Here is a 144,179-nt window from a genome sequence, read left to right on the forward strand (position 1 = left end):
TTTCCTTTGCAGTGCAGAAGCTTTTTATCTTCATGAGGTCCTAATAGTTCATTTTTGCTTTTAATTCCCTTGCCTTTGGGGATGTGTCAAGTAAGAAATTGCTACGGCTGAGGTCAGAGAGGTCTTTTCCTGGCTTTCTCCTCTAGGCTTTTGATGGCTTCCTGTCTCACATTCAGGTCCTTTATCCATTTTGAGTTTATTTTTGTGAATGGTGTGAGAAAGTGGTCTAGTTTCATTATTCTGCATGTTGCTGTCCAGTTCTCCCAGCACCATTTGTTAAAGAGACTGTCTTTTTTCTTTTGGATATTCTTTCCTGCTTTGTCAAAGATTAGTTAGCCATACTTTTGTGGGTCTAGTTCTGGGGTTTCTATTCTATTCCATTGGTCTATGTGTCTGTTTTTGTGCCAATACCATGCTGCCTTGATGATTATAGCTTTGTAGTAGAGGCTAAAGTCTGGGATTGTGATGCCTCCCGCTTTGGTCTTCTTCTTCAATATTACTTTGGCTATTCGGGGTCTTTTGTGGTTCCATATGAATTTTAGGATTGCTTGTTCTAGCTTCGAGAAGAATGCTGGTGCAATTTTGATTGGGATTGCATTGAATGTGTAGATAGCTTTGGGTAGTATTGACATTTTGACAAGATTTATTCTTCCAGTCCATGAGCACGGAATGTTTTTCCATTTCTTTATGTCTTCTTCAATTTCCTTCATAAGCTTTCTATAGTTTTCAGCAAACAGATCTTTTACATCTTTGGTTAGGTTTATTACTAGGTATTTTATTCTTCTTGGTGCAATTGTGAAAGGGATCAGTTTCTTTATTTGTCTTTCTGTTGCTTCATTATTAGTGTATAAGAATTCAACTGTTTTCTGTATATTAATTTTGTATCCTGCCACTTTGCTGAACCCATGTATCAGTTCTAGCAGACTTTTGGTGGAGTCTGTTGGGTTTTCCATGTATAATATATGTCATCTGCAAAAAGTGAAAGCTTAACTTCATCTTTGCCAATTTTGATGCCTTTGATTTCCTTTTGTTGTCTGATTGCTGATGCTAGAACTTCCAACACTATGTTAAACAACAGCGGTGAGAGTGGACATCCCTGTTGTGTTCCTGATCTTAGGGAAAAAGCTCTCAGTTTTTCCCCATTGAGGATGATGTTAGCTGTGGGCTTTACATAAATGACTTTTATGATGTTTAAGTATGTTCCTTCTATCCCGACTTTCTTGAGGGTTTTTATTAAGAAAGGATGCCGAATTTTGTCAAATGCTTTTTCTGCATCGATTGACAGGATCATATGGTTCTTTTATTTACTTTTATTAATGTGATGTGTCACATTGATTGATTTGTGAATGTTGAACCAGCCCTGCATCCCAGGAATGAATCCCACTTGATCATGGTGAATAATTCTTTTTTTATGCTGTTGAATTTGATTTGCTAGTATCTTATTGAGAATTTTTTGCATCCAGATTCATTGGCCTGTAGTTCTCTTTTTTAACTGGGTCTCTGTCTGGTTTAGGAATCAAAGTAATACTGGCTTCATAGAATGAGTCTGGAAGTTTTCCTTCCCTTTCTATTTTTTGGAATATCTTGAGAAGGATAGGTATTATCTCTGCTTTAAATGTCTGGTAGAATTCCCCTGGGAAGACATCTGGTCCTGGACTCTTATTTGTTGGGAGATTTTTGATAACTCATTCAATTTCTTTGGTGGTTATGGGTCTGTTCAAGCTTTCTATTTCCTCCTGATTGAGTTTTGGAAGTGTGTGGGTGTTTAGGAATTTGTGCATTTCTTCCAGGTTGTCCAGTTTGTTGGCATGTAATTTTTCATAGTATTCCCTGATAATTGCTTGTATTTCTGAGAGATTGGTTGTAATAATTCCATTTTCACTCATAATTTTATCTATTTGGGTCCTCTCCCTTTTCTTTTTGAGAAGCCTGGCTAGAGGTTTATCAATTTTGTTTATTTTTTCAAAAAACCAACTCTTGGTTTCATTGATCTGCTTTACAGTTTTTTTAGATTCTATATTGTTTATTTCTGCTCTAATCTCTATTATTTCTCCTCTTCTTCTGGGTTTGGGGTGTCTTTGCTGTTCTGCTTCAATTTCCTTTAGGTGTACTGCTAGATTTTGTATTGGGGATTTTTCTTGTTTCTTGAGATAGGCCTGGATTGCAATGTATTTTCCTCTCAGGACTGCCTTCGCTGCACCCCAAAGCGTTTGGATTGTTGTATTTTCATTTTTGTTTGTTTCCATATATTTTTAAATTTCTTCTCTAATTGCCTGGTTGACTCATTCATTCTTTAGTAGGGTGTTCTTTAACCTCCATGCTTTTGTAGGTTTTCCAGACTTTTTCCTGTGGTTGATTTCAAGCTTCATAGCATTGTAGCCTGAAAGTATGCATGGTATGATCTCAATTCTTGTATACTTATGAAGGGCTGTTTTGTGACCCAGTATGTCATCTATCTTGGAGATGGTTCCATGTGCACTTGAGAAGAAAGTATATTGTGTTGCTTTGGGATGCAGAGTTCTAAATATATCTGTCAAGTCCATCTGATCCAATGTATCATTCAGTGCCCTTGTTTCTTTATTGACCGTGTGTCTAGATGATCTATCCATTGCTATGAGTGGGGTGTTAAAGTCACTGCAATTACCACATTATAATCAATAAGGTTGCTTATGTTTGTGAGGAATTGTTTTATATATCTGGGGGCCCCCGTATTCAGTGCATAGACATTTATAATTGTTAGCTCTTCCTGATGGATAGACCCTGTAATTATTACATAATGCCCTTCTTCATCTCTTGTTACAGCCTTTAATTTAAAGTCTACTTTGTGTGATATAAGTATGGCTACTCCAGCTCTCTTTTGACTTCCAGTAGCATGATAAATAGTTCTCCATCCCCTCACTTTCAATTTGAAGGTGTCCTCAAGTCTAAAATGAGTCTCTTGTAGACAGAAAATAGATGGGTCTTGTTTTTTTTTTTATCCATTCGGATACCCTGTGTCTTTTGGTTGGTGCATTTAGTCCATTTATGTTCAGTGTTATTATAGATAGATATGAATTTAGAGTCATTGTGATGTCTGTAGGTTTCATGCTTGTAGCGATGTCTCTGGTACTTTGTCTCACAGGATCCCCCTTAGGATCTCTGTAGGGCTGGATTAGTGGTGATGGATTCCTTCAGTTTTTGTATGTTTGGGAAGACCTTTATCTCTCCTTCTATTCTAAATGACAGATTTGCTGGATAAAGGATTCTCGGCTGCATATTTTTTCTGTTCATCACATTGAAGATTTCCTGCCATTCCTTTCTGGCCTGCCAAGTTTCAGTAGAGAGATCCGTCAGAGTCTTAGTGGTCTCCCTTTATATGTTAGAGCACGTTTATCCCTAGCTGCTTTCAGAATTTTCTCTTTATTGCTGTATTTTGCCAGTTTCACTATGACATGTCTCACAGAAGATCGATTCAAGTTACGTCTGAAGGGAGTTCTCTGTGCCTTTTGGATTTCAATGTCTTTTTCCTTTCCCAGATCTGGGAAGTTCTCAGCTATAATTTCTTCAGCACCTTTCCCTCTCTCTTCCTCCTCTGGAATACCAATTATGCGTAGATTATTTCTCTTTAGTGCATCACTTAGTTCTCTAATTTTCCCCTCATACTCCTGGATTTTTTTAATCTCTCTTTTTCTCAGCTTCCTCTTTTTCCATGATTTTATCTTCTAGTTCACCTATTCTCTCCTCTGCCTCTTCAATCCGAGCTGTGGTTGTCTCCATTTTATTTTGCAGCTCTTATAGCATTTTTTAGCTCCTCCTGGCTGTTCCTTAGTCCCTTGATCTCTGTAGCAATAGATTCTCTGCTGTCCCCTATACTGTTTTCAAGCCCAGTGATTAATTTTATGACTATTATTCTAAATTCAATTTCTGTTATATTGTTTAAATCGTTTTTGTTCATTAGCTGTCATTATTTCCTGGAGATTCTTTTGAGGGGAATTCTTCCGTTTTGTCATTTTGGATAGGCCCTGGAGTGGTGCAGAACTGCAGGGCACTTCCCCTGTGCTGTCTTGAATAACTTGCGTTGGTGGGTGGGGCCGCAGTCAGACCTGATGTCTGCCCCCAGCCCACCGCTGGGGCCACAGTCAGACTTGTGTACCTTCTCTTCCCCTCTCCTAAGAATGGAATTCACTGTGGGGTGGCGTGGCCCGTCTGGGCTACTTGCATACTGCCAAGCTTGTGGTGCTGGGGATCTGGCGTATTAGCTGGGGTGGATAGGCAAGGTGCACAGGGGCAGGAGGGGCAGGCTCAGCTCACTTATCCTTCAGTGATCCACTTCAGGAGGGGCCCTGCAGCACCAGGAGGGAGTGAGACCTGCCGCCAGAGGGATGGATCCACAGAAGCACAGCGATGGGTGTTTACGTGGTGCAAGCAAGTTCCCTGCAGGAACTGGTTCCCTTTGGGATTTTGGCTGGGGGATGGGCGAGGGAGATGGCGCTGGTGAGCGCCTTTGTTCCCTGCCAAACTGAGCTCTGTTGTCTCAGGGCTCAACAACTCTCCTTCCCATTGTCCTCCAGCCATCCCGCTCTCCGAGCAGAGCTGTTAGCTTATAACCTTCCAGATGTTAAGTCCCACTTGCTGCCCGAACACACTCCATCTGACCCCTCCACTTTTGCCAGCCAGACTCGGGGCCTCTGCTTGGCCAGCGGGCTGCCCCTCCGCCCCAGCTCCCTCCCGCCAGTCCGCGTAGCGTGCACCACCTCTCTGCCCTTCCTACCCTCTTCCATGGGCCTCTCGTCTATGCTTGGCTCCAGAGAATCCATTCTTCTGGTGATTTTCTGGGTTATTTAGGCAGGTGTGGGTGGAATCTATGTGATCAGCAGGACACAGTGAGCCCAGCGTCCTATGCCGCCATCTTTCTCTCCCAGCCAAATTAATTCAAAATTGATAAAAGACCTAAATGTGAGAGTTAAAATTATAAAACTCTTAGAAGAAACAATAGGAGTACAACCTCATGATGTGTTCCTGGAAATGATTTCTTGTATTTGACATCAAAAACACAGGCGACAGAGAGGAGTTAAGATGTTAGAGAAGTACGGTACCCTGGGCTTTCCTGTCCTTCAAACACAGCTGTATTGAGGTCATGTCACTTGGAACACTTAGAAAATCAATCTGTGTACTGGCCAAAGGATCTCCATGGTTGAGGGGCGATAGTGTGGCAGGTGTGAGGTGCATGGAAGAGAACTGGGGGTGAGAAAAACAGCAGTGCCATGGAGGGCAGGGAACGTTTCTGTGGAGACACAAAAGGGAGAGAAAGAAAGAAGGGTTGAAAGAGTGAGGCGTTGGGTTCATACAAGATGAAAACCTCTGTATACCACAGACTGAGGAGAGAGAAGTACTGAGTGTTGCAGGGTTTTTTGCAAACAGCACTTGGAGCTCAAACTCTGAGGTTTTGGAAGTGTGTGACATTCTCCAGAGCAGAGCTACTAGGGAGAAGGAGGGAGCTGGTTCTTGAGTGCATAGTGTGGTGTAGGGATCTCTGGGGGCACACTGGGAGAGAACATTACCCATTCCTGGAATACTTTCAGAAGATGGTATATTGCCTTTCCAAGGACAAAAGATCCTGTAGGCTCCAGCAAAAGGCCTTTTACTGGCAGATGACAGAGGCGAGCCCAGAAGGCATATAACCTTATTGCTGCTTTTACCAGTGCACCACTATAGATTCTGCACACAGCCCAGATATGGGGCTGTTTTTCTGGGCCAGAGGACATCAGACAGAGCATGGAGAGGCTCTACTCCAGAGGAAGGGGGATGGTCTGTGTGGTTCTGGGTCCTTTAAAACTTCAAGTTTTGAATCCCACTTGTGTGCCAAAGAAAAAATGAAGAAGAGCTGTGGCCCAGGGTGAGCTGACTGCTCTTGTATTCTGTGAGAACTGCGTGAACAGTGGGGTGTGTGAGATCCCCTGGAGAGATTGGGACAGTGCCATTTTCCCCCCAACACAAACATGGTGGGGCTTCATAGAGCAACACAGTGTCCCCCAATGGAGGAGGAACCCACTTAAACCAAGCATGCCCCACTGTGCCTGACAACTGATTATTTACTGGCACAGGGTTGACACTGAGAGTGTGAAGTGGGCCTCTTCTCCAGAAGACCAGTACAGGCAGGACCCCACATGCACCAAGTGTACTGAAACAGAGTGCTTCAAAATGACACCTGTAGTTCTGGTGGAAAGAGGACCAGGCTTACTTTATTTCTTTTTTCTTTTCTGTTCTCTTCTCTTTTCTTTTTCTTTCCTCTTTTCTTTGTTCTTTTTTTTTCTTTGCAACCATGTTCATAGTATTTTTTTTTTCATTTCATTTTCTGTTTTTTTTTTTAAATCAGTCTTTGTTCTTTTTTTCACCATTTTTTTCTTTTTTTATCTTTCTTTGGAATCAGCCTTAAGTTTCTGATTGTCTGTTTTTTTTTCATTCCCTTTCCTTTTTTCCCTTTTTTTGTGGGTGGTAGTCAGGCTTTTCTTCCCTTCCCCTCCCTTCCCTTCCCTCCTCCCCTCCCCCTTCCCCTCCCCTCCTTGCTCTGCTTTTCTCTTCTTTAGGCTTATTTTAACAAACAAATCAAAACACACTGAGTTAAATGTTCAAACACTCCACCACTGCAAGCAAGAGGAGCTCTTAAAGTGCTGACCAGTGGGAAACAGCAGCCAAAATGCAATAGCGGAGTGCACACAGAATACACTGGAAACACTTCCTGAAGTGCCAGGCCCTGGATACAGTATGATCCCTTTTAAATATAGCAGTACTCTCAGGTGCAGGAAACAAAACATGCTTTCATAACACATAAAAGACAGAAACTTAGAAAAAATGACAAGATGAAAGAATTCTCCCTAAAAGACAGGTGAAGAAGAAATCATAGCAGGGACTTGCTCAAAACAGATATAAGCAATATATCTGAACAATAATTTGGAGCAACAGTTATATGATTACCATCTGGGCTTGAAAAAAGCATAGAAGACACCAGAGAAACTATTGCTGCAGCAAGATCATAAAACCTAAAAACTGGTCAGGCTGAGATAAAAAAAAATGCTATAAATGAAATGCAAAACCGATTGGACACAGTCACAGTAAGGATTGAAGAAGCAGAGGAAATAGGTGAAATAAAAGATAATATTATGGAAAATAATGAAGCTGAAAAGAAGAGAAGAAAGTTATTAGATCACAAGGGGAGACTCAGAAAACTTAGTGATTATCTAAAATGAAACATCTATATCATAGGAGTCTCAGAAGAAGAGTGGGAGAAAGGGGCAGAAGGTTTATTTGACAAATTATAGCTGAGAAATTCCCTAATCTGGGGAAGAAAACAGGCATTCAATTCCAAGAGGCACAAAGAACTCCCTTCCAAATCAATAAAAACAGGTCAACAGCACAACATATCATGGTGGAAGTTGCAAAATACAAATATAAAGAGAATTCTGAAAGCAGCTAGAGACAAGTGTCCTTAACCTCAAAGGTAGACACATGAGGTTAGCAGCAGACCTGTCCACTGAAACTGGGAAGGCCAGAAGGGTGTGGCATGAAATAATCAATGTGTTGAGTGGGAAAAATATGTAGTGAAGAATTCTTTATCCAAAAAGTTTGTCGTTCAGAATAGAAGGAGAGATAAAGAGCTTCCCAGACAAACAAAAACTAAAGGAGTTGGTGACCACTACATCAGCCCTGTCAGAAATTTTAAGGGATACTCTTTGAGTGGAAAAAAAAACAAGACCAACATAAGAGACTACAATGGACCAGAGAACATCACCAGAAACACCAACTCTACAGGTAACTCAACGGCACTAAATTGATGTCTTTCAATAATCACTCTGAATGTAAGTGGACTAATTCTCCAATCAAAAACATAGGGTATCATAATGAATAAAAAACAAGATCCATCTATATTCTGCCTACATAAGACTTATTTTAGACTGAAAGACACCTGCAGATTGAAAGTAGGGGGTGGAGAATCATCTATCATGCTAATGGATGTCAAAGAAAGCCAGATTAGCTATATTTATATCAGACAAACAGGATTTTAAAACAAAGATTATAACAAGAGATGAAGAGAGACATTATATCATAATTAAAGAGCTTATCCATCAAGAATATCTAAGAATTGTAAATATTTAGCCCCCAACATGAAAACTCCCCAATGTATAAATCAATTAATTACAAACATAAATAAACTAATTGATAATAATAGTAGGGGACTTTAATATCCCACTTACAACAGTGGACAGATTATCTAAGCAGAAAATCAACAAGGAAACAGTGGCTTTGAGTGACACACTGGACCAGATATACTTAACAGATATATTCAAAACATTTCATCCTAAAGCATCAGAATACGCAATCTTCTCTTGCTCACATGGAACATTCTCCAGACTAGATAACATACTGGGTCACAAATCATCTCTCAACATATACAAAAAGAAGATCACACCATTCATATTTTCAGACCACTATGAAACTTGAAATCAATGATAGGAACAAATTTGGAAAGCTGTCAAATACATGGAGGTTAAAGAACATCCTACTAAAGAACTAATGGGTTAACCCAGAAGTTTAAAAAAATGAAAAAATACATGGACGCAAATGAAAATACAACAGTACAAACCATTTGGGATGAGGCAGAGGCATTCTTATAAGGAAAGTATATTGCAATTCAGGCCTATATCAAGAAGCAAGAAAGGTCCCTAATACACAACCTACCCTTACACCTAAAGGACCTAGAAAAGGGACAGCAAATAAATCCAGCAGAAGAAGGGAAATAATAAAGACTAAAGCAGATATAAATTATATAAAAACAAACAAACAAACAAAACAACCAGTAGAACAGATGAACAAAACTTAGAGCTGGTTCTTTGAAAGTATTAACAAAATTGATAAACTTCTACCCAGACTTCTCAAAAAGAAAAGAGAAAAGATCCAAATAGATACAATCATGAATGAAAGAGAAGAGATCACAATCAACACCACAGAAATACAAACAATTAGAATACTATGAAAAATTATATGTCAACAAATTGAGCACTCTGGAAAAAAATGGACAAATTCCTAGAAACTCATATAGTAGCAGAACTGAAACAAGAAAAAATAGAAAATTTGAACAAACTCATAACTGGCAAAGAAATTGAATCAGTAATCAAATGTCTCCCAACAAACAAGAGTCTTGTGCCAGATGGCTTCCCAGGGGAATTCTACTAGACATTAAACAAGAGATAATGCCTATTTTTCTCAAACTGTTCCAAAAAAAATAGAAATGGAACAAAAAATAGAAATGGAAGGAAAGCTTCCAAACTCATTCTGTGAAGCCATCATTACCTTAATCCTAAAACCAGTCGAAGACCCACTAAAAAGGAAAATTACAGGTCAATATCCCTGATGAAACTGGATACAGAAATTCTCAATAAGATACCAGCAAATCAAATTCAACAGTACATTAAAAGAAATATTCACCATGATCAAGTGGAATTTATTCCTGGGCTTCAGGGCTGGTTCAATATTTGCATGCAGAAGAATGAAACTGGATCACTTTCTTACACCATACACAAAAATAAATCTAAATGGATGAAAGACCTAAATGTGAGACAGGAAACCATCAAAATCCTAGAGGAGAACACAGGTAGCAACCTTTTTACCTTGGCCAGAGCAACCCCTTACCTTCAGATGTGGCTGAAGGCAAAGGAAACAAAACTAAACACAAACTATTGGGACTTCATCAAGATCAGCTTCTGCATACTGAAGGAATCAATCAACAAAACTAAAAAGCCGCTTACAGAAAGGGAGAAGATATTTTCAAGTGACATATCTGATAAAGAGTTAGTGTCCAAAATCTATAAAGAACTTATCAGACTCGGAGATGGGGGCCAACATGGAGGAGAAGTAGGGGGAATCCATACTTCCTGCATCTCTCAAAAGAGAAGTGTAGAAGCCAAAGGACTTTGAACACCAGAGCATAGGAGGAAAAGACACTGAATGTACTAGGAAGAAAATGGGAAAGCTGGAAAAAAGATAGGTGGGTAACTGTGAACTGGGGGAGATAAAAAAAACCTGCATGTGCACGGAGAGGAGGGACCCCCCTTCTGTGGAGAAACAAAGGGAAGAGAAAGAGCAGCTAGGGAAGTGCAGACTGTATCTGGACAGGAGAAAGACCTCTGACTGAGACTGAGAGGGATCTTATCTCTAACCATGGGGCTTTCTTCAGACTGGGCCTGGCTCCCTGTTTGTGCATCTGGGGAGGAGGGGAGCCAGCCCTGGGTGCGGTGGTAGGTCAGAGGCTCAGTCCACAGCTGGAGAAAGTGGTTCCCTCCCTGGAGAGCTGTGCGATAGTATGGAATCTGCCTGTGTCTGCCACCTCTGGGTGGAGTGGCTGGGCCAAAGGCACAGTCTGAAGGAGGATAAGGCCGGTGTTTCCCTGGAGTGCTGGGAAAAGACAAAGCCAACCTGCTTCTGCCACGCTGGGGCTCATGGCGAGGGCAATGGCTCAGTCTGCAGTAGGAGAAGGTGGACCTCCCTGAAGTGCTGTGGCACAGACAGAGCCAGCCGGTACCACATATCGCCACACTGAGAGGCGCTTCCCCAGTGCCAGAGCGCACGGAGTGGGACTTTGAATCCTAGCCAAGCACAGGGTCAGGGGAGTTGGTGGAGAGAGAAAGACTGCCCCATCTGCACCCACGGCACAGTGAGGGTGATTTAAATTGAGCCCACCTGTCTGGCTCCATGGAGAAGAGACTGGGGGATCACCACCCCCCCCCCACTACCACCACCAAGGAAGGAGCTTCCAGGGCCCATAGTGGAGGTGGGTTCAGATTACGCCAAACCATGCCCCCTTGCACTGGGTAACTGCCTATCCACTGGAGCGGCACAGAACCTGCGGATAGCTACTACCTACAAGTGCTGCAGAATTTCCTAGATTAACCCAGGTCAATTCTGGATATATAGATATATTCTCTCCCCCCCATTTCTCCTCATCTCTTCCCTCCCCTAGGCTGGTTACTCTGCTTATTGGTCTGTCTAAACCGACATATTTAATCCATTGTCTTTATACATGTTCTACACCTCCTTCTTTACACTCCTTTCTCTCTCTCAAATAATCAAGCCATATAGTTTCTCTGTCTGGGTAAGTTTATCTTCGTTTTGTTTTCCCACCTCCTTCCTTATTTTCCTTTCTCTCTCTCTGGATTAAGGCTTTTAGTCTCTCTGCCTAATCAATGGTTATTTTTTCTTCCCCGTGCCCCGCTCCTGTCATTTCTCTCTTTGTATATGCTCTTTCATTAGCACCACCTCCACCTTCTTCTTTTCTTGTAGCCGGTGTTTTTGGGATTTTTGTTTTTAGTCTTTAGGTTTTTGTTTTTGATTATTTGTTTGTATTATTTGTTTGTGTGTTTGTGTGTTTTTGTCTCCTGTTTGTCTGTTTTGCTTTACAGGGCTACTCCAAGGAACAAATTAAAGCACGTCTGGTGGAGGGTCCAAATTATCACTACGAGTAGGGTAATAAAATAACCAAAGTCACGAAAATAGAGAGCAAGTAACACTCTCCAAAAAAAAAAAAAAAAAAAAAAACACCTCCTGAGGGGCCAGGCCCTGGATGTATGGCTCCCCCTTTAATGTAGCAGTGCTCACAGGTGCAGATAACACAACAAGCTTTTAAAATGCTTAAGGGACAGAAAACTAGCCAAAATGATGAAACGGAAGAATTCTTCTTAAAAGAAATTCCAGGAAGTAGCAACAGCTAACGAATTGACCAAAACCAATTTAAGCATTAAAAGGGACCAGGATTTAGAATAACAGTCATAAAATCAATCGCTGGGCTTGAAAAAAGCATAGAGGACAGCAGAGAATCTATTGCTACAGAGATCAAGGGACTAAAATAGTCATGATGAATTAAAAATGCTATAAATGAGGTGCAAAATAAAATGGAGGTGGTCACAGCACGGATTGAAGAGGCAGAGGGGAGAATGGGTGAATTAGAAGATAAAATTATGGAAAAAGAGGAGCTGAGAAAAGAGAGATAAAAAAAATCCAGGAGATGAGCAGAGAATTAGAGAACCAGGTGATGCCATCATATGGAACAATATCCATATCATAGGATTTTCAGCAGAAGAGAGAAAGGGGCTGAAGGTGTACTTTAACAAATCATAGCTGAGAACTTCCCTGATCTGGGGAAGGAAAAAGGCATTGAAATCCAAGAGGCACAGAGAACTCCCTTCAGATGTAACTTGAATAGATCTTCTGCACCACATATCATAGTGAAACTGGCAAAATACAAGGATAAAGAGAGAATTCTGAAAGCAGCTAGGGATAAATGGGCCTTAACATAAAAAGGTAGACACATAAGGGTAGTGGCAGATGTATCTACTGAAACTTAGCAGGCCAGAAAGGAATGTCAGGAAATCTTCAATGTGATGAACAGAAAAAAAATGCAGCCAAGAATCCTTTATCTAGCAAGTCTGTCATTCAAAATAGAGAGATAAAGGTCTTCCCAAACAAAAACTGAAGGAATTCATCACTACTAAACAAGCCCTACAAGAGATCTTAAAGGGATGCTGTGAGTGAAATGTTTCAAGGACCACAAAGTACCAGAGACACCACTACAAGCATGAAACCTGCAGATATCACAATGACTCTAAACACAAATCTTTCAATAATAACACTGAATGTAAATGGACTAAATGCTCCAACCAAAAGACATAGCGTATCAGAATGGATAAAAGAACAAGACGCATCTCTTTTCTGTCTATGAGAGACTCATTTTAGACTTGAGGACACCTTCAGATTGAAAGTGAGGGGATGGAGAACTACCTATCATGTTACTGGAAGTCAAAAGAAAGCTGGAGTAGCCATACTTATATCAGACAAACTAGACTTTAAATTAAAGGTTGTAACAAGAGATGAAGAAGGACATTATATAATAATTGCAAGGTCTATCCATTAGGAAGAGCTAACAATTATAAATGTCTATGCACCGAATTCGATAGCACCAAAATACATAAAACAATTAATCACGAACATAAGCAACCTTATTGATAAGAATGTGGTAATTTCAGGAAACTTTAATACTCTACCTACAGAGAAGGATAGAACATCTAGATAGAGAATAAATAAAGAAACAAGGGCACTGAATGATATATTGGATCAGATGGACTTGACGGATATATTTAGAACTCTGCATCCCAAAGCAACAGAATATACTTTCTTCTTGAGTGCACATGGAACATTCTCCAAGATCGATCAGATACTGAGTCACAAAACAGACCTCAATAAATATAAAAGAATTGAGATGATACCTTGCACACTTTCCAATCACAATGCTATGAAACTTGAAATCTACCACAGGAAAAAGTCTGGAAAACCTCCAAAAGCATGGAGGTTAAAGAACATCCTACTAAACAATGAATGGTTCAACCAGGCATTTAGAGAAGAAATTAAAAAATATATGGAAACAAATGAAAATGAATATACAACAATCCAAATGCTTTGGGGTTAGCAAAGGCAGTCCTGAGAGGAAAATACATTGCAATCCAGGCCTATCTCAAGAAACAAGAAAAATCCCCAATACAAAATCTAACAGCACACCTAAAGGAAATAGAAGCAGAACAGGAAAGTCACCCCAAACCCAGCAGAAGAAGAGACATAATAAAGATCAGAGCAGAAATAAACAATATAGAATCTAAAAAAACAGAGCAGATCAATGAAACCAATAGTTCTTTTTTTCAAAAAATAAACAAAATTGATAAACCTCTAGCCAGGCTTCTCAAAAAGAAAAGAGAGAGGACCCAGATAGATGAAATCATGAATGAAAATGGAATTATTGCAACCAATCCCTCAGAAATACAAGCAATCATCAGAGAATACTATGAAAAATTGTATGCCAACAAACTGGACAACCTGGAAGAAATGGACAAATTTCTAAGTACCCACACACTTCCAAAACTCAAAAAGGAAGAAATAGAAAACTTGAACAGACCCATAACTGGTGAAGAAATTGAATCAGTTATCAAAAATCTCCCAACAAATAAGAGTCCAGGACCAGATGGCTTCCCTGGGGAATCCTACCAGACATTTAAAGCAGAGATAATACCTATCCTTCTCAAGCTGTTCCAAAAAATAGAAAGGGAAGGAAACTTCCAGACTCATTCTATGAAGCCAGCATTACATTGATTCCCAAACCAGACAGAGTCCCAGCAAAAAAAGAGAACTACAGGCCACTATCCCTGATGAATATGGATGCAAAAATTCTAAACAGGATACTAGCAAATCGCATTCAACAGCATATAAAAGAATTATTCACCATGATCAAGTGGATTCATTTCTGGGCTACAGGGTGGTTCAATATTCAAACACAATCAATGTGATACATCACATTATTAAAAGAAAAGATAAGAGCCATATGGTCCTGTCAATCGATGCAGAAAAAGCATTTGACAAAATGCAGCATCCTTTCTTAATAAAAACTCTCGAGAAAGTCAGGATAGAAGGAACATACTTAAACATCATAAAAGCCATTTGTCAAAAGCTCATAGCTAATATCATCCTCAGTGATGAAAAACTGAGAGCTTTCCCCCTGAGATCAGGAATACGACAGGGATGTCCACTCTCACCACTGTTGTTTAACATAGTGTTGGAAGTTCTAGCATCAGCAATCAGACAACAAAAGGAAATCAAAGGCATCAAAATTGGCAAAGATGAAATCAAGCTTTCACTTTTTGCAGACGACATGATATTATACATGGAAAACCCAATAGACTCCACCAAAAGTCTGCTAGAACTGATACATGGGTTCAGCAAAATGGCAGGATACAAAATTAATATACAGAAATCAGCTGAATTCTTATACACTAATAATGAAGCAACAGAAAGACAAATAAAGAAACTGATCCCTTTCACAATTGCACCAAGAAGCATAAAATACCTAGGAATAAACCTAACCAAAGATGTAAAAGATCTGTATGCTGAAAACTATAGAAAGCTTATGAAGGAAATTGAAGAAGACATAAAGAAATGGAAAAACATTCTGTGCTCTTGGATTGGAAGAATAAATATTGTTAAAATGTCAATATGACCCAAAGCTATCTACACATTCAGTATAATTCCAATCAAAATTGCACCAGCATTCTTCTCGAAGCTAGAACAAGCAATCCTAAAATTTGTATGGAACCACAAAAGACCCCGAATAGCCAAAGTAATATTGAAGAAGAAGACCAAAGTGGGAGACATCACAGTCCTAGACTTTAGCTTCTACTACAAACTGTAATCATCAAGACAGCATCGTACTGGCACAAAAACAGACACATAGACCAATGGAATAGAATAGAGACTCCAGAATTGGACCCACAAATGTATGGCCAACTAGTCTTTGACAAAGCAGGAAAGAATATCCAATGGAAAAAAGTCTCTTTAACAAATGGTGCTGGGAGAACTGGACAGCAACACGCAGAATAATGAAACTAGACCACTTTCTTACAGCTTTCACAAAGATAACCTCAAAATGGATGAAGGACATGTATGTGAGACAGGAAACCATCAGAACCCTAGAGGAGAAATCAGGAAAAAAACCTCTGTGACCTCAGCCCCATCAATTTGTTAACTTGGCACATCCCCAAAGTCAAGGGAATTAAAAGGAAAAATGAACTATTGGGACCTCATCAAGACAAAAAGCTTCTGCACTGCAAAGGAAACAATCAACAAAACTAAACGGCAACCAACAGAATGGGAAAAGATATTTGCAAATGACATATCAGAGAAAGGGCTAATATACAAAATCTATAAAGAACTCACCAAACTCCACACCCAAAAAACAAATAATCCAGTGAAGAAATGGGCAGAACACATGAATAGACACTTTTCTAAAAAAGACATCCAGATGGCCAAGAGGCACATCAAAAGATGCTCAACGTCACTCCTCATCAGGGAGATACAAATCAAAACCACACCGAGAAACCACCTCATGCCGGTCAGAGTGGCTAAAATGAACAAATCAGGAGACTATAGATTCTGCAGAGGATGTGGAGAAACGGGAACCCTCTTGCACTGTTGGTGGGAATGCAAACTGGTGCAGCCATTCTGGAAAACAGTGTGGAGGTTCCTCAAAAAATTAGAAATGGACCTACCCTATGACCCAGCAATAGCACTGCTAGGAATTTACCCAAGGGATACAGGAGTACTGATGCATAGGGTCACTTGTACCCCAATGTTTATAGCAGCACTTTCAACAGTAGCCAAATTATGGAAACAGCCTAAATGTCCATCGACTGACAAATGGATAAAGAGGATGTGGTTTACATATTCAACGGAATACTAGTAGGCAATGAGAAAGAATGAAATCTGGCCATTTATGGCAACGTGGATGGAACTGGAGAGTGTTATGCTAAGTGAAATAAGTCAGGCAGAGAAAGAGAGATACCACGTGTTTTCACACTTATGTGGATTCTGAGAAACTCAACAGAAGACTAGGGGGTAGGGAAGAGGAAAAAAAGTTACAGAGAGGGAAGGAGGCAAACCATAAGAGACTCTTAAAAAATGAGAACAAACTGAGGGTTGATCGTGGGTGGGAGGGAGGGGAATGTGGGTGATGGGTATTTAGGAGGGCACCTGTTGGGATGAGCACTGGGTGTTGTATGGAAACCAATTTGACATAAATTTCATAAAAAAAAGACTTATCAGACTCAACCCCCAAAAAGCAAACAACCCATTAAGAAATGGGCAGAAAATATGAATACTTTTCCAAAGAAGATATCCAGATGGCTAACAGACACATGAAAAGATGCTCAACATCACTCATCATCAGGGAAATACAAATCAAAACCACAATAAGATAACATTTCACACCTGTCAGAATGGCTAAAATTAATAACTCAGGAAGCAACAGGTATTGATGTGGATGCGCAGAAAAGGGAACCCTCTTACACTGTTGGTGGGAATGCAGACTGGTGCAGTCACTCTGGAAAACAGTATTATGGAGGGTCCTCAAAAAGTTAAAAATAGAATCACGCTACAATCCAGGAATTACACTACAAAGTATTTACCCAAAGAATCTGAAAATACTTATACAAAGGGATATATACACCCTAATGTTTATAGCAGCATTATCAACAATAGCCAAATTAGGGAAAGAGCCCAAATGTCCATCAACTGATGGATGGATAAAGAATATATGGTGTATATAAAAAAATGGAATACTACTTAGCAATCAAAAAGAATGAAATCTTGCCATTTGCAACAACATGGGTGGAACTAAAGTATACTAAGCTAAGTGAAATAAGTCAGGCAACAAAAGAAAAATATATGATTTTACTCATATGTGGAATTTAAGAAACACATCAGATGAACATAGGGGAAGGGAAGGAAAAATCAGATAAAATCAGAGAGGAAGGCAAACCATAAGAGACTTAAATATGAGAAGAGGAGTTGTTAGAGAGTTGGTAGAGGGGTGGTGCATGTGGGATGGGTTGAATTGGTGATGGGCATTAAGAAGAACACTTGTTGGGATAAGCACTGGGTGTTATATGTAAGTGATGAATCACCGGGTTTACTCCTGAAACCAATACTACACTGTATGTTAACTAACTTGAATTAAAAAAAAAAAAGTTCTCAGCACATGAAAAAAAATTCTACAACTATATATGCGGTGACTGATGTTAACTAGATTTATTGTGTGATTATTTCACATTATATGCAAATTTTGAATCATTATGGTGTACACCTGAAAGAAATATGTTGTATATCAATTATACCTCAATTAAAAATTTTTTAAAATTAAAAAATATAAATATTTTTTAAATAAAAAAAAACTGTCCTAGATATAACAAAACCTTAAAAACTAGTGATGTTAGTTGGTTTTGCAACTGAATTTGACATGCCTTGACAAAAGGAGTTATTATATCTCATAATCACATAACTTGTTTTACTTTAAGACATCCATCACATTGGGGCGCCTGGGTGGCGCAGTCGGTTGAGCGTCCAACTTCAGCCAGGTCACGATCTCGCGGTCCGTGAGTTCGAGCCCCGCGTCAGGCTCTGGGCTGATGGCTCAGAGCCTGGAGCCTGTTTCCGATTCTGTGTCTCCCTCTCTCTCTGCCCCTCCCCCGTTCATGCTCTGTCTCTCTCTGTCCCAAGAAAAATAAATAAACGTTGAAAAAAAAAATTAAAAAAAAAAAAAAGACATCCATCACACTTGTCTACAGTATAAATGTTTATGGGTACTTGCCTTCTTTTTCTTTTTGTGTGAATGTGTGAAGTGACTAAAACACAAGTGACTATTTGGTGACACTGCCTTGATTAAAGTAGCAACAGTTTTATCCACCATTGCTTTTGAACCATCAGTGCAAATGTCAACACATTGGAAAAAGCAAATCACCTTCATATTATTCATATTTATACTCATATTATGGGTTCCCTGTAAGAGGGTCAGTGATCCCCAGAGTCCCAGGGAGCATGCTTTCAGAATATTTGCTCCAGATTTATGTGACATAAGTAAACCACTATTTAATACACAGTTAGTTTGGAGGCGCCTGGGTGGCTCAGTCAGTTAAGCGTCCGACTTTGCAGGTCATGATCTCATGGCTGTGAGTTCAAGCCTGTGCTGACAGCTCAGAGCCTGGAGCCTACTTCATATTCTGGGTCTCCCTCTCTCTCTGCCTCTCCCCCGCTCATGCTGTCTCTCTCTCTCTCAAAAATAAACATAAAAAAGACGCAGTTAGTTTGGTTTAAAACACAAGATAATTTGTATCTCTAGTTTTCAAACCATCTTGTGCAAGTTTGCCAAAAGGCAGCAATTAGAGATATTCTTTTTCTGAAAATACTTTTCTCTTTTTTATAGCTTTATTGAGATGTAACAGAAAAATAAAAATTGTATATATTTAAGGTGTACAATGTGATGTTTTGATATACATATACATTGTGAAATGATTATCCCAATAAAGCTAGTTAACATATCCCTTACCTCACATAGTTAACACTGTGTGTGTGTGTTTGCATGTGTGTGTGTGTGTGTGTGTGTGTGTATGTGGGGAATAAGAACAATTAAGATCTCTTTTAGCAAATTTCAAGTACACAATACAGTGTTATTAACTATAATCACCATGCTATAGAGTAGATCTCCAGAACTTTATCCTTTGCATAACTAAAATTTGAGACTCTTGAATTTATAGTAACTTACTTCAAATTCTGAGACAGAATAGGCAGGGGAAGTTAAGAAACAATTCTTTTTTTTTTTTTTAGTGGTTTAGATGTTTATTGTTGATTTCAGTTAAAGGCTAGAAATGACTGCAATACCCAACATTAAAGTTCTGCTAATACAGAACTTGCATATATAGACCAGAGTAAACAATCCCATAACACAGAACACTATCTGTTTTAGAGGATACTATTTACTATTAAGGAAAAAATGAAGTCAACATATACACAAAAGTGGAATAATTCTCAGGAATTATTATTCTCAAGTGAAGAAACCATGATACAGAGCCATTATTTGATACTGTTTACTTTTCTTTTTGCTATACTTGTATATAATATTTCCTTTTAAATCATGCCCCATATTCTCATATCTTTGTGCTCTACTCAAAAGTAGGATAGCATGTCCTTCTCAGACAGTTCTGCTTAGAAATCAGCACATGCTCTTTTGTACCTCCCCTCCCTTGTTCCACAGTGTTGCAAGCACAGTGATTATTTGGTTCATAACTGTGGACAGTAGAAGAACACCAGCTTTGGAGTCAGTTCAGACCTGTGTCTGCTGCATTGCTGAAATCTTGGGCAAGTAAGTTACTTATTTTTCTGAATATGAATTTTCTCAACTGGCATATGGCAAAAAAATATGTCTATATCTATCTATTATGATGACTAAAGGAGCTAAAGCACATAAGCACTCAGCACAATGCTAGGTGCATAATAAGTGCTTCATAAATGACAGTTTTTATTAATTTAGTACAATGTTTAAGGGACTTGTTTAGATTTTATAAGCTCTTCTCTTCCAACTCTCCTTGAGCTGTATCACCCCAGCCTTCCCTGGTAAGCTTCTCTGGAAAGTTAAGTAATTTTGCCTTTCCTGGTTCTTTTAAGCACTTTTTAAAGCAAAATTACCTATTTTACACTCAGTGCTTTAAAGAAGAATGCTCTCTGTCCTCTTGATTTCAAAAGAGAGTTTACCCTTTCTTTAGATTATTCTGCATGTTTATGGTTAAATGTATCACTGTGCATTTTAAGTTGAATATTACATATTATATAGGAGGCTGTCTAGCAAAACAGTTACAATTTAAAACAGATCAATAGTGTGGACTGAAAGCCAAAACCTGGGATAATGTCTCTATTAGACTCTCTTTTGATCTAAATTATATTGAAGGAATATAGTCTTATAAAGTAATTTTTAACAGATTTTTATTTCTTCATTTTCAGGTCTTTCAGCCTGGTATGGCAGAAAAACCATTGTGTATGCCCACACAAATACCCCATGATGAAGATACAGTTGAGTATATCTTTCAAATAGAACTTCCAATTTTGTACTTTAACAAGATTGGGTAATTTCAAAATATTGATTCAGTAAAATGATATAGACATAGGTCATAAGGATTCGTGTTTGTTATGCTTGCACAAGAATTAAATTTTACATTGATTGGAGTTAAATACCAATATTGGTTTAAATAACTGTTCCCTGTTTCTTGAGTTTGCAGACCTTTATGGTAGTATTCTTATTTAACACCAAAGAATAACAAACCTCCCATTAGGGGAAGAATAGCACTATTTTGATGCATGTGTTTGTGGAAATTTATGTGCTGATAATAAATAACTTTTAAGTGAAGTTATTTTAGGAAGTGGTTGGGTGGCTGTTATTTCTTTGCTCAGTGGGAGATTGAAACAAGTTACATTTTAAGATGAGCCTCTGTACTAGGGACAACTTACAATAATTCACATACAAATTTACACTAAAAAAGAGAGTAGTATGCCTGAATGAGTGAAAAGTGAGTTTTAGAATTCCTTTTGAGCAGAATGTCAAATATATATGTGAACATTGATCTATGTTAAATAGTGCTCATTTATGTCTTAGTACCTAATGGCTCTCTTCTTGGTATTTTCTCTTCCTCCAAACATGCATATCCAAACTACCATATTTTTTCTCTTTTCCTTCTCACTGTTACTCCTCTGAAGAGAATGGCTTATTCAATATTTGTTTTTCTATCAGTCACATGCTTAAAATCACACTTGATCCACCTTTCAGCTTCACTGCTTTTTAAACTACTGTCAAAGTCATGTCTCAGAAATGAAACCACTGACTTATGTCCATGACATAATATCTTTGGCCCCTCTTTTGCATTAAATCATGGTGAACATTCCTTTGTTTACATGATATTAAAATAATAAAATTTTAGAATTAGAAGGGATACCAAAGGCCAATTAGTCACACTTTAAGCTAAGGTAGAAATGCTCAGTACACACGCTTTAGCAAGTAACCTTCCAACTTTCTTTAACCATTTTACAATTGGCAACTTAGTTTGTTCCCTCATCATGCTCAAACAATAGGAAAGAGAAAACACTCCTCTCAACCTAGTTTTTCACCACCAGTAACTAATCTTTGGACAAGTTTTCATATCAGCACACAGATCAACCTTATTCTTTTTAATAGCTCTGTACTTTTGCTATTATAAATGTACTTTTTTTCAATAGCCAGCCCCTCTAAGTAGTGGTAAGGTAACTTCTGGGCTTTTTTTTCTGTTTCTCTTTCTTCTTCTTCCTCCTCCTCATTTTTTCTTCTTCTTTTTCATCTTCACAATTCTGTATAATGCTGCATTGAATATCCTCCTACATACTTTTTCATATATATGTTTCATGTATTTTGTTAGAAATGAAATTATTGGATCAGAAAGTATATGCAATTTAAAATTTGATAGTAATTAGCAAGTCACTCTATAAAGATATTATGTCAATTTATGCTACAACCATCAATATGTGAGGATGTCTATCTTGTTTTTTTTTAAATCTCTCTCCTGTATTGGAATTCAAGGCTTAAGTAGACTCATTTAATTGTTTTTTATTGAAGTGTAATTAACATATTGTTTTATATTAGTTTCAGACATACAATATGATTAAACAATTCAATACATTACTCAGCGCTCATAATAATTAATGAACTCTTAGTCCCTTTTTATCTATTTCATTCATTCTCCCACCTTCCTGTTTTCTGATAACCACCAGTTTCTTCTTTGTATTTAAGAGTCTGTTTTTTTGTGTGTCTTTTTTTCTTTATGTTTTTTGTTTGTTAAATTCCAAATATAAGTGAAATCATATGATATATGTCTTTCTCTAAGTGACTCATATCAGTTAGCATTATACACTTTAGGTCCATCCATGCTGTTGCAAATGGCAGGTTCTCATTCTTTTTTACGCCCAAGTAATACTCTATTGTGTATATATGCCACATCTTTTTTTACACCAAGTTTTTATTTAAATTCCAGTTAGTTGACATACAGTGTAATATCAGTTTCAGGTGTAAAATTTAGTGATTCAACACTTACATACAACACTCAGTGCTCATCACAATAAGTATCTTCCTTAGTCCCCATCACTTGTTTACCACATCACCCTTCCCACCTCCCCTCTGGTAACCATCAATTTGTTCTCTATAGTTAAGAGTCTGTTTTTCTATTTGCCTCTATTTCCCCCACTATGTTCATTTGTTTTGTTTCTTAAATTCCACATATGAGTGAAATCATATGGTATTTGTGTTTCTCTGACTGACTTATTTCACCTAGCACAATACTCTTTTGCTCCATTCATGTTATTGCAAATGGAAAGATTTCATTGTTGCTATTGCTGAGTAATATTCCTATATATATATATATATATATATATATATATATATATGTATGTATATATCCAATTCTTCTGTATACATTCGTAGTCAATGGGCATTAGGACTCTTTCCATAATTTGGTGATTGTTGATAATGCTGCTATAAACATCAGGGTGCATGTATCCTTTTGAATTAGTATTTTTGTATCCTTTGAGTAAAGACCCAAGAGTGCAATTGCTGGATAATTGAGTAGTTCTATTTTTAAACCTCCATACCATTTTCCAAAATGTCTGCACAAATTTGCATTTCTGTCAAGAGTGCAAGAGGGTTCCTCTTTCTCTGCATCCTTTACCAACATCTGTTGTTTCCTGAGTAGTTAATTTTAGCCATTATGACAGGTGTGAGGTGGTATCTCATTGTGGTTTTGATTTGTATTTCCCTGATGTTGAGCAATGTTGAGCATCTTTTCATGTGTCTGTTAGCCATCTGGATGTCTTCTTTGGAAAAGTGTCTATTCATGTCTTCTACCCATTTCTTAACTGGATTATTTGTTTTTTATATGTTGAGTCCCAGTAGTTTATTCTTGATTTTGTTTCTCTTGCCTCAGGAGACATATCTAGAAAGAAGTTGCTATAGCTAATGTCAAAGAGGTTATTGCATATGTTATTCTCTATCTCATATTTAGGTCTTTCCTATCTCACATTTAAGTCTTTAATCCATTTTGAATTTATTTTTGTATATGGTGTAAGGAAGTGGTCCAGTTCCTTTCTTTGCATGTTGCTGAACAGTTTTCCTAACACCATTTGTTGAAAAGACTGTCTTTTTTCCATTGGATATTCTTTCCTACTTTGTTGAATATTAATTCACCACATAGTTGTGGGTTTATTTCTGGGTTTTCTATTCTGTTCCATTTATCTATGTATATATATTTGTGCCAGTATCATAGTATTTTGGTGACTACAGCTTTGTAATATAACTTGAAGTCCAGAATTGTGATGGCTCCAGCTTTGCTTTTCTGTTTCAAGGTTGCTTTGGTTATTTTTAGTCCTTGTTCATTCCATACAGGTTTTAGGATAGTTTTTTTCTGGTTCAATGAAAAAATGCTATTGTTATTTTGATAAGGACTGCAATAAGTGTGTAGATTGCTTTGGGTAGTATGGACATTTAAACATATTTGTTCTTTTGATTCAGGTCATAGAATGTCTTTCTATTTCTTTGTGTCATCTTTAGTTTCCTTCATCAGTGTTTTATAACTTTCAGGGTACGGGTCTTTCACCTCTTGGGTTAGGTTTATTCCTAGATATCTTATTATTTTAGGTGCAATTGTAAATGGGACCAATTCCTTAATTTCTCTTTCTGCTGCTTCCTTATTGGTGTATAGAAATACAACATATTTCTGCATGTTGATTTTATATCCCGAGACTTTACTGAATTCATGTGTTCTAGACGCTTTTGGTCAAATCTTTTGGGTTCTCTATATGGAGTATTATGTCATCTACATATAGTGAAAGTTTGCTTTCTTCCTTGCTGATTTGGATGTCGTTTATTTCTTTTTGTTGCCTGATTGCTGAGGATAAGATTGCCGTACTATCTTAAGTAGTAATAGTGAGAGAGAACATGCCTGTCTTGTTCCTGACCATAGAGGAAAAGTTCTCAGTTTTTCCTCACTGAGGATTATATTAGCTGTGAGTCTTTTGTATATTGCCTTTATGATGTTGAGGTATGTTCCATCTACCCTTACTTTGCTGAGGGTTTTTATCAAGAATGGTTGCTGTATTTTGTCAAATGCTTTTTCTGCATCCACTGAGATTATATGGTTCTTACCCTTTCTTTTCTTAGTGTGATATATATGGTTGATTGATTTGTGAATATTGAACCACGCTTGTAGCCTGGAATAAATCCCACTTGATCATGGTGAATGATTTTTTTAATGTACTGTTGGATTCGATTTGCTAGTATTTTATTGAGAATTTTTGCACCCATATTCATCAGTTATACTGTCCTGTAGTTCTTTTTTTAGTGGAGTCTTTATCTGGTTTTGGTACCAGGCTAATACTGGCTTCAGAGAATGAGTTTGGAGTTTTCCTGCCACTTCTATTTTTTGGAATAGTTTGAGAAGAATAGATATTAACTCTTCTTTAATTGTTTGGTAGAATTCACCTGTGATGTCATCTAGCCCTAGACTTTTGTTTGTTGGGAGATGTTTTATTACTGATATAATTTCTCTTATGGTTATTGGTCTGTCAAAGTTTTCCTTTTACCTGTTTCAGTTTTGGTAGCTTATATACTTCTAGGAATTTATCCATTTCTTTCAGTTTGTCCAATTTGTTGGCATATGGTTTTTCATAATATTGTCCAATAACTGTATTTCTGTGGTGTTGGCTATTATTTCTCCTCTTTCATTTGTGATTTTATTTATCTGGGTCTTTTTTATTTTGTAAGTCTGGCTAGGGGTTTATCAATTTTATTAATTTTTTCAAAGAACCAGCTCCTGGTTTCATTGATCTGTTCTATTGTGGGTTTTTTGTTGTCTTTTAGTTTCTATGTCATTTATTTCTTCTCTAATTTTTGTTATTTCCCTTCTTCTGCTGGCTGCAGGCATCATTTGTTGTTCTTTGTTGAGCTCCATTAAGTGTAAGACTAGATTGTTTATTTGAGATTTTTCTGGCTTGTTTAGGTAGGCCTGTATTACTATCTACTTCCCTATTAGGATCACTTTGCCACATCCCAAAGGTTTTAAACCGTTCTGTTTTCATTTTCATTTGTTTCCATGTATTTCCTTATTCTTTTATTTCCTGTGTGACCCATTCATGGTTTAGTTGCATGTTGTTTAACCTCCATGTGTTCAAGCTCTTTCCAGACTTTTTCTCATGGTTTACTTCAAGTTTGATAGTGTTGTGGTCAGAAAATATGCATGATATGATCTCAATATTTTTGTCCTTCTTGAGGCCTGATTTTTGACCTAGTATGTGATTTATTCGGGAGAATCTCCCATGTAGACTAAAAAGAACCTGTATTCTGCTATTTAAAATTTTTTTTTCAACGTTTTTATTTATTTTTGGGACAGAGAGAGACAGAGAATGAACGGGGGAGGGGCAGAGAGAGGGGGAGACACAGAATCGGAAACAGGCTCCAGGCTCTGAGCCATCAGCCCAGAGCCTGATGCGGGGCTCAAACTCACGGACCGCGAGATCGTGACCTGGCTGAAGTCGGAGGCTTAACCGGCTGCGCCACCCAGGCGCCCCTGTATTCTGCTATTTTAGATTAGCATGTTCTGAATATATCTGTGAAGTCCATCTGGTCCAGTGTGTCATTCAAAGCCATTGTTTCCTTGTTGATTTTCTGTTTGGATGTTCTCTCCATTGATATAAATGGGGTGTTAAAATCCCCTAATATTATGGTATTATTATCAATGAGTACTTTTATATTTGTTGTTAACTTTTAAAATATATTTTGGTGTTTCATGTTGGGTGCATAAATACTTATAATTGTTAGACCTTGTTTGATTGTCCCCCTTATTATGGCATAGTGCCCTTTTTGGTCTCTTACTACTGACTTTTTTTTTTGAAGTCCATTTTTCGTGTATTAGTATGACAACTCCACCTTTCTTTTCATGTCCATTGCATGTCAATATTTCTCAATCCCCTCACATTCAATCTGTAGGTGTCTTCAGGTCTAAAATGAGTCTCATAGGCAGCATATAAGTGGGTCTTGTTTTTTTAAATCCATTCTGACACCCTATGGCTTTTGATTGGAGTGTTAAGTCCATTTATATTCAAAGTAATTATTGATAGATATATTCAGTGCCACATCATTACTTGTTTTGTCGTTGTTTCTGGAGATTTTTCCTGATCTTTTCTTGTCTTTGCCACCTTTGGTCTCTTCTTTCTTTGCCACTTTTGGTCTTTCCACTCAAAGAATCCCCTTTAATGTTTCTTTCAGGGCTGTTTAGTGGTAATTCCTTTGGTTTTTGTCTGTCTGGGAAACTCTATTTTTCCTTCTATTCTGAATGATAGCCATGCTGGAAAATATTCTTGACTGCAGTTTTCCCCATTCAGCACTTTGAATATATCATGCCACTCCCATTTGGTTTGTCAAGTGTCTATTGAGAAATCTCCAGCTAGCCTTATGGGTTTTCCCTTGTAAGTTAAGGACTTCTTTAGTCTTGCTGCTTTAAAGATGTTTTCTTTCACTATACTTTGCAAATGTAATTACAATATATCTTGCTGTTGGCTTGCTTTTGTTGATTTAAAATTTTTTAAAAACGTTTGTTTATTTTTGAGAGCCAGAAAGAGAGACAGAGTGTGAGTGGGGGAGGGGCAAAGGGAGATGGAGACACAGAATCTGAAGCAGGTTCCAGGCTCTGAGCTGTCAGTACAGATCTCAATGAGGGGCTTGAACTCACAAACCGTGAGATCATGACCTGAGCTGAAGTTGGATGCTTAACCGACTGAGCCACCCAGAGGCCCCACTTTTGTTGATTTTGATGGGAGTTCTCTGTGCCTCCTGGATCTGGATGTCTGTTTCCTTCCTCAAATTAGAGAAGTTTTCAGCTACTATTTCTTCAAATAAACGTTTTGCCCCCTTTTCTCTGTCTTCTTCTTGTGGGACTCTTGTAATACAAATGTTATTACATTTGATGCAGTCACTGAGTTCCTTAAGTCTATCTCATGTTGCATAATTCTTTCTTATTTTGTTTAGCTTCTTTAATTTCTCTTACTTTGTCTTCTATCACTAATTCATTCCTCTGCTTCTTCCACTCTGCTATTCATTGCATCAAGCCTGTTTCCAATCTCATTTATTGCACTATTCATCTCTGATTGATTCTTTTTGAACTCTTTTATATCTGTGGTAATGGTCTCACTGATTTCTTCTTTTCTTTAAAAAATTTTTTTTAATGTTTATTTATTTTTGACAGAGAGAGAGAGACAGAGCATGAGCGGGGAAGGGGCAGAGAGAGAGGGAGACAGAATCTGAAGCAGGCTCCAGGCTGCGCTGTCAGCACAGAGCCCGACATGGGGCTTGAACCCACAGACCACGAGATCATGTCCCGAGCTGAAGTCGGATGCTGAACCGACTGACCCGCCCAGGCACTCCTCTCTTCTTTTCTTTTAAAATATTCATTTTATTTTTATTTTTTTTGAGTTTTTTTTTAAATAGACAGAGAGAGAGAGAGAGAGAGAGAGAGAGAGAGAGAATCCTAAGCAGGCTCCATACTGTCAGCACAGAGCCTGATGCAGAGCTTGAACTCATGAACCATGAGATCATGACCTGAGCCAAAATCAAGAGTCAGACAATTAGTTGAGTGAGCCACCAAGGTGCTCTTCTTCTATTCTTTTTTTAAACCCAGAGAATATACTTATTATTTTTGCTTTAAATTCTCCATCAGACATGTTACTTATATCTGCCTTTCTTAGATCTCTGGTTGTGACCTTATCTTGTTGTTTCATTTGGGATGAATTCCTCTGTCATGGCATTTTGTTTAAGTCTCTGCCTTCTTCTGTGTGTTACAAACCTGTATGTTTCCTGCTCCCTAGAGTAATAGCTTATGAAGAAGAGGTCATAAATGTCCAGGGCCTGTCACTTTAGGAAGTGTCTCTGGTGTGTGCTGCATGAACTGCTATTTGCTCTATTCTTCATACCATGCGTCTGCAGGCTCTCCTTGCCTGCAGTGGGCAATGTTGGGTCCCTGGCCAGAATGTGGAGTTTTAACTAGGTATGGCCTTATCTGTTGAATGAGACCTGATACTACTGAAGCCCTGCAGATCTTCCTGGTCAGGAGACATGGTGTGGCCAGGTGTTTATGCTGGTCTTTCTTCTGGGGAAGGGGCCTGCTGTGCTGGTACCGAGGTAAGCTTGACTGAGAAGGTCAGTTGTGCCAGAGTGTAGGGGTGTGGGATTTGGTGCAGGCAGGTTAGGCAGCCAGTCTTGGTACTGCCTGCTTACTGCAGGTGTGTCTATGTTTATATGAGGGTTGAAGGAGGGAACTGACATAAGCTGTCTCCTTTGTTCCTGTAGAGGTGACTCCTTGAATGCTGCCTCTCAGGGAAGCACTCCAAGAAGAGCAAATAATCTCTCCATGTTTGACCCAAGCATTTTTGAGATGTCTGTGTCCAGACTCTCTGCTTCTGGATTATTGCTTACCTTTTATCCGGGAGCAGCACAGTGCCCTCTGGGATCTCTCCCAGCCAAGCCTGCTGACTTTTAAAACCCCAGGCTAGGGGTGCGTGGGTGGCTCAGTCGGTTAAGTGGCCGACTGGCTCAGGTCATGATTTCACGGTCCATGAGTTCGAGCCCCACATCAGGCTCTGTGCTGACAGCTCAGAGCCTGGAGCCTGTTTCAGATTCTGTGTCTCCCTCTTTCTGACCCTCCCCCATTCATGCTCTGTCTCTCTCTGTCTCAAAAATAAATAAACGTTAAAAAAATTAAAAAAAAAAAAAACCTCCAGGCTTTAGGGACACAGTGTGGGAAAAGGCTTGTAGTAGTCTTCTTGGGGAGGAGTCAACTTCACTGGGACTGAGACAAGTTTGACTGAGAAGGGCAGTTGCACCAGAGCACAGAGGGTGAGACTTGGTATAAGCAAGTTAGGCAGCCAGTGTCAGTGCTGTGCTATTTCCAGCAGGTGGCTCTGTGTATATGCTGAGGGGCTGCAGAGGGACATAGCACAAGCTGGCTCCTTTGTCCCCAGAGTCAACTCTGTGAATGCTGACTCTCAGAGATGCACTCCATGAGCAGCAAATAATCTCCCCCACTGTGTGCCCCAGGCATTCTTCAGATTACTGATCCCATGCCTTCTGCCTCCCCATTCCCCTCACCGTCTCCTCCCCCCACCCCCCAGTTGTTTGCCTGCCTTATCTCTAGGAATAAATCAGTGTCTTCAGGGCTCAATCCCAGCAAAGCCTGTGGACCTTTAAAACTCATCTTTAAACCCTGCTGGTTGCAAGAACTCACAAAAAATCAACCCCTCTTGTTTTTCCAGCCAATGGCTTTAGGGGAAATGTTCTCCTTGTGTGTTCTTTCCCTTGTGTGCTCACTCTCTCTTGCTTTTTCCTGTGAACACAGCTGCTTCCCCTCTGCAGCACTTCTCTGCAGCATTTCTCCATTAAACCATGTCTCCACACTTCCTACATTCTTTGATGTGGCTTCTTTCTCTCCCTTTAGTTATGGAGCTTGTTCTGCCAGTCTTCAGGTTGATTTCTGGATTATTTAGAACGATTTGATAGCTATCTAATTGTGTTCAAGGGATGAGACAAGCCTAGGGTCCTCCTACTTTGCTGCCATCTTCTCCATTATTTTGTCTTCTGTGTCACTAATTCATTCCTCTGCTTCTTCCACCCTACTGTTCATTGCATCAGGCCTGTTTCTAACGTCATTCATTGTATTCTTTATCTCTGACTGATTCGTTTTAAGTCTTTTATATCTGTGGTAAGGGTGTCTGATGTCTTCCATTCTTTTCTCAAGCCCTGATAGTATTCTTATGATGGTTGCTTTAAATTTTCCATCAGACATGTTACTTATATCTGTTTCACTGGCCATGGCCTTATCTCGTTCTTTCATTTGTGATCAATCACTCCATCTTTGCATTTTGTTTATGCCTCTGCCTTCTCTCTGTTAGAAAAGCCAGCTATGTCTCTATTCTGAAATAATGGCCTTATGAAGAAGAGATCATGTAACATCCCCAGCCTGTCATTTCAGTAAGTGTCTGGATGTGTGCTGCATGCACTCTGCTATTGTGTTTTGGCTGCTCTATCCTTCAGGCCAGTCATCTGCAGAGGTTCTCCTTGCCTGCTGTGGCCATTGTTTGGTCCCTGACCTAAATGTTGTGAGTTTTAATTAGGTGTGTTCTGGTCTGCTTATGAAATGAGACCTGACACTACCTCCACCAGAACTAAGTGCCCATAAAATTCTCTGGTCAGGAGACATGATGTGGACAGGGGTTTGTGCTTGCCTTCTAAGGGAGGGGTCCACCCCATTGTGCTTGAGGCGAGCTTGAATGAGAAGGGCAGTCCCATCAGAGTGCAGGGAGTGGGCTTTGTGCAAGCAAGTTAGTGTGGGCACTGCACTGCTTCTGCAGGTGGCTCTTTGTTTATGCTGAGGGGCAGGGGACTGAAATGGTGCCAGGTAGCTCTTACGTTCCCACAGAGGCATCTGTGAATGATGTCTCTTTGGTATGTGCTCAGAGAAGAGCAAATACTTTCCCCACTATGTGCCCAGGCATTCTTTGGAGTTCTGTTTCCATGGGATCTGCCCCTGGGTTGTTTGCCTGCCTTATATCCAGGAGCAGAAAAATGCCCTTGGGGCTCTCTCCCAGACAAGCCAGCTCACCTTTAAAACTCCAGGCTTTAAGCACCATTGGTTGCAAGAACTCAGGAAATTCAGCCCCTCTAGTTTTCCAAACCAATGACTTTCGTAAAATATTCTCCTTGGGTGTTCCCCTCTGTGCTCCTCTCTTTTTCACCCTACTCTCTGATGCTGGCTCCCTCCTTTCTGAAGCACCCATAATCTTTTTCTCCCCTATACCACTTCTCTGCACTTCATACTTTCTTCGATGTGGCCTCTTCTCTCCCTTCATTGTGGAGTTTGATCTGTCTGTCTTCAGATTGATTTCTGGAGTACTTAGGATGATTTTATAGTTATCTATTTGTGTTCAAGAGACAAGATGAGGCTAGGGTCCTCCTACTCTGCTGCCATCTTCCTCTCCCTCCTCCAGATTTACTATTTTTAAAATTGAAAGCAAAAACTATGTGTCTGGACAAGACTTACTTGCTCACAAATTTACTTAATTCAAATCTTGTCTGAGTTATGATAATCAAATGATAATTCTAATTTCTTAAACCTATTATTAAAATTATTTTTTCAAATGATATTACTAATTTTAATTAATTGTTTTATTTTTGTGTTTTTAAGCAAAGAGGAGATAGTGTCCGTTGCTTAACAATGCTTGGTCATTTTGGTTTTGAATGTTTGCCTCATCAGTTGGTAAACCAATCTATTCAACAAGGATTTTCTTTTAATATTCTCTGTGTGGGTAAGTGCCTGATTCCTCATCTGAATTAGTACTTAATTTTCTCAAATGCTTACTTCAACTTATCTAAAGTAGTGTAACACTGGTGCTGCTAATTCAAGACCATGTCCTTCTATCTGTATTTGTTCCCATCATGTTAGTCACATTACTTAAACTTTTTATACAAATAAATTTTTATTTGTTTTTGAGAGAGAGAGAGACAGAGTGGGAGGGGGGACAGAGAGAGATGGAGAGAGAGAATCTCAAGCAGGCTCCACACTGTCAGTACAGAGGCCAATGTGGGGCTAGAATCCATGAATCATGAGATCATGACCTGAGCTGAAACCAAAAGTTGGACGCTTAAGTGACTGAGCCACCCAGGTGCCCCTAGACTTTTATTTTCTTTGGATGTTTCAGTGCTCTTCAAAATCTGATATGTTTTTGTGTATATTTTTTCTATATTATATTAATGACTGAGAGAGTCAAGAGAAACATGTATACCTCATTTTTATTCACAAGATTTTTAAAATGCATTTTATTTATTTATTTATTTATTTTTGAAAGAGAGAGAGAGTGCACACACATAAGCAAGGGAAGGGGCAGAGAGAGAAGGAGACAGAATCTGAAGCAAGCTACAGGCTCTGAGCTGTCAGCATAGATCCCAGTGTGGGGTTTGAACCCATGAACTGTGAGATCATGACCTGAACTGAAGTTGGACACTCAACCAACTGAGCCATTCAGGAGCCCCTAAACATGTATACTTTAAAGGACATTATAGTCATTGATGTATTTGGGTTAAGCGTTACTTCTTCTTAGCCATTTTATGCCCCTAGATAATGTATCTATGTTTATTACAGGGGAAACTGGAATTGGAAAATCAACACTCATCGACACATTATTCAATACTAATTTGAAAGACAAAAAATCCTCACATTTTTACTCAAATGTTGGACTTAAAATTCAGACATATGAACTTCAGGAAAGTAATGTTCAATTGAAATTAACTGTTGTGAAAACAGTGGGATACGGTGATCAAATAAACAAAGAAGCCAGGTTAGTGTTTTCTTATTTTAATTACAAAAGATTTTATTCTTTCAAGGAATTTACCTTCTTTACTGACATTTCCTCTGGCTATATCACTCCCATCTGCCTCCACCTTTATATAGACTTCTCTGCTCTCCTTATGTCTCTTTTAAGGACATTTGTTGTTTGAACTAAGATGTATCCAGAAAATCCAGGATGATCTTGTTTATACAAACACTCTTTTTTTTTTTCCCAATAAGATTAAATTTACTGGTTTTATAGATTAGGATGCAGACATATCCATCTGATTCTCACCATTGAATCCTTTATATAAGGGTATATCCTTATATATCTATATCAATATCGATATAGATATCCTATATATAAGGTTGATTCCTATAAATTTTTCAAATAGATTTTCCCCATTTATTTACTTGTTGGATATTTTCATTTTTAAAATCACTTACCCAAGTTATAAGTAAATTTATTTCTGTAAAAATTTAAACGATCCAGATGAAATGAAAACCCACTTAGCCAAATGTAAGTACTTAGAGCCTTTTCTTTTTCCAAAAATAGCCACTATTGTAAGTTTAGTAAGTGTACTCTCAGACCTTATGTTGAATTTTTATAATAATTAATATACATTTGAAATAATACAGAACAAGTTTCCTTAAACTATATTATGTATAATATAAAAATGCATAAAACATTTATGAACAGGTTAATAGATAATTCTGAAACAAACATCCTATGTAATCACTTTTCTATTCAAATTGTGGTCTGATTCCCATGGGCCTTAGACATTTCCCTTTCTTATAAAAATTTTTTTAATGTTTATTTATTTTTGACAGAGAGAGATAAAGAGAGAGACAGCATGAGCAGGGGAGGAGCAGAGAGAGAGGGACACACAGAATCTGAAGCAGGCTCCAGGCTCTGAGCTGTCAGCACAGAGCCCAATGCAGGGCTCGAACTCACAGACCGTGAGATCATGACCTGAGCTGAAGTCGGACACTCAACCGACTGAGCCATCCAGGTGCCCCAAGACATTTCCTTTTCTTGATCACAACCCCTCACCAAACTCATAGAAGAAGAGTGTAAAATGTTTGCCAATGGTTGGGGAGAAGGAGGAATTAAGAGTTATTGTTCAATGGATATAACGTTTTAATCATGCAAGAAGAGATCTGCTGTACAACAGAAGATTTAACAGTATATGTAACAGTACTTTATATTACATTCAAAAACTTGTTATGAGAGTAGATATCCATTAAGCGATCTTACTGCAATTAAAAAAAAAAGCTATAGGAATGCCGCAGGAGTTTTACTTAGAGGGAAATTAAAAAATTTTTTTTAATGTTTATTTTTGAGAGATAGAGTGAGTGAGTGGGGGAAGGGCAGAGAGAGAGGAAGACACAGAAACTGAAGCAGGCTCCAGGCTCTGAGCTGTCAGCACAGAGCCCGATGTGGGACTCGAACCCACGAACCATGAGATCATGACCTGAGCCAAAGTTGGATGCTCAACCTACTGAGCCACCTACGGAAATTAATAGCATAAGATACTTATGTTAGAAAAAAACGACAATCTCAAGTATTATAAATTTCAATGTTAAGAAACTAGCCAAATAAGAACAAATTTACCCTAAAGCAAGAAAAAGAAAGGAAAAATCATACTACAGCAGAAATTGATGAAAACAGAAAAAATGTCAGAAAATCAATAAATTGAAAACCTTTAACTAGACTGAGCAAGAAAAATAAATGAGAAGCCAAATATCACCGACATCAGGAATAAGAAAGAAGACATTATTACGGATTTTACAAATATTAAAAAGATAAGAATACAACAAACAATTCAATACCCACAAAGTCAACAATTTAGAGGTTAGCCATGGGCTTTTCATATATAGCTTTTATTGTGTTGACATAAATTCTTTTATACATAGTTTCAAGAGTTTTGCTATTTTTTTAAATGATGAAAAGGTGTTAAATTACACCAAGTATCTGTTCTGCAACTATTGAAATAGTTATATAATTTTTCTTTTTCAATCAATGTGGTGTTTATAAATCAAGTTACTTATATTGAATAATCCTTGCATTCTGAGGATAAATCCCACCTACTCATTGTGTATGATCCTTTTAATTTGCTGTTGAATTCACATTGCTAAGTATTTTGTTGAAGATTTTGCATCTGTGTTTATTAGGGATATTTATCTGTAATTTTTTTTTATATCAGGATAATTCTGGCCTTCAAAAGAGTTGGAAATTTTCCCTTTTCTTTAATCCATTTGGAAGATTTTAAGTATTGGTGTCAATTCTTCTTTAAGTGTTTATTAGAATTCAATACTGAAGCCTGAGTTTTCTGTGTTGGTAAATTTTTGATTACTTATTTAACCTCCTTATTTGTACAAGAATACCTGATTTTACTAGACTTACCTTATTGTGCTTGTCAGATATTTTTCTTTTTATGTATTTTTTTTACAAATTGAAAGTTTATCGCAGCTCTGTGTAAAACAAGTCTATCAGCCTGGCTTTTCCAAGAGCATTTGATGACTTTGTGTCTCTGTGTCACATTTGGTAACTTTGCAATATTTAAAAATTTTTCATGATTATATTATTGTTATGATCAGAGATCTCTGATGTTACTTTGTAATTGTTTTGGGGCACTATGAGCTGTGTCCACAAAAGACAGGAAATTTAATTTGTAGATGTTGGGTTTTTAAGTTTTTATTTTAATTCTAGTTAGTTAACGTACAGTATTATATTAGTTTGAGGTGTACAATATTATGATTCCACACTTCCAAACAATACCCAGTTTTTTTCCCTTTGTTTTGTTTCTTAAATTCCACATATGAGTGAAATCATATGGTATTTGTCTTTCTCTGTCTTATTTCACTTAGCATTATACTCTCTAGCTCCCTCTGTCTTATCGAAAATGGCAAGATTTCATTATTTTTATGCTGAATAATATTCCATATATAATATTCCATATATAATACATAATATTCCATACATAATATATAATAAATATATAATATATTCCATACATTATATGGAATTACATATTTTTTATTCAGCATAAAAATATATGAATGCATATATGAATAATATATATAAAATATATATGCCTCTTCTTTATCCATCAATCTATGGACACGGGCTACTTCCATATCTTGGCTATTGTAAACAATGTTGCTATAATTATAGGGATACATATAGCTCCTTGAATTAGTGTTTTTGTATTCTTTGCTTAAATACCCAGTAGTGCAAATGCTGGATCTTAGGCTAGTTCTATTTTTAACTTTTTGACAAACAAAACTTCATATTGTTTTCCAGAGTGGCTGCCTCAGTTTTCATTTGTACCAACAGTGCATGAGTGTTCTTTTACCCTACATCTTTGCCAACACCTGTTGTTTCTTGTGTTGTTAATTTTAGCCTTTCTGACAGGTGTGAGGTGATACGCATTGTAGGTTTGATTTGCATTTCCCTGATGGTAAGTGATGATGAACATCTTTTCATGTGTCTGTTGACCATCTGGATGTCTTCTTTGAAGAAATGTCTATGTCTTCTTCCCATTTTTAATTTTTAAAAAATGTTTATTTAGTTTTGAAAGAGAGAGAGAGACAGAGTGTGAGCAGGTGAGGGCCAGAGAGAGAGAGGGAGACACAGAATCCAAAGTAGGCTCCAGGCTCTGACCTGTCAGAACAGAGCCTGATGCAAGGCTCGAACCTACGAACTGTGAGATCATGACCTGAGCTGAAGTCAGACGCTTACCCTACTGAGCCACCCAGGTGCCCCACCCCTTCTACCCATTTTAAAATTAGATTATTTGTTTTTTGGATGTTGCATTTTATAAGTTCTTTATACAGTTTGGATACTAACCCTTTATCACATATGTAATTTGCAATTATCTTCTCCCATTCCACAGGTTGCCTTTTAGTTTTGTTGCCTGTTTCCTTCAGTGGGCAGAAGCTTTTTATTCTCATGTAGTTGCAATGGTTTATTTTTTATTTTGTTTCCCTTGCCTCAGGGGACTTACTGAAAAAAAGGTTGCTACAGCTGATGTCAAAGAGGTTACTTCCTGTGTTCACTTCTATGATTTTTATTGTTTTAGGACTCGAATTTAGGTCTTTAATCCATTTTAAATTTGTTTTTATGTATGGTGTAAGAAATGGTCCAGTTTCTTTCTCTTTCGTGTAGCTGAGCCGTTTTCCCAATACCATTTGTTGAAAGGACTGTCCTTTTCCCATCAGATATTCTTTCCTGCTTTGTCAAAGATTAATTGACTATATAGATGTGGGTTTATTACTGGGTTTTCTATTCTGTTCTATTGATCTATATATCAATATTTGTACCAGTACCATATTGTTTTGATTACTACAGCTTTGTAATATAACTTGAAATGTGGAGTTGTGATGCCTCCAGCTTTTCTTTCTCTTTTTATGTTTATTTATTTATTTTGAGAGAGAGAGTGAGTGAGTGAGAGAGAGATCACGTATACAGAAGTGGGTGAGGGGCAGAGAGAGAGGGAGAGAGAGACTCCCAAGTAGGCTCTGTGCTGTCAGCTCACAGCCTGATGCAGGGCTCAATCCCATGACCATGAGATCATGACCTGATCTGAACTCAAGAGTCAGATGCTTCACTGACTGAGCCACCCAAGTGCCCCTGTTTTTCTTTTTCAAGATTGCTTTGGGAATTTGGGGTCTTTTATGGTTCCATATAAAATTTAGAATTGTTTGTTTTAGTTCTGTGAAAAATGCTGTTGGTATTTTTTTTAGGGATTTAGTTAAATGTGTAACTTGCTTTGGGTAGTATAGACATTTAGCAATATTTGTTCTTTTAATCCATGAGCATGGCATATCTTTCCATTTCTTGGTGTCATCTTCAATTTCTTTCATCAGTGTTTAAATAGTTTTCAGAATACAGGTCTTTCACCTCTTTGTTTAGGTCTCTTACTAGCTATCTTATTGTGTTTGGTGCAGTTGTACATGGGATTGAGTCCTTAGTTTCTCTTTCTGTTCTGTAATGATAGCTTCATTAGGACTATCTAGAAATGCAACAGATTTATGTATTGACTTCGTATTCTGCAACTTTACTAAATTCATTTATCAGTTTGTGCAGTTTTTTAATGGAGTCTTATGAGCTTTCTATATATCGTCATGTTATCTTCAAATACTGAAACTTTTACTTCTTCCTGACTAATTTGGATGCCTTTTATTTCTTTTTGTTGTCTAATTGCTATGGTTAAGACTTCTAGTACTATGTTGAAAAAAGTTTGGGGATGGACATCTTTGTATTTTTCCTGTCCTTAGAGGATAACCTCTCCATTTTTAAATATCGCCTTTATTATTCACTGTGGGTTTTCCATATAAGGCCTTTACTATGTTGAGGTAAGCTTCCTCCAAACCTGCTTTGTTGAGGGTTTTTATCATGAATGGATGTTGTACTCTGTCAGATGGCTTTTCTTTGTCTATTGAAATGATCATACAGTTCTTATCCTTTGTCCTATTTATGTGATGTATCACATTCATTGATTTGTGAATATTGGATCACCCTTGCAACCCAGGTATAAATCCCACTTGATCATGGTGAATGATTTTTTAATGTATTGTTGAATTCTTTCTGCTAGTATTTTGTTGAGAATTTTTGTAGCCTTATTCATCAGGGATATTTCCCTGTAGTTCTCTCTCTCTTTTTTTTTTTTAAAAGGAAAACAACTTTTTTATTGAAGCATAGTTGAAACACAATATTACATTAGTGTCAGGTGCACAACATAGTGATTTGACAAGCTTATACATTATGCTAGAGAAAAACAACTTTTGGGGTAAAAGAGAATCCCCATAAGACTAATAGATTTTTCAGCACAAAATTTGCAGGTCAGAGGAAAGTGGAATGACATATTCAAAATACTGAAAAAAACTCCTAACCAAGAATATATTCAGAATTGAAGGAGAGAGAAACAGTTTTCCAGGCAAGAAAAGCTGGAGTTTATCAGCACTAAACCAGCCTTACAGGAAGTATTAATGGGATTTTTTTTAAGTTGAAAAGAAAGGGTGTTAACTAACAACAAGAAAACATGTGAAAGAATAAATCTCACTAGAAAGGTGAATATATAGTAAATGTAGTAGATTATTCACTTTTTAACATTTATTTTATTGTTTAAATTAATTAATTAATTTTTAAATTTACATCCAAGTTAGTTAGCATATAGTAAAATAATAATTTCAGAAGTAGATTCCTTAATGCTCCTTACCCATTTAGCCCATCCCCCCCTCACACAACCCTTCCAGAAACCCCCTATTTTGGCCCCTCCCTGTTTTTATATTATTTTTGCTTCCCTTCCCTTATGTTCATCTGTTTTGTGTCTCAAATTCCTTATATGAGGGAGGTCATATGATATTTGTCTTTCTCTGACTAATTTCACTTAGCATAATATCCTCTAATTCCATCCATGTAGTTGCAAATGGCAAGGTTTCATTCTTTTTGATTGCCAAGTAATACTCCATTGTCTGTGTGTGTGTGTGTGTGTGTGTGTGTGTGTGTGTGTGTATGTGTGTGTGTGTATCTATCTATCTATCTATCTATCTATCTATATCTATCTTCTTTATCCATTCATCCGTCCATGGACATTTGGGCTTTTTCCATACTTTGGCTATTGTCGATGGTGCTGCTATAAACATTGGGGTGCATGTGCCCCTTCGAAACATCACATCTGTATCCCTTGGATAAATACCTAGTAGTGCAATTGCTCAATCATAGGGTAGTTCTATTTTTAACTATTTGAGGAACCTCCATACTGTTTTCCTGAGTGGCTGCACCAGCTTGCATTCCCACCAGCAATGCAAAAGAGATCCTCTTTCTCTGCATCCTCGCCAACATCTGTTTTTGCCTGAGTTGTTAATGTTAGCCATTCTGACAGGTGTGAGGTGGTATCTCATTGTGGTTTTGATTTGTATTTCTCTGATAATGAGTGATGTTGAGCATCTTTTCATGTGTTAGCTGGCCATCTGGATGTCTTCTTTGGAGAAGTGTCTATTTATGTCTTTTACCCATTTCTTCTCTGGATTATTTGAATTTTTTGAGTGCTGAGTTTGTCAGTTCTTTATAGATTTTGGATACTAACCCTTTACCTGATATGTCATTTGATAATATCTTCTCCCGTTCTGTTGGTTGCATTTTAGGTTTGCTGATGGTTTCCTTTGCTGTGCAAAAGCTTTTTATTTTGATGAGGTCCCAGTAGTTCAGTTTTCCTTTTCTTTCCCTAGCCTCTGGAGACATGCTGAGTAAGAAGTTGCTGTGACCAAGGTTAAAGAGGTTTTTGCCTGCTTTTCCCTCGAGGATTTTGATGGCTTTCTGTCTTACGTTTATCTTTCATCCATTTTGAATTTATTTTTATGTAGGATGTAAGAAAGTGGTCCAGATTTATTTTTCTGTATGTTGCTGTCCAGTTTACCCAGCACCACTTGCTGAAGAGACTGTCTTTATCCCAATGGACATTCTATCCTGTTTTGTCAAAGATTAGTTGGCCATACGTTTGTGGGTCCATTTCTGGGTTCTCTATTCTGTTCCATTGATCTGAGTGTCTGTTCTTGTATCAGTACCATACTGTCTTGACGATTACAGCTTTGTAATACATCTTCAAGTCCTGGAGTGTGATGCCTCCAGCTTCGGTTTTATTTTTCAAGATTGCTTTGGCTATCCAGGGTCTTTTCTGGTTCCATACAAATTTTAGGATTGTTTACTCTAACTCTGTGAAGAATGCTGGTGTTATTTTGATAGATATTGCATTGACTATGTAGATTGCTTTGGGTAGTATCAACATTTTAACAACGTTTATTCTCCCTATCCAGGAGCATGGAATCTTTTTCCATTTTTTTGTGTCTTCTTCAATTTCTTTCATAAGCTTTCTATAGTTTTCAGCGCATAGATTTTTCATCTCTTTGGTTAGGTTTATTCCTAGGTATTTTATGATTTTGGTGCAATTGTTAATGGGATAGATTCCTTGATTTCTCTTTCTGTTGCTTCATTGTTGGTGTATAGGAATGCAACCGATTTCTGTGCATTGATTTTATATCCTGCAATTTTGCTGAATTCATGGATCAGTTAAAGCAGTTTTTGGTGGAATCTTTTGGGTTTTCCATATAGAGTAGTATGTCATCTGTTAAGAGTGAAAATTTGGCTTCCTCCTGGCTGATCTGGATGCCTTTAATTCCTTTGTGTTGTCTCATTGCTGAGACTAAGACTTCCAATATTATGTTGAATAACAGTGGTAAGAGTGGACATCCCTGTCTTGTTCCTGACCTTAGGGGAAAGCTGTCAGTTTTTCCCCATTAGGATGATATTAGCCGTGGATCTTTCATATATGGCTTTTATGATCTTGAGGTATGATACTTCTATCCCTATTTTCTTAAGGGTTTTTTTATCAAGAAAGAATGCTATATTTTGTCAAATGCTTTATCTGGATATATTGAAAGGATCATGTGCTTCTTGTCCTTTTTTTTAAATTGATGTGATGTATCATATTTATTGTTTTGTGGATATTGAACCAGCCCTGCATCCCATGTATAAACCCCACTTGGTCGTGGTGAATAATTCTTTTAATGTATTGTTGGATCCGGTTGGCTAGTATCTTGTTGAGGATTTTTGCATCCATGTTCATCAGGGAAATTGGTCTGTAGTTGTCCTTTTTAATGGGGGCTCTGTCTGGTTTTGGAATGAATGTAATTCTGACTTCATAGAATGAGTTTGGAAGATTTCCTTTCATTTCTATTTTTTGGAACAGCTTCAAAAGAATAGGTGTTAATTCTTTAAATGTTTTGTAGAATTCCCCTGTAAAGCTATTCTGTCCTGGACTCTTCTTTGTTGGGAGATTTTTGAATATTATTCTGATTTCTTTGCTGGTTATGGGTCTGTTCAAATTTTCTATTTCTTCCTGTTTTAGTTTTGGTAGGAATTTGTCCATTTCTTCCAGATTGCCCATTTTATTGGTGTATAATTGCTGATAATATTATCTTATTATTGTTTGTATTTCTGCAGAGTTGGTTGTGATCTCTTTCATTCTTGATTTTATTTATTTGGGTCTTTTCCTTCTCATTTTTTTGGGGTCGAACTGGCTAGGGGGTTATCAGTTGTGTTAATTCTTTCAAAGAACCAGCTCCTGGTTTTATTTATCTGTTCTATTGTTGTTGTTGTTTTTTAGTTTGTTTCTTTGTTTGGTTTTGATAGCATTGATTTATGTTCTAATCTTTTTTTTCTTGTCTTCTGCTGATGTTAGGTTTTATTTGCTGTTCTTTTTCCAGCTCTTCTGGTGTAAGGTTAGGTTATGTATCTGAGACCTTTCTTCCTTCTTTAGGAAGGCCCGGATTGCTATATACTTCCCTCTTATGACAGCCTTTGTTACCTCCCAGAGGTTTGAGGCTGTGGTGTTATCATTTTCATTGGCTTCCATGTACTTTTTAATTCCCTCTTTGACTTCTTGGTTAGCCCATTCATTCTTTAGTAAGATGTTCTTTAGTCTCCAAGTATTTGTTATCTTTCCAAATTTTTTCCTGTGGGTGATTTCAAGTTTCATAGCATTGTGGTCTGAAAATATGCACGGTATGATCTTGATCTCTTTGTACTTGTTAAGGGCTGCTTTGTCTCCCAGTATGTGACCTATTGTGGAGAATGTTCCATGTGCACTGGAGAATAATTTGTATTTCACTGCTGTAGGATGAAATGTTCTGTATATATCTGTTAAGTCCATCTGGTTCAGTGTGTCATTCAAAGCCAAACAATGTCATTCATTGTTTTCTTGTTGATTTTCTGTTTAGATGATCTGTCCATTGCTATAAGTGTGGTGTGAAGTCCCCTACAATTATGGTATTATTATCAATGAGTTTCTTTATGTTTGTGAATAATTGATTTATATATTTGGATGCTTTCACATTTGGAGCATAAATGTTTACAATTGATAGGTCTTCTTGGTGGATAGACCCATTAATTATGATATAATGCCCTTCTTCATCTCATGTTACAGTCTTTTTTTTTTAAACGTTTATTTATTTTTGAGACAGAGAGAGACAGAGCATGAACAGGGGAGGGGAAGAGAGAGAGGGAGACACAGAATCTGAAACAGGCTCCAGGCTCTGAGCCATCACCCCAGAGCCCGACGCGGGGCTCGAACTCACGGACCGCACGAGATCATGACCCGAGCTGAAGGCGGACGCTTAACCGACTGAGCCACCTAGGCGCCCCTCAGGTTACAGTCTTTATTTTAAAATCTAGATCGCCTGATATAAGTATGGCCACTCCAGATTTCTTTTGTTGACCATTAGCATGACAGATGGTCCTCCATCCCCTTATTTTCAATCTGAAGCTGTTTTTAGGTCTAACGTGGGTATCTTGGAAACAGCATATAGATGGATATTGTTTTCTTATCCATTCTGTTACCCTATGTCTTTTGATTGGAGCATTGAGTCCATTGACGTTTAGAGTGAGTACTGAAAGATATGAATTTATACCATTATGTTGCCTGTAGAGTTGATGTTCCTGGTGGTATTCTCTGGTCCTTTCTAGTATTTGCTGCTTTTGGTAATTTTTTTTTCATTTTTTTCTCCCCTCAGAGAGTCCCCCTTAAAATTTCTGGCCAGGCTGGTTTAATGGTCACAAACTCCTTTAATTTTTGTTTGTCTGGGAAAATTTTTATCTCTCCTTCTATTTTGAATGACAGCCTTGCTGGATAAAGAATTCTTGGCTGCACAATTTTCTGATTCAGCACATTGAATATATCCTGCCACTCCTTTCTGGCCTGCCAAGTTTCTGTGGATAGGTCTGCTGCAAACCTGATCTGTCTTCCCTTGTAGGTTAAGGACTTTTTTTCCCTTGCTGCTTTCATGATTCTCTCCTTGCCTGAGTATTTTGTGAATTTGACTATGACATGCCTTGTTGATGGTCAGTTTTTGTTGAATCTAATGGGAGTTCTCTGTGCTTCCTGGATTTTCATGTGTATGTCTTTCCCCAAGTTAAAAAGTTTTCTGCTATGATTTGCTCATGTAAACCTTCTACCCCTATTTCTCTCTCTTCATCTTCTGGAGCCCTTATGAGTCTGATGTTATTCATTTTTAATGAGCCACTGTGTTCTCTAATTCTTATTTCATTCTCATTTGCATTAGTCTCCCTCTTTTTTTCTGTTTCAGTATTCTCCATAAGTTTGTCCTCTGTATTGCTGATTCGCTCCTTTGTTTCATCCATCCTTGCCACTGTGGTGTCCATTCGAGATTACAGCTCAGTTATAGCAGTATAATTTTATTTTCATCCTGACTAGATTTTACTTCTTTTTTTTTCCACAGAAAGGGATTCTAGTCTGTTTTCAACCCCAGATAGTATTCTTATTATCGTGATTCTAAACTTTGTTTCAGACATCTTGCTTGTATGTGTGTTGATGAAGTCCCTGGCTGTCATTTATTCCTGTTCTTTCTTTTGGGGTAAATTTCTTCCTTTCATCATTTTGAGGGAAAAAAGGAATTAATAAATTTAAAAAATTAAAATTAAAATTAAGAAATTAAAAACAACACAAAGAAATCAAATAAAGGATGATAGATCCTAGGTATGTTTTGGTCTTGTTGAAAAATACTTGATAGATCAGAGAAAAAAGGGGGAAAAAAGAAAAGAAAAAAGAGGACAAAAAAAGGAAATAGGTTGAAATTTTGAAAAAATGGATACAATGAAATAAATAAAATGAAATGATGGAAGTAAATAGAATTTAAAAAATTTACAAAAAGGTAAAAAAATATAGTAGGAAAAAATTAAAAATCTTTTTAAAAATATGGAAAATAAAAATAGTGTCTCTTTCTATATACAAGAATAAGAAAGAAAAGAAAAAGAAAAAGAAATTGAATAGATGGACCAGTGAACAGAATCAAGTACAATTGAAATTACATCCGGTTTCCCCTAGAGGTCAAACTATGAAGCACTTTATAGTCTGTAAACTAAGCAGGTGGAGAGACTTCTGTTCCTCAAGAGGGCAGTTGGCCCAGTTGTACAGGGCTTAATGTAATGGCTCCGTTCTCCACTAAATGACGTTGCTTAGCTTACTGGGGTGGATTGTTGTGGCACTTGTGGGTGTGTATGTGAATATGCCGGAGGGTGAAAATGGAGTCACCCAGCTACCCAGTGTCTCTTATCAGAACTCTGTGCTCTCCCCAACCTGCAATCAAGCACGTCTCCTTTGTCTCTGGCTTCCATCCACCACCTGCTTCTACACTGTCTGTGACAAAGCCATCAGGCTGCCAGGTGGCACCTCCATCCTGAGTTTTATCTCAATGGGTCTGTTTCCCAACCCCTCGCTTCTGAGGGACTGCAGCTTTGACTCACTCCCACCCTCTGGGGGAGGGTCTTGCTGAGCAATGGCCAGGTGCTGGTCTGTCCCCAGGAATGTTCATGAGACTGTGCCACTGCCTCTGCCCAGCAACTGTGGCCAGGTGCCAGCCCGCCCCAGAATAAGTTCGTGTGATCATATAGCAACAGTGTTTCAAGGATTATGGCAAATCACAAAACACATCTGGCACCAGACTTCACCCTTAATATCCTTGCTCCAACACCAGCAAATGTGGCCATTCTTTGGGTCCACTGGGACCTTTGTCTTTGTGGAGGCCGCACTGCTGCAAATGTCCTCCCAGCAGGGAACTGCCTCTCCCTGTGTGGCCCAAGGACCCCTTGGACCTCTCTTTCTGCTCCTAGGGATTTGTCTTTCCCCCCAGAGCACCACCAGGTATCGACCTGCAGAGTTTCAGATTCTGGGCTCCCCCTGTTTATAGAGTCTTAATGGAATTTAAACCCTCTATTTTCTCCTTTCTCCCTTTTTTGTTCAGTCCCTTGTGGCTGTTGCCACTCTCCCTTTTTCTCTCCAGCTACTTTCCAGGTGTGCTTTGCCCATACTCTCCTCCTTCCCCCATTTTGATCTCTCCACAAGCAAAAACAGCTCCCTGCTCTCTGTGGCTTTTCTCTCCCCCAGTTCACCTCTCTGTGCCACATACCTGCTGAGTTCTATGGTTCAGGTTGTGCATATTGTGTTAATCCTCAAATCAGTTTTCTAGGTGTGCAAGAGGGTTTAGTGTTGATCTGGCTGCATTTAAGAGATTAGAGACACAAAAAAAAAAACCTTCCATACTGTTCTGCTGTCTTGGCCCCTCCCTTGTAGTTTTCTTCTTTAGTGGAGTCTTTATTTGATTTTGGCATCAGGCTAATGCTGGCCTCAGAGAATGAGTTTGGAGGTTTTCCTTTCTATTATATTTTTGGAATAGTTCGAGAAGAATAGGTACTAACTCTTTAAATGATGGGTAGAATTCTCCTGGGAAGCCATTTGGCCCTGAAGTTTAGTTTGTTGGGAGTTTTCTGATTACTGTTGCAATTTCTTTGCTGGTTATATGTCTGTTCAAATTTTCTATTCTTTCCTGTTTCAGTGGTGGTAGATTATATGTTTCTAGTAACTTATACATTTCTTCCAGGTTGTCCAATTTGTTGGCATATAATGTTTCATAGTATTCTCTGATTATTGTATTTATGTGGTGTTGGTTGTTATTTCTTCCTTTTCATTTGTGATTTTATTTGGGTCCTTTCTCTTTTCTTTATGATAGGTCTGGCTAGGGGGTTATCTATTTTATTAAATTTTTCAATGAACCAGCTCCTGGTTTCATTGATCTGTTTAAAAATTTTTTACTTTGTATATCATTTATTTTTGTTCTAATCTTTAGTATTTCCCTACTTCTGGCTTTAGGATTCATTTGTTGTCCTTTGGCTAGCTCCTTTAGGTGTAAGGTTTGGTTGTTTATTTGAGATTTTTCTTGCTTCTTAAGGTAGCCTTATGTTGCCATACTTTCCTCTTAGGAAAAGTATACTGCTTTTGCTGCATCTCAAAATTTTGGACCATGGTGTTTTCATTTTCATTTGTTTCCATGTATTTCTTTATTTACTCTTTGATTTCCTGTTTCATCCATTCATTATTTAGTAGCATTTTGTTTATCCTCCATGTATTTGGGCTCTTTCCAGATTTATTTTTGTTGGGTTGACTTCACATTTTATGGTGTTGTGGTCAGAAAAGATGCAATGTATGATTTCAATGTTTTTGTATTTGTTGAGGCCCAATTTCTGACCTAATATGTGACCTATTCTGGAGAATGTTCCATGTTCACTTGAAAAGAATGTGTATTCTGATATTATAAAATGGCATGTTCTGAATATATCTGTGAAGTCCACCTGGTCCAGTGTGTCATTCAAAGCCATTGTTTCCTTATTGATTTTCTGTTTACATGATCTGTCCATTGGTAAGTGGAGTGTTAAAGTCCACTATGTTTTTTGTATTATTATTGAATAGTTCCTTTATGTTTATTACACATATATATTTGAGTGTTACCATGTCAGGTGCATAAATATTTATAATTGTTATATCTCCTTGTTGGATTATACCTTTTATGATTATATAGTGCCCTTTCTTGTGTCTTGTTACAGTATGTTTTAAAGTCTAGTGTGTCCAATGTAAGTATTACTACTCTGACTTTCTTTTGACATCCATCTGCATGATAAATATTTCTTTCTCCCCTCATTTTCAGTCTGCACGTGACTTTAGCTATAAAATGAATCTCTTGTAGGCAGCATATAGATGAGTCTTTTTTTTTTTTAAATATACTCTCACACTCTATGTCTCTTGATTGGAGCATTTAATCCATTTACTTTCCAAGTAATTATTGATAGATAAGTATTTAGTGCCATTTTATTACTTGTCATTGTGTCTGGAGATTTTTTTCCGACCCTTTCTTGTCTTTTCCACCTTTTATGATCCATTCTTGGCTGCGGATTTTACCCATTCAGCACTTTGAATGTATCATGCCACTCCCTTCTGGCTTGTAAAGTTTCTGCTGAAAAATTTCCTGCTAGTCTTATGGACTTTTTCTTGTTAGTTACTGTTTTCTTTTGTCTTGCTTCTTTAAATTTGTTCTTTATCATTGTATTTTGCCAATTTAATTACAATGGGTTTTGCTTCTGGTCTGGTTTTGTTGATTTTGATGACAGTTCTCCGTGCCTCTTTGATCTGGAGAGGTGTATTTTTTTTCCCACATTAGGGGAGTTTTCAGCTATTATTTCTTCAAATAAATTTTCTGCCTCCCTTTGTCTCTTCTGCTTTTGGGATTCCTATAGTGTGGATGTTATTATGTTTGGTGGAGTCACTGAGTTTCCTAAGTCTATTCTCCTTTTGCACAATTCTTTTTCTCTCTTTTGTTCAGCTTGGTTACTTTCCATTACTCTATCTTCTAGGTCACTAATTTGTTCCTCTGCTTCTTTCATCCTGCTGTTCATTCCATTAAGCATGTTTCTTATTTAGTTTATTGTGTCCTTTATTTCTTCTCTTTGTTCCTTATATCTTTGTTAAGAGTTTTACTCATGTATTGCACTCTTTTCTCAATTCCAGTGAATCTTCATGATCATTACTTTAAATTCTCTATCAGGCATGTTCTTTTTATCTGTCCCACTTTGATTTTGCTGTTGCCTTGTCCTATTCTTTCAGTTGGGTAAATTTATTTGTCTCCTGATTTTGTCTGCCTCTCTGTGTCTGTTTGTGTGTGTTAAGAATGTCAGTTATGTCTTCTGCTCTTGAAAGTAGTGACTTTATGAAGAAGAGGTCCCGGAGTGGTTTGCTGTGAAGTGTCTCCTATACACCAGAACCTGGTACTTCAGGAGAATTATCCTTTGTGTGTTGCTTACATCCTGCTTTTGTGTCTGAACCACTCTTCCTTTCAGTTCAGTCATCTGCACTGACTCTCTGCCTATTGTGGACTGTATTTATTCTCTGTGGCATTAGTGGGACCGAGACAGGGCAGCTCTTAAGGGTTCTGCCTGCTGGGGAACGTGGGGGTGGGGCGGCAGTTTTAGCAAATTTGCCTGGTGCCACTAGTCCTATGCTGGATCCCTCAAAGTGCTGGGGCGTTGGGGGGCTGGGCATTAGGGTGGGAAGTTGTGTGAGACTGGGCACAGCATATGGTGATATTTGGGCATAGCTTGGTCAGGTGTGCCATGGTGGATGTGCACCCAGTAGCTGGGTGGGGCTTGTATGCAGCTTGACAAAATTTTCCCTGGGCCCAGGGCTGAGGCTAGCAGGCTTGGAGTGTGAGTGTCCTCAGGAGAATTTGTGGGCATGGCACATTGCTAGCAAGTTATTTAGCTAGTGTCTGTGCAGCCTGGCCTCCTGCAGATGGCCCTATGTTTATGTTGGCGGCTGGGGAAGGCAAGTGGCACCTGCCATCTCCTTTGTCTTTGGTGAAGTCCCCTAACATGCTCTGAATAAGTATAAACAGCTGTGTCTCCTGTTTGCCCGTGGTGTATAAATTGCCATTTTTTATGGTGCTTCTATGCACAAGCTGCTGTCTCTTTAAAGGCAACGACACAGCTATCACTAGCCCTCTGGTCTCGTGCAGTGCTGAGCCAGCCAGCAGTTAAAGGTCCAGGTTCCAAGTTCCACTGGTTACCCAAACTCAAGAATTCAACCCCTCTGGTTTTTAAAACCGAACTTTATGGGGATTTGTCTTCCCTGTGTGAACTCCCTGGTGCAAGGGCCTATTTCTCTACCCTTCTGCATATGCAGCTCCCTTCCTCCTGTGGGAAGTCTCCCTCCATCATTCTGGCCTGCCTAACCTTTCAGATGCAGCCTCTTCTCTGTATTTAGTTGTGGAGTTTCTTCTGCCAATCTTTGGATCACTCTCTGGTTTATTGACTTGGATGTAGATGATATCTATTTATAAACATGGGATGTAGTGAGCTCAGGGTCCTCCTACTATGTCATCTTCCCAAGCTCCCCCATATTAGCTATTTATTAAGTGGTGAAAAGACAGACTATAGATGTTATTAATCTTTTATGCTAATATGTTGAAATAACCTTTTTTTCCCCAGCTACCAACCTATAGTTGAATATGTAGATGCTCAATTTGAGGCCTATCTTCAAGAAGAATTGAAAATTAAACGTTCCTTCATTGACTACCATGATTCCCGTATACATGTGTGCCTTTACTTCATTTCACCTACAGGACATTCTTTGAAGTCCATTGATCTATTAACTATGAAGAACATTGACAATAAGGTGTGTTAGGTAAATCCATTAACCTGTCAGGATTTGATAATTATTTTATGATAATATATAATTTGAAGGTATTTGCATACAAGAATTTATTATTTTTTAATATGTTTAATATATTTACAATATGTTTAATATGTTAAAAGGGATAGCATTACAACATGCCACAAACGTAGTAGTTTAAACAACAGAAGTTAATTTTCTCACAGTAATGGAAAGTAGAAGTCCATGATGAAGATGCTGCCAACATTGTTTTCTTCTGAAACCTTTTTTATTGAGTGGTAGACCATCACCTTCCCAATGTATCTTCACATGATCTGTACTCTGTGCACGTATCTGATGTCTTTTTGTTGTATGTCTATGTTTCCTCTTCTTTTAAGGATACCAGTTACATTGTATTAGCCCCTATTCTAATGGCTTTATTTTAACTTAATCACCTCTTTCAAGATTCTCCAAATACAGTCTTGTTCTGAGATATTGGGTGTTAGGACCTCAACATATGCATTAAGGGAGGAATGATACATCCAGCCCATAATAGCATTTGATAAATTTCAACCTTAGTTTGCTTTACAGATAAACTTAATTAAGTATGTGTTAGGAAAATAAGATACAGGTTAAAAAATATTTTTTAAAAACTTACAGGTTTTTTCTTGTGATTAAAGATCATACAGATTGTGGTAATTTGCCTGTATTTGTAAATTTGAATTTATTCTATTGTACTATAAAACAATCCCATTAACATTTACTTGACACCATTGATTGTGTGAAACATGAAGTTTTTATGATCCTGGCTAGTGATCCTATCAGAGGGATTCAGAATGCAATATGTTCATGTATATTTTTTCCAATAGAAGGTAAATATACATATGAAAGAAACTTCTATTTCATGAGATTCTTTTCTGTACTTTATGAAGTTGAAGAGAGAAGAACTTTTAAAATTTGGTTTCTTTTTATCAAAGAAGGCCTGACTTTTGCTATATATTGTTCAAACTGGAAAGAAATTTTGTACCTAATCATATATGTCACCAAGTTGTTGAAAGAAGTTAGATTTTTACTTAAAATCAGGAGATGACCTAATTTCTTTATTATTAGTGTATTCAATAGCCTGAGGCACAAAGTTTTATTTTTAATCTTATGGGTAGCTGTTATCATCAAAGAATTTCCAGATATAGAAAATTGCTATTTTTTTTCCGCAAGGACATTACATAAAGGGGTGGGTAACCATGCCTATGTGTCTGTTGTCTTCTAGGTTGCTCAGTTCCCTTCTGCAATAAGTGACTTTCATTCCTCAAATCTGAACACCTAACAAATTAACATGGAAAATTTCCACCTGTTATGTGTTAAGGATTTACTATCATTAGAGGATAGCTTTCTCAGCAGTATAATCCAAGATATTTATGTTAGACTTGAATCTATCTTAGTAGTTGTCTGTTTTTTTTTACCGTGGAAACTATTATTTAAGTTTCGAAAGCTAGATAAAAATTTGAACATCAATGTTATATTGAAGCCCTAGGTTTGTACAAGGATTTTTTAAAATGTATTTTGAAGAATCTAAAACAAAAGCAAAATACATAGAACTGATTCTTATGCATTCACACTATATCACAAGCCTTGACATTATGTAGCTATGTTTAATAAAATATCTTAGTTTAACAGTAATAAAACATATTTTAGAATTTTGCATATTTTTACTTTCTGCAAAGTTTAATTATTAAGATATAAATGCATGGAGACAGGAGGGATCATGTTGTAGAACTATGAAGAAAAGTTTATGAATAAAATTTCAACCTCAAATATGCAATATGGAAATAGTGCCTTTTTACAAAATATGAATGAAGAGTTTTGTGAGCAAGATTATTACACAAATGTATACATACATTCAGCCTTTAGAGTATGGTAACAAAAAAAGTCTATTATTTTTACGTGGTTTTTGGAAAACAGAAGCAAATATATCTGCAAAGACATGTAGGTAGATCAAGGATCTGTGAAAATGGGACATTGATTAAGATGAATTTATGAAGAAGGTGATGCAAATGAATGACAGGTAGATGGACAAAATAAATCTCATATATAGTTTTGATGAAAGGTCTCTTCTGTCGTTTAGCACTCAGTTTAATAAGAAATCAAATCGATAATGAGTTAAATAGACTATTTCATTATACCACTTACATTTTACTAACTCCAAATGTGTTGAAAGTATAAGAAAGTTTGAGAAAAAAAGTTTGAAACTTTTAAACCTGAATTCTGAGAAAAGATTCATCTTCAAAAGTACTGATGATTTTGGGAAGCAATTTTGTGATGAAGGTAGGGTAGCCACTGATTATCTAGTTGTAAAAATTTATTGTCTGAGTGAGGTTTTGACTGTAAAAATTCCAGGATTAACAACAAATCCTCAATGGTGAGATTTTATTTGCTTCTTTATTTACAGGTGAACATTATACCATTGATTGCCAAAGCAGATACAATTTCTAAAAACGACTTACAGAAATTCAAGTGTAAAATAGTGAGTGAATTGGTTAGTAATGGCATCCAGATATATCAGTTCCCAACAGATGATGAAACTACTGCTCAGGTGAATTCCTCAATGAATGTAAGCTTCTAACTATTGAATATCATTTCTATTTTGTGTGGGAATAAAAATATAATTTATAAGTAACAATATTAGTAATAAATTGTCACTCGTATCTGACAAAGAGACTTTAAATAAGGTATTTTCCCCCAAAATTTATTGTGGGAAACCTTGCCTTGTCTTCCCTTCCCCTCCCGTCTTCCCTTCCCCTCTCCTCCCTCTTTCCTTCCTTTCCCTTCTTTTCCCTTCCCTTCCCTTCCCTTCCCTTCACTTCTTCTCTTCTCCCACCTGTCAGACCTCGCCACCAATGCTAAGCAACTACTAATCAACTCTCTATGTAGATTTTTTTGTTATGGAATTAGCATATGAATAAATTTAATAATATTTGGTCTCTTCGTGTACATATTGGCTATTAGTATGTCTTCCCATGAGAAATGTTTGCTTATATCCTTTTTACAAGGATTGGAAAATGGAAAAAACATCCATTTTTTAATTGAGGTTTTGTCTTTTTTATCATTGAATTGTAAGTTTTTTTATATATTCTGGATACAAGTTCCTTATGAGAAATATGGTTTGCAAGTACTTTCTTCCAAGCTGTTGGTCACTTCCTCACTTTCTTTTTGCTATCATTTGAAACACAAAAGGTTTAATTTTGATGAAGTCCAATTTATGTATTTTTGTTATTGTTACTTGTATCTTTGGTGTCATATCTAAGAATATTTTGCAAAATCCAAGGTAATAAATATTTACCTTCTTCTAAGAGTTTAAAAATTATGGTAAAATACACATAGCATGAAAATTACCATCTTAAATATTCTACACTGTACAGTGGAGTTGTATTATACATTCACATTTTTGTGCTCCCATCACCATTATCTATTTACAGAACCCTTTTCATCTTGTAAAACTGAAGCCCTGTATCTAAGAAACAGTAACTCCACATTACCCCTCCCTTTAGCCCCTGGAAACCACCATTGTACTTTCTGTCTATAAATTTGACTACTCAAGGTACTTCCTGAAAACACAATTATATAATATTTGTCCTTTAATGGATGTACAAATAACTCTTTGAATTACTTTGAATAATTCCAAGAAGTGGAATTGTTAGATTTTATGGTAATTATATGTTTAGTTTTTTTTGAAGAACTGTCATACTGTTTTCATAGTGTCTGCACTATTTTTCATTATCAACTATAGTGTGCAAGGATTCCAGTTTCTCTACATCCTAACCAATGCTTGTTATTTTCTATTTTTTTAAATAGCTAATCTTAATGGATATGAAGTGGCATCTCATTGTAGTTTTTATTTGAATTTTCCTAATGATTATGTATGTTAAGCATCTTTTATTGTGCTTTTGGTATCTGTATACTTTCAGTGGAGAAATATGTACATTTCCATTCTATTTAGTTGTCTAATTTGTTGGTGTTCTGTTGTTCATAATATTCATTTATAATTATTTTTATTTCTGAAATGTTGGTAGTAATGTGTCTCTTTAATTTCTGATTCTAATAATTTGAATCTCCTTTTTTACCTTGGTTGATAGAGCTAAAGTTTGGTCAATTTTGTTGTTTTTTCCCCAAAGAACCCATTTTAAATTTCTTTGATTTTCCTATATCTTATTATTCCTTATGTCATTAATTCCCAATGTAACCAGTATTATTTCCTTCCTTCTGTCTGCTTTAGGTTTAGCTCTTCTTTTGTAACTGTCTTAAAATGAATGGTTAATTTGTGGATTTGACATCTATCTTCTTTCTTTATAGGGATTTATGGCTATAAATTTCCATCTAGTCATTGCTTTGGCTACCTCACACAATTTTTTTAGTATTTTTATTGTATTTTATTATTATTTTTATTGTTTTTATTTTAATTTCAGCATATTTAACATATAGTGTTCTATTAGCTTCAGGTGTACAATATAGTGATTCAACAACTCCATTCATCACCCAGAGCTCATCAGGACAAGTGTACTCCTTCATCCCCATCGCCTATTTAACCCATCCACTACCCAACTCTCCTCTGGTAACCATCAGTTTGTTCTCTATAATTAAGAGTCTCCTTCTTGGTTTCTTCCTCCCTCTTTTTTCCCTTTGCTCATTTGTTTTGTTTCTTAAGTTTCACATTAATGAAATCATATGGTATTTGTCTTTCTCTGATTTATTTCACTTCTCATTATACTCTCTAGCTCCATCCATGTTATTGCAAATGGCAAGATTTCATTCTTTTTTATGCCTGAAAATATTCCATTGTATATATGTATATATGTATATATGTATATCTCTATCATTTACCTATCATCCATCTATTGTCTACATATCTATCACTTGCTCTTTATTCATCAATCGATGGACACTTGGGCTTCTTTCAAATCTTGACTATTATAAACAATGCTGCTATAAACATTGGGGTGCATATATCTCTTTGAATTAGTATTTTAGTATTCCTTGAGTAAATACCTTGCAGTGTGATTACTGATAAGTGTGATTAACTTTTTGAGGAACCTCCATACCATTTTCCACCGTGGCTGAATCACTGCATTCTCACCAAACAGTGCACAAGTATTCTTTTTTTTCCACATACTTGCCAACACTTGTTTCTGACAGGTGTGAGATAATATACCATTGTAGTTTCGATTTGCACTTCCCTGATGAATGATGTTGAGCATCTTTTCATGTGTCTGTTGGCTATCTGAGTGTTTTCTTTGGAGAAATGTCTGTTCATATATTCTGTCCATTTTTAATTAGATTATTTGTTTTCTTGGGTGTTGAGTTTTATAAGTCCTTCATATAATTTGGATACTAAACCTTTAGCAGATATGTCATTTGCAAATATCTTCTCCAATTCTGTAACTTGGCTTTTAGTTTTATTGTTTTCTTTCCTGTACAGAAGCTTTTTATTTTTTAATTTTTATTTTATTAAAAACTTGTTTTTAATGTTTATTTTTGAGAGAGAGAGAGAGGAAACGAGCAGGGGAAGGGCAGATAGAGGGAGACACATAATCTGAAGCAGGCTCCAGGGTTGAGTTGTCAGGGTAGAGCCCCATGCAGGGCTCAAACTCACAGACTGCAAGATCATGACCTGAGCCAAAGTCAATAGCTTAATCGACTAAGCCATCCAGGTGTCCCTGCAGAAAGTCTTTATTATGAGGTAGTCCTACTAGATTATTTTTGCTTTTATTTCCCTTGCTTCAGAGGACATATCTAGACAAATGTTGCTATGGCCTATGTCAGAGAAATTATTGTCTATGCTGCCTTCTTGTTTTATGGTTTCAGGTCTCACATTTAAATCTTTAGTCCATTTTCGGGCACCTGGGTGGCTTGGTTGGTTAAATGGCTGACTTCAGCTCAGGTCATAATCTCATGGTCCATGAGTTCGAGCCCTATGTTGGGCTCTGTGTTGACAGCTCGGAGCCTGGAGCCAGCTTTGGATTCTGTGTCTCCCTCTTTCTCTGCTCCTCCGCTGCTTGTGCTCCGTCAGTCTCTGTCTCTCAAAAAAAATGTTTAAAACATTTTTTTAAATCTTTAGTCCATTTTGAATTTATTTTTATGCATGGTGTAAGAAAGTGGACCAGTATCATTCTTTTGCATATAGCTGTTCAGTTTTCCAAACACCAGTTGCTGAAGAGACTATCGTTCCTTTTTGTGTGTGTGTGCTATTTATTTATAATTAAATTTTTATTTTAAATTTACATCCAAATTAGTTAGCATATAGTGCAACAATGATTTCAGGAGTATATTCCTTAGTGCCCCTTACCCATTTAGCCCATACCCCCTCCAGCAACCCTCTGTTTGTTTTCCATATTTAAGAGTCTCTTATGTTTTGTCCCCTCCCTGTTTTTATACTCTTTTTGTTTCCCTTCCCTTATGTTCATCTGTTCTGTGTCTTAAAGTCCTCATATGAGTGAAGTTATAGATATTTGTCTTTCTCTGACTAATTTTTCTTGGTATAATACCCTCCAGTTCCATCCATGTAGTTTCAAATGGCAAGATTTCATTCTTTTTGATTGCCAAGTAATACTCGATTATGTGTGTGTGTGTGTGTGTGTGTGTATCACATCTTCTATATCCATTCATATATCGATGGACATTTGGGCTCTTTGCATACTTTCGCTATTGTTGATAGTGCTGCTATAAACATGGGGATGCATGTGTTCCTTTGAAACAGCACACCTGTATCCCTTAGATAAATACCTAGTAGTGCAATTGCTGGGTCATAGGGTAGTTCTTTTTTCAGTTTTTTGAGGAACCTCCATACTGTTTTCCAGAGTGGCTGCACCAGCTTGCATTCCCACCAACAATGCAAAAGAGATCCTCTTTCTCCGCATCCTTGCCAACATCTGTTGTTGCCTGTGTTGTTAATGTCAGCCATTCTGACAGGTGGTATCTCATTGTGAGATGAGGTGGTATCTCATTGTGGTTTTGATTTGTATTTCCCTGATGATGAGTGATGTGGAGCATTTTCTTATGTGTTGGTTGGCCATCTGGATGTCTTCTTTGGAGAATTGACTATTCATGTCTTTTGCCCATTTCTTCACTGGATCATTTGTTTTTTGGGTGTTGAATTTGAGAAGTTCTTTATAGATTTGGGATACTAACCCTTTAGCTGATACATTGTTTGCAAATATCTTCTCCCATTCTGTCGGTTGCCTTTTAGTTTTGCGGATTGTTTCCTTTGCTGTGCAGAAGCTTTTTATTTTCATGAGGTCCCAGTAGTTCATTTTTGCTTTTGTTTCCCTTGCCTCTGGAGATGTATTGACTAAGAAGTTGCTATGGCCAAGGTCAAAGAGGTTTTTGCCTGCTTTCTCCTCGAGGATTTTGATGGCTTCCAGTCTTACATTGAGGTCTTTCATCCATTTTGAGTTTATTTTTGTGTGTAGTGTGAGAAGGTGGTCCAGGTTCATTATTCTGTATGCCGCTGTCCAATTTTCTCAGCACCACTTGCTGAAGAGACTGTCTTTATTCCATTGGATATTCCTTCCTGCTTTGTTAAAGATTAGTTGGCCATACGTTTGTGGGTCCATTTCTGGGTTCTCTATTCCATTCCATTGGTCTGAGTGTCTGTTCTCATGCCAGTACCATACTGTCTTGATGATTACAGCTTTGTAGTATGGCTTGAAGTCCAGGATTGTGATGCCTCCTGCTTTGGTTTTCTTTTTCAAGATTGCTTTGGCTATTCAGGGCCTTTTCTGGTTCCATACAAATTTTAGGATTATTTGTTCTAGCTCTGTGAAGAATGCTGGTGTTACTTTGATAGGGATTTCACTCAATATGTAGATTGCATTGAATATGTAGTATTGACATTTTAACTATATTTGTTCTTCCTATCCAGGAGCATGGAATCTTTTTCCATTTTTTTGTGTCTTCTTCATTTTCTTTCATAAGCTTTCTATAATTTTCAGTGTATAGATTTTTCACCTCTTTGGTTAGATTTATTCCAAGGTATTTTATGGTTTTTTTGTGCAACTGTAAATGGGATCGATTCCTTGATTTCTCTTTCTGTCGCTTCATTGTGGTGTATAGGAATGCAACTGATTTCTGTGCATTGATTTTATATCCTGCAACTTTGCTGAATTCATGAATCAGTTCTAGAAATTTTTTGGTGGAATCTTTTGGGTTTTCCATATAGAATATCATGTCATCTGCGAAGAGTGAAAGTTTGACCTCCTACTGGTCAATTTGGATGCCTTTTATTTCTTTGTGTTGTCTGATTGCAGAGGTAAGACCTCAAATACTATGTTGAATAACAGTGGCGAGAGTGGACATCCCTGTCTTGTTCCTGACCTTAAGGGAAAAGCTCTCAGTTTTCCCCATTGAGGATGATATTAGCGTTGGTTCCCTCATATATGGCTTTAATAGTCTTGAGGTACGATCCTTCTAGTCCTACTTTCTTGAGGGTTTTTATCAAGAAAGGATGCTGTATTTTGTCAAATGCTTTCTATGCATCTATTGAGAGGATTCTGTTGGTCTTGTCCTTTCTTTATTGATGTGATGAATCACGTTAATTGTTTTGAGGATATTGAACCATCCCTGCATCCCAGGTATAAATCCCACTTAGTCGTGGTGAATACTTTTTTAAATGTATTTTTGGATCCAGTTGGCTCCTCTTGTTGAGGATTTTTGCATCCATGTTCATCAGGGAAATTGGTCTATAGTTCTCCTTTTTAGTGGGGTCTCTGTCTGGTATTGGAATCAAGGTAATGCTTGCTTCATAGAATGAGTTTGGAAGTTTTCCTTCCATTTCTATTTTCTGGAACAGCTTCAAGAAAATAGGTGCTAACTCTTCCTTAAATGTTTGGTAGAACTCCCCTGGAAAGCCATCTGGCCCTGGACTCTTGATTTTTGGAAGATTTTTGATTACTAATTTGATTTCCTTACTGGTTATGGGTCTGTTCAAATTTTCTACTTCCTCTGTCAGTTTAGGTAGTGTATATGTTTCTATGAATTTGTCCATTTCTTCTATATTGCCCATTTTATTGGCATATAATTGCTCATAATATTCTCTTATTATTGTTTTTATTTCTGTTGTTTTGGTTGTGATCTCTCCTTTTTCATTCTTGATTTTATTTATTTGGGTCCTTTCCTTTTTGTTTTTGATCAAACTGGCTAGTGGTTGATCAATTTTGTTAATTCTTTCAAAGAACCAGCTTCTGGTTTCATTGATCTGTTCTACCGTTTTTGTTTTGATAGCATTAATTTCTGCTCTAATCTTTATAGTTTCCTGTCTTCTGCTGGTTTAGGCTTTTATTTGCTGTTCTTTTTCCAGTTTTTTGAGTAATAAGGTTAGGTTGTGTATCTGAGACCTTTCTTCCTTGTTTAGGAAGGCCTGGAGTGCTATATACTTTCCTTTTAATACTGACTTTGCTGCTTCCCAGAGGTTTTGGGTTGTGGTGTTATCATTTTCATTGGTTTCCATATACTTTTTAATTTCCTCTTTAACTTCTTGGTTAGCCCATTCATTCTTTAGTAAGATGTTCTTCAGTTTCCAAGTATTTGTTACCTTTCCAAATTTTTTCTTGTGGTTGATTTCGAGTTTCATAGCATTGTGGTCTGGAAATATGCACAGTATGATCTCAATCTTTTTGTACTTGCTGAGGGCTGATTTTTGTCCCAGTATGTGGTCTATTCTGGAGAATGTTCCATGTGCACTGGAGAAGAATGTATATTCTGCTGCTTTGGGATGAAATGTTCTGAATACATCTGTTAAGTCCATTTGGTCCAGTGTGGCATTCAAAGCCATTGTTTCCTTGTTGATTTTATGATTAGATGATCTGTCCATTGCTGATAGTGGGTTGTTGAAGCCCCTACTATTATGGTATTATTATCAATGAGTTTCTTTATGTTTGTGATTAATTTATTTATATATTTGGTTGCTCCCACATTTGACAAATAAATGTTTACAATTGATAGGCCTTCTTGGTGGATAGACCCCTTATTTATGATATAATGCCCTTCTGCATCTCTTGATACAGTCTTTATTTTAAAGTCTAGATTGTCTGATATAAGCATGGCTACTTGGGCTTTCTTTTGTTGACCATTAGCATGACAGATGGTTCTCCATCCCCTTACTTTCAATCTGAAGGTGTCTGTAGGTCTAAAGTGGGTCTCTTGTAAACAGTATATTGATGGATCTTGTTTTCTTATCCATTCTGTTACCCTATTCTGTTACTCCAGTCTTTTGACTGGAGCATTGAGTCCATTGATGTTTAGAGTGAGTACTGAAAGATATGAATTTATTTCCATTATGTTGCTTGTAGAGTTGGAGTTTCTGGTGGTGTTCTCTGGTCCTTTCTAATCTTTGTTGCTTTTGGCATTTATTTATTTATTTATTTATTTATTTATCTTTTCTCCCCTCAGAGAGTCCCCCCTTAAATTTCTTGCAGGGCTGGTTTAGTGGTCACAAACTCCTTTAATTTTTTTTGCCTGGGAAACTTTTTATCTCTCCTTCTATTTTTAATGACAGCCTTGCTAGATAAAGAATTTTTGGCTGCATATTTTTCTGATTCAGCACACTGAATATATCCTGCCACTCTTTTCTGGCCTGCCAAGTTTCTGTGGATAGGTCTGCTGCAAACCTAATCTGTCTTCCCTTGTAGGTTAAGGACTTTTTTTACCCTTGCTGGTTTTATGATTCCTTGCCTGAGTATTTTGTGAATTTGACTACGACATGCCTTGTTGATGGTCAGTTTTTGTTGAATCTAATGGGAGTCTTCTGTGCTTCCTGGATTTTGATGTCTGTGTCTTTCCTCAGGTTAGGAAAGTTTTACACTATGATTTGTTCACATGACCCTTCTACCTCTATTTCTCTCTCTTCCTCTTCTGGGACCCCTATGATTCTGTTGTTGTTCCCTTTTAATGAGTCACTGATTTCTCTAATTCTTAAATCGTGCTCTTTTGCCCTAATCTCCCTCTTTTTTTCTGCTTCATTATTATCTATAAGTTTGTCCTCTATATCACTGATTCTCTGTTCTGCCTCATCCATCCTTGCTGCCGGGGCATCCATCCATGATTGCAGCTCAGTTGAAGCACTTTTTATTTCATCCTGACTAGTTTTTACTTCTTTTATCTCCACAGAAAGGGATTCTAATCTATTTTCAACTCCAGCTAGTATTCTTATTATCATGATTCTAAATTCTGCTTGATACATCTTGCTTGTATCTGTGTTGGTAAAGTCCCTGGCTGTCGTTTCTTCCTGCTCTTTCTTTTGGGGTGAATTCCTTTGTTTTGTCACTTTGAAGGGAGAAAAGGAATTAATGAGGTGAAAATATTAAAATTAAAAAATATTAAAATTAAAAAATTAGAAACACACACACACAAAAATTGAATAAATGATGCTAGATCCTAGGTGTATTTTGGTCTGGATGTTGAACGTGGCTTGATAGATTAGAGAAAAAGGGAGAAAAGAAAAAAAAAAGAAATCATTTGAAAATTTGAAAAAATGAATACACTGAAGTAGACTAAAATGAAATGGAGTAAAATAGAATTTGAAAAAATGTACGCAAAAGTAAAGAATATAGAAAAAATTAAAGAAAAATATTTTTAATAAAAATTGAAAATAAAAATGAATTTTTTCTCTTTCTGTATTCAAGAAAAAGAAACGAAATGAAAAAGAAAAAAAAAAGAAAAAGAAAAAAAGGAAATCGTTTGAAAATTAGAAAAAGTGAATACCCTGAAGTAGACTAATATAAAATGATGGAAGAAAAATAGAATTTGAAAAAAATTACAGAAAAGTAAAACACATAGTAAAAATATTAAAGAAAAATATTTTTAATAAAAATTGAAAATAAAAGTGAAAATTTTCTCTTTCTGTATTCAAGAAAAAGAGAAGAAATGAAAAGCGGGAAAAAAGAAAATTGAATAGATGGACATGCTAACAACGGACATACGACTAAAATTACTTTGTTTTCCCCTAGAAGTCAGACTATAAAGCGCTTTATAGTCCACAAATTAAGCAGGCGGTGAGACTTGTGTTCTTGAAGAGCGAGGTTGGCCCAGTTGGGTTGGGCTTAGTGTAATGGCTCCCTTCTCCACTAGATGTTGCTGCTAGCCTACTGAGGTGGATTGTTGTGGGGCTCATAGGTGTGTATGCGCATGCGCAGGAGTAGTGAAAATGGTGTCCCACAGCTACCCAGTCTCTAGTATCAGAACTCCACACTCTCCAGTCTGCAATCGCACAACTGTCCTCTGTCTTCAGCTTTTGTCCACTCCCCGCTTTTATGCTGTCCATATCCAAGCCCCAGGTAGTACCTCTCTCCTGAGTTTTGTCTCAGATGCAGCTGTTTCCCCCAGCCCCTTACATCTGAGGGACTTTGGCTTTTACCTGTTCTGCCCCTCTGCGGAGGTTCTCAGGGAGCAATGGCCGAATGCCAGCTGCACCCAGGAACGCTTGCTGGACCCTGCCTCTGCTGGTGCCCAGAGACTGTGGCCAGGTGCCAGGCCACCCCAGGACAAATTCACGAGACAGTGTAGCAGCAGCATTTCAGGGATTGTGGAAAATCACAACACACATTTGGTGCCAGGCTTCACCCTTAATGACCTTGTTCCAGCACCAGTGAATGTGGCCGTTCTCTGGGGTCTTCTGGGACCAGGTGGCCTCAATAGTCTCTAACAAATGTCCTCCCAGAAGTGGAACTGCTTTTCTCTGTGTGGCCCAAGAACCTCCCAGACCCCACTCTTCTCCTGGGGATTCACCCTTCTCACCATAGCACTACGAGGTATCAAGCTGCGGAGTTGCAGACTTTGCATTCCCCTTGTTTACAGTCTTGATGAAATTTAAACTCTCTCCTTTCTCCTTTCTTTTTTCTTCTTTCTCCTTTCTCCCTTTTTAGTTTAGTCCCTGTGGCCGTTTCCTAATTTCAACTTTCTCTCCAGCTGCTTTTGGGGAGGAGGGCTTTTCCCATATTCTCCCCTCCCCCACCCCTGTTTCTGTCCTCCCTCTGCACGCAAAAGTGGCTCCCTGCCCTCTGCTGCTTCTCTCTTCCCAAATTCACCTGTTGGCGTCATGTACCTGCTGAATTCTGTGGTTCAGGTTGTGCATATTTTTGCGTTAATCCTCAGATCAGTTTTCTAGGTGTGCGGGATGGTTTAGTGTTGGTCTGGCTGTATTCATGGATGCGAGACACACAAAAAACTTTCATGCTGTTCCGCCATCTTGGCTCCCTGAGACTATCATTTTCCATTGTATATTCCTTCCTCCTTTGTCAAAGATTATGTGACCATATAATTGTGGGTTTGTTTCTGGGTTTCCTATTCTGTTCCATTGATGTATGTGTCTATTTTTGTGCCAATACCATATTATTTTGATTACTAAGGTTTGTTGTAAATAAAATGGTCTAGAATTGTGAGACCTCCAGTTTTGTTTTTCTTTTTTAATATTGCTTTGGTTGTTTGGGATCTTGGGGTTCCATACTAATTTTAGGATTGTTTGTTCTAGTTCTGTTCCATGAAAAGTGTTGTTGGTATTTTGACAGGGATTGCATTAAATGTATAGATTGCTTTGGGTAGTATAGACATTTTAAGAATATTTGTTCTTCTAATCCATGACCATTGACTGTCTTTCCATTTCTTTGTGTCATCTTCAACTACTTTCATCAATATTTTATAATTTCCAAAGTATAGGGTTTTTTTCCCTCTTTGGTTTTTTCCTAGGTATTTTATTATTTTGGTGAAATTATAAATGGGATTGTTTTCTTAATTTCTCTTTTTGCTGCTTCATTATTAGTATATAGAAATTCAACAGACTTCTGTATATTGATTTTATATCCTGCGACTTTACTGAATTCATTTATCAGTTCTTGTAGTTTTTTGGTGGAGTCTTGTAGGTTTCTATATACAGTATCATGTCATCTGCAAATAGTCAAAGTTTTACAGCTTTCCTACTGATATTTATGCCTTTTATTTCTTTTTGTTGTCTTATTGCTGTAGCTAGGACTTCTAGTACTATTTTGAATAGGAGTGGTGAGGGTGGACATCATTATCTTGTTCCTGACCTTAGGAAAAACTCTCTTGGTTATTTCCCTATTGAGTATGATATTCATTGTGGGTTTTTCATATGTGACCTTTATTGTGTTGAGGTATGTTTCCTCTGTACCTACCCTGTTGAAAGATTTTTTCATGTTGCTCTTTGACAAATTCTTTTTCTGCATCTATTGAAATGATCATATCATTTTTATACTTTCTCATATTGATGTGATGTATTACCTTGATTGATTTGTGTGTTAAACCTCCCTTGCATGCCAGGAATAAATTCCACTTGGTCATGGTATATGATTTTTTAAATGTATTTTTCAATTTGGTCTGCTTGCATTTTATTGCAGATTTCTGTATGTTCATCAGTGATATTGGCCTGTAGTACTTTTTTAGTGGTGTCTTTAACAAGTTTTGGTGTTATGAGTAATGCTGGCTTTATAGAATGAATTTGGAAGTTTTCCTTCCTTTTTTTTTTGGGAATATTTTGAGAGGATTAAGTATTAACTCTTATTTAAATCTTTGGTAGAATTTGCCTATGAAGCTTTCTAGTTCTAGACTTTTGTTTGTTGAGAGTTTTTTGATTAATTCAACTTCCTTGCTAGTAATCAGTCACTTCAAATTTTCTATTTCTTGGGTGTTGAGTTTGATAAGTTCTTTATAGATTTTTGGATACTAACCCTTTATCTGATATGTCATTTGCAAATATCTTCTCCCATCCCACTAGTTGACTTTTAGTTTTGCTGATTGTTTCCTTCACCGTGCAGAAGCTTTTTAATTTGATGAGGTCCCAATAGCTCATTTTTTCTTCTGTTTCCCTTGCCTCCAGAGTCTTGTTGAGTAAGAAATTGCTGCGGCCAAGGACAAAGAGGTTTTTGCCTCTTTCTCCTCGAGGATTTTGATGGCTTCCCGTCTTATGTTTAGGTCTTTCATCCATTTTGAGTTTGTTTTTACATATGGTGTAAGAAAGTGGTCCAGGTTCATTCTTCTGCATGTCGCTGTCCAGTTTTCCTAACACCACTTGCTGAAGAGACTGTCTTTATTCTATTGGATATTCTTTCCTGCTTTGTCAAAGATTGGTTGGCCATACGTTTGTGGGTCCATTTCTGGGTTCTCTATTCTGTTCCATTGATCTGAGTGTCTGTTCTTGTGCCAGTACCATACTGTCTTGATGATTACAGCTTTGTAATACAGCTTGAAGTCCAGGATTGTGATGCCTTCTGCTTTGGTTTTCTTTTTCAAGATTGCTTTGGCTATCCAGGGTTTTTCTGGTTCCATACAAATTTTAGGATTGTTTGTTCTAGCTCTGTGAATAATGCTGGTGTTGTTTTGATAGGGATTACATTGAATATGTAGATTGCTTTGGGTAGTATTTACATTTTAACAATATTTGTTCTTCCTATGCAGGAGCATGGAATCTTTTTCCATTTTTTTGTGTCTTCTTCAATTTCTTTCATAAGGTTTCTATAGCTAAATGGTAAGGGGCATTAAGGAATCTACCGAAATCATTGTTGCAGTATATGCTAACTTGAATGTAAATTAAAAAAATAAATTAAAAAATAAAAGTAAACTAAAAACAAAACAAAACAAAGAATACACTAATACAAAAAAATTCTATTTTTTTCTACTTCAATTTTTTGTAGGTTCTATTTTCTAGGAATTTATCCATTTCTTCTTGTTTGTCCATTTTTTTTTGCCAATTCACTTTCATAACATTCTTTTATAATTTTATTTCTGTGGTGTTGGTTGTTATTTCTCCTCTCTCATTTGTAATTTTTTTTTGGTTCTCTTTGTCTCTCTTTCTCTCTCTCTCTCTGTCTCTCTCTCATGAGTCTGGCTACAGGCTTATCAATTTTGTTGACTTTTTCAAAGAACCATCTCCTGGTTTCATTGATATGTTCTCTTTCCTTTTTCTTTTTTTAAAAGTTTTTATATCATTTATTTCTGATCTAATCCTTATTATTTCTTTTCTTATGCTAGTTTTTTTTCTTTTACTGGCCCCTGTAGGTGCAAAGTTAAGTTGTTTATTTCAGATTTTTCTTGCTTCTTGAGGAGGGCCTTATATTAGTATTAACTTCTCTCTTAGAACTGCTTTAGTCACATCCCAAAGATTTTGGGTCATTGTGTTCTTATTTTCATTTTTCTTCATATATTCTTTAATTTTCTCTTTGATTTCCTGTTTGACTCATTTATTTTATAGTGGCATATTATTTAACCTCCATGTATTTGTGGTTTTTCTAGATTTTTCTTGTGGTTGACTTTTAGTTTCACAGAGTTGTGGTCAAAAAAGATGTACAATAGGACTTGGCTCTTTTTGATATGTTGAGGTTTTTGCTTTGGCTTAATATGTGATCTCTTCTGGAGAATATGTGTACACTTGAAAAGACTGTGTATTCTGTTTTAAGATGGAATGTTCTGAATATATCCGTTAAATATGTCTGTTTCAGTGTGTGATTGTTTCCTTGTCGGTTTTCTGTTTAGATGGTTTATTCATTAATGTTAAGTGTTAAAGGCAACTGGAATAATTGTATAATTATCAATTAGTTTCTTTTTATTTTTTATTAACTGTTTTATACATTTATGCGTTTTCTTGTTGGGTGCATAAATATTTCCATCTCTGATATCTTCTTGTTTGTCTCTTATTACTGTCTTTGTTTTAAAGTCTACTTTGTCTGATACAAATATGCTACTGTGGCTTTCTTTCAACATTCATTTGCATGATAGATGTTTATTTATCTCCTCACTTTGAATCTGCTGGTGTCTTTAGGTCTAAAATGAGTATGCTCTTGTAGGTCTACAAGTGTGCTCTTGTAGGCAGCATATAGATGGATCTTGTTTTTTTAATCCATTTTGATACCCTCTGTCTTTTGATTGGAGCCTTTAGACCATTTACATTCAGAGTGATTATTGGAAGATATGAATTTAGTGCCATTGTGTTACCCATAGAGTTGGTATTTCTGATGATGTTCTCTGGTCCTTTATAGTCTTTGTTACATTGGTCTTATTTTTTTCTCTACTCTAAGATTCCCCCTTAAAATTTCTTGCAGGTCTGGTTTAGTGGTTACATCCATTAGCATGATAGATGGTTCTCCATTCCCTTACTTCCAAGTTGCAGGAGTCTTTAGGTCTAAAATGAGTCTCTTGTAGGCAGCATATAGGTGGGTCTTATTTTTTTATTCATTCTGATACCTATTTCTTTTCATTGGAGCATTTAATCATTTTCATTTAGAGTGATTATCAAAAGATATGAATCTAGTGCCATTGTGTTGCATGTAGAATTGGTGTTTTGGGGTAATATTCTCTGGTCTTTTCTAGTCTGTTGCTTTTGGTCTCTTTTGCTTTGTTTTCTCCACTCAAAGAGTCACCCTTAAAATTTCTTATAGGGCTTACTTAGTGGTCATAAAGCCCTTTAGTTTTTGTTTATCTGGGAAACTCTTTATCTTTCTTATTTTGAATGACAGTTTTGCTGGATAAATAATTCTTGGCTGCATATTTTTTCCATTCAGCACGTTGAATATATTCTACCACTCCCTTTTGGCCTGCCAGGTTTCTGTGGACAGATCCTTTAATATGTTGTTGAATTCCATTTCCTAGTTTTTGTTCAAAATTTTTTTTGCATCAACGTTCATCAGGGAGATATATATATATATATATATATATATATATATATATATATATCACACATCACATCTTTTTTATCCATGCATTTATGGATAAAAACTTAGATTGTTTCCATGCCTTGGCTATGGTAAATAATGCTGCAAAAAGCCATAAAGGTGCACATACCTTTTCAAATTAGTGTTTTCATTTATTTGGGATAAATACCAATAGTGGAGTTAGTAGATCCTATGGTATTTTTATTTTTAATTTTGGGGGGAACCTCTATACTGTTTTCCATAGTGGCTGCACCAATTTACCTTCCCAGAAACGGTTCATGAGATTTCCTTTTCTCCATATCCTCATCAACACTTCTCATTTCTTTTTTTTTATTCTAATGATTTTGACGAGCATAAAATATCTCATTGAGGTTTTGATATGCATTTCTCTGATGAATAGTAACTTGGGGCACCTTTTTATGTATCACTTTGCCATTTTTCTTGGGTTTGTGTTTAATATTGCTGTTTCTGTAACATCAATTGTAATGTCTCTCCTTTTATTTCAGATTCTATTTGAGTATTCTTTTTTCTTTATTAATTTAGCTAAAGACTGATCATTTTTGTTAATATTTTCAAAAAAGAACCGTGATTTTTTTCTATTGTGATTCTATTCTTTATATCATATACCCTGCTCTAATGTTTATTGTTGCCTTCATTGTACTATGTTTGAGTTTTGTTTGTCTTCTTTCTAGTTCATTGAGCTGTAAAATGAGATTGTAGATTTGAGGTGTTTCTTTGTTTTACATATGTTTATAGCTCTAAAGTCTTCTGTTAACAGTACTTTGGCTGTATCCCATAAATTTGTGTTTTCTTTTGGTTGTCTGAAGGCAGTTCTAATTTCTTTTGTAATTTCTTTTTACACCCATCCATTGATTGTTTGAATGTGTTACTTAATTTGTACATAATCATGGGTTTTCTATTTTTTCTGCTATTGCTTTCTCTTTGTATTTACTTTGTTCAGCTTTTTGCTTGGTGTTTGGACAGAAATGATAACCTACAAGCTCTTTACATGCCACAAAGGAAACCAGAGTTCAGCTCTACTTTTCTTGAGTGCCCTTAGGCTTTTCTTTCTCTACGGTTGCTGTAAATTAAATCAGCTCATTTAGGAAGAGATTAGATGTCCTTTTCTTTATGTCTCCCTCCAAGAAAAATTTCTGAAAAAGGGATGTGAAATTGGATGTGGGGACATTAGCAATTTATTTCCTTAGTGTGAACATACTGTCAGTGGGGAGTTCTCAGTGGGGAGGGGCAGCAGCCTGAGGTACTTTTGCTTGCCTCGTTAGTCATTGAGCTATCTCCTTATACCCAAGGTGAGGGTGATGAGGGCCTCAATTTTGTCCAAAACTCGTCTAACCAAAATAGAGGTTTTAGTACACAAATACAGCTTGAATAGTAGAAGGGGGGCTTATTTTGCAAATGCAACTCCCAGAGGCTTAGTCTCAGAAACAGGTAGGTGGGGACTGAATCAGAAATGCTATACTGTATTTCTATCATTTTGGTATTATGACAATATTGAATGACTAAGTTTTATTTGTGTAAATTCTTCATGATAATAAATATCTAATGTATCAAGCCATACTTTGAAATTAAACGTTGTAGTTAGACTGAAACTTCAATTCTGCCTTCTCTACTTAAAAGCTGTAGGACCCTATGTACAAAAATGAGTCAAGGAATCCACAGTATAAAAGGGTGTAATGTATGACATCAAAAATATATAACATGTGGGGAGGGGGAATAGAAATTTAGTGCTTTTAGGATGGGTTCAAACTTAACTTGGTCATCAACATAAAATAAACTACTATATACTGGGGCAACTGGGTGGCTCAGTAGGTTGAGTGTCCAACTTTGGCTCAGGTCATTATCTCACCATTTGTGGGTTCAAACCCCATGTCAGGCTCTGGGCTGACAGCTCAGAGCCTGGAGCCTACTTCGGATTCTGTGTCTCCCTCTGTCTCTGCCCCTCCCCTGCTCATTCTTTGTCTCTATCTCTCAAAAAAACATTTAAAAATTTTGAAAATTGTATTACACTCCAAGTCTAAAGGTCTCTGTTGTCTAGCAAGAGAGTGGGATGGATTAAAAGTGAGAGATGGCTAATGTCCAGGAAAAGACAAGAGCACCAAATAAGCGTCCTTGACCCATATTTATTAAGATCAGAAGGCTTACAAATGTGATGGGTGTGCACAAAGAGACAATGAATTGGTGAACATTAACTCATGGGCATGAGAGAAAATGGGGTTTTGAAGATATACAGTGTTTGGGGTTTGGGTCAATATAAAACAAAATCCTGGCACCAGGCAGATGGGCAAATAGTTGTTAAGGGCAGACAGGAGGTGCTGCCATGTCTGTTTATCTTAGCTAGCCTAGGGGATAAGACAGATAGAACAAATAACCTCAGGATTAACAAGGCAACTTTTCTTTTGTTAATGAACTCTGCTCTGGGCAGCTTTACCCACAGTGCAGTGGTCTATAGCCCTATTTACCTGTTTACCTAACTTGGTCCTTCCCTCCTGTGAAAGCAGCTTTCTTCTTCTTCTTTTTTTTTTTAGTATATGAAATTTATTGTCAAATTGGTTTCCATACAACACCCAGTGCTCATCCCAAAAGGTGCCCTCCTCAATACCCATCACCCACCCTCCCCTCCCTCCCACCCCCCATCAACCCTCAGTTTGTTCTCAGTTTTTAACAGTCTCTTATGCTTTGGCTCTCTCCCATTCTAACCTCTTTTTTTTTTCCTTCCCCTCCCCCATGGGTTTCTGTTAAGTTTCTCAGGATTCACCTAAGAGTGAAACCATATGGTATCTGTCTTTCTCTGTATGGCTTATTTCACTTAGCATCACACTCTCCAGTTCCATCCACGTTGCTACAAAAGGCCATATTTCATTTTTTCTCATTGCCACGTAGTATTCCATTGTGTATATAAACCACAATTTCTTTATCCATTCATCAGTTGATGGACATTTAGGCTCTTTCCATAATTTGGCTATTGTTGAGAGTGCTGCTATAAACATTGGGGTACAAGTGCCCCTATGCATCAGTACTCCTGTATCCCTGGATAAATTCCTAGCAGTGCAGCTTTCTTCCATAGTACTAAATTGGGGGGCACTTTTGCCCTGAATGCCTAATCTTGCTTACCTCATATACCTTTGTATTGGGGAACTTTGCCCCCTGTCTATTCTGGGGACTTTGCCCATCCCTCTTTATTCTGGGGGCTCTGGCCACTCCCTATTTTATTCTGGGGCCTTTGCCTCACCCTACTACATTCTGGGGTCTTGTTCACGCAAGTTTGGGTGAGAGCACCCTATGGCTTTGTAATTCTTTATGCCTTGTTAACCCATTGGTGTAAGCCAAGGGAATTTCTAATCTTATTCCCCACAACAAACAAAAAACAAACTTCTATATACTTAAGATGTTATATGTATAAACCTAATGTTAAACAAAAATCACAGGGAAGATGGCGGCGTAGGAGGATGCTGGGCTCACTGCATCCTACTGATTGCTTAGATTCCACCCACATCTGCCTAATTTACCCAGAAAACCACCAGAAGACTAGCAGAACAGACTCTCCAGAGCCAAGCGTAGACAAGAGGTCCACAGAAGAGGGTAGGAAGGGCAGAGAGGCGGTGCATGCTACACGGAATGGCGGGAGGGAGCCAGGGCGGTGGGGGGGCAGTCAGCACACCTGACAAGGCAGAGCCCCCGAGTCTGGCTTGCAAAAGTGGAGGGGCCAGACGGAATGTGTTCTGACAGCCAGCGGGACTTAACATCTGGAATGTTATAAGTCAACAGCTCTGCTCGGAGAGTGGGAGGGCTAAAGGAAAATGGGAGGGAGAGTTGTTGAGCCCCAGAGGACAGCTCAGCTTGGTGGGGAACAAAGGTACTCACCAGCGCCATCTCCTTCGCCCACCCCCCAGCCAAAATCCCAAAGAGAACCAGTTCCCGTCACGAACTTGCTTGCACCGCGCAAACACCCAATGCTGTGCTTCTGTGGATCCATCCATCTGACGGGTCTGCCTCCCTCCTGGTGCCACAGGGCCCCTCCCAAAGCATACCACCAAAGGCAAAGCGAGCTGAGCCTGCTCCTCCCGCCCCTGTGCACCTTGTGGATCCACCCCCGCTAATATACCAGATCCCATCGAAGCAGCACCACAATCCTTGCAGTGTGCAAGTAGCCCAGACAGAGGCCACACCACCACAGTGAGTCCTGCCCCTGGGAGAGGGGAATATGAAGTAGACACCAGTCTGACTGTGGCCCCAGCAGTGGGCTCGGGGCAGACATCAGGTCTGACGGTGGCCCTGCCCACCAACACAAGTTACTCCAGACAGCACAGGGGAAGAGCCCTGCAGTTCCCCGCCACTCCAGGGACTATCCAAAATGAGGAGGAAGAATTCTCCTCAAAAGGAACTCCAGGAAGTAGCGACAGCTAATGAACTGATCAAAAACGATTTAAGCAATATACCAGAAAATGAGTTTAAAATAATAGTCATAAAATTAATCGCTGGGCTTGAAAAAAGTATAGAGGACAGCAGAGAATCTATTACTACAGAGATCAAGGACTAAGAAACAGTCAGGAGGAGCTAAAAAATGCTATAAATGACCGCAAAATAAAATGGAGGTGACCGCAGCTCGGATTGAAGAGGCAGAGGAGAGAATAGGTGAACTAGAAGATAAAATTATGGAAAAAGAAGAAGCTGAGAAAAAGAGAGATAAAAAAAAAATCCAGGAGGATGAGGGGAGACTTAGAGAACTAAGTGACATAATTAAACGAAATAATATACACATAATTGGGATTTCAGAGGAGGAAGAGAGAGGGAAAGGTGCTGAAGATGTACTTGAAGAAATTATAGCTGAGAATTTCCCTGAACTAGGGAAGGAAACAGGCATTGAAATCCAAGAGGCACAGAGAACTCCCTTCAGATGTAACTTAAATCGATCTTCTGTGAGATATATCATAGTGAAACTGGCAAAATACAAGGATAAAGAGAGAATTCTGAAAGCAGCTAGGGATAAACATGCTGTAACATACAAAGGGAGACCACTAAGACTCGTGATGGATCTCTCTACTGAAACTTGGCAGGCCAGAAAAGAATGGCAGGAAATCTTCACTGTGATGAACAGAAAAAAAAAATGCAGCCAAGTATCCTTTATCCAGCAAGTCTGTCATTTAGAATAGGAGAGATAAAGGTCTTCCCAAACAAACAAAAACTGAAGGAATTCGTCACCACTAAACCAGCCCTACAAGAGATCCTAAGGGGGATCCTGTGAGACAAAGTACCAGAGACATTGCTACAAGCATGAAACCTACAGACATCACAACGACTCTAAACCCATATCTTTCTATAATAACACTGAATTTCAATGGACTAAATGGACCAACCAAAAGACATAGGATGTCATAATGGATTAAAAAAAAAAAACAAGACCCATCTATTTTCTGTCTACAAGAGACTCATTTTAGACCTGAGAACACCTTCAGATTGAAAGTGAGGGGTTGGAGAAGTATTTATCATGCTTCTGGAAGTCAAAAGAAAGCTGGAGTAGCCATACTTATATCACACAAACTAGACTTTCAATTAAAGGCTGTAACAAGAGATGAAGAAAGGCATTATATAATAATTACAGGGTCTATTCATCAGGAAGTGCTAACAATTATAAATGTCTATGCGCCAAATAAGGGAGCCCCCAAATATAAACAACAATTAATCACGAACATAAGCAACCTTATTGATAAGAATGTGGTAATTGCAGGGGACTTTAATACTCCACTTACAACATTGGATAGATCATCTAGACATAGGATCAATAAAGAAACAAAGGCCCTGAATGATATACTGGATCAGATCGACTTGACAGGTATATTTAGAACTCTGCATCCCAAAGCAACAGAATATACTTTCTTCTCGAGTGCACATGGAACCATCTCGTAGATGACATACTGGGTCACAAAACAGCCCTTCATAAGTATACGAGAATTGAGATCATACCATGCATAATTTCAGACCACAATGTGATGAAGCTTGAAATCAACCACAAGAAAAATCTGGAAAACTTCCAAAAGCATGGAGGTTAAAGAACACCCTAATAAGGAATGAGTGGGCTAACTAGAAAATTAGAAAAGAAATTTAAAAATATATGGAAACAAATGTAAATGAAAATACAACAATCCAAACACTTTGGGATGCAGCGAAGGCAGTCCTGAGAGGAAAATGCATTGCAATCCAGGCCTATCTCAAGAAACAAGAAAAATCCCCAATACAAAATCTAACAGCACACCTAAAGGAACTAGAAACAGAACAGCAAAGACACCCCAAACCCAGCAGAAGAAGAGAAATAATAAAGATCAGAGCAGAAATAAACAATATAGAATCTAAAAAAACTGTAGAGCAGATCAATGAAACCAAGAGTTGGTTTTTTGAAAAAATAAACAGAATTGATAAACCTCTAGACAGGCTTCTCAAAAAGAAAAGGGAGATGACCCAAATAGATAAAATCATGAGTGAAAATGGAATTATTACAACCAATCCCTCAGAAATACAAGCAATTATCAGGGAATACTATGAAAAATTACATGCCAACAAACTGGACAACCTGGAAGAAATGCACAAATTCCTAAGCACCCACCCACTTCCAAAACTCAAACATGAAGAAATAGAAAGCTTGATCAGACCTCATAACCAGCAAAGAAATTGAATGAGTTATCAAAAATCTCCCAACAAATAAGAGTCCAGGACCAGATGGCTTCCCAGGGGAATTCTACCAGACATTTAAGGCACAGATAATACCTATCTTTCTCAAGCTATTCCCAAAAATAGGGAAGGAAAACTTCCAGACTCATTCTATGAAGCCAGTATTACTTTGATTCCTAAACCAGACAGAGACCCAGTAAAAAAGAGAATTACAGGCCAATATCCCTGATGAATATGGATGCAAAATTTTTCAATAAGGTACTAGCAAGTCAAATTCAACAGCATATAAAAAGAATTATTCACCATGATCAAGTGGGATTCATTACTGGGATGCAGGGATGGTTCAACATTCACAAATCAATCAATGTGATACATCACATTAATAAAAGAAAGGATAAAAACCATATGATCCTGTCAATCAATGCAGAAAAAACATTTGACAAAATTCAACATCCTTTCTTAATAAAAACCCTCGAGAAAGTCGGGATAGAAGGAACATACTTAAACATCATAAAAGCCATTTATGGAAAGCCCACAGCTAATATCATCCTCAATGGGGAAAAACTGAAAGCTTTCTCCCTGAGATCAGGAGCATGACAGGGATGTCCACGCTCACCGCTGTTGTTTAACATAGTGTTGGAAGCGCTAGCATCAGCAATCAGACAACAAAAGGAAATCAGAGGCATCAAAATTGGCAAAGATGAAGTTAAGCTTTCACTTTTTGCAGATGACATGATATTATATATGGAAAGCCTGATAGACTCCACCAAAAGTCTGCTAGAACTGATACATGAATTCAGCAAAGTCGCAGGATACAAAATCAATGTACAGAAATCAGTTGCATTCTTAGACACTAATAATGAAGCAACAGGAAGACAAATAGAGAAACTGATCCCATTCACAATTGCACCAAGAAGCATAAAATACCTAGGGATAAACCTAACCAAAGATGTAAAATATCTGTATGCTGAAAACTATAGAAAGCTTATGAAGGAAATTGAAGAAGATATAAAGAAATGGAAAAACATTCCATGCTCATGGATTGGAAGAATAAATATTGTCAAAATGTCAATACTACCCAAAGCAATCTACACATTCAATGCAATCCCAATCAAAATTGCACCAGCATTCTTCTTAAAGCTAGAACAAGCAATCCTAAAATTTGTATGGAACCACAAAAGACCCCAAATAGCCAAAGTAATTTTGAAGAAGAAGACCAAAGCGGGAGGCATCACAATCCCAGACTTTAGCCTCTACTACAAAGCTGTAATCATCAAGACAGCATGGTATGGGCACAAAAACAGACACATAGACCAATGGAATAGAATAGAGACTCCAGAATTGGACCCACAAATGTATAGGCAAGTATTCTTTGACAGAGCAGGAAAGAATATCCAATAGAAAAAAAGTCTAACAAATGGTGCTGGGAGAACTGGAAAGTGACATGCAGAAGAATGAAACTAGACCACTTTCTTACACCATTCACAAAAATAAACTCAAAATGGATAAAGGACCTGAATGTGAGACAGGAAACCATCAAAACCCTAGAGAAAAAAGCAGGGGAAAACCTCTCTGATCTCAGCTGCAGCAATTTCTTACTTGACACATCCCCAAAGGCAAGGGAATTAAAAGCAAAAATGAACTATTGGGACCTCATGAAGATAAAAAGCTTCTGCACTGCCAAGGAAACAATCAACAAAACTGAAAGGCAACCAACAGAATGGGAAAAGATATTTGTAAATGACATATCGGACAAAGGGCTAGTATCAAAAATCTATAAACAGTTCACCAAACTCCACACCTGAAAAACAAATAATCCCATGAAGAAATGGGTAGAACACATGAATAGACACTTCTCTAAAGAAGACATCCAGATGGCCAACAGGCACAAGAAAAGATGTTCAGTGTTGCTCCTCATCAGGGAAATACAAATCAAAACCACACTCAGATATCCCTCATGCCAGTCAGGGTGGCTAAAATGAACAAATCAGGGGGCTAGATGCTGGCGAAGATGTGGAGAAAAGGTAACTCTCTTGCACTCTTGGTGGGAATGCAAACTCGTGCAACCGCTCTGGAAAACAGTGTAAAGGTTCCTCAAAAAATTAAAAATAGACTTACCCTATGACCCAGCAGTAGCACTGCTAGGAATTTACCAAAGGGATACAGGAGTGCTGATGCATAGGGGCACTTGTATGCCAATGTTTATAGCAGCACTCTCAACAGTAGCTAAATTATGGAAAGAGCCTAAATGTTTATCAACTGATGAATGGATAAAGAAATTGTGGTTTATATACACAATGGAATACTACGTGGCAATGAGAAAGAATGAAATATGGCCTTTTGTAGCAACGTGGATGGAACTGGAGAGTGTTATGATAAGTGAAATAAGTCATACAGAGAAGGACAGATTCCATATGTTTTCACTGTTATGTGGATCCTGAGAAACTTAACAGGAAACCATGGGGGAGGGTAAGGAAAAAAAATGGTGAGAGAGGGAGGGAGCCAAAGCATAAGAGACTCCTAAAAACTGAGAACAAACTGAGGGTTTATGGGGGGAGGGAGGGGTGGGTGGTTGATGGGTATTGAGGAGGTCACCTGTTGGGATGAGCACTGGGTGTTGTATGGAAACCAATTTGACAATAAATTTCATATTAAAAATAAAACAAAAATCACAAACCTATATTAGACCCAAAACAAAAAAAATAAGAAATAAAGTCAAGAATAATACTAAAGGAAACCAAAAAACCACAAGGGAAGAGGGCAAGAGAAGAGGGAAAGAACAGAGAAGAACCATAAAAATGACTGTAAAACAAGTAACAACTGGCAATAAACACATTTGTCAATATTACTTTAATGATAAATGGATTAAAATAAATGGATTCAAAGACATAGAATGACTGAATGGTTAAAAAGGCAAGACCTATCTATATATTGATTACAAAAGACTCACTTCAGACCTAAAGACACACACAATTTAACAGAGGAGGTATGGAAAAGAATTAAAGGTGGAGAGGCCAACGTGGCGGAGAAGTAGGGGGATCCATACTTCCCTCATCTCTCAAACAAAGAGGTGCTGAAGCCAAAGGACTTTGAATCCCAGAGTCTGGGAGGGAAAGAGACTGAATCTACTAGGAAGAAAATGGGAAAACTGGAGAAATGATAGGCAGGTGATTGCAAACTGGGGGAAATAAGAAAGGCCACATGGGCATGGAGGGGAGGGATTCCCTTCCGCAGAGACAAAGGGAAGAGAAAGAGTGGCTAGGGAAATGTAGGACCATATCTGGACAGGAGAAAGACCTCTGACTGGGACTGAGAGGGATCCTATCTCTAACTGGGGGGCTTTCTTCAGACTGGTGCTGGATCCCTGTTCACACACCTGAGGAGGAAGGGAGCCAGGCTTGGGTTAGGTGGTAGGTCAGGGGCACAATCCACAGGTAGAGAAAGTGGTCCCCTCTCTGGAGGGATGTACAATAGTACAAAGCCTGCTTTCACCCACCACCTCCGGGCTCAGTGGCTGGCCGAGGGTGTAGATCACTGTAGGAGAAAGTGGCCCCTCCCTGGAGTGCTGTGGAAAAAGACAAAGCCTGCCCGCATCTGCCTGCATCCGCCACCCCTGGGGCTTGGTGTTGAGGTCAGCAGTGCAGTTCACAGTAGGAGAAGGCGGTCTTCCCTGAAGTGCAGTGATACAGAAAAAGCCAGCTGGGACCACATATCAGGCCACACTGAGAGGGGCTTCCCCAGTGCCAGAGTGCATGGAGTGGGACTTTGAATCCTAGCCAAGCGCAGGGTCAGGGGAGTTGGAGGAGAGAGAAGGACCACTACATCTGTGCCCATGGCACAGTAAGGATGACTCAAATGGAGTCCACAAGGTCCAGGTCTGTTGACTGGGGTATCACCATTCCCCTCCCCCACCACCACCACTAATGTGGGGCCTCAGGAATCAGTCCCAGGGCCCATAGGGGAGGTGGGTCCAGACTACACCAAACCATGCCCCTTCGCACTGGGTAACTGTGTAAACGGACAGACCCTGTGCACAGTTCTCCCAGACCAGTGATGCAGCACTGTCTAGATTAATTCTACATCAATTCTGGATATATGAATATATACTCCCCCCCCCAAACCCCATGTCTCCTCCTTATCTCTTCTCTCCTCTAGGCTGGTTACTCTGGTTAGCAGTCTGTCTAAACAGACATATTTAATCCATTCTCTTGATACATGTTTTACACCTCCTTCTTTATATTCCTTTCTCTCTTTCTGGAATAATCAAGCCATATAGTCTCTGTCTGGGTAACTTTATCTTCATTTCTTTTTGCCCGCCTCCTTCCTTATTTTCCTTTCTCTCTCTCTGGATTAAGCCTTTCTCTCTGCCTAGTCTGTGTTTATTTTTTCTTGGTCACTGCTCCTGTAATTTCTCTCTTTGTATGTGCTCTTCCATCAGCACCGCCTCCACCCTGTTCTTTACTTGTAGTAGGTGTTTTTGGGTTTTTTGTTTTAAGTTTTTTGTTTTTCTTTATTGGTTTGGGTGTTTGTGTGTTTTGTCTCCTGTTTGTTTTCCTTTACAGGGTTACACCAAGGAACAAATCAAAGCACATCTGGTGGAGGGTCCAAAATATCACTATGAGTAGGGTAATAAAATAACCAAAGTCACAACAGAGAGCATGTAACAATCTCAAAAAAAAAAAAAAAAAACACTTCCTAAGGTGCCAGGCCCTGGAGTGTATGACCCCCCCTTTAATGTATCAGTACTTGCAGGTGCAGAGAATACAAGCTTTTAAAACACATAAGGCACAGAAAACTAGCCAACATGATGAAATGGAAGAATTCTACTGGAAAGAAATTCCAGGAAGTAGCAGCAGCTAACGAATTGATCAAAACCGACTTAAGCAATATAACTGAATAAGAATTTAGATATATAGTTATAAAATTAATTGCTGAGCTTGAAAAAAGCATAGAGGACAGCAGAGTATCTATTGCTACAGAGATCAAGGGACTAAAAAATAATCATGATGAATTAAAAAATGCTATAAATGAGGTACAAAATAAAATGGAGGTGGCCACAGCGTGGATTGAAGAGGCAGAGGGGAGAATGGGTGAATTAGAAGATAAAATTATGGAAAAAGAGGAAGCTGAGAAAAAGAGAGATAAAAAAATCCAGGAGTACGAGGTGAGAGAGAACTAAATGATGTGATGAAATGGAACAATACCTGTATGGTAGGAATTTCAGAAGAAAATGAGAGAAAGGTGCTGAAGGTGGTTATTCTGATTGTTGGTTTGTTTAAGCAGACATATTTAATCTATTGGCTTTATACATGTTATACACCTCCTTCTTTATTTTCCTTTCTCTCTCTCTGGATTAATCCATACAGTTTCTCTGGTCAATTTTCCTTTCTTTCTCCCCAACCCTGTCATTTCTCTCTTAGTATGGGATAAGGCCTCTTCCATAAGCACTACCTCCACCATATTGTTTACTTGTAGCTGGTGTTTCTGTGGGTTTTTCTGGGGTGTTTTTTGTTTGTGTGTTTGTGTTTTGTTTGTCTGTTTTCCTTTCCAGGGTTACTTCCATCAACAAATCAAAGTAAACCTGGTGAAGGGTTGAAGCATCACTATGAGAAGTAGAGAGATAAAGTAAACCAAAGTCACAACAACTGAGAGCAAGTAACACACTCCAAAAGACACCTATGGACAGACCCTGGACAGTGTATGACACCTCTTTAATATAGTACTTCTCGCGGGTGCAGGGCATGTAACAAACTTTTAAAACACATAAAGGAGAGAAAAACCAGTCAAAATGACAATTCTCCTCAAAAGAAATTCCAGGAAAAATGACAGCTAAAGGATTGATAAACGTTATAACTGAACAAGAATTTAGAATAATCATCATAAGATTAATCGCTGGGCTTGAAAAAAACCATACAAGACAACAGAGAAGCTATTGTTGCAGAGATCAAGGAACTAAAAAATAGCCATGATGAATCTAAAATGCCATAAATGAGGTGCAAAATAAACTAGAGGTGATGACAGTGAAGATTGAAGAGGCAGAGGGGAGAATAAGTGAAATAGAAGATAAAATTATGGGAAATTATGAGGCTGAGAAAAAGGGAGTTTTAAAAATTCTGGACCACAAGGGGAGAATTAGACAAAGTGATTCAAAGAAAAGGAATAATATCCCTATTATAGGAGTTCCAGAAGAAGAAAGAGAGAAGGGGGTGGAAAGTGTACTTGAACAATCATAGCTGAGAACTTCCCCATTCTGGGGAAGAAGAGAGACATTGAAATCCAGGAGGCACAGGGAACTCCCTTCAGACGTAACTTGAATTGATCCTCTGCACGACATATCATAGTGAAACTGGCAAAATACAAGGATAAAGAGAAAATTCTGAAAGAAGCCAGGGACAAAAGAGTCTTGACATACAAACAGAGACAAATAAGGGTAGTAGGAGACCTATATACTGAAACTTGGCAGGCCAGAAAGGAGTGGCAGGAAATTTTCAATGTGCTGAATAGGAAAAATATCCAGTCAAGAATCCTTTATCCAGCAAGCCTGCCATTCAGAACAGAAGCAGAGATAAAGGTTTTCCCAGACAAACAAAGACTGAAAGGAATTCATCACCACTAACCAGCCCTACAAGAGATCCTAAGGGGACACTGTAAGTGGAATGTTGCAAAGACCACAAAGGACCAGAAACATCACTACAAGCATGAAACCTACAGATAACACAATGGCTCTGAATCCATATCTTTCGTTAATAACACTTAATGCAAATGGACTACATGCCACAATCAAAAGACATAGGGTATCAAAATGGATAAAAAAAAAAAAGACCCATCTGTTTGCTGTCTACAAGAGACCCATTTGAGACCTGAGACCTTTCAGATTGAAAGTGAGGGGATGAAGAACCATGTATCATGCTCCTGGAAGTCAAAAGAAATCTGGAGTAGCCATACTTATGTCAGACAAACTACACTTTCAATTAAAGGCTGTAACAAGAGATAAATATAAATGTCTATGTACTGAATTCAGAAGCACCCAAATATATAAAACAACTAATCACAAACATAAGCAACCTTATTGATAAGAATGTGGTAATTGTAGGGGACTTTAATACCCCACTTACAACAATGGACAGATCATCTAGGCAGAGTATCAGTAAAGAAACAATGGCCCTGAATGATACATTGGACCAGATGGACTTGACAGATATATTCAGAACTTTTCATGCAAATGCAGAATACACATTCTTCTCGAGTGCACATGGAACATTCTCCAAGATAGATCACATACTGGGTCACAAAACAGCCTTCAATAATATAAAAGTGAGATCATACCACGCACACTTTCAGATCACAATGCTATGAAACATGAAATAAACCACAGGAAAAAGACTGGAAAACCTCCAAAAGCATGGAGGTTAAAGAACATCTTGCTAAAGAATGAATGGGCCAACCAGGCAATTAGAGAAGAAATTTAAAAATACATGGAAACAAATGAAAATGAAAATACAACAATCCAAACGCTTTGGGATGCAACAAAGGCAGTCCTGAGGGGAAAATAAATTGACATCCAGGCCTATCTCAAGAAACAAGAAAAATCCCCGATACAAAATCTAACAGCACACCTAAAGGAACTAGAAGCAGAAGAGAAAAGACACCCCAAACCCAGAAGAATAAGAAGAGAAATAATAAAGATCAGAGCAGAAATAAACATTATAGAATCCAAAAAAAAAAAAAATAGTAGAACAGACCAATGAAACGAAGAACTGGCATTTTGAAAAAGTAAACAACATTGATAACCCCCTAGCCAGACTTCTCAAAAGAAAAGAGAGGGACCCAAATAGATAAAATCATAACTGAAAATGGATTTATTACAACCAATCCCTCAGAAATATAAGCAATAATTAAGGAATACTATGAAAAATTATATGCCAACAAAATGGACAACCTGGAAGAAATGGACAAATTCCTAGATACACACACACTACCAAACTGAAACAGGAAGAAATAGAAAATTTGAACAGACCTATAACTAGTGAAGAAATTGAATCCGTTATCAAAAATGTCCCCCCAAAATATGAGTCCTGGACCAGATGGCTTCCCTGGGGAATTCTAGCAGACAGTTAAAGCAGAGCTAATGCCTATCCTTCTCGAGCTGTTCCAAAAAAATAGAAACAGAAGGAAAAATTCCAGACTCATTCTATGAAGCCAGCATTACTTTGATTCCTAAACCACACAGAGACTGAGCAAAAAAAAAAAAAAAAAAAAAAAAAGAGAACTACAGGCCAATATCCCTGATGAACATGGATGCAAAAATTCTCAACAAGATACCATCATATCAAATTCAACAGCATATTAAAAGAATTATTCACCACATCACATTATTAAAAGAAAAGATAAGAGTCATATGATCCTGTCAATCGATGCAGAAAAAGCATTTGACAAAATACAGCATCGTTTCTTAATAAATACCCTCGAGAAAGTCAGGATAGAAGGAACATACTTAAACATCATAAAAGCCATTTGTCAAAAGCCCATAGCTAATGTCATCCTCAGTGAGGAAAAACTGAGAGCTTTCCCCCTGAGATCAGGAACACGACAGGGATGTCCACTCTCACCGCTGTTGTGTAATATAGTGTTGGAAGTCCTAGCACCGGCAATCAGACAACAAAAGGAAATAAAACTCATCAAAACTGGCAAAGAAAAGTCAAACTTTCACTTTTCGCAGACGACATGATACTATACATGGGAAACCTGACAGACTCCATCAAAAGTCTGCTAGAGTGGATAGATCAATTCACCACAGTTCCAGGGTACAAAATCAGTGTACAGAAATCGGCTGCATTTTTATACAGCAATAATGTAGCAACAGAAAGAGAAATAAAGAATATGATCCCCTTCGCCTTTGCACCAAGAATCATAAAATATCTAGGAATAAACCTAACCACAGACATAAAAGATCTGTATGCTAAAAACTATAGAAAGCTTATGAAGGAAATGTCAGACGATACAAAGAAATGGAAAAACATTCCATGCTCATGGATTGGAAGAGTAAATATTGTTACAATGTCAATACTACCCAAAGCAATCTACACATTCAATGCAATCCCTATCAAAATTGCACCAGCATTCTTCCCAAAGCTAGAACAAACAATCCTAAAATTTGTCTGGAACCACAAAAGACCCCAAATAGCCAAAGTAATTTTGAAGAAGAAGACCAAAGCGGGAGGCATCACAATCCCAGACTTTAGCCTCTACCACAAAGCTGTAATCATCAAGACAGTATGGTATTGGCACAAAAACAGACTCCTAGACCAATAGAATCGAATAGAGACCCCAGAATTGGACCCACAAATGTATGGCCAACTAATCTTTCACAAAGATTAGTGCAGCCACTCTGGAAAACAGTGTAGAGGTTCCTCAGAAAATTAAAATAGATCTACCCTATGACCCATCAATAGCACTGCTAGAAACTTACCCAAGGGATACAGGAGTGCTGATGCATAGGGGCACTAGTACCCCAATGTTTATAGCAGCACTTTTAACAATAGTCAAATTATGGAAAGAGCCTAAATGTCCATCAACTGACGAATGGATAAAGAAGATGTGATTCATATATACAATGGAATACTACTTGGCAATGAGAAAGAATGAAATCTGGCCATTTGCAGCAACATGGATGGAACTGGAGGGTATTATGCTAAGTGAAATAAGTCAGGCAGAGAGGGACAGATACCATGTGATTTCACATTTCCTGAGAAACTTGACAGGGAACTAGGTGGGTGGTTAAGGGGGGGGGAAGTTACAGAGAGAGAGAGGGACACCAACCATAAGAGGTTCTAAATACTGAGAACTCAGGGTTGATGGGGGATGGGGGAAAAGGAAATTTTGTGATGGGCATTGAGGAGGGCACCTGTTGGGATGAGCACTGAGTGTGGTATGGACATCAATTTGACAATAAATTATATTTAATTAAAAAAGAATTAAAAATTAAAATAAAAATTTAAAAGTAAAATAAGTGGAAGTATGAAAAACATTTACCATGTAAATGGAAGCAAAAATAATATGGGATTTTAAGAAGCAAAACAGAAAAACAGTATGGAGTTCACTTAGAAATTTGAAAATAGAAGTACTGTAAAATCTAGCAATCACACTACTGGTATGAACGCCCCAAGTGCAGAAACACTAATTCAAATGGATACATACATCTCTATTTTTATTTTAGCATGATTTACAATAGCCAAATTGTGGAAGCAGCCCAAGTATCCATCAAGAGATGAATGGATAAAGAAGATATGGTACATATATAAAATTAAATATTATTCAGCCATAGAAAGAATGAAATGTTGCTATTTGTAATGACATGGATGAAGTTGGAGAGTATAGTGCTAAGGGAAATAAGTCAGAGAAAGACAAATGCCATAAAATTTCACTCATATGCAGAATTTAAGAAACAAGACAGGGGCGCCTGGGTGGCGCAGTCGGTTAAGCGCCCGACTTCAGCCAGGTCACGATCTCGCGGTCCGTGAGTTCGAGCCCCGCGTCGGGCTCTGGGCTGATGGCTCAGAGCCTGGAGCCTGTTTCCGATTCTGTGTCTCCCTCTCTCTCTGCCCCTCCCCCGTTCATGCTCTGTCTCTCTCTGTCCCAAAAATAAATAAACGTTGAAAAAAAAAAAAATTAAAAAAAAAAAAAAAAAAAAAAAAAAAAAAAGAAACAAGACAAATGAGCAAAGGAAAAGATAGGAGCCACGAAACAGACTCTTAACTATTGATGACAAACCGATGGTTACCAGAGGGGAATGGGTAGGAGGAATGACCACTAAGTGCTGTATGGAAGTGTTGAATCATTATATTGTACACCTGAAACTAATATTACACTGTATGTTAACTAATGGGATTTAAATAAAAACTTTAAAAAAGAGGAAAACTATTTTAAAAAATCAATAAAATCCTGTAGAATTCTATAGAATTTCTATATTCCCTGAGGTTTTTAATGTATCTGCACTATGGGATTATTGATATGACTATTGAGGCTTTTTGTGAGGTATAAATGCCATAGTCTTTGTGAAGTGCCTGATACACAGGGTGTATCTATAACAAATAATTGATAAATAAAAATTATATTTCTTCCATTTCTCTTTTGGTATTTTTCATACACCATTTATTGTAAGATTTCACAAACTAAACAGACTTCTGAATTGAAAAGCTGAGTACTGTAAAATTTATATTTATTCTTCTGTGTTAAATTTTCTTCAGATTTTGTCCTAAATAGTTTGGCCTTTCCTATCTAATTGTACCTCTAAGAATTCATAGGGAATACTTTTTCATCAAAATCAATTAATAAATTAAATATTGTTAGGTATTAAGTATTCATATTGATGCTTACTAATTTTTATCTTAGACATTTCTTGTATATCAACCTTTCTATTCAAACAATCTATATAACTTCTGACAGATCATGAATTTATCTTGAATATTTCTGCTGTCTTTACAGCCTGTTGAAAACCTCATTTTTACCTGTGATTATTCTTCCTACTTTGCTTATTATCTTCCCAAATCTCCGTTTGGTTGCACATTAATTTTCAGAATCTCTCTGATTCTCACCTCCCAGAAAGACACATTAATTATGTTTAGAATTTATTGATACATGTATGGTAGTATTTATTAATATACCCTAATTGTATATCCATTAATTATTACAGTTTTTTCTCAATATTTTCCATTTAACTCGTATATTGGAGTTAAAAGTGGTTTACACATAGGGCACCTAGGTGACTCAGTTGGTTAAGTGTCCAACTTAGGTTCAGGTCATGATCTTGCAATTAATGAGTTGGAGCCCCACCTTGGGCTTTCTGCTGTCAGCAAAGAGTTGACTTCAGATCCTCTATCTCCCTCTCTCTGCCCCTACCCTGTTCTCTCTCTTAAAAATAAATAAACATTTTAAAAAGTGGTTTACAAATTATTTCCTCAACAGTTTTTGTTTTGGGGTAAATACAATGTGAAAAAAATGTGTCTAGTAAAAATATTTTTTATTTGTATTCCCTACAGCAGAATGCCTTGCTTTAGCCTCTACTCGGTAGTTTTCATTTATGTGCATGACCTGACAATAATGCTTGCAGAAATTAATTTGCACAAATTTACTGCAAGTCACAAAATCTGAGGCAGGGTAGATAAACTTGTTTGAATAAACATAATATTCTTTCTTTTGATTTCCACAACGGAAATAGGTAACAGAGTAGGCCTTATTGGTATAAGGGAACATAATGAAAGTTGTTCTTACTTTCTAGGGACAATTACCTTTTGCTGTAGTAGGGAGTATGGATGAAGTGAAAGTTGGAAAAAGAATGGTCAGAGGCCGTCAGTACCCTTGGGGAGTTTTACAAGGTAAATGTGATAAAAGTGAGCAGGATTGCTCTGGAAAGACTGTGTGTGTGTGTGTGTGTATTCTCATAGTCCTAAAATATTTTAACTTGAGTCAGTAGTGGTAATTGCTGCTAAATAGTAAATTGAGAGTTACTAATTAGGAGCACAGATTCTTTTACATTTAACTGAATTCTCACTTTGACTATAATTCATTCTCACAGTTTACCAGGTGGTGCTTTAGACAAAATTTCTTAGAGGTTTGGTAGAACCTCCTCATTTACCCCAACCTGACATATACATAGTATCTCTCTCTGCATAAACTACTACATTCAGATGTTGGAAAGTGCTTTGAACGAAAGAACTTTGAACACTATTAAAGTATAAATGCCAGTCTTTAAAACCTGTTACATGAATTAATGACTACTTAATTTGTAAAGCATTTTTAAGTGGCCACCAGAGAAAAAGGATGGTAAGCTATTTAAAAAAAAAGAAATGTAATTTACTTTTGGAAAATTCATACCTATATACTTATATTAGCTATCTAACATCATGATGAATTGAAATATTCTAATAGGCAGTCATTTATTCTCTGGTTTATATGATTGTAATACAAATTATTGGGAATTGGATTATCTCCACTTATACTAGTTTCAAAAATGTTTTAATTGATATATTAAAAATTAATCTTATGAAACACACTTAAAAACAATATATTTTAATGTATATTAAATTTGGTTACAATATCATGCACAATAAAGTATATATTGTGCCCAGTAGTCTGGATATGACAAACACAGGAAAGAGCCATATAAACTAATTGGTTGATTTTGAATATTGACTAATTTGGTCTCATAAATATGGGGTATAACTAGAAATAGAGAACTCAAACATGCATAACTTTTAATGTTTTCATGTCAGCAGGATTTACATTAATTAAAATAAAGTGTTTCATTAGTGAAATATTATATTCTGTGTTAGCACTCAGTGAAATACCTTGGGGGACAGTTTGTAAAGTACTGACAATTATTAATGAAAAACTGTGTACACTAATATAACATATTATTTCACTGTTTCTTATTTATTCTTTGACTAATAAACTTAAAGCAACTTTCCTGGTCCAAAAATAAACTCTGCCTATAATAGATATGTCCCATATAATTATAGTTACAAAGAATTATAGCTATTTAACAGAACGATCTCTTAGCTGTTATTTTAAATGTTTTTCATGCACATATCCATTCTAGAATACTGATTGGGTGCAAAGGATTGATAATGAGTGTTGTTACTTTCTTATTTTTCTACCTAGTGGAAAATGAAAATCACTGTGACTTTGTCAAGCTCCGGGATATGCTTCTTTGTATAAATATGGAAGACCTGAAAGAACAAACTCACACTCAGCACTATGAACGTTATAGGTGCTGCAAACTGGAGAAAATGGGCTTTACTGATGTGGGCCCAGACAACAAGCCACTTAGGTGAGGAGAGAAGATCATGTCAGAACAAGCTAATGGGTGATTTAGAAACCCCCTACAACGATGATATGCAATCATTTGGGAATGAGAATAACTACTTTTCACATTCTGGGTCATACTGAATTTTTTTAATGTCTTATTTTTTTATTTTTATTTTAAAATATAATTTATTGTCAAATTGGCTTACATACAGTGTGTAAAGTGTGCTCTTGGTTTTTAGGGTCGATTCCTGTGGCCTATTGCTTACATCCAACACCCAGTGCTCATCCCAACAGGTGCCCTCCTCAATGCCCATCACCCATTTTCCCCTCTTTCCCACCGTCAGTTTCTTCTCTGTATTTAAGAGTCTCTTATGGTTTGCCTCCCTTCCTCTCTGTTTATAACTATTTTTCCCCTTCCTTTCCCCACAGTCTTCTGTTAAGTTTCTCAAGATTCACATATGAGTGAAAACATATGATATCTGTCTTTCTCTGCATGACTTATTTCACTCAGCATAACTTACAGTTCCATACACGTTGCTGCAAATGGCCAGATTTCATTCTTTCTCATTGCCAAGTAGTATTCCATTGTATATATGAATCACATCTTCTTTATCCATTCGTCAGTTGATGGACATTTAGGCTCTTTCCATAATTTGACTATTGTTAAAAGTGCTGCTATAAACATTGGGGTACTAGTGCCCCTATGCATCAGCACTCCTGTATCCCTTGGGTAAGTTTCTAGCAGTGCTATTGATGGGTCATAGGGTAGATCTATTTTAATTTTCCGAGGAACCTCTACACTGTTTTCCAGAGTGGCTGCACTAATCTTTGTGAAAGATTAGTTGGCCATACATTTGTGGGTCCAATTCTGGGGTCTCTATTCGATTCTATTGGTCTAGGAGTCTGTTTTTGTGCCAATACCATACTGTCTTGATGATTACAGCTTTGTGGTAGAGGCTAAAGTCTGGGATTGTGATGCCTCCCGCTTTGGTCTTCTTCTTCAAAATTACTTTGGCTATTTGGGGTCTTTTGTGGTTCCAGACAAATTTTAGGATTGTTTGTTCTAGCTTTGGGAAGAATGCTGGTGCAATTTTGATAGGGATTGCATTGAATGTGTAGATTGCTTTGGGTAGTATTGACATTGTAACAATATTTACTCTTCCAATCCATGAGCATGGAATGTTTTTCCATTTCTTTGTATCGTCTGACATTTCCTTCATAAATTTCTATAGTTTTTAGCATACAGATCTTTTATGTCTGTGGTTAGGTTTATTCCTAGATATTTTATGATTCTTGGTGCAAAGGTGAAGGGGATCATATTCTTTATTTCTCTTTCTGTTGCTACATTATTGCTGTATAAAAATGCAGCCGATTTCTGTACACTGATTTTGTACCCTGGAACTGTGGTGAATTGATCTATCCACTCTAGCAGACTTTTGATGGAGTCTGTCAGGTTTCCCATGTATAGTATCATGTCGTCTGCGAAAAGTGAAAGTTTGACTTTTCTTTGCCAGTTTTGATGAGTTTTATTTCCTTTTGTTGTCTGATTGCCGGTGCTAGGACTTCCAACACTATATTACACAACAGCGGTGAGAGTGGACATCCCTGTCGTGTTCCTGATCTCAGGGGGAAAGCTCTCAGTTTTTCCTCACTGAGGATGACATTAGCTATGGGCTTTTGACAAATGGCTTTTATGATGTTTAAGTATGTTCCTTCTATCCTGACTTTCTCGAGGGTATTTATTAAGAAACGATGCTGTATTTTGTCAAATGCTTTTTCTGCATCGATTGACAGGATCATATGACTCTTATCTTTTCTTTTAATAATGTGATGTATCACATTGATTGTGTTGTGAATATTGAACCACCCTGCAGCCCGGGAATGAATCCCACTTGATCATGGTGAATAATTCTTTTAATATGCTGTTGAATTTGATATGATGGTATCTTGTTGAGAATTTTTGCATCCGTGTTCATCAGGGATATTGGCCTGTAGTTCTCTTTTTTTTTTTTTTTTTTTTGCTCAGTCTCTGTGTGGTTTAGGAATCAAAGTAATGCTGGCTTCATAGAATGAGTCTGGAATTTTTCCTTCTGTTTCTATTTTTTTGGAACAGCTCGAGAAGGATAGGCATTAGCTCTGCTTTAACTGTCTGCTAGAATTCCCCAGGGAAGCCATCTGGTCCAGGACTCATATTTTGGGGGGAAATTTTTGATAACGGATTCAATTTCTTCACTAGTTATAGGTCTGTTCAAATTTTCTATTTCTTCCTGTTTCAGTTTGGTAGTGTGTGTGTATCTAGGAATTTGTCCATTTCTTCCAGGTTGTCCATTTTGTTGGCATATAATTTTTCATAGTATTCCTTAATTATTGCTTATATTTCTGAGGGATTGGTTGTAATAAATCCATTTTCAGTTATGATTTTATCTATTTGGGTCCCTCTCTTTTCTTTTGAGAAGTCTGGCTAGGGGGTTATCAATGTTGTTTACTTTTTCAAAATGCCAGTTCTTCGTTTCATTGGTCTGTTCTACTATTTTTTTTTTTTTTGGATTCTATAATGTTTATTTCTGCTCTGATCTTTATTATTTCTCTTCTTATTCTTCTGGGTTTGGGGTGTCTTTTCTCTTCTGCTTCTAGTTCCTTTAGGTGTGCTGTTAGATTTTGTATCGGGGATTTTTCTTGTTTCTTGAGATAGGCCTGGATGTCAATTTATTTTCCCCTCAGGACTGCCTTTGTTGCATCCCAAAGCGTTTGGATTGTTGTATTTTCATTTTCATTTGTTTCCATGTATTTTTAAATTTCTTCTCTAATTGCCTGGTTGGCCCATTCATTCTTTAGCAAGATGTTCTTTAACCTCCATGCTTTTGGAGGTTTTCCAGTCTTTTTCCTGTGGTTTATTTCATGTTTCATAGCATTGTGATCTGAAAGTGTGCGTGGTATGATCTCACTTTTATATTATTGAAGGCTGTTTTGTGACCCAGTATGTGATCTATCTTGGAGAATGTTCCATGTGCACTCGAGAAGAATGTGTATTCTGCATTTGCATGAAAAGTTCTGAATATATCTGTCAAGTCCATCTGGTCCAATGTATCATTCAGGGCCATTGTTTCTTTACTGATACTCTGCCTAGATGATCTGTCCATTGTTGTAAGTGGGGTATTAAAGTCCCCTACAATTACCACATTCTTATCAATAAGGTTGCTTATGTTTGTGATTAGTTGTTTTATATATTTGGGTGCTTCTGAATTCAGTACATAGACATTTATATTTATCTCTTGTTACAGCCTTTAATTGAAAGTGTAGTTTGTCTGACATAAGTATGGCTACTCCAGATTTCTTTTGACTTCCAGGAGCATGATACATGGTTCTTCATCCCCTCACTTTCAATCTGAAAGGTCTCAGGTCTCAAATGGGTCTCTTGTAGACAGCAAACAGATGGGTCTTTTTTTTTTTTATCCATTTTGATACCCTATGTCTTTTGATTGTGGCATGTAGTCCATTTGCATTAAGTGTTATTAACGAAAGATATGGATTCAGAGTCATTGTGTTATCTGTAGGTTTCATGCTTGTAGTGATGTTTCTGGTCCTTTGTGGTCTTTGCAACATTCCACTTACAGTGTCCCCTTAGGATCTCTTGTAGGGCTGGTTAGTGGTGATGAATTCCTTTCAGTCTTTGTTTGTCTGGGAAAACCTTTATCTCTGCTTCTGTTCTGAATGGCAGGCTTGCTGGATAAAGGATTCTTGACTGGATATTTTTCCTATTCAGCACATTGAAAATTTCCTGCCACTCCTTTCTGGCCTGCCAAGTTTCAGTATATAGGTCTCCTACTACCCTTATTTGTCTCTGTTTGTATGTCAAGACTCTTTTGTCCCTGGCTTCTTTCAGAATTTTCTCTTTATCCTTGTATTTTGCCAGTTTCACTATGATATGTCGTGCAGAGGATCAATTCAAGTTACGTCTGAAGGGAGTTCCCTGTGCCTCCTGGATTTCAATGTCTCTCTTCTTCCCCAGAATGGGGAAGTTCTCAGCTATGATTGTTCAAGTACACTTTCCACCCCCTTCTCTCTTTCTTCTTCTGGAACTCCTATAATAGGGATATTATTCCTTTTCTTTGAATCACTTTGTCTAATTCTCCCCTTGTGGTCCAGAATTTTTAAAACTCCCTTTTTCTCAGCCTCATAATTTCCCATAATTTTATCTTCTATTTCACTTATTCTCCCCTCTGCCTCTTCAATCTTCACTGTCATCACCTCTAGTTTATTTTGCACCTCATTTATGGCATTTTAGATTCATCATGGCTATTTTTTAGTTCCTTGATCTCTGCAACAATAGCTTCTCTGTTGTCTTGTATGGTTTTTTTCAAGCCCAGCGATTAATCTTATGATGATTATTCTAAATTCTTGTTCAGTTATAACGTTTATCAATCCTTTAGCTGTCATTTTTCCTGGAATTTCTTTTGAGGAGAATTGTCATTTTGACTGGTTTTTCTCTCCTTTATGTGTTTTAAAAGTTTGTTACATGCCCTGCACCCGCGAGAAGTACTATATTAAAGAGGTGTCATACACTGTCCAGGGTCTGTCCATAGGTGTCTTTTGGAGTGTGTTACTTGCTCTCAGTTGTTGTGACTTTGGTTTACTTTATCTCTCTACTTCTCATAGTGATGCTTCAACCCTTCACCAGGTTTACTTTGATTTGTTGATGGAAGTAACCCTGGAAAGGAAAACAGACAAACAAAACACAAACACACAAACAAAAAACACCCCAGAAAAACCCACAGAAACACCAGCTACAAGTAAACAATATGGTGGAGGTAGTGCTTATGGAAGAGGCCTTATCCCATACTAAGAGAGAAATGACAGGGTTGGGGAGAAAGAAAGGAAAATTGACCAGAGAAACTGTATGGATTAATCCAGAGAGAGAGAAAGGAAAATAAAGAAGGAGGTGTATAACATGTATAAAGCCAATAGATTAAATATGTCTGCTTAAACAAACCAACAATCAGAATAACCAGACTCGAGAAGGGGAGAGATAAGAAGGAGAAAAGGAAGACTATGTCTATATAATAAGAATTGTCTGAAAATTAAATCAGGCAATGCAACAGCACTGGTCTGGAGGAGGGGCTGTCTGGTTCATCAGTGTCAATCCTGCTCTCGTAGATACACAGTTACCAGGCACAGAGGGGCATGGTTTGGTGTAGGCGGGTCCTGCTTCCACTCTGGGCTCACTGTTCATTCCCCAAAGCCCCACATTATTGGTGATGGGGAGAAAAATGGCACCCTAGTCTCTCCTCCATGGACAGTGTGTCCCAAACCACTCTGTTCAGGCTGTCTTCACTGTGCCATGGGCTCAAACAAGGTGGTTTGTCCTGCTCCACTGACTTCTGTGCCTCCCTGCATCTTGGCTGGGACTTAAACCCCGATGTCTAAAGGTTCCCACTCTATACACCCTAAGTTTTGGGAAGTGCCTCTTTGCACTGCCAGATATATGGTCTCTGGCTGGCAGGTGCAGGCAGTCTTTTTCCTCTGAATGGCTATATACCTTCTTCCCACACCACTCCAGGGAGGGAATTGCTTTCTCCCTCTGTAGACTGCACCTCTGAACTAGTTACTGAGCTTGGTACTGGCTCTCCTCTTCCCCAGGTGTGCAAACAGGGCAGCTCGTCCAATCCGGAGAAAGCCCCACAGTTAAGAGATTGGATCTTTCTCAGTCCTGGTCTGTGGTTTTTCTCTTGTCCAGATACAGTCCTATGCTTTCCCACCCTCTCTTTCTCTTCCCTTTGTCTCTCCACAGAAGATGATCCTTCCCCTCCATTCCTCTGCTGCCCGTTTTATCTCTCCCAGTTTGTAATCACACACCAATGGCCTGCCAGTTTGTCCCAGTGGGTCCCTGGAGGAATCTCTGTTACTTGGTCGCCCAGACTTTTGGAGTTCAAAGTCCTTTGGCCTCAACACTGCTGTGTTTGAGAGATGAGGGAACTTCAGATCCCCCTACTTCTCTGCCATGTTGTTTCCAAATGGATCATCTCAAATTTTGTTTTTTAATCACCTTCAAACTTGGAGAGAGTTGTTAGGAGCAACATAATTAAAGGGCTCATTTATATGCTCAAAAAAGAGTATACGATGTATCCAATATGTATATATGCTGAAATGTGTATCCAAAAGAAAAACATTATATTGTTTTTATTTTTGTATTTTATATGAAATAGATGTACATGAAGGAGGTTTCCAAATATTGGCAAAGCCTTTATTGATAAAAGCTGGCAAAGAATATTAAGAAGGATGACAAAGGACATTGAATGTTGGATGAAAGAGAGAGGAAAAGCCACAGTGGAATGTTGTAGAATTCAAGTGAAAATAGTTTGAGAGTAGGTGTATTTAGTGATATTTAAGTAGAATAGTTTTTGTGCTGCAAATGATGAGAGTGTGGTATGATCCAGGTATGCTGATTTTTTCAGGTATTTTGAAGACAAACAAAATTGAACTGGTTATTTTAACTGAATTATATTTTGAAAGATGTCTGACTTAATATTTAATTTTTATTTTGGGAGAAGAGATAGACTTTCTAAGAAAGATGTGAAAACCATGGGGCGCCTGGGTGGCTTGGTCGGTTAAGCATCTGACTTCGGCTCAGGTCATGATCTCAGGTCCGTGAGTTCGAGCCCTGCATCAGGCTCTGTGCTGACAGCTCGGAGCCTGGAGCCTGTTTCAGATTCTGTGTCTCCCTCTCTCTCTGCCCCTCCCCTGTTCATGCTCTGTCTCTCTCTGTCTCAAAAATAAATAAACGTTAAAAAAATTTAAAAAAGGTAAGATGTGAAAACCAGATTTTTCTCACTCATAAAATAATTTTTAAACATTAACTATAGTGATACACATTACATTAGTTTAAGATGTACACATAATGACTTGACAACTTTTACATTCTGCTACACTCACTACAAGTGTAGTTACCATCTGTCACCATACAACACCATTATGATACCATTGACTTTATTTCCTATGGTGTACCTTTCACCCACTTGACTTACTTATTTCATAACCAGGAGCCTCTACCCCCTCACTCCCTTTCACCCATTTTTCCCATCTCCCATTCCCCTAACCTTTGGTAGGCACCAGTTTGTTCGTATTTATTTGTCGGTTCCTCCTTTTATTGTTTGCTTATTTTTTCATCTGCTTTGTTTTTTACATTCCACATATAAGTGAAATCATACAGTATTTTTCTTTCTATGACATTCCACTTAGCTTAGTACCCTCTAGGTCCATCCCTGTTGTCACAAATAGCAAGATCTTATTCTTTTTTAAGGCTGAGTAATATTATTTACACACACACACATGCATACACACAGACATACCCCACATCTTATTTATCCATTCATCTATTGATGGAAACAGGTTGCCTCCATGTCTTGGCTATGGTAAATAATGCTGAAACACACTTAAGGATTCAAATATATATATTTGAATATATATGGATCCAAATATATATTATTTAGATCCAGATAATCAAATATATATCCAAATATATATTTGATTTCATATATATAAATATATAATATATTATATATATAATATAAATAATATATATAATATATAATATATAATATATATAACATATATATTATATAATATATAATAAATATAATATATGTTTATATTATATATAATATATTATATATATTTATATAATATATATATTTGAATTAATGTTTTCATTTTGGGGGGGTAAATAACCAGTAGTGGAATTACTGGAACCTATGGTATTTCTATTTTTAACTTTTTAAGGAACGTCCATTTTTTTTTCCACAGCACTTGTACCAATTTACATTCCAACCAACAGTGCATGAGGATTCCCTTTTTGCCACATCATACCAACATCTGACAGGTGTAAGATTATGTCTCGTTGTGGTTTGATTTGCATTTCCTTGATGATAGTAATGTTGAGCATTTTTTCATGTGTCTGTTGGTCATCTGTATATTTTCATTGGAAAAATGTCTATTCACATCCTCTGCCCATTTTTTATCAGTTTATTTTTTTCTTTTTGGTGTTGAGTTGTGGAAGTTCTTTATATATTTTTGTTACTAACCTCATATCAGATATATTATTTGCAAATGTTTTATCCCATTCAGTAGGTTGCCTTTTAATTTGGTTGATGGTTTCCTCCACTGTACAAAAGTCTTTTATTTTGGTGTAGTCAAAATAGTTTATATTTGCCTTTGTTCCCTTTCCCTGAGGAGACATAGCTAGAAAAAAGTTGGCAGAAAAATGTTGACCAATGTCCAAGAGATTATTGCTTATGTTTTCTTCTAGGAGTTTTATGGTTTCAGGTTTCGCTTTAGGTAATTAATTAATTTCGAGTTTCTGTGTATGGTATATGAACGTAGTCCATTTTCATTCTTTTGCACCTAGCTCTTCAGTTTTTCAGTGCCAATTATTGAAGAGACTTTTTACCCATTGTGTACTCTTTCCTCCTTTGTCATAGATTAATTGACCATATAAACTTGGGTTTGTTTTGGGGATCTTAATTATGTTCCATTTATTTGTCTATTTTTGTGCCAGTACCATACTGTTTTGATAATTATAGCTATGATGATGATAATGATGATGAGGATGATGATGATGCTTCATTTTATTTTATTTTATTTTATTTTATTTTTTAATATATGAAATTTATTGTCAAATTGGTTTCCATACAACACCCAGTGCTCATCCCAAAAGGTGCCCTCCTCAATACCCATCACCCACCCTCCCCTCCTTCCCACCCCCCATCAACCCTCAGTTTGTTCTCAGTTTTTAACAGTCTCTTATGCTTTGGCTCTCTCCCACTCTAACCTCTTTTTTTTTTTCCTTCCCCTCCCCCATGGGTTTCTGTTAAGTTTCTCAGGATCCACATAAGAGTGAAACCTTATGGTATCTGTCTTTCTCTGTATGGCTTATTTAACTTAGATGATGCTTCATTTTAAATAAGAATTTTATAAAGTAGAGGTCTCCTGAAATTTTATTATCAAAAGATGTGAAGAGTTGTGATATAATGAAAAGTGTTGATAATAAGTAATCACTGATATAAGTGTTTCAAAATTCTAGTACTCTTTAGGTATGCTGTCCATATATTCAATACTGCACTCCACTTTTTTACATCTCATGATATAAATTTTTTTACATTATATTTTACAGTATATAGTTTATGTACTGTACAGTATATATTTTTACAGGTTTATTTATATACCATTTTAATATGATAATAATAAAATATTTTTTATAGTTTTCAAGAGATCTATGAAGATAAAAGACAAAAGTTCTATGATCAATGTCAGAGGGAAAAAGAAGAATTGAAACAAAAGTTTATGCAGCGAGTAAAGGATAAAGAAACAACATTTAAAGAATCTGAAAAAGAGGCAAGTACACTGATATAATCCAATTTGTGTTCATTTTAATGTGTATTATTAATTTGGAGTTTTAATATCAAAGGTTTAGTTGATGATTTTGGAGGAGACTTGCTACTTTTGAAGTAGCTGTTTACAGTATAGGTTTTGAATACAAGCTTTAAAAATTATAGTCAACAATTTTATTTTTTAGAACATATAGACAATTTGTATTTTTAGAAAACATGAAAATAATTTTGTAAAACCTATTTACCTTTATTTTATTTTATAATATGAATTTTCATGAATAAATTTTAATTTATAAAAAATTCAAGCTGTTGATATGTGTGAAGAGTTATTACTTTCTAATGCTACTACTGCATTATAAAAAATTTTCACTTTTATAAATAAGCAGGTAAATGTTGAATAACACACATCTTAATTAGAAAACATTTAGTTGGTGTATTATTTGGATTTTTTTTTTCATTTCATTCCTTTATGTTTCCAAGAAATTGAAAAAAAAGACAACTTATATAGTTTTGATTATTTGCACCAATACCTTTTTTAACAAAAAATATATTTGGAATCATAAATACCTTTCAAATGATTGTGGTTTTAACTTAATATTTTAGTTTTGAGCAGAACTAGGTACATTGAACATGAACTTCTTTCTCAATAGAAACAATGTAGTGATTAGGTGTTCTGTAACAGATGTCTCAATCATGGACAGTTGAATTATAGGTAATAAAAATTCTTTTAGCTTCAGTATAAAGGTAAAGTTTTGGAATTATTCAAGGGTATCTTATGGAATCCAAGAACAGAAAGCATAACTGGATCTCATGATAACTTAAACCCAAAGTAGGAGGTTATCAGAAAACAAATCAGCAATTTACATTCTCTATTTCTTCCCTACTTTATTCCCCTTAGTTATGGCACTTAACTGTGTACATCTGTTTCATTTTTGTCCTCTGGTCATCAGTTATTCTCCCATTCTTCAGTTATATTTCCCTCAAGAAAAACCAAACATAACTTAAAATTGGTTGTGCAGAGTGATGAAATTCTTAACAGAGAACAGAGATTAATTTTTGTAGAAAAAAAATTAAATTTCTGGTAGAAATAAAATGACCGGGATAGTAAAAGCAACCACGAAGAGTAAAATGAAAGGAAATGGGCCCATCAGACTTGCTCAGAAAAGGAACAGCTTAATTATTGAAAACATGATTAGTAGACAGAAGTTATGATTAACTGACAAGGAAAGTGGAGACTCACAGAGGTAAAGCAAACTTTTTAAGCACATGTAGCAGATAAATTAGAATTCAAACTTACAACTTTATAATTTTCAAATACTTAAAATTGATAAGTTTGTACATTTCCCACATTACTAGAGATATCATCATCTTTCTTCTCATCTTCTTAAATCTGTTATTTTAATTTCAGTTAGCATACAGTGTTATTTTTTAAAATGTTTTTAACGTTTACTTATTTTTGAGAGAAAGAGACAGAACATGACGGGAGAGGGACGGAGAGAGAGGGAGACACAGACTCTGAAGTAGGCTCCAGGCTCTGAGCTGTCAGCACAGAGACTGATGTGGGCCTCGAACTCACAAACTATGAGATCATGACCTGAGCTGAAGTCGGACGCTCAACTGACTGAGCCACCCAGGCGCCCCAGCATACAGTGTTATATTAGTTTCAAGTGTACAACATAGTGATTCAACACTTCCATATGCTACCCTGGGCTCATCACAAGTGCACTCCCAATCCCCAATCACCTCTTTAACCAATCCCCCCGCACCCTCCTGTCTCTATCAGTTTGCTCTCTATAATTAAGAGTCTGTTTCTTGAACTTTCTCTCCGCTCTCTTGTTTTGTTTAACAAATTCCACATGTGAGTGAAATCATATGGTATTTGGCTTTCTCTGACTGACTTACTTTGCTTAGTTGTAGTCTCTAGCTACATCCATGTCATTGCAAATGGCAAGATTTCATTCTTTTTCATGGCAGAATAATATTCCATTGCAATGTATATACCCCATCTTTATTCATCAATGAATGGGCACATGGACTGCATCCATATATTAGCTATAGTAAATAATGCTGCTGTATGTATCCTTTTGAATTAGTGTTCTTGTATTCTTCAGGTAAAAATCAGTAGTGCAATTGCTGGATCACAGGGTAGTTCTATTTTTAACTTTTTGAGGAACCCCCATACTTTTCTCCAGAATGGCTGCACCTTTGCACAGTGCATGAAGATTTCTATTTCTCCACATCCTCACTAACACCTGTTGTTTCTTGTGTTGATTTTAGCCATTCTGATAGGTGTGAGGTGATGTCTCATTGTAATTTCTACTTGCACTTCCCTGATGGTAAGTGATGATGAACATCTTGTCAACTGTCTGTTGGCCATCTGCATGCCTTCTTTGGAGAATTGTCTGTTCATGTCTTCCGCCCATTTTTTAATTGGATTGTTTGTTTTTTGGGGGGATGTTGACTTTTATAATTCCTTTATATAATTTGGATACTAACCCTTTAGCAGATTTGTCATTTGCAAATATCTTCTCTCATTCCTTAAGTTGCCTTTGAATTTTGTTGATTGTTTCCTTCACTGTGAAGGAGCTTTTTATCTTGATGAAGTCCCTAGAGTTTATTCTTGCTTTTGTTTCCAATACTTCAGGAGACATATCTAGAAAAAAGTTGTTATGGCTGATGTCAAAGAGGTTACTGCTTATGTTCTTTTCTCAGATTTTTATGGTTTTTGGTCTCACATTTAGGTCCTTAATCCATTTTGAACTGTTTTATGTGTATGGTATAAGAAAGTGGTTCCGTTTCATTCATTTGCATGTTGCTGTCCTGTTTTCCCAACACCATTTGTTGAAAAGACTATCTTTTTCCACTGGATATTCTTTCTTGCTTTGTTGAAGATTAACTCACCATATGGTTGTGGGTTTATTTCTAGGTTTTCTATTCTGTTCTCTTGATATATGTATCTATTTTGTGCCAGTAACAAAGCATTTTGATCACTGTAGATATGTAATATAACTTGAAGTCTGGAATTGTGGTATCTCCAGCTTTGCTTTTCTTTTTCAAGATTGCTTTGGCTGTTTGGTGTCTTTGTGGTTCCATACAAATTTTAGGATTGTTAGTTCTATCTATGAAAAAAGCTGTTGGTATCTTAATAGGGATTGCATTACATGTGTAGATTGCTTTGGGTAGTATAAACATTTTAACAACATTTGTTCTTCCAATCAATTTCTTGATGTTATTTTCAATTTCTTTCATCAGCATTAGTTTTCAGAATACAATTGTTTTACTTCTTTGTTTAGGTTTATTCCTAGATATCTTATTATTTTGGGTGCAATTATAAATGGGATTGTTTTCTTTAATTTCTTTCTGCTGTTTTATTATTTGTGTATAAGTGCAATAGATTTGTGTATGTTGATTTTCTATCCTGCAACTTTACTAAATTCATTTATTTGTTTATTAATTTTAGCAGGTTTTTTTCGTGGAGTCTTTTGGGTTTTCTAGAGTTTCATGCAGTCTGCATTTAGTGAAAATTTGACTTCTTCCTTGCTGATATGAATTCTTTTTTATTTCTTTTTGTTATCTGATTGCTGTAGCTAGGACTTCCAGTACTATGTTGAATACAAGGGGAGAGAGTACATCCTTGTCTTGTTCCTGACCTTAGGGGAAAAACTCTCAGGTTTTCCCCTTTAAGGATAATGTTAGCTGTACATTTTTCTTATATGGCCATTATTATGTTGAAGTCTATACCCTCTATGCCTATTTTGTTAAGGGTTTTCATCAAGAACGAATGTGTACATTGTCAAATTCTTTTTCTACATCGATTGGGAGGATCATATGGTTATCTTTTCTTTTATTAATGTAATGTGTCACATTGATTGACTTGCAAATATTGAACGACCATTACTCCAGGTAAAATCCCACTTGGTCATGATGAATTATTCTTTAATGTATTGTTGGATTGGATTTAACAATATTTTTTTGAGAAATTTTGCAACCATCAGAGATACTGGCCTGTAGATCTCTTTTAGTGGAGTCTTTGTCTGGTTTTGGAATCAGGGTAATCACTGGCCTCATAGAATGAGTTTGGAAGTTTTCTTTCCATTTCTACTCTTTTGAACTAATTTGAGAAGAATAGGTATTAACTCTTTTTAAAATGTTTGCTAGAATTCTGTGAAGCCATTTGGCCCTGGACTTTTGTTTGCTGGGAGTTTTCTGATTACTGATACAATTTCTTTGCTGGTTATCGATGTGTTCAAGTTTCCTATTTCTTGCTGTTTCAGCTTTGGCGGTTAATATGTTAAGCAATTTATCCATTTCTACCAAATTATCCTATTTGTTGGCATATAATTTTTCATAACATTCTTTTGTAATTGTTTGTGTTTCTGTGGTGTTGGTTGTTATTTCTCCTGTCTCATTTGTGATTTTATTTATATGAGTCATTTCCTCTCTCTTTTCTTTTTGATAATTCTGGCTAGGGGGTTATCAATTTTATTATTTTTTTTCAGAGAACCAGTTCCCAGTTTCATTGCTGTGACCTGTTTTGTTTTGTTTTTAGTTTCTATATCATTTATTTTTGTTATAATCTTGATTATTTCCTTCCTTCGGCTGGTTTGGGGTTTTGTTTGCTGTTGTGTTTCTAGTTTCTTTAGTGTAAGGTTAGGTTGCTTAGATTTTTCTTTCTCTTGAGGTAGGCCTATATTGCTATAAACAGCCCTCTGGAACTGCTTTTGCTGCATTCCAGATGTTTTGGACTCTTGTATTCTCATACGTTTTCATGTACTTTGAAAGAGTTTGGTGTTTTCTTAAAAAACTAGTCATGCCCTTTGCAATATAATTCAACAATTGTACTCCTTGGTATTTACCTAGAGGAAACGAAACTTATGTCCACACAAAAACCTATACACAGATGTTTAAAAGAGATGTATTCATTATTGCCAAAACTTGGAACAACTGAGATGTCTTTCAGTAGCTGAATGGTATAAAGTGGGGTGTTAAAGTCCCCTACTATTATTGTATTATCAATGAGTACCTTTATGTTTGTTTCAATTTTTAATATATTTGGGGGCTATCATGTTGGGTGTATAAATATTTACAACTGTTAGATATTATATTTGGAATGTCCTCTGTATTTTGATATTGTGCCTTCTTTCATCTCTTGTTATAGTCTTTGTTTTAAGTCTATTTTGTCTGATACAAGTATTGCTACTCTGGCTTTCTTTGACATCCATTTGCATGAAAGATGTTTCTCCATCTCCTTGTTTTCAATCTGTATGTGTCTTTAAGTTGAAAATGGGTCTTTTGAAGACAGCACATAGATGGGTCTTGGTTTTTTTTTTTTTTTTATCCATCTGTCACCCTATATCTTTTGATTGGAATACTTAGTTCACTTACATTCAAAGTAGTTATTGATAGATGTGTAGTCAGTGTCATTTCATTACTTGTTTTGTCACTGTTTCTGAAGATTTTTTCTGATCCTTTCTTCTTTGTCACTTTTGGTCCCTCCTTTCCATTCAAAGAGTTCCATTTAATATTTATTGCAGGGCTGGTTTAGTGGTCACGAACTCCTTTGGTTTTGTTTGCTGGGAAACTCCTTATCTCTTTATTCTAAATGAAAGCTTTTCTGGATAGAGTATCCTTAGCCACAGATTTTTCCCATTCACCACTTTCAATATATCATGCCACTTCCTTCTGGCTTGCCAAGTTTATATTGAGAAATATCCAGCTAGCCTTATGGATCTTCCCTTGTAAAGACTTCTGCTTTTAAGATGTTTTCTCTGTCTCTATATTTTACAAATTTTATTACAATATGTCTTGGTGTTGAGTTGCTTTTGTTGATTTTGATGGGAGTTCTGTGTGCCTCTTGGATCTAGATATTTGTTTCCTTCCCCAGATTAGGGTAATTTTCAGCTATTATTTCCTCACATAAATTTTCTAACCCTACCCCCATTGTTTCTATTCTTCTATAAGAAGAGAAACTATACAACGCTGATGAAAGAGATTCATATCTTTCATAATATGAATGTTATTACATTTGATGGATTCATTGAGTTCCCTGATTCTATTCTTGTGTTGCATAATTCTTTCTTTTCTTCAGCTTCTTTATTTTCCATTATTCTCCCTTCTAGGACACTATATTATTCCACTGCTTCTTTCAGTCTGCTCTTCATTGCATCAAGCTTGTTTCCCATCGTGTTTATTTCAATCTTCATCTCTGGTTCTTTTTAACTCTCTTATCTCTGTGGTAAGGGTCTCATTGATGTCTTCTATTCTTTTCTGAATAGAGTATCCTTATGAATGTTCCTTTAAAGTTTCCATCAGGCATGTTACCTCTATCTGTTTTACTTAGCTCTCTGATTTGGCTTTATCTTGTTCTTTCATTTGGGATAAATTACTCTGTTTTGGCATTTTGTCTAAATCTCTCCTTTCTTCTCTGTGTTAGAAAAGCCAGTTATGTCTCTTCCTCCTGAAAGTAATGGCCTAATAAAGAAGAGGTCAGGTAGTGCTCAGGCCTGGTACTTCCTGAAGTATCTGCAGTTTGTACTGTGTGCACTCTGCTGTTGTTTTCTGGCTGCTCTATCCTTCAGGCTACTCATCTGCAGAGGCTCTCCTTGCCTGCAGTAGGTAATGTTTGGTCTTAGGCCCGAATGTGGTGAGTTTTAACTAGATATGCTCTGGTCTGCTTGTGAAATGAGACCTGACATCTGTTCCGCTAGAAGTGAGGCCCTGCAGTACTCCTTGGTTCGGAGATGTGATCTGGGCAGACGTTTGTGCTGGTGTTCTGAGAGAGGGGCCTGCCACACTGGGACTGAGGCAAGCTTGACTGAGAAGGCAGTCCTGGTAGAATGCATGGGGCTTGGTATATGGAAGTTAGGCAGCCAGTGTCAGTGCTGCACTGCTTCCAGCAGGTGGCTCTGTGTTTTTGCTGAAGGATGGAGAAGGGAAATTGTGCCAGTTAACTCCTTTGTTCCTGGAGAGATGTGTTAGTGAATGCTGTCTCTCAGAGAAGCTCTAAGAAGGACAAATAATCTTTCCAATTATGTGCCCCAGGTGTTCTTCAGATCACTGTTTCCATGCCATCTGCCCCTATGTTCTTTGCCTATCTTCTCTCCAGGAGCAGGGCAGTGCTTTCAGGGCTCTATCTGAGCCAAACTGATCTTGAAAACTCCAGGATCTAACCCTCACAAGTTGTAAGAACTCACATAGTTCAACCCATTTTATTTTCCAAGCCAATGGCTTTGAGGACACATTCTCTTTGTGCATTCCTCCATGTGCTCCCCTCACTCTCTCCCTTTTCCATGACCAACAGCTACCTGTTGGTATCAGGTTGTTGATATCAGGTTCCCTTCACAGCACCTGATATCCATTTCTCCTCTAAATCACATCTCCACACTTACTATCTTCTTTGATGTGACCTCTTCTCTCCCTTTAATTGTGGAGTTTGTTCTGTCAGTCTTCAGGTTTATTTTTGGCACATTTAGGATGATTGGATAGTTAATTAGTTGTGTTTGTGGGAGAAGGTGAGCCTCAGTTCCTCCTACTCCACTGCCATCTTCCTTCCAAGTCTCACCTTCCCATCTTTAAGTGAGTTTTCTCACTGATTTTTGCCATCATTTATAGATACCACACTCTCACATCCCCAGTCTTTTCAACTGTGTGTCAGTATTCATTTCCTTCTCAGGCATGAAAATGTAATTCTATCTGACTTCAGCAGAGGGAATGTAATCTTTACTTATGGGCGCCTGTGTGGCTCAGTTGATTAAGCATCTGACTTCAGCTCAGGTTATGTCATGGCTCATGGGTTCAAGCCCCATGTCAGTTGTGTTGACAGCTCGGAGCCTGGAACCTCCTTCAGATTCTGTGTCTCCGTCTTTCCCTGACCCTCCCCTACTCTATCTCTCAAAAATAAATAAACATTAAAAAAAATTTAAAAAAACCCACCATGGATTTGGGACACCTGGGTAGCCCAGTCGGTTAAGCATCAGACTCTTGATTTCGGCTCAGGTCACGATCTCACAGTTCATGAGATCAAGCTCCACATTGGGTTCCATGCTCACAGCATGGAACCTGCTTGAGATTCTCTTTCTCCCTCTCTGTCCCTCCCCCACTCACTCTCTCTCTGTCTCTCAGAAAGAAAGAAAGAAACAAAGAGGAAGAAAGAAAAAAAGAAAGACCATGGATCTCAAACTTTGCTGCACATTAAAATTACCTGGGGATGTTCTAAACAGACTGATGCCCAGGTTTCATTTCCAGATAGTGTGATGCAATTGATCTGTGGGTAGCCTGTGCATTAGGAGATTTACAAACTTACTGAACGATTCTAATGGGCATCTAGGGTAATATCAACACCATGCTTGTGTTCTTCACAGCCATATAAGGCAGCTAATTAATATTGTGGCAATTTAAGCCCCTAGCCTGTTTTTCAAAAAGTTAAAATGAAAATTAGTTGGTCCTTTATAATTTTTTTGGATTAGCAAAAATTCAAAAAAATCATACCATCTCTGATGCATACAAGCAATCCTTATGTTGAATAATGTCTTACTAAAGACTCAGGCCTGTCTCTAATGAAAACTAAGGTGGTATTATCTCTTTCTTATGATTAATTTGGCTTAAACCCCGCAGATTAAAGATCTCAGTAGTAAATAACAAGTAACTGAATGAGGTTTTTTTCTTCCTATAATTGTACTAATCTTACTTAACAAGGAAATTATCAGACTTTCTTTTGAAATGACTTTATCAATTAGAGTATAGACAAAAAATTTATAATCCATGTCATAATTTAATGTATGTATCTTTACAGGACATGGATCTATCAATTTTTACTCAGAGAGATTAGTGGAAAAGTATAGAGTAAAAAATTATACATTAGTAAAAATTTTTAAATTGAGTATTTTTCATAATTTTGCATCTTATTACATTTGGCTCAATGGGGACACATTTAAAATTAAAATTAAGAAAGAAATTTCATATATGATTTTCTACTTTAAACATGAAATTTAGAGACTGTTACTAAGATCATGCTCTACTCTGATGATTAGGTTATATTTAATAACCAGTAGAAAACACCATCAAGTCCCTGGGAATGTACTACCATAATGTGCATTGAGTCACAGCTGTGCATTTGTTTTACAGTTACAAGAAAAGTTTGAGCATCTTAAACGAGTCCAACAAGAGGAGACAATGAAACTTAAGGAGAAGAGAAGACAATTGGAAGAAGAAATAATGGATTTTTATAAATTGAAGGCTGTTTCTGGAACATTACAGGCTCTGGTGTGCACCAATATAAAGAAGGAGAAAGATCATAAGAAATAGCCCTCTCTTACCATTCTGTGTATTATAGAGCCCTATCGCTCTCAAGTCTATCTTTCTGTAAGATTATCTTTATAGCACTTAACTCTTCCCCAATTAGAATGTGAACTTCCCAAGAGCAGGTACACTGACCATCATATTAGATTTTGTGTCTTCAGTGTTTTTAACAAAAACTAACACAGTTTCCACTCAATAAATATTTGCCAAAATGAAAAAAAAAAAAAAAAAGAAATGCATAGCATAGTGTAAGTAGTGTTGATTAGCTGTTTTTGTTTGTTTGTTTTTTTAATACCATAGCTCTGGCTATGGCTCCAGTGCATAACTATAACTATAACTATAACTATAACTATAACTATAACTATAACTACTATATAACTATAAAACTATAACAACTATAACAACTATAACTATATATATAGGGGATTTGTTCATGAGCCATTGCCGGAGTCAAGCTCCAGCAGGTCCAGGGATTCCTGAAGGCTGAACAGCATTGGCAAAAAAATGAAAAAAAATAAATCAAAAATAAAAATGGACACAGACAACAGCAGTGTGTTGAACTGGCTGCTTTATTGTGGCAAATGTGGCATTATATTTGTTAGCAATTTCCTTGTAGTGTGCATCATCTATGTTTTCTAGCATTACCTAATTCTAAAAATGTTCCTATGTGTAATCACCTTTTAAGGAATAACATGGTTATTTTCTCATAACATTCCCTCCTGCCCTTTGCTTATTGATTAATTTCTTACATTATTTTCATTATGTATCTACGTTTATCTATAATCTATAAAGCATTTGCTTTGCTGTTTTCATGAAAGGTCATCTATCTCTCAACACCTCAAGTGTAACAGTTACAGGAACATGACCTCTTAGTTGTTTCACTGAACCATTTGTGGTTTGAGGAACAAAAGTGTTCGCCTTAGTCCGAGGTGCCAGGAGGGGGCCAAAAAGGCCTTAGTATCCCAGGCCTTATACATTCTCAGAGAGACAATGCACCTAGGAAATAATGAACCATTCTGTACTTTAACCGACTAGGTTCAATCATCATCTGGAATGCCTCCTGGGGGCCAAGTGGACCTAGGGGTTGGAGTAACTTGTGCCCATAGATACACTCCTTTGTTGCCAGAGTGGGGTTTTCAAATCCATTTGTACTCCCGCTTTTATGTAATTTGGCCTTAATAAAGTACCTGGGGAATTGTCTGTTGGGGAACTGCCCTTGACAGGCCCCTGGGAAAAGAACCTTTGGGAAAGAAATAAGGTTCCTCAAGGAAATTGTGCAGCCCTACATTTAGTCCTTGCCACTCCCTATAAAGATTCTTCTACCTAAAGGAAGGATAGCCTCATACATTTCCCAGCCAAGGAGGGACGAATGGATTTAAAACCCCCACTCCGGCAACAAAGGAGTGTATCTATGGGCACAGGTTACTCCAACCCCTAGGCCCACTTGGCCCCCAGGAGGCATTTTAGAATTAAGAGGTATTTAGATTAGGATGGGGACGGTCCCGATCCGTCCACCGCCTGGGCCCTGCCATCAGGCTGGTTGGATAGCTTGGCTTCCGGCAAGCCATATGTATAAAAATCTAATCTTATGCTCATTTCCTTTACTAAATTCTACTAATAATAATTTCTTGATAGTTATTACAATAAAAGACTGAGTTTTGTTAGAACTTCTATGTTTTGAGGTCAGACCTTGTAAAACTATTAGAATAAAAGTTTTAGAAGTTGGGTAGAGCCAGAGAACAATGGAGCACCATAAGTAATATTTGGATGATGATTTATAGATTTTATGTATATATTAAAACTAAAGTTACCAAGCTTTTAGAAAATAAGTTGGATTTTTTTTTTTGCTAATTCAAAATTTTCTTTCGGACTGAATATTCTAATATTTGTGTAGCTAGCCTTCACCATGACTCATTCTGTTAAAATGCTACTTTTGAGGGGTGCCTGGGTTGCTAAGTTGGTTAATTGACTTTTGATTTTGGCTCAGGTCATGTTCTCAGGGTCTTGAGGTTGAGCCCTATGTGGTCTTAAAGTTCTCTCTCTTCCTCTGCCCTTCCCTTGCTCATGTGCTCTCTCTTTCTCAAAAATAAAAATGCTACCTTTGAGGGCATTTATATGTTTATTTCAACAACATCTGCATAGTGCATGATATTTTCTCATGTTCCTAAAAGAATATTTGTTTCTGTTGTAATTTTATTACTGCATAATTTTAAAGACAGAAATTTTTCTTTTTAAAAGGATATTAGGGTATTATAATTTAGCTTCGGAATATAATAATCTCTGGTTATATTTACTTATTGAAAAATTTATTTAAAAATATGGGGAAAGGGAGGTACATCCACAGGATTTTTATTTTATTTTAATTTTATTATTTTTTTAGAAACAGAGAAAAAGAGAGTACACGAGTGGGGAGAGGGAAAGAGGGAGAGAGAAAATCTTAAGCAGGCTCCATGTTCAGCGCTGAGCCCAATGTAGGGCTTGATCCCATGACCCTGGTATCATGACCCAAGCCAAAATCAAGAGCTGGATGCTCAAACAACTGAGCCACCCAGGCATCCCACATGCATAGGATTTTTAAATATGATATCAAATCATTTTACAGATTTTATAATTTGGGGGAGGAAATAAATCTTCTATATAAGCTTTCAATAGAAACTCTACTAGGACTAGGGTTTTTTTTTTTTTTTTTTTTTTTTGCTCACTTTTGCATTTTGCTCACTTTTGCTTTGCCTGACCACACAGTGGCTGGCACCTGTTTATTTGATAAATGAATACGTTAACAATACTTTAGCTATATTATAGGTATGGATAGTTTAATCTAGATCATTAATCTTCAGAAGATAGACAATGTAACTTATTAGTGCTTTTCAAATGCTGGATTATACTGCTAAGGGATTTTCATCTTCTTACTCTTTCAACACAATCTAATGTTATTAAAACTGGTGTCAGCAAAGTTGAGACATGTATAAAAATAATAACATTAACTTTGTAAAATTTATCACTCTATTGCACATTAGAATGGACTTTCTGGTAATAATGTGACAGTCCATAGTTTCTTTTAGAGATTATAAAGGTTTACCTTACATAAACTGTGTATTTAAACAATTTCTTTTCTAATGGCATAGAACAAGTTATAATTTAGTAAAATAAGGCATACATTTGCTCTTTGTATAACAGTTTTGTAAAATAGTGTCTTTCACATATATCCTTTAAATTATGATTACATTTACTTTTCTCTTTCAGATCCATTTTTATGTAAAACAGAAGTTCCAAATTTATGTAGCACAGTTTTCATAAGTCAGAGTTACTAAAGACTCATAAGTATAATTTGGCTTTCCTTTTTTTTTATTTGCTACACTATTTTGATGTTAATGTAAATTGCCTTTTTAAAAATTTCAGTTTCCATTTGATCACTACTAGTAATATATAGTGCAATCATTTTAATGCAATGATTCTGTATTTTGCCACTTTTATAAAACTTGTTAAATTTATTAATAAGTTGAAGTAGATTTTTTTGTAGATTTATTTGGATTTACTATGTGACCATATCATCTCTGGTTCAAAACAGCTTACTTCTATTTCCTTGCCTTACTGAGTTGACTATGACTTTTATTACAATGTTCAGTAAAAGTGTTGACCTCTTTAAATTTTTTTTTTAACTTTTTTTTTCAACGTTTATTTATTTTTGGGACAGAGAGAGACAGAGCATGAACGGGGGAGGGGCAGAGAGAGAGGGAGACACAGAATCGGAAACAGGCTCCAGGCTCTGAGCCATCAGCCCAGAGCCCGACACGGGGCTCGAACTCACGGACCGCGAGATCGTGACCTGGCTGAAGTCGGACGCTTAACCGACTGCGCCACCCAGGCGCCCTTGACCTCTTTAATATTAGGAAATAGACACCAAAGTCTATCATTTTTTCATCTTTGTTGAGATATAGTTAACATAGAACATTGTGTAAATTTAAGGTGTACAATGTGTTGATTTGATACATTTATATATTGCAAAATAATTACCAACATAGAATTAGCTAAGAAACTTCCTGTCATCATGGAGAGAGGAGCAAGAGAGAAAGAGTGAAAACAAGAGTGAAAACAAACGCAGGGGATTGCACAAAAATCTTCCCCCAAACCACTGACTGGGAAAAGGAGAGGGTTTAAATACTACAAGTTTTTTATAAACAGTAGAGTGCAGAGTCTGAAGTTTCTGCAGTCAGCACCATCAGGAAGGTCGCACCCAGTGGGCTCAGCAGTGCTGAGTGGGGAAGGAGGGCAGAGACCCAGGAGTGGACAGCATGGTCTGAGGGTTGCATGGGGAGGAAAAAGTTCCCCTGCTTGGAGTGCATTTGGCAGAGGTGATTTGGCCTTTCTGTGCACAAAAGATCCTGTGGATGCCATTGAGCTGCCCCGTTCAATAACATAACAAAGATGCTGGCTGAGGACAGCAGCCTTGGCACCAGTTTTGTGCTGCTATGTACCATAAACTCCGAACTGGAGGATGGTTGTGTGACCATAGTTTTGGACAAGACTGCACTGGCCACAGTGCAGCAAGACCCTCCCCAGAGGATCAGCATGGGTCCTTGCCACAAGTGTCTCTGATGTTTGGAGTTTAGAATCACAGCCATGCCTGAGATAAAATACAGGAGTGCTTGCTGCCTGGCAGGCAGACAGCTTAGACACAGGGTGAGGGTGGGGATCTGATGGAAGCTGGGGACACAGGAAAGATGATTGCTCATCTGTGAGGGCTTCCTGAGGAGTGGTAGGTAAGAGCTCCCTGCTCCAGAGACAAGAGAGCTAGGCTAAGCCATTCACTACCCCCACCCTCAACAACACTGATCCAGTTCAGTGAGCAAAACAGTGCCACCAAGTGGAAGCCAGAGCTACTTTCACCAAACACCACTGGAAGCACCCTGCCAAGTGTATCTCCTCTAGGGCAAGTCCACCTGAGAATCAGAGCAGCAGGCCCCTCCCCCAGAGGGCTAGGACAAATCCCTCCTATGCACCAACTCTACTGATTCTAGAGTGCTGCAAATCTTCAGTTCTAGGGGAAACAAGATCTAGTTTTCCTTGGGGATTTTTTTTTTTTTTTGGATACAGAGGAAGCAATTTATTTTCATTTTAAATTTTATTTTGTTATTTATTTTTTACTTTATTTTACATTTTATTATTTTTACTTATTAAAAATTTTTTTAATGTTTATTTTTGAGAGAGACAGAGTGTGAGTGGAAGAGGGGCAGAGAGAGAAACACACACAGAATCTGAAGCAATCTCCAGGATTCGTGTTGTCAGACAGAGCCCTACATGGGGCTCAAACCCATGAACTGCAAGATCATGACCTGAACCGAAGTCGGACACTTAACTGACTGAGCCACCCAGGCACCCCAATTTTTACTTATTTTTTGAATCAAGATTCTCTCCTTTTTATTGTTCATATATTTATTTTTAATTGAAATTTTAGTAAATATACAGTGTAATATTGGTTTTGGGAGTAGAATTCAGGGATTCATCACTTACATACAGCACCCTCTAACCCATCTTCCATCCACCTTCTTCCATCAACTCTCAGTTTGTTTTCTATTTCTATTATTAAAAGATAGAGTGATTTGTTTCCTTCTCTTGTGGTTTCCCTGTCTCCTCTTCCCATCTCCCTGCTTCCCATATGTTCATCCGTTTTGTTTCTTAAATTCCACATATGAGCGAAATCATGTGGCATTTCTTTCTCTAACTGACTTATTGAGCTTAGTATAGCACATTCTAGCTCCATCCATGTTGTTGCAAAGGGCAAGATTTCATTTTTTTTTATGGCTGATTAGTATTCCAGTGTATATATATGCCATATCTTAATCCATTCATCAGAATAGACATTTGGACTCTTCTCCTAGTTTGGCTATTATTGATAATGCTGCTATAAACATTGGGGTGCATGCACCCCTTAGAATCTGTATTTTAAATTTTTTAATGTTTATTTTGAGAGAGAGAGAGAGCATGAGTACAAGCAGGGGAAGGGCAGAGAAAGAGGGAGACACAGAATCCAAAGCAGGGTCCAGGCTCTGAGCTGTTAGCACAGAGCCCAAAGAGGGGCTTGAACTCATGAGATCATGACCTGAGCTGAAGTTGGATGCTTAACTGACTGAGCCACCCAGGCACCCCTCGAATCTGTATTTTTGTATGCTTTGGGTAAATACCTATTAGTGCAATTTCTGGATCATAGGATAATTCTATTTTTAGTTTTTTGAGAAACCTCCATACTGTTATCCAGAGTGGCTACACCAGTTTCATTCCCACCAACATTGCAAGAGGGTTCCCCTTTCTCTGCATCCTCACCAACAATGTTGTTTCTTGTGTTGTTAATGTTAGCCATTCTGACAAGTGTGAGGTGGTATCTCATTGTGGTTTTGATTTGTATTTCCCTGATGATGAGTGATGATGAGCATCTTTTCATGTGTCTGTTAGTCATCTGGATTTTTTTTGGAGAAGTGCCTATTCATGTGGTCTACCCATTTTTTAACTGGGATTTTATTTTTTGGGTCTTAAATTTGATGATAAGTTCTTTATGGATTTGCAAACTAACCCTTTATCAGATATGTCGTTTGCAAATATCTTCTCCCATTACGTAGGCTGCCTTTTAATTTTGTTGATTGTTTCCTTCACTGTGCAGAAGCTTTTTATCTTAAATCCTAATTGTTCATGTTTGCTTTTGTTTCCCTTGTCTTCGGTGACGTGTCTAGTAAGAACTTGTTCTGGCTGCAGTGAAAGAGGTTCCTGCCTGTTTTCTGCTCTAGGAGTTTGATGGTTCCCTGTCTCACATTAGGTAGTTCATCCAATTTTTGAATATTTTTGTGTGTGTATGTTGTAAGAAAGTGGTCCAGTTTCATTCTTTTGCATGTAACTGTCGTTTTTTCCCAACAGCATTTGTTAAAGAGACTGTTTTTTCCCCATTGTATCTTTTTTCCTGCTTTGTCAGAGATGAGTTGAGCATTTAGTTGTGGGTCCATTTCTGGGTTTTCTATTCTGTTCCATGGATTTATGTGTCTGTTTTTGTACCAGTACCATACTGTCTTGACTACAGCTTTGTAATATAGCTTGATATCAAGAATCATGATGCCTGTAGTTTTGTACTCTCTTGCAGGATTGCTTTGGCTATTTGGGGTATTTTTTGTTTCCATACAGATTTTAGGATTGTTTGTTCTAGCTCTGCAAAGAATGCTGGTGGTATTTTGATAGGTATTGCATTAAATGTGTAGATTACTTTGGGCGATATAGACATTTTAACAGTGTTTGTTCTTCCAATCCATAAGCATGAAATGTTTTTCCATTTCTTTCATAATTCTTCTAGAGTTATCAGTACAGATCTTTTACCTCTTTAGTTAGGTTTATTTCTAGTTATCTTATTCATGGTACAATTGTATATGGAGTCTATTCCTTGATTTATTTTTCTGTCACTTCATTATTTGTGTATAGAAATGCAACAGATTTCTGCATGTTGATTTTTTTACCCTGTGACTTTGCTCAATTTATCTATTAGCTCACGCAATTTTGCGGAGTAGGCTTTCAGGTTTTTCACATAGATTATCCTGTCCTCTGCAAATAGTGAAACTTTCACTTTTTCCTTTCCAATTTGGATGCCTTTTATTTTTTTGTTGTCTGAATGCTGAGGCCAAGACTTCCAGTACTATGTTAAATAGTAATGGTGAAAGTTGATAACCTTGTCTTGTTCCTGATTGTAGGGGAAAGGCTCTCAGTTTTTCTCCCCATTGAGGATGATATTAGCTGTGGGTCTTTTGTATATGGCCTTTGTGATGTTAAGATGTTCCATCTATCCCTACTTTGTTGAGGTTTTTTTTTTTTTTTTAACCAAGAATGGATACTGTAATTTGTCAAATGCATTTGTTTTTGCATCTATTGAGAGAGTCATATGGTTCTTATCCTTTCTTTTATTGATGTAGTGTATCACGTTGATTGATTTGTGAATATTGAGCCATCCCTACAGCCCAGGAATAAGTTCCACTTGATTATGGTGAATAATTCATTTAATGTACTGTTGTATTCTATTTTCTAGTATCTTTTGGGGATTGTTGCATCCAGGGTCATCAGGGAATTGGCTTTTAATTCTTTTTTTAGTGAGGTCTTTGTCTGGTTTTGGAATCAAGGTAATTCTGGCCTCATAGAATGAGCTTGGAAGTTTTATTTCCATTTGTATCTTTTGGAACATTTTGAGAATAGGTATTAACTTTTCCTTAAATGTCTGGTACAAGTCCCCTGGGAAGCCATCTGGACCAGGAATTTTGCTGGAAGATTTTTGTATGGTGATTCAATTTCTTTATGGGTCTGTTCAAATTTTCAGTTTCTTCCTATTTCAATTTTGGTATTTTGTGAGTGTCTAGGAATTTGTACATTTCTTTCAGATTGCCTACTATGTTAGCATATACTTTTTCATGGTATTCTCTTATAATTTCTGTATTTCTGTGGTGTTGGTTGTGATCTTGCCTCTTTCATTTGTGATTTTATCTATTTGTGGTCCTTTCTTTTTTTGAGAAGTCTAGTTAGGGTATTGTCAATTTTGTTTATTCTTTCAATGAACCAGGTCTTGGTCTTATTGATATGCTTTAATGTATTTTATGGTTTCTAGATCATTTATTTCTGCTCTAATCTTTAATATTCCTTTTCTTCTGCTGACTTTGTGCTTTATTTGCTGTTCCTTTTCTAGATCCTTTAAGTATAAGGTTAGATTGTGTATTGGGGACCTTTCTTGCTTCTTGAGATAGGCCTGAATCATAATATACTTTCCTTTTGGGACTGTCTTTCTTGCATCCCAAAAGGTTCCGGACTGTAGTGTTTCCATTTTAATTGACTTACATGTGTCTTTTATTTATTCCTTAATTTCCTGATTGAGCCATTCATTCTTTAGTAGGATGGTTTTTAACCTCCATGTATTTGAGGCTTTCCAATTTTTTGTGTGTGGCAATTTCAAGCTTCATACCATTTTGATTTGAAAATATGCATGGTATGATCTCAATTTTTTTCTACCTATTGACAGCTGATTTGTGACCAAGTGTGCAGTCTATTCTGGAAAATGTTCTATGTGCACGCCAGAAGAACGTGTATTCTGTTGCTTTAGTATGAAAAGTTCTGAATATATCTGTTAAGTCCATCCAGTCCAGTGTGTCACTCAAAGCCATTGTTTCCTTGTTGATTTTCTGCTTAGATGATCTGTTAATTGTAAGTGGGGTGTTAAAGCCCTCTACTATTATTGCATTAATTATCAATGAGTTTTCTCATATTTGTTATTAATTGATTTATATATTTGGGTGTTCCAAGCTGGAGACATAATTGTTTACAATTGTTAGATCTTGGAGGATAGACTCCTTAATTATAATATAATGCCCTTCTTTTTCCTTGTTATAGTCTTTGTTTTAGAATCTAGCTTGTATGATATAAGTTTGTCTACTCCATCTTTCTTTTTACATTCATTAGCCTGATAGATGGTTCTCCATCCCCTCACTTTCAATTTGCAGGTGTCTTTGGGTCTAAGGTGAGTCTCTTGTAGGCAACATATAGATGGATCTTGTTTTGTAATGCATTCTGATACTCTATCTTCTGAATGGAGCCTTTAGTCCATTTACATTCAGAGAAATTGTTGAAAGATACAAATATAGTGCCATTGTAGAGCTGGTGTTTCTGGTAATGTTCTCTGGTTCTTTGTAGTCTTTGTTATGTTGGGTTTTATTTTTCTCCAACCAAAGAGTCCCACTTAAAATTTGTTGCAAGGATGCTTTAGTGGTCATAAACTTGTTTGGTTTTGTTTTTCTGGGAAACTCTTTATCTCTCCTATTCTGAATGAAAGCCTTGCTGGATAAAGAACTCTTGGCTGCATATTTTTTCCCCTACTGAACATGTTGAATATTTCCTGCCACTCCCTTCTAGCCTGCCAAGTTTCAGTGGACAGGTCTGCTACTAACCTTATATGTCTACCCTTGTAGGTTAGGAGCCTTTTGTCCCCAGCTGCTTCCAGAATTCTCCTTGTCTTTGTATTTTGAAAGTTTCACTGTGATATATCATGGTGTTCACCTGTTTTTGTTGATTTTGGGGGCGGTTCTCTGTCCTCCTGGACTTGAATGCCTGTTTCCTTGCCCAGATTAGGGAAGTTCTCGGCTATAATTTCTTCCAATAAACTTTCTATCCCCTTTTCTCACTCTTCTTCTCGGACTCTTGTGATATGGATATTGTTTTGCTGGATTGAATCACTGAGTTACCTAAGTCCCCTTTGATGATCCAATAGTTTCCTTTCCCTCTTCTTTTTGGCTTCCTTGTTTTTCATTATTTTATCTTCTTATCATTTATTCTCTTCTCTGATTTTTAAATCCTTCTTGTGACTGTTTCTAGTCAATTTTACATCTCAGTTATAGCCTTCTTTATCTCAGCCTAACTAGTTTTTAGGTCTTTGATCTTGGTAGCAAGAGTTTCTCTGGTGTCTTCTATGCTTTTTATTCAAGTTTATCTCATAGTCTTATGACTGTTGTTTTAAGTTCTTGTTCACATATTTTGTCTATATCTGTTTTGAGCAAGTCCCTGGCTGTAATTTCCTTTTATAAAATTTCAATTCAGGTTAATTAACATATAGTGTAGTATTGGTTTCAGTAGAATTTATTGATTCATATAACATATACTTAGATATAACACCCCAGTGGTCATCCCAACAATTGCCTTCCTTAATCTGGCTGTGATTTATTCTTGACCATTCTTTTGGGGAGAAATTCTCTGTCTTGTGATTATGGCTAGGTTCCTGTCTTCTGTATGTTTGGAATGTTTATTTTATTTATATTGAGAGAGAGAAAGAGTGAGAAAAGAAAGTGGCAGAAGAAGAGAGAGAGAATGTGAAGAAGTGGGGAGGCTAATGTGAGGCTCGATTGCATGACTGCAAGATCATAACTTGGGGAAAAATTCAAGAGTCAGACACTTAATTAACTGAGCCACACAGGGACCTCTTTTGCATGTTTTGAAAGTTTCTTAGGTTTCCTACACCAAAGAGCAGTGCTATATTAAAAAACTTCATACATTGTCCAGGCCTGACACTTTAGGAAGTTTTCCTGAATGCTGTATGCTGTGTGTGATCCGCTATTGTGTTTTGGCTGCTCCTTCTCACTGGTCAGTCCACTGCAGAGTTCTTCCTTGCTTGTAGTTGGGAGTGTTTGGACTTTAACTAGGTGTTCTCTGATTTGTTTGAATAAAAGGGGAAAAAGTAGGAAAAAAAAAGCCTGATCCAAAAATAAAGAGAAAAGGAAAATGAATGAATAAAAAACCAGACAATCAAAAACCTATAAGCCTGATTCCAAAGAAAAGAACAGAACGAAGCAAGAAAAAGAAAAAACAACAAGGGAGAAAAGGAAATGAAAAAAACAAACAAACAAAAAACTATGAATCTGATTAAAAAATTAAAAAAAGAGGAAGAGGAAGAAGAAGAAGGGAAGAAAGGAAAGGAAGAAAGAAAGAAAAGGAAGAAGAAAGAAAGGAAGGAAGGAAGGAAGGAAAAAGAAAGAAGAAAGAAAGAAAGAATGAACGAACGACTGGTTCTATTTCCACCAAAACATTAAGTGATGCCTTGAAGGACTCTATTTTCAGTACACTTGGTGAATAGGGTGCACTACCTGTGATGGTCTTCTGGAGAAGAAGCTCAGAGTCAATCTTGTCCCAGTAAATAAGCAGTTACCCGGCACGGGGAGGCAGGTTTGGAGTATGTGCGTCCTGCCTCTACTGGGGGCCACTGTGTTGCCCTCTGAAGTCCTACCATGTTGGTGTTGGGGGACAATGGTGCCACCCTTATCTCTCATTCCCAGATAAGGGGTCTCACACCCTCCATTGTTCTGGAAGCCCTCACAAAGTAGGGAGGGCAGTCAGCTGACTCTGTGCCACAGCTCTCTTGTGCTTTTTTCTTCAGCGTGTGGCTGAGATTTAAAACTCAAGATCTTAAGGACCCAGAAATAAATGGACTACCCTCCTTCTCTTGAGTAGGGCCTCTCCATGCTGTATCTGATGTACTTTGTATCAGAAAAACAGTTCTACACCTGTGCAGTGTAAAGAATTTAAAGTGTACCACCACTAATAGCAACAATAAGCCGTCTATGACTGCCTCTGTCACCTGCCAAAGAAAAGCTCTTTTCTGGAACCTACAGGGTCTTTTGTCCTTGGACAGGAAATATACCCTCTGACCAAAGTATTTCAGGAAGGGGAGTGCTTTCTCATTGTGCCCCAGAGATCACTACACCACATTTGCACTCTAGGGCCAACTCCTTCCTTCTACACAGGAGTGCATGCCACAGTTCCACTCTGGAGAAAGTCATGCACTTCCAAAACCTCAGGGTTTGAACTCCACATGCTGCTTGCAAAAAATCCTTGCCATACTCAGTACCTGTAGCTCCACAGCCTGAGGTCCAGAGAGGTTTTCCTCTTGTGCAAACCCGATACCACATTCTTTCAATGCCTGTTTATCACTCTCCCTTTTGCCTTCCACAGAAAGGGTTCCCTTCCCTCCGTGGCATTGCTCTTTTTCTCTTCAATTCACTTCCATGCACCTTGAACTTTCCACAATGTCTCCCTCCAACAATGGAGATTCTGCCAGTCTGCAGATCAATTTCCTGGGTGTTCCAAGTGGACTGACTGCAATACAACTGTGAGAAATGAGGATGAAGAGCCCAGCATCACCTTTCTTCCTGCCATCTTAACTCCTCTCCTGAACCAAACTTTTCTAAACAAGCAAAACAAAACACACCTAGGATATCGCCTTCTTTATTATTTCATTTTATTTTTTTACCTCCTAATTGACAAGACAGAAGAATTCAGCCATAAAGAAAGAACAGGAAGAAGTTGTGTCAGGTATTTAATCAATACATATATAAGTAATACATCACAATTGAATTTAAAACCAGAATTATATGGATACTAACTGGATTTGAAAAAAGCATAGAAGACACTAAAGAATCCCTTTCTGCAGAGACAAGAGAACTAAAAACTACACAGGCCAAAATTAAAAACGTTATAACTGAGATGCAAACCTGAATGGATGCCATGTCTTTCCAACAATAGCCAAATTACAGAAAGAGCCTAAATATCCATCAACTGATAAATCGATAAAGAAATTGTGGTTTATATACACCATGGAATACTACTTGGCAATGAGAAAGAATGAAATATGGCCTTTTGTAGCAATGTGGATGGAACTGGAGTGTGTCATGCTAAGTGAAATAAGTCATATAGAGAAAGACAGATACCATATGTTTTCACTCCTATGTGGATCCTGAGAAACTTAACAGAAGACCATGGGGGAGGGGAAGGAAAAAAAAGAGAAGGAGGGAGCCAGACCATAGGAGACTCTTAAAAACTGAGAATAGGAAGATGGCAGTGTAGGAGGATGCTGGGCTCACCGCGTCCTCCTGATCACTTAGATTCCACTGACATCTGCCTAAATAACCCACGAAACTGCCAGAAGACTAGCAGAATGGACTCTCCGGAGCCAAGCATAGACGAGAGGCCCACGGAAGAGGGTAGGAAGGGCAGAGAGGCGGTGTGTGCTACACGGATTGGTGGGAGGGAGCTGGGGCGGTGGAAGGACAGCCTGCCCGGCAAGGCAGAGCCACTGAGTCTGACTTGCAAAACCGGAGGGGCTAGATGGAGTGAGTTCTGAGAGCCAGTGGGACTTAACATCTGGAATGTTAAAAGTCAGAAGCTCTGCTCGGAGAGTGGGAGGGCAAGAAGACACCGGGAGGGAGAGTTGTTGAGCCCCGGAAGACAGAGCTCAGCTTGGTGGGGAAGAAAAGTGCTGGACAGCACCATCTCCCTCTCCCATCCCCCAGCCGAAATCCCAAAGGGAACCAGTTCCCGACATTGAACTTCCTTGCACTGTGCAAACACCCAATGGTGTACTTCTGTGGTTCCATCCCTCTGACGGGTCTGCCTCCCTCCTGGTGCTGCAGGGCCCCTCCCGCAGGGAACCACTGATGGCAAAGTGAGCTAAGCCTGCCCCTCCCGCCCCTGTGCACCTGGCGGATCCACCCCAGCTAATATGCCAGATCCCACCAAAGAAGCACCACAAGCTGGCAGTGTGCAAGTAACCCAGGCAGGGGCCACACTACACCACAGTGAGTCCTGCCCCTGGGAGAGGGGAAGATAAGGTACACAACAGTCTGACTGTGGCCCCAGGGGTGGGCTGGGGACACACATCGGGTCTGACTGTGGCCCTGCCCACCAACACAAGTTACTCTAGACAGCACAGGGGAAGTGCCCTGAAGTTTGGTGCCACTGCAGGGACTATCCAAAATGATGAAATGGAAGAATTCTCCTCAAAAGAAACTCCAGGAAGTAGTGACAACTAATGAATTGATCAAAAATGATTTAAGCAATATAACGGACCATGAATTTAGAATAATAGTCATAAAATTAATCGCTGGGCTTGAAAAAAGTATACAGGACAGCAGAGAATCTATTACTACAGAGATCAAGGGACCAAGAAACAGTCAGGAGGAGCTAAAAAATGATATAAATGAGGTGCAAAATAAAATGGAGGTGACCGCAGCTCGGATTGAAGAGGCAGAAGAGAGAATAGGTGAATTCGAAGATAAAATTATGAAAAAAGAAGAAGCTGAGAAACAGAGAGATAAAAAAAATCCAGGAGTATGAGGGGAGAATTAGAGAACTAAGTGATGCAATCAAGCACAACAATATCCGTATAATAGGGATTCCAGAAGAGGAAGAGAGAGAGAGAAAAGGGCTGAAGATGTACTAGAACAAATCATAGTTGAAAACTTCCCCAATCTGGGGAAGGAAACAGGCATTGAAATCCAAGAGGCACAGAGAACTCCCTTCAGACGTAACTTGAATCGATCTTCTGTGTGACATATCAGAGTGAAACTGACAAAATATAAGAATAAAGAGAAAATTCTGAAAGCAGCTAGGGATAAACATGCTCTAACATAAAGGGAGACCGATAAAACGTGTGACGGATCTATCTACTGAAACTTGGCAGGCCAGAAAGGAATGGTAGGAAATCTTCAATGTGATGAACAGGAAAAATATACAGCCGAGAATCCTATATCCAGCAAATCTGTCATTTAGACTAGAAGGAGAGATAAAGGTCTTCCCAAACTAAGAAAAACTGAAGGAATTCATCATCACTAAACCAGCCCTACAAGAGATCCTAAGAGGGATTCTGTGAGTGAAATGTTGCAAGGACCACAAAGGACCAGAGACATCACTACAAGCATGAAACCTACAGACATCACAGTGACTCTAAACCCATATCTTTCAATAACACTGAATGTAAATGGACTAAATGCACCAACCAAAAGACATAGGGTATCAGAATGGATAAAAAAAAAACAAGACCCATCAAGTTGCTGTCTACAAGAGATTTATTTTAGACATGAGGACACCATCAGATTGAAAGTGAGGGGATGGAGAACTATCACGCTACTGGAAGTCTAAAGAAAGCTGGAGTAGCCATACTTATATCAGACAAACTAGACTTCCAATAAAGTCTGTAACAAGAGATGAAGAAGGGCTTTATATAATAATTATAGGGTTTATCCATCAGGAAGAGCTAACAATTATAAATGTCTATGTGCCGAATACGGGAGCCCCCAAATATATAAAACAATCACAAACATAAGCAACCTTATTGATAAGAATGTGGTAATTGCAGGGGACTTTAATACTCTACTTACAACATTGGATCGATCATCTAGACACAGGATCAATAAACAAGGGTCCTGAATGATACATTGGATCATATGAACTTGACAGATATATTTAGAACTCTGCATCCCAAAGCAACACAATATACTTTCTTCTCGAGTGCACATGGAACATTCTCCAAGATAGATCACATACTAGTTCACAAAACAGCCCTTCATAAGTATATGAGAATTGAGATCATACCATGCATAATTTCAGACCACACTGCGATGAAGCTTGAAATCAACCACAGGAAAAAGTCTGGAAAACCTCCAAAAGCATGGAGGTTAAAGAACACCATAATAAAGAATGAATGGGTCAAACCGGCAATTAGAGAAGAAATTTAAAAATACATGGAAACAAATGAAAAGGAAAATACAACAATCCAAATGCTTTAGGATGTAGCGAAGGCAGTCCTGAGAGGAAAATTCATTGCAATCCAGGCCTATCTCAAGAAACAAGAAAACTCTCAAATACAAGATCTAACAGCACACCTAAAGGAACTAGAAGCAGAACAGCAAAGACACCCCAAACCCAGCAGAAGAAAACAAATAATAAAGATCAAAGCAGAAATATACAATATAGAATCTAAAAAAACTGTAGAGCAGATCAATGAAACCAAGAGTTGGTTTTTTGATAAAATAAACAAAATTGATAAACCTCTAGTCAGGCTTCTCAAAAAGAAAAGGGAGATGGCCCAAATAGATAAAATCACGAATGAAAATGGAATTATTATAACCAATCCCTCAGAAATACAAGCAATTAGAGAATACTATGAAAAATTACATGCCAACAAACTCGACAACCTGGAAGAAATGGACAAATTCCTAAGCACCCACACACTTCCAAAACTCACATGAAGAAATAACTTGAACCCACCCATAACCAGTGAAGAAATTGAATCAGTTATCAAAAATCTCCCAACAAATAAGAGTCCAGGACCAGATGGCTTCCCAGGGGAATTCTACCAGATATTTAAAGCAGATAATGCCTATCCTTCTCAAGCTGTTCCAAAAAATAGAAAGGGAAGGAAAACTTCTAGACTCATTCTATGAAGCCAGCATTACTTTGATTCCCAAACTAGACAGAGACCCAGCAAAAAAAGAGAACTTCAGGCCACTATCTCTGATGAATATGGATGCAAAAATTCTCAATAAGATACTAGCAAATTGAATTCAACAGCATGTAAAAAGATTATCCACCATGATCAAGTAGGGTTCATTCTTGGGCTGCAGAACTGATTCAATATTTGCAAATCAATCAATGTCATACATCGCTTTAATAAAATAAAAGGTAAGAACCATATGGTCCTGTCAATAGATGCAGAAAAAGCATTTGACAAAATACAACATCCTTTCTTGATGAAAATCCTCAAGAAAGTTGGATGAAAGAACATACCTAAATATCATAGACGTCCACAGCTTTTATGAAAAACTGAGAGCTTTCCCCCTGAAATCAGCAACACGATAGGGATGTCCACTCTCACCACTGTTGTTTAACATAGTATTTGAAGTCCTAGCATCAGCAATCAGACAACAAAAGGAAGTCAAAGGCATCAAAATTGGCAAAGATGAAGTAAAACTTTCACTTTCTGCAGATGACATGATACTCCACATGGAAAACCTGACAGACTCCACCAAAAGTCTTCTAGAACTGATACATGGGTTCAGCAAAGTAGCAGGATATAAAATCAATGTACAGAAATCAGTTGCATTCTTATACACCAATTATGAAGCAACAGAAAGACAAAGAAACTGATACCATTCACAATTGCACCAAGAAGCATGAAATACCTAGGAATAAACCTAACCAAAGATGCAAAAGATATGTATGCTGAAAACTATAGAAAGCTTAAGAAGGAAATTGAAGAAGACATAAAGAAATGGAAAAACATTCCGTGCTCATGGATTGGCAGAATAAATATTGTTAAAATGTCAATAATACCCAAAGCAATCTACACATTCAATGCAATCCCAATCAAAATTGCACCAGCATTCTTCTCAAAGCTAGAACAGCCAATCTTAAAATTTGCATGGAACCACAAAAGACCCCGAATAGCCACAGTAATTTTGAAGAAGACCAAAGCAGGAGGCATCACAACCCCAGACTCTACTACAAAGCTGTAATCATCAAGACAGCATGGTATGGGGAAAAAAACAGACACATAGACCAATGGAATCGAATAGAGACTCCAGAATTGGACCCACAAATGTATGCACAAGTATTTTTTGACAAAGCAGGAAAGAATATCCAATGGAAAAAAGACAGTCTCTTTAATAAATGGTGCTGGGAGAACTGGAAAGCGACATGAGAAGAATGAAACTAGATCACTTTCTTACACCATTCACAAAAATAAACTCAAAATGGATAAAGGACCTGAATGTGAGACAGGATACCATCAAAACCCTAGAGGAGAAAGCAGGATAAAACCTCTCTGACCTCAGCAGCAGCAATTTCTTACTTGACACATCTCCAAAGGCAGGTGGATTAAAAGCAAAAATGAACTATTGGGACTTCATGAAGACAAAAGTCTTCTCCATTGCAAAGAAAACAATCAAAACTAAAAGGCAACCAAGAGAATGGGAAAAGATATTTGCAAATGACCTATTGGACAAAAGGCTAGTATCCAAAATCTATAAAGAGCTCACCAAACTCCACACCCAAGAAAACAAATAATCCAGTGAAGAAATGGGCAAAAAAAAACATGAATAGACACTTTTCTAAAGAAGACATCCAGATGGCAGTGCAGAAGCTTTTTATCTTCTTCACACATACCAAACATTCATTATGCACACACACACACACACACAGAATACATATGACACTGATGAATACGTATGACAAAACACACCAAAAAACAGATACAACACAGACATACACATGTACACCATAGGTGTACCTCCCACACACTCCATGTATACAACACCCATGCTAAATAGACACGACACAAAGCATAGCCACCCCAATTTTTCACAACACCATACACTCATATGTACCATATATAGAAGACATATATTTCACTAACATGCCTTACATACACAATTCCACAGTATATACATCACAAAGACACTATAGTATCACCACACCTTAAACATGTGTGTTTAAACACACATACCCTACATATGTCAATCACTGTACCACAAATACACACAAATAACACCTATACACACTACACAGACCACACTTACTCTGTGTATACTGCACATGTAAACCGCATTTACAACTCATATATACCACACACAGACAATTCACATACACCACACTATAACCAATACTAAGATCTATACACACACTGCACACACCACAGATGTTACACACACAAATACACACAAAGCACAAACCATACACCTATACTGCAGACCCACTGCACATATTCAACACACATACTCAAATGCACCACACAAATACCACTCACAGGGACACATACTTCACACTCACACCTACCCACCACACAACACCTTATTCAACACACACACACTCAAAGACACCACCCAAATATCACTCACAGGAACACATACTTCACACACACACCACACCCCACCTTCACCACAAATACACAGCACATATACCTCATGCATGCTCAGCACACACTCACCACACACAACACATATTCCATACACACATACCAGACTCCACTTATTTTCCACATATACAACACACACAGAAAACGCATGCACCATACACACAAAACACACACCACTCTCACACAACAGATACACTATTCTTTCACAGAAATACACACACACCACATATACTCCACAGAACCACCACATAAACACCAAAAAAAACAGGTACATCAGTTTCACCACACACCCTACACATACATGAACCACACCTACAACACTCATATTTCACAGATGCCGCACACAAGACACTCAACATAAATACCACCACACATATTCCCAATGTTATAATACACATATTCCACATATACCACAAACGCACACACACCACACATACACCAAACATTATGACACATACAGCAATGTATACACACAGCATGCATATACCACACACATTATACATACAGTATTACTGCACATATAACATGCCTGTACAAAAATACAACACACATGACACATTCAACACATGCCACAGACGACATATATACCACACACACAAACAACATACGTGTCATACGATAACCATCCACATGGCACACAATCACAAACTACACAGACACCACGTTCACACCACAGATACACCACACACACAAATATCACACATGATTAACACATACCAAAAAAACCTAACTGATACAAATAGACCTAGTCTACATCAATGCTGCACACATGCCACACACACTACATACACCACAAAGAAAATCCTTTTACACCCAGGCCAAACACACACTACACATACACAAACACATACATTACACACACACCACAAATATACCACACACAGCGTACACCTACCAACACACACCACACACGTACTTCTACCACAGACACACCACACATGCAAACTTGCACACATACATCACAAAGAACAACCACACATACACCACACATGTGACACACAAACTTATTATATCACAAACAGTTCAAATACACCACACCATAATACACAAAAACACACAAAATACACGTCATGCAAACACCACACATATTGCACACACATCTCACATACACCACACCTAAGACATGCATATATTGCTCACATACGTCACTCCCTCAACACGCAAAAACACATAACTACACACTCAATGCACACAAAACACACATAACACACAGACCGCCACACACGCATCAGTCCCTTCAAACAAGGATTGCATATACCATGCACAACACACATACAACAAACACCAACCACACACCACACTCACCACACACACACACCACATATAAACCAGATCACCTAACATAAAACACACAAGAGATAGGCCACACACACACTAAATAAGCACCACAAACACACCACACAAATACAGGTGTAGCACAGATTTACACCACATATGCACAATAGATAAATATATACACATATACACCATCCATGTGACAAAATACACTAAGTTCACTTAATCTATTTGCCATAATGTCACCACACTCACCAATGCACACTACAACACACTGCTAAAAAATATCACACCCAATACACACATAAAAAAGACATATATCTCACAGGCAAATTCCAGACACACACCACACACTATCAAATGTAGGCCCAGGCATCAAAAATTCTCAGATACTTGGGGCGCCTGGGTGGCTCAGTCAGTTAAGCGTCTGACTTCGGCTATGGTTATGGACTCACACGGGTTCGAGGCCCACATCGGCCTCTGTGCTGAAAGCTCAGAGCCTGGAGCCTGCTTCAGATTCTGTGAATCCCTCTCTCTGCCCCTCTCCCGCTTGTGCTCTGTCTCTCAAATAAATATTAAAAATCTACAAACACAGTAAAAGTCCACAGATACACAAAAAACATACCACACTTAGAAACACATACCACACATAGAACCACACACATAGAAAGTCGGCATACACATCAAAAACACACTATACATACACCATGTTAACGACACATATGACATGCACACCACACATCAGACACATGACATAAGCCCAAACACGTGCACACATATACCACAAACACCAGCCATACATATATCCCACAGGACACACAAACCAAACAGGCGACCAACAGCAAACATAGGCCAGACACAGAATTCATATAACCCATATGTCATATTGGTAACACAAACTGAAATGACAGCACATATTAGCCCATACAGATATGTCACACATGCACCATAGTTACACCACAAACACATATCACATTTATACCAAACCACATGCTAAATAGACACCACACACAGCATATATCTCACCACACAGACAACACACATACACATGCACATATTCACCATACTTAACTCACACATATACAACATATTCTCCTCACACAAACATAAACCACACATACACTGCACACACAAACCACACACAACAAAGACAACAGATACAGCACACATATTCTACACATCAAAACATATCACACCTACCATACATACATTACATATAACCAACACACACTACAGTTGATTCACCTATGCCGCACCTACTACACACATCAAACCCATATCACAGACACACATACACACCACATGTACCACACATGAACACCACAAGTATGAAACACAATATGCCCACATATACTACAAGCACAGAATCATGACACTACACCTCACACTCAACAGAGATAAACCACGCAGATACCATACACACAAACTCCACACATACTGCATAAAACCCCACATATACCACAACTCATACCACACATACTCCCACACATCACAGACATAACACCCCTATCCCACACAAACAGACAATCCAATTTCCCTGCACACATACTGCACAAACACACACCAAATACACACCATGCACACCACAAGACACTTAGCAACCCACGACTATACCACTTCCATTCCATGCCACAAAGCATATGCTGCATTCCACCACAAATATGTATTACACACATCACAAACCAAACACCACAAAAAGATTGCACATATACCACACACTGCACATAAACTATACATACAACACATACACACAACACCCACACAACTCATATCCTGCACATAAAAGACACATATAGAGCATGTCATATCATTTATGCTAAACAGACAAATATATGCACATGAAACACAAAACACATAAATTCCATGCACATGATACATACACTACACCACAACGCACATGCCACAGACACATGCACACACACTATATGTGCTACAAAAATTTTATATGTCACAGAGAAACACACAAACACTATACCCACAAAGACATATACTGCAAATACATTGCATATATACCACAAACAAGTGGGCATGCATACACACAACACATGCATGCCAAAAACAACTCGCATATCACCCTTCCATCACATATACACGATAAATATATAACACACTATATGATACATAAAACACATACTGAACACAAAGGCATACCATACATATACCGGAAACACAATATACAGGACACACATACTCCACAAAATACCACACTCTACGATCACATATATACACAAAAATATAGAAGGCAGAGCACATAGACAACAGATATACAACATAGATGCCAAATATTCACAAGATATATAACACCCAAAAAATACACAACTCAGTGCCCTGCGTGCCATTGCAGACACTGCTGACACGAGGGAAGCAAGATGCATTCTCGGAGAAGGATTGCCCATAGTGTCTTTCGACCGAGTTCTGCATCCAGCACTGTCGTCGTATTGCCCCACCGAGGTTTTCCAAACCCCCTTGACTGTGTGAAACGAGGTGTCCTTCCGTGGGACAGGTGGAGTCACCATAGAGTGGTTTCTACAGGTGAGCATAGAACAGTCTAACGCCTAGGGCCGGTACACCGACCCCCACACTTCTGACATCCTGGAGTCCACTGAGGCCAGGTGAGGTTGGTTACTGCACAGCCTTGCTTCTGGGAGATGCACATGGGGCGCATCCCTGGGAGGGCCCCGCAAGCATTTCCAACCCTTGTCACTTTAGGGGAAGGAGAAGTTGCTCGGCATCTGGATCCCGCCCCCTGTTGGCTGCACAGCTTTGAGGGCACGGGGCTTGCCTCCTTGGCCCCGCCGGGCTTCTCAGCAGACACTTCCTGTTGAGGGAAACGGGGTGTCAGTTGCAAGAGACCCTCTGCACGAGTTTGCTTCCCCGAGCTGAGTAGAGGGGACAGGCCCTGTCGGCTCCGCAGTGCTCTCCAGCAAGCACTTCCTCCTTAGGGGAACAATGTGTTGGTTGAAAGCTGGCTTTCCCCAACTGGAGTTTCTCTGGCAGAGTTTAGTCCCCGGGACTTTCAAGGCAGGAACCGCAAACTATTTCCAAGGCTTCTTCCTTCGTGAAGCTAGAGGGAAAGAGGGTGGTCCCACACTGAGGTTTCACAGAGTGGAGTCCGTGGCATTGCCCTGCGAGTTGCCCGCGGGGGTTTTCAAAGCCTGCCAACCAGGTGAAACCAGGGCTTGGTTAGCTGAAAGAAGGCCTCCCCACCGTGCTGTGTCCCAGCGTTCACTCTGTGGCTCTTTGCAGCCTGGCTCCGCACAGCTTTGCACACACGTCTAGCTTTGGGAAACGAGAGGGTCATCCCTGCAAGGATGCACCCCAGTGTTGTTTCACCACAGGAGTGTGTGGCACTCTCTGCACAGGCCGCGGGTCGTTTTCCAGACACTTGTCCTTGGTGAAACCCCATTCTGTGTGGAAAGGGTATTGCCGCACCGTGGTTCCACACAGCTCCATGGTGGATACCGCGCGTTCAGCAACCCCGTCTCGGTGGTTCCAAGGCTTCTAACTGTGGGAAACGAGATGTTCATTCCAAGCGGGGTCTCATCGCCCCACTCCGCCACCGTCCCACAAGCACACTCCCAAGGCGTTCTTTCCTGCAAATCAGCACAGGGAGCTTTCCTTGTCGGCCAGCGTCAGCTTTCCAACACTTGTGTACGTTAGCGACACCAGATGTTAGTTGCTAGATGGTGTCCCCACCTTGATGCTTCAGAGAGGCGCTTAGATGGCACTTCGTTTACAGCTCCTTGCCCCGCGCGCAGTTTCAGACACTGCCGACACGAGGGAAGCAAGATGGGTTCTCGGACAAGGATTCCCCATAGGTTCTTTCGACCGAGTTCTGCATCCGGCACTGTCGTTGTAATCTTCCACTTAGGTTTTCCAACCCCTTTGACTGTGTGAAACGAGGTGTCCATCCATTGTACAGGTGGAGTTACCATATTGTGTTTTCTCCAGATGAGCGTAGGACAGTCTAACGCCTAGGGCCGGTACACCTACTCCCACACTTCTGACTTCCAGGAGTCAACTGAGTTCAGTTGAAGTCGGTTACCGCACAGCCTTGCTTCTGGGAGATGAACATGGGGCACGTTACTGTGAGGCCCCGCAAGCATTTCAAACCCTTGTAACTTAGGGGAAGGAGAAGTTGGTCGACATCTGGATAACCCGTCTTTTTGCTTCACATAAGTGAAGCACACTTGCTCATCACAAGTGCACTCCCAATCCCCAATCACCTCTGTAACAAATCCCCCACACCCTCCTGTCTCTATCAGTTTGTTCTCTGTAATTAAGAGTCTGTTTCTTGAACTCTCTCTGTGCTCACTTGTTTCTTTTTTAAAAAATTGCACATATGAGTGAAATCATGGTATTTGGCATTCTCTGACTGACTTACTTGTCTTAGTTGTAGTCTCTATCTACATCCATGTCATTGCTAATGGCAAGATTTCATTCTTTTTCACAGCACAATAGTATTGCATTGCAATATAGATACCCCATCTTTATTTATTCATCAGTGAATGGGCACATGGACTACATTCATATATTACTTATAATAAATAATGCTGCTGTATGTGTCCTTTTGAATTAGTGTTCTTGTATTCTTCAGGTAAAAATCAGTAGTGCAATTGTTGGATCACAGGGTAGTTTTTTTTTTTTAACTTTTTAAGGAAATCCCTTCTGTACTCCAGAATGGCTGCACCTTTGCACAGTGCATGAATATTTGTATTTCTCCACATCCTCACTAACACCTGTTGTTTCTTGGGTTGTTGATTTTAGCCATTCTGACAGGTGTGAGGTGATATCTCATTGTAGTTTCTACTTGCACTTCCCTGATGGTAAGTGATGATCATCTTGTCACTTGTCTGTTGGCCATCTGCATGCTTTCTTTGGAGAATTATCTGTTCATGTCTTCTGCCCAATTTTTAATTGGATTGTTTTTTTTTGGGGGGGTGTTGAGTTTTATAATTCCTTTATATAATTTGGATAGTAACCATTTAGCAGATTTGTCATTTGCAAATATCTTCTCTCATTCCTTAAGTTGCCCTTGAATTTTGTTGATTGTTTCCTTCACTGTGCAGGAGCTTTTTATCTTGATGAAGTACCAAGAGTTTATTGTTGCCTTTGTTTCCAATGCTTCAGGAGACATATCTAGAAAAAAGTTTTTATGGCTGATGTCAAAGAGATTACTTCTTATGTTCTTTTCTCAGATTTTTATGGTTTTTGGTCTCACATTTAGGTCTTTAATCCATTTTGAACTGTTTTGTGTGTATGGTGTAAGAAAGTGCTTCCTTTTCATTCATTTGCATGTTGCTGTCCTGTTTTCCCAACACCATTTGTTGAAGGACTATTTTTTTCCACTGGATATTCTTTCCTGTTTTGTTGAAGATTAATTCACCATATGGTTGGGGGTTTATTTCTAGGTTTTCTATTCTGTTCTCTTGATATATGTATCTATTTTGTGCCAGTAACAAAGCATTTTGATCACTGCAGATATGTAATTTAACTTGAAATCTGGAATTGTGGTATCTCCAGCTTTGCTTTTCTTTTTCAAGATTGCATTGGCTGTTTGGTGTCTTTTGTGGTTCTATACAAAGTTTAGGATTGTTAGCTCTATCTATGAAAAAAGCTGTTTGTATTTTAATAGGGATTGCATTACTGTGTAGATTGATGTGGGTAGTATAAACATTTTAACAACATTTGTTCTTCCAATCGATTTCTTGATGTTATTTTCAATTTCTTTCATCAGCATTAGTTTTCAGAATACAATTGTTTTACTTCTTTGTTTAGGTTTATTCCTAGGTATCTTATTATTTTGGGTGCAATTATAAATCGGATCGTTTTCTTTAATTTCTTTCTGCTGTTTTATTATTTGGGTATAAGTGCAATAGATTTGTGTATGTTGATTTTCTATCCTGCAACTTTACTAAATTCATTTATTCGTTTATTCATCTTAGCAGGTATTTTTCGTGGAGTCTTTTGAGTTTTCTAGAGTTTCATGCAGTCTGCATTTAGTGAAAATTTGACTTCTTCCTTGCTGATTTGAATTCTTTTTTATTTCTTTTTGTTATCTGATTGCTGTAGCTAGGACTTCCAGTACTATGTTGAATACAAGGGGAGAGAGTACATCCTTGTCTTGTTCCTGACCTTAGGGGAAAAACTCTCAGGTTTTCCCCTTTAAGGATAATGTTAGCTGTACATTTTTTCTTATATGGCCATTATTATGTTGAAGTCTATACCCTCTATGCCTATTTTGTTGAGGGTTTTCATCAGGAACAAATATGTACTTTGTCAAATTCTTTTTCTACATCTATTGGGAGGATCATATGGTTATCTTTTGTTAATATAATGTGTCACATTGATTGACTTTCAAATATTGAACCACCATTACTCCAGGTAAAATCCCACTTGATCATGGTGAATTATTCTTTAATGTATTGTTGGATTGAAGTTAACAATACTTTTTTGAGAAATTTTGCAACCATCAGAGATACTGGCCTGTGGATCTCTTTTTTAGTGGAGTCTTTGTCTGGTTTTGGAGTCAGGGTAATCACTGGCCTCATAGAATGAGTTTGGAAGTTTTCTTTCCATTTTAACTCTTTTGGACTGTTCGAGAAGAATAGGTATTAACTCTTTTTAAAATGTTTGCTAGAATTCCCCTGTGAAGCCATTTGGCCCTCGACTTTTGTTTGCTGGGAGTTTTCTGATTACTGATACAATTTCTTTGCTGGTTATCAATGTGTTCAAGTTTCCTATTTCTTGCTGTTTCAGCTTTGGTGGTTAATGTTAAGCAATTTATCCATTTCTCCCAAATTATCCTATTTGTTGGCATATAATTTTTCATAAAATTCTTTTGTAATTGTTTGTGTTTCTGTGGTGTTGGTTGTTATTCCTCCTGTCTCATTTGTGATTTTATTTATATGAGTCATTTCCTGTCTCTTTTCTTTTTGATATTCTGGCTAGGGGGTTATCAATTTTATTATTTTTTTTCAAAGAACAAGTTCCCGGTTTCATTGCTATGACCTGTTTTGTTTTGGTTTTAGTTTCTATATCATTTATTTTTGTTATAATCTTGATTAGTTCCTTCCTTCTGCTGGTTTGGGGTTTTGTTTGAGGTTGTGTTTCTAGTTTCCTTAGTGTAAGGTTAGGTTGCTTAGATTTTTCTTTCTCTTGAGGTAGGCCTATATTGCTATAAACAGCCCTCTGGAACTGCTTTTGCTGCATTCCAGATGTTTTGGACTCTTGTTTTTTTCATACGTTTTCATGTACTTTGAAAGAGTTTGGTGTTTTCTTAAAAAGCTAGTCATGCCCTTTCCAATACAATTCAACAATTGTGCTCCTTGGTATTTACCTAGAGGAAACGAAACTTATGTCCACACAAAAACCTATACACAGATGTTTAAAAGAGATGTATTCATCATTGTCAAAACTTGGAACAACTGAGATGTCTTTCAGTAGGTGAATGGTATAAAGTGGGGTGTTAATGTCCCCTACTATTATTGTATTATTATCAATGAGAACCTTTATGTTTGTTTCAATTTTTAATATATTTGGGGGCTATCATGTTGGGTGTATAAATATTTACAACTGTTAGATATTATATTTGGAATGTTCTCTGTATTTTGATATTGTGCCTTCTTTCATCTCTTGTTATACTCTTTGTTTTAAGTCTATTTTGTATGATACAAGTGTTGCTACTCTGGCTTTCTTTGACATCCATTTGCATGAAAGATATTTCTCCATCTCCTTGCTTTCAATCTATATGTGTCTTTAAGTTGAAAATGGGTCTTTTGAAGGCAGCACATAGATGGCTCTTGTTTTTTTTTTTTTTTATCCATCTGTCACCCTGTATCTTTTGATTGGAATGCTTAGTTAATTTACATTCAAAGTAGTTATTGATAGATGTGTAGTCAGTGCCATTTCATTACTTGTTTTGTCACTGTTTCTGAAGATTTTTTCTGATCTTTCTTCTTTGTCACTTTTGGTCCCTCCTTTCCATTCAAAGAGTCCCATTTAATATTTATTGCAGGGCTATTTTAGTGGTCATGAACTCCTTTGGTTTTGTTTGCTGGGAAACTTCTTATCTCTTTCTCTACTCTAAATGAAAGCTTTTCTGGATAGAGTATCCTTAGCCAGAGATTTTTCCCATTTATCACTTTCAATATATCATGCCACTTCCTTCTGGCTTGCCAAGTTTCTATTGAGAAATATCCAGCTAGCCTTATGGGTCTTCCCTTGTAATTTAAAGACTTCTGCTTGTAAGATATTTTCTCTATCTCTATATTTTACAAATTTAATTACAATATGTCTTGGTGTCAAGTTGCTTTTGTTGATTTTGATAGAAGTTCTGTGTGCCTCTTGGATCTAGATATTTGTTTCCTTCCCCAGATTAGGGAAATTTTCAGCTATTATTTCCTCACATAAATTTTCTAACCCCACCCACATTGTTTGTTTTCTTCTATAAGAAGAGAAACTATACAATGCTGATGAAATAGATTCATATCTTTCATAATATGAATGTTATTACATTTGATGGATTCATTGAGTTCCCTGATTCTATTCTTGTGTTGCATAATTCTTTCTTTTCTTCAGCTTCTTTATTTTCCATTATTCTCCCTTCTAGGACACTATATTATTCCACTGCTTCTTTCAGTCTGCTCTTCATTGCATCAAGCTTGTTTCCCATCGTGTTTATTTCAATCTTCATCTCTGATTGGTTCTTTTTAACTCTCTTATCTCTGTGGTAAGGGTCTCATTGATGTCTTCTATTCTTTTCCTTATGATTGTTTCTTTAAAGTTTCCATCAGGCATGTTACCTATATCTGTTTTGCTTAGCTCTCTGATTTGGCTTTATCTTGTTCTTTCATTTGGGATAAATTACTCTGTTTTGGCATTTTGTCTAAGCCTCTCCTTTCTTCTCTGTGTTAGAAAAGCCAGTTATAAACTGAGGGTTGATGGGGGGTGGGAGGGAGGAGAGGGTGGGTGATGGGTATTGAGGAGGGCACCTTTTGGGATGAGCACTGGGTGTTGTATGGAAACCAATTTGACAATAAATTTCATATAATAAAAAAAAATAATAAATAAATAAATAAATAAATAAATAAATAAAAAAGAAAAGCCAGTTATGTCTCTTCCTCCTGAAAGTAATGGCCTAATAAAGAAGAGGTCAGGTAGTGCTCAGGCCTGGTACTTCCTGAAGTATCTGCAGTGTGTACTCTGTGCACTCTGCTGTTGTTTTCTGGCTGCTTTATCCTTCAGGCTACTCATCTGCAGAGGCTCTCCTTGCCTGCAGTGGGTAATGTTTGGTCTCAGGCCTGAATGTGGTGAGTTTTAACTAGATATACTCTGGTCTGCTTGTGAAATGAAATGAGACCTGACAACAGTTCCGCTAGAAGTGAGACCCTACAGTACTCCTTGGTCAGGAGATGTGGTCTGGGCAGACTTTTGTGCTCGTGTTCTGAGAGAGGGGCCCGCCATTGGTATATGAAGTTAGGCAGCCAGTGTCAGTGCTGCACTGCTTCCAGCAGGTGACTCTGTGTTTTGCTGAAGGATGGGGAAGGGAAATGGTGCCAGTCAGCTCCTTTGTTCCTGGAAAGATGTGTCAGTGAATGCTGTCTCTCAGAGAAACTCTAAGAAGGACAAATAATCTTTCCAATTATGTGCACCAGGTGTTCTTCAGATCACAGTTTCCATGCCATCTGCCCCTGTGTTCTTTGCCTGTCTTCTCTCCAGGAGCAGGGCAGTGCTTTCAGGGCTCTATCTGAGCCAAACTTCCTGATCTTGAAAACTCCAGGCTTTAAGCCTCACAAGTTGTAAGTACTCACATAGTTCAACCCATTTTATTTTCCAAGCCAATGGCTTTGAGGAAACATTCTCCTTGCGCATTCCTCCATGTGCTCCCCTCGCCTCTCCCTTTTCCGTGACCAACAGCTACCACCCCTTCACAGCATCTGATACCCATTTCTCCTCTAAATCACATCTCCACACTTACCATCTTCTTTGATGTGGCCTCTTCTCTCGCTTTAGTTGTGGAGTTTGTTCTGTCAGTCTTCAGGTTTATTTCTGGCACATTTAGGATGATTGGATAATTAATTAGTTGTATTTGTAGGAGAAGGCGAGCCCCAGTTCCTCCTACTCCACTGCCATCTTCCTTCCAAGTCTCACCTTCCCATCTTTAAGTGAGTTTTCTCACTGATTTTTGCCATCGTTTATAGATACCACACTCTCACATCCCCAGTCTTTTCAACTGTGTGTCAGTATTCATTTCCTTCTCAGGCATGAAAATATAATTCTATCTGACTTCAGCAGAGGGAATGTAATCTTTACTTATGGGCGCCTGTGTGGCTCAGTTGATTAAGCGTCTGACTTCAGCTCAGGTCATGATCTCATGGCTCATGGGTTCAAGCCCCATGTCAGTTGTGTTGACAGCTCAGAGCCTGAAGCCTGCTTCAGATTCTGTGTCTCCCTCTTTCCCTGCCCCTCCCCTACTGTATCTCTCAAAAATAAATAAACATTAAAAAAAATTTTTTTTAAACCATCATGGATTTGGGACACTTGGGTAGCTCAGTCAGTTAAGCATCAGACTCTTGATTTCAGCTCAAGTCACGATCTCACAGTTCATGGGATCAAGCTCCACATTGGGTTCCATGCTTACAGCATGGAGCCTGCTTGAGATTCTCTTTCTCCCTCTCTGCCCCTCCCCCAGTCACTCTCTGTCTCTAAGAAAGAAAGACCATGGTTCTCAAACTTTGCTGCACACTAAAATTACCTGGGGATTTTCTAAAAGGACTGGTGCTCAGGTTTCATTTCCAGATAGTGTGATGCAATTGATCTGTGGGTAGACTGTGCATTAGATTTACAAACTTACTGAATGATTCTAATGGGCATCTAGGGTTAGAACCACTAATATCAATACCGTGCTTGTATTCTTCACAGCCATATAAGGCAGCTAATTAATATTGTGGCAGTTTAAGCCCCTAGCCTGTTTTTCAAAAAGTTAAACTGAAAATTAGTTGGTCTTTTATATTTTTTTTGGATTAGCAAAAATTCAAAAAAATCATACCTTCTCTGATGCATACAAGCAATCCTTATGTTGAATAATGTCTTACTAAAGACTCAGGCCTGTCTCTAATGGAAACTAAGGTGGTATTATCTCTTTCTTATGATTAATTTGGCTTAAACCCCGCAGATTAAAGATCTCAGTAGTAAATAACAAGTAACTTAATGAGGTTTTTTCTTCCTATAATTGTACTAATCTTACTTAACAAGGAAATTATCAGACTTTCTTTTGTAATGACTATCAATTAAAGTATCAACAAAAAATTTATAATCCATGTCATATTTTAATATATGTATCTTTACAGGACATGGACCTATCAATTTTTACTCAGAGAGATTAGTGGAAAAGTATAGAGTAAAAAATAATACATTAGTAAACATTTTTAAATTAGTAAAAATTTTTCATAATTTTGCATCTTATTACATTTGGCTCAATGAGGACACATTTAAAATTAAAATTAAGAAAGAAATTTCATATCCGATTTTCTACTTTAAACATGAAATTTAGAAACTGTTACTAAGATCATGCTCTACTCTAATGATTAGGTTATGTTTGATAACCAATAGAAAACACCATCATGTCCCTGGGAATGTGCTACCATAGTTTGCTTTGAGTCACACCTGTGCATTTGTTTTACAGCTATAGGAAAAGTTTGAGCATCTTAAACGAGTCCAACAAGAGGAGACAATAAAACTTGGGGACAAGAGAAGACAATTGGAAGAAGACATAATGGATTTTTATAAATTGAAGGCTGTTTCTGGAACATTACAGACTCAGGTGTGCACCAATAAAGAAGGAGAAAGATCATAAGAAATAGCCCTCTCTTACCATTCTGTGTATTATAGAGCCCTATCGCTCTCAAGTCTATCTTTCTGTGAGATTATCTTTATAGTAGTTAACTCTTCCCCAATTAGAATGGGAACTTCCCAAGAGCAGGTACCCTGACCATCATATTAGATTGTGTGTCTTCAGTGTTTTTAACAAAAACTAACACAGAGTTTCCACTCAATAAATATTTGCCAAAATGAAAAAAAATCAAAGAAATACATAGCATAGTGTAAGTAGTGTTGATTAGCTGTTTTTGTTGTTTGTTTTTTAATACCATAGCTCTGGCTATGGCTCCAGTGCACAAGTATAACTATAACTATAACTATAACTATAACTATAACTATATAACTATAACTATAAAACTATAACAACTGTAACTACATATATAGGGGATTTGTTCATGAGCCATTGCCTGAGTCAAGCTCCAGCAAGTCCAGGGGTTCCTGAAGGCTGAACAGCGTTGGCAAAAAAAATGAAAAAAAAAATAAATCAATAATAAAAATGGGCACAGACAACAGAAGTGTGTTGAACTGGCTGCTTTATTGTGGCAAATGTGGCATTATATTTGTTAGCAATTTCCTTGTAGCGTGCATCATCTATGTTTTCTAGCATTACCTAATTCTAAAAATGTTCCTATGTGTAATCACCTTTTAAGGAATAACATGGTTATTTTCTCATAACATTCCCTCCTGCCCTTTGCTTATTGATTAATTTCTTACATTATTTTCATTATGTATTTACGTTTATCTATAATCTATAAAGCATTTGCTTTGCTGTTTTCATGAAAGGTCATCTATCTCTCAACACCTCAAGTGGAACATTTACAGGAACATGACCTCTTAGTTGTTTCACTGAACCATTTGTGGTTTGAGGAACAAAAGTGTTCTCCTTAGTCCGAGGTGCCAGGAGGGGGCCAAAAAGGCCTTAGGAACCCACGCCATATACATTCTCAGAGAGACAATGCACCTAGGAATTAACCGACTAGGTTCAATCATCATCTGGAATGCCTCCTGGGGGCCAAGTGGGCCTAGGGGTTAGAGTAACTTGTGCCCATAGATACACTCCTTTGTTGCCAGAGTGGGGCTTTCAAATCCATTTGTACTCCCGCTTTTATGTAATTTGGCCTTAATAAAGTACCTGGGGAATTGTCTGTTGGGGAATTGCCCTTGACAGGCCCCTGGGAAAAGAAACCTTGGCAAAGAAATAAGGTTCCTCAAGGAAATTGTGCGGCCCTACATTTAGCCCTTGCCACCCCCTATAAAGACTCTTCTACCTAAAGAAAGGATAGCCTCATACATTTCCCAGCCAAGGAGGGACAAATGGATTTAAAACCCCCACTCCAGCAACAAAGGAGTGTATCTATGGGCACAAGTTACTCCAACCCCTAGGCCCACTTGGCCCCTGGAGGCATTTTAGAATTAAGAGGTATTTAGATTAAGATGGGGACGGTCCCTATCTGTCCATCGCCTGGGCCCTGCCATCAGGCTGGTTGGATAGCTTGGCTTCTGGCAAGCCATATGTATAAAAATCTAATCTTATGCTCACTTCCCTTACTTAATTCTACTGATAATAATTCCTTGATAGTTGTTACAATAAAAGACTGAGTTTTGTTAGAACTTCTATGCTTTGAAGTCAGACCTTGTAAAACTATTAGAATAATAGTTTTAGGAGTTGGGTAGAGCCAGAGAACAATGGAGCACCATAAGTAATATTTGGATGATGATTTATAGATTTTATGTATATATTAAAACTAAAGTTACCAAGCTTTTAGAAAATAAGTTGGATTTTTTTTTTTGCTAATTCAAAATTTTCTTTCGGACTGAATATTCTAATATTTGTGTAGCTAGCCTTCACCATGACTCATTCTGTTAAAATGCTACTTTTGAGGGGTGCCTGGGTTGCTAAGTTGGTTAACTGACTCTTGATTTTGGCTCAGGTCATGTTCTCAGGGTCTTGAGGTTGAGCCCTATGTGGTCTTAAAGTTCTCTCTCTTCCTCTGCCCTTCCCTTGTTCATGTGCTCTCTCTCTCTTTCTCAAAAATAAAAATGCTACCTTTGAGGGCATTAATATGTTTATTTCAACAACATCTGGCATAGTGCATGATATTTTTCTCATGTTCCTAAAAGAATATTTTTTTCTGTTGTAATTTTATTACTGCATAATTTCAAAGACAGAACTTTTTTCTTTTTAAAAGGATATTAGGGTATTATAATTTAGCTTCAGAATAAAATTATCTCTGGTTATATTTACTTATTGAAAAGTTTATTTAAAAATATGGGGAAAGGGAGGTACATCCACAGGATTTTTATTTTATTTTTATTTATTTTATTATTATTTTTTTAGAAACAGAGAAAAAGAGAGTTCACAAGTGAGGAGATGGAAAGAGGGAGAAAGAAAATCTTAAGCAGGCTCCACGTTCAGCGCTGAGCCCAATGTAGGGCTTGATCCCATGACCCTGATATCATGACCCAAGCCAAAATCAAGAGCTGGATGCTCAAACAACTGAGCCACCCAGGCATCCCACATCCATAGGATTTTTACCTATGATATTAAATCATCGTACAGATTTTATAATTTGGGGGAGGAAATAAACCTTCTATATGAACTTTCAATAGAAACTCTACTAGGACTAGGGTCTTTTTTTCCCCTCACTTTCGCATTTTGTCACTTTTGCATTGCCCCACCACACAGTGGCTGGCACCTGTTTATTTGATAAATGAATACGTTAACAATACATTAGCTGTATTATAGGTATGGATAGTTTAATCTAGATCATTAATCTTCAGAAGATAGACAATGTAACTTATTAGTGCCTTTCAAATGCTGGATTATACTGATAAGGGATTTTCATCTTCTTACTCTTTCAACACAATCTAATGTTATTAAAACTGGTGTCAGCAAAGTTGAGACATGTATAAAAAATAATAACATCAAGTTTGTAAAAATTATCATTCTATTGCACATTAGAATGGACTTTCTGGTAATAATGTGACAGTCCATAGTTTCTTTTAGAGATTATAAAGTTTACCTTAAATAAACTGTGTATTTAAACAATTTCTTTTCTAATGGTATAGAGCAAGTTATAATTTAGTAACATAAGGCATACATTTGCTCTTTGTATAACAGTTTTGTAAAATAGTGTGTTTCACATATATCCTTTAATTTTCTGATTAAAATTACTTTTCTTTTTCAGATCCATTTTTATGTAAAACAGAAGTTCCAAATTTACGTAGCACAGTTTTCATAAGTCAGAGTTACTAAAGACTTATAAGTATACTTTGGCTTTCCTTGTTTTTTTTTTTTATTTGCTACACTATTTTGATGTTAATGCAAATTGCCTTTTTAAATATGTCAGTTTCCATTTGATCACTACTAGTAATATACAGTGCAATAATTTTTACGCAATGATTCTGTATTTTGTCACTTTTATAAAACTTGTTAAATTTATTAATAAGTTGAAGTAGATTTTTTTGTAGATTTATTTGGATTTACTAGGTATGTGACCATATCATCTCTGATTCAAAACAGTTTACTTCTATTTTATTTCCTTGCCTTACTGAGTTGACTAGGACTTTTAGTACAATGTTCAGTAAAAGTGTTGACCTCTTCAATATTAGGAAATAGACACCAAAGTCTATCATTTTTTCATCTTTGTTGAGATATAGTTAACATAGAACATTGTGTAAATTTAAGGTGTGCAATGTGTTGATTTGATACATTTATATATTGCAAAATAATTACCAACATAGAATTAGCTAAGAAACTTCCTGTCATCATGGAGAGAGGAGCAAGAGAGAAAGAGTGAAAACAAGAGTGAAAGCAAACGCAGGGGATTGCACAAAAAAACTTCCCCCAAACCACTGACTGGGAAAAGGAGAGGGTTTAAATACTACAAGAGTTTTATAAACAGTAGAGTGCAGAGTCTGAAGTTTCTGCAGTCAGCACCATCAGGAAGGTCACACCCAGTGGGCTCAGCAGTGCTCCAGTGGGGAAGGAGGGCAGAGACACAGGAGTGGACAGCGTGGTCTGAGGGTTGCAAGAGGAGGAAAAAGTTCCCCTGCTTGGAGTGCATTTGGTAGAGGTGACTTGGCCTTTCTGTGCACAAAAGACCCTGTGGATGCCATTGAGCTGCCCCGTTCAATAGCATAACAAAGATGCTGGCTGAGGACAGCAGCCTTGGCACCAGTTTTGTGCTGCAATGTACCATAAACTCCGAACTGGAGGATGGTTGTGTGACCATAGTTTTGGACAAGACTGCACTGGCCACAGTGCAGCAAGACCCTCCCCAGAGGATCAGCATGGGTCCTCGCCACAAATGTCTCTGATGTTTGGAGTTTAGAATCACAGCCATGCCTGAGATAAAATACAGGAGTGCTTGCTGCCTGGCAGGCAGACAGCTCAGACACAGACAGGGTGAGGGAAGGGATCTGATGGAAGCTGGGGACACAGGAAAGATGATTGCTCATCTGTGAGGTCTTCCTGAGGAGTGGCAGGTAAGAGCTCCCTGCTCCAGAGACAAGAGAACTAGGCTAAGCCACTCACTACCCCCACCCCCAACAACACTGATCCAGTTCAGTGAGCAAAACAGTGCCACAAAGTGGAAGCCACAACTACTTTCACCAAACACCACTGGAAGCACCCTGCAAGTGCATCTCCTCTAGGGCAAGTCCACCTGAGAATCAGAGCAGCAGGCCCCTCCCCCAGAGGACTAGGATAAATCCCTCCTATGCACCAACTCTACTGATTCTAGAGTGCTGCAAATCTTCAGTTCTAGGGGAAACAGGATCTAGTTTTCCTTGGGGATTTTTTTTTTGGATACAGAGAAAGCAATTTATTTTCATTTTAAATTTTATTTTATTTATTTTTTACTTTATTTTATTTTACATTTTATTATTTTTACTTATTAAAATTTTTTAATGTTTTTTTTGAGAGACAGAGTGTGACTGGGAGAGGGGCAGAGAGAGAAACACACACAGAATCTGAAGCAAGCTCCAGGATCCGTGTTGTCAGACAGAGCTCTACATGG

The 144,179-nt window shown here is 37.6% G+C and overlaps 1 protein-coding gene across 2 annotated transcripts; it reads left to right on the forward strand.

Moving 5' to 3' along the window:
- The first annotated feature begins 19,675 nt into the window (after positions 1–19,675).
- On the forward strand, positions 19,676–107,478 carry SEPTIN14 (septin 14). Of its 2 annotated transcripts, none has more exons than XM_045460853.1 (10): positions 19,676–19,759; positions 20,395–20,463; positions 31,695–31,815; positions 32,649–32,844; positions 49,726–49,912; positions 52,335–52,496; positions 86,552–86,648; positions 87,934–88,102; positions 97,335–97,467; positions 106,587–107,478. In XM_045460853.1, exons 2-10 carry the CDS (start codon positions 20,410–20,412, stop codon positions 106,764–106,766), a joined length of 1,299 nt encoding a protein of 432 aa, XP_045316809.1. In that variant the 5' UTR covers positions 19,676–19,759; positions 20,395–20,409; the 3' UTR covers positions 106,767–107,478. The 2 variants fall into 2 exon arrangements, with proteins under 2 accessions (XP_045316809.1, XP_045316810.1); XM_045460854.1 differs by having other exon boundaries at positions 52,335–52,478.
- Positions 107,479–144,179: the final 36,701 nt, after the last annotated feature.

Source organism: Leopardus geoffroyi, chromosome E3 (genome assembly GCF_018350155.1).
Source record: "Leopardus geoffroyi isolate Oge1 chromosome E3, O.geoffroyi_Oge1_pat1.0, whole genome shotgun sequence".
NCBI lineage: Eukaryota > Metazoa > Chordata > Mammalia > Carnivora > Felidae > Leopardus > Leopardus geoffroyi.

Coding starts and splice junctions, on each gene's coding strand:
- SEPTIN14 (XM_045460853.1), top strand. CDS start 20,410: ATGGCAGAAAAACCATTGTGTATGCCCACACAAATACCCCATGATGAA. Junction 49,913..52,334: donor TGAAGAACATTGACAATAAG/GTGTGTTAGGTA, acceptor CTTTATTTACAG/GTGAACATTATACCATTGAT. Junction 97,468..106,586: donor TTAAAGAATCTGAAAAAGAG/GCAAGTACACTG, acceptor TTTGTTTTACAG/TTACAAGAAAAGTTTGAGCA.